At 44.1% G+C, this 125258-nt stretch overlaps 1 protein-coding gene across 3 annotated transcripts; it reads right to left on the bottom strand.

Annotated features, from left to right (window-relative positions):
• Positions 1–3739: 3739 nt before the first annotated feature.
• Positions 3740–108231, bottom strand: VRK2 (VRK serine/threonine kinase 2). 3 transcript variants are annotated; one of them, XM_040429716.1, is made up of 12 exons: positions 108081–108231; positions 104933–105086; positions 101964–102019; positions 98440–98509; positions 96114–96198; positions 91045–91153; positions 90196–90288; positions 82611–82743; positions 41065–41185; positions 28226–28284; positions 20790–20971; positions 3740–4002 (listed from the first exon to the last, which is right to left on the bottom strand). In XM_040429716.1, the coding sequence occupies exons 2-12, from the start codon at positions 105057–105059 to the stop codon at positions 3991–3993; spliced, it is 1047 nt and encodes a 348-aa protein (XP_040285650.1). In that variant the 5' UTR covers positions 105060–105086; positions 108081–108231; the 3' UTR covers positions 3740–3990. The 3 variants fall into 3 exon arrangements, with proteins under 3 accessions (XP_040285650.1, XP_040285648.1, XP_040285647.1); XM_040429714.1 differs by having other exon boundaries at positions 91045–91156; positions 108073–108229; XM_040429713.1 differs by having other exon boundaries at positions 91045–91156; positions 108081–108229.
• Between the last annotated feature and the right edge of the window lie 17027 nt (positions 108232–125258).

Raw genomic sequence — 125258 nt, 5'->3', positions numbered from 1 at the left:
CCCAAAAATGGTACCAATAAAACTGGCACCTTACCCCCTAGTTTCCAAAATGTAGTCACTGTTTTGGGAGTTTCTACTGTAAGGGTGCATCAGGGGGGCTTCAAATGGGACATGGCATCTAAAAACCAGTCCAGCAAAATCTGCCTTCCAAAAACCATATGGCGTTCCTTTTCTTCTGCACCCTGCCGTGTGCCCTTACATCAGTTTACGACCACACGTGGGGTGTTTCTGTAAACCGCAGAATCAGGGTAATAAATATTGAGTTTTGTTTAGCTGTTAACCCTTGATGTGTTAAAGAAATAAATGAATTAAAATGGAAAATCTGCTAAAAGTGAAATTTAGAAATTTCATCTCCATTTCCCTTTAGTTCTTGTGGAATACCTAAAGGTTTAACAGTTTGTAAAATCAGTTTTGAGTAACTTGAGGGGTGTAGTTTCTACAATGGGTTTCTACATGGGTTCTACTATGTAAGCCTCACAAAATGACTTCAGACCTGAAATGGTCCTTAAAAAGTCGGTTTTGAAAATTTTCTTAAACATTTTAAGAATTGCTTCTAAACTTCTAAGCCTTCTAACGTCATAAAAAAATAAAATGACATTTGCAAAATGATGCAAACAAAGTAGACAGGTATCACTGTTTCAAAAGAAGAGAAATTGAAATTTTGAAAACTGCAAATTTTTCAAAATTTTTGGTAAATTTGGGATTTTTCCATAAATATGACCCTTTGTAATATTGCATATTGAAACAGAAGATAAAAATGCAAAATGAACATTTAGATAAGAGTAAATCGCATTCCTAAGGTATGTTTCACACAGTAGGAATTTAGAGTCCATTTTACAGCCACAACACCAGGACCTTTTGTGGCTTTACTGGACTGAAATGGACTACAGTGCTATGATCACTTCACTAGAACCAGCAGTATCTGGGTCCTGCACCAGTAAGGAAGAGTTCACATCACCATTATTTTTCCATTCTACTGAGAACAGAAAAATAAACAAAAAAAAACGGATCATTTGCCTCAGGCTGAGTTCACACTTCAGTTATTTTCATCATTGTTGTGAGTAGGGATGAAAACAAAGTCCTGCATAATGGAAACCAGACGGATCCGTTAAGCTTTGCCATAGACCTCTATTATGACTGATCAAAACGGAGTACCTCTTAAAGGCTTCCGTTTTGCATTCCATCTACAAATTCCATTTAAACGGAATTCCTACACCACCCGAACCTGTAAAGTTCAGGTTCACTCATCTGTAATTGTGAGCCAAAACCAGGTGCGGGTCAAAAACACAGAAGAGGTGAATATCTTTCCCTTATCTCTGTGTAGGCTTCACTACTGTTTTGGCTCAAAATAAGGGCTCATGCACACGGCCGTTGCCTGGCCTTGCCCACATTGCGGACACATGCCGTGTGCACCCGGCATCACGGAGGCGGACCCATTCACTTTATGGAAAAATCAAGTTTGCAAAAGAGGCAATATGGACAATCACAATACATTATTAAGTGCTTTTTATTAACCTTGTCTACATGCAAAATGTAATTTGCTGAAGTGAGACAACCCCTGCAAGGACTCAGCCTAGTTTGGTACTCTATATCTACCAATGTAGAAGAACTAATACCAAGATCCTGGTCTTGTTTTAAAGCTTAGATTGTCAGCTTTCAAATAAGACCAGTAGACATCTCCTCCTTAGGCTGGTTTCACACGGGCGTTGCGGAAAAATGTGCGGGTGCGTTGCGGGAACACCCGCGATTTTTCTGCACGAGTGCAAAACATTGTAATGCGTTTTGCACTCACATGAAAAAAATCGTGCGTGTTTGATACCCAAACCCGAACTTCTTCACAGAAGTTCGGGCTTGGGATCGGTGTTCTGTGGATTGTATTATTTTCCCTTATAACATGGTTATAAGGGAAAATAATAGCATTCTGAATACAGAATGCAAAGTAAAATAGCACTGGAGGGGTTAAAAAAAAATAAAAAATCATTTAACTCACCTTTATCCACTTGCTCGCGTAGCCCGGCATCTCCTTGTGTCTCCTTTGATGAAGGACCTGTGATGACGTCACTCCGGTCATCACAAGGTACGTCACATGATCTTTTACCATGGTGAATCACCATGGTAAAAGATCATGTGATGACCGGAGTGACGTCATCACAGGTCCTTCATCAAAGGAGACACAAGGAGATGCCGGGCTACGCGAGCAAGTGGATAAATGTGAGTTAAATGATTTTATTTTATTTTTTTAACCCCTCCAGTGCTATTTTACTTTGCATTCTGTATTCAGAATGCTATTATTTTCCCTTATAACCATGTTATAAGGGAAAATAATAAAGATCGGGTCTCCATCCCGATCGTCTCCTAGCAACCGTGCGTGAAAATCGCACCGCATCCGCACTTGCTTGCGGATGCTTGCGATTTTCACGCAACCCCATTCACTTCTATGGGAAAACGCACAATATAGAACATGCTGCGATTTTCACGCAACGCATAAGTGATGCGTGAAAATCACCGCTCATCTGAACAGCCCCATAGAAATGAATGGGTCCGGATTCAGTGCGGGTGCAATGCGTTCAACTCACGCATTGCACCCGCGCGGAAAACTCGCCCGTGTGAAAGAGGCCTTATCCTCCTCCATCACAGAGCATACTTGCCACATATGGCCGTCTTTTTTCAATCAACAGAATGAGAAGTGCTTGTCGATCCAATTAACCCTCTGTGCCAAATTAAGCCATTTATTGATGCAATGACCACGGTGTGAAATAAGTCACACCAAACACTTGTACCACCCACGCACAAACATCAATAAAGTTTTCATTTCACACTGTTCCCCCTGTCAAAATGCAGTTATACCCATTACATATACAGTAGTAGCGATAACCATTATCATTAGAGAGGAATCTAATATACCCCATTTCCAAAAAGTAGGAACACTGTAAAATGTAAACAAAAACAAAATACAGCGATTTGCAAATCTTATAGACCCAAATTTTAGGCAATAAAAGACTGGAAAAGTAAGAGGTACTAATAAAAAAAAAACAGCTGGAGGAACAATTTACTACTAAATCTTGACTGGGTACAAAAAAAAACATGTTAAAGAGGCAGAGACTCAGATGATGGGCAGAGATTCAAAAATCTGCGAAAAACCGTCTAAAAATTGTGTAACAATTTCAGAAAAACATAAAACGGCAAAGAATTTGAATATACCACCATTTACAGGACATATCATCAAAAGATTCAGTCTTTTCTGGGACAAAGCTCATTTTAAGTGGACTGAGACAAAAGGTTAAAGTGTGGTCAGATGAATCAAAATTTGAAATGTTTTTTTTTGGAAGCCATGTCTTGTGGACTCAGGAGGAGAGGAGCCTGCATCTCTGATGGTATGGAGCTGCATTAGTGTCTATGGCTTGGCCAGTTTACACATCTGCAAAGGCACTAACAGTGATGAAGAGTATGTAGATACAGATGGCGTGATGGAGCATGATTCCATGCTAAAACCAAGGAACCATGGACCGTGCTGAAGGCATTAAAATGAATGGGTATGTGTGCTGTCTGTGGAGTACACGGACGAATTACTGACGTGTGAATAAGGCCTTACACTGTGACATAACATTACGGCACTAAGCGTTAACATACTTATTGACATAATAGTACATCACTAAACTGAGGGGGGGGAGGTAATTGTAGAATTACAGATACAGTTGGCAGGTTTATTTACTTTTATAAATACATAATACATTTTGTAATTTTCTTTTTTACTTCTATAAACCCCTCTCATCATAGCAACAATCATACAGAAGCAAGTGGGTAATGATCAGACATGAATGTTCATTCTCGATCATTGCCCAATGGATTGGCTCATGTAAATGCAGCTTAAGAAGACAAAAATGGTAAAGTATAATGATTAGAGGTACACTTCCCCACTTTACTCCCACTTGAACAGCATACATAAGTACTCAGTTAATGCTTATTAGTTTTGGTGACATTTTCCCATATTTATTGAGGAACCTGAAATAGAAAATAAAAAAATGTCAGCAATTTCTCTTTTAAGCTAATCCTTTCATGTGATCCATTTTCTCATACAGTAATCAAAATAGAGAATTGCATACTGAATTCTCTGTGTGTCCCAGATCAGTCATGATCAGTCCTCTCCATGTGTTCTCCTGACATGTGTACTTGTATTCTTCATGAAACCATTCTTGAGCATATTTTCTTAAAGTCCTTTGTTGTGAAATTCCTCTCTTATTCCTCCTATAAATGTGTGTATACATTGACAAGTGAGTATTACCATTCAAGGGTGTGTCCCTACCTGCCCTGACACTGTACAATCAGTGCTGATAGAGCTAGACTGAGTAGGGACACACCCCTCTGATAGGAGAAATAATAACACCCAGTTAATTCATACAGGTTTAGGAGGAATAACAGAGGAATCGTACAGTGCAGAGTGCTAAGAAAAGATGCACCCGAATTGTTGTTTTACAGTGAACACAAGGATTTACTAAAACATGTGTGAAGTGACAGGGCCCCCTTTAAAGAGACAGATGGTGCATCTGAAAAACACAAGGGGAGATTTACTATGCTAAATGCACCGGAATTTTGCAGCAAAAAAAGTTACATGTGCTTTGCATCAAATTTATTATGTGTTTTTGATGAAAATCTGCAACCCAACAAAGGGGCTGGATTTGTGGGAAAGAGATGTGATTTACAATGTGGTGATGTGTGACAAAATTTCACCCTAAATTCTGGTGCAGAGTAAGCCAACTGTATAAATACAGATTAGGTCGGGGATCAGCAACCTCCAGTACTCCAGGAGCTGGAGTGCCAAAGGTTGCCGTTCCCTGGATTAGACAGATGTATCATCCTGCCTGAACCCTGGTGATACACGTACATTTGGCACATCTCTAGACCCTGAAATTGTAGAAAATCTGCCGCATTATTTCTGAATACCGCAAATGGCTCCTTTTTATACCTCAATATACAGTAAAATGGAGCACTGCAGTCCGAAATACTAAATTTGTTATTTTAGTCTCAATTCTTCCTCATATACAAAGAGTCATTTTAGTGAAAATAAAAAGTCAGCGTTATTTCAAATGTTTGCGTGAATTTATTATTAACCTTTGCTGGGAAAGGATCCAGCAGTCTTCAGGTTTTAAATTCATATTCATAAACCTGGGCCCATTCATAGTAAGTTTTCTTCCATATCAATGAGCCTAATTAATATGAAAAAGAATTATGAAATGTGATTTTAATCACTACATTTGCTTTTCCATGCAGGTTATCTGACCTTTTCAGAGGAAGACGGCGGTAACACTCCTTGTGACTGATTATATGTATTAAACTCTGGCATTCAGCTTAAAATAAGAATGTTCACAGTCTGTCTTGTCTTTACTGTATATGAATATATTAATGCAGGGTTTTAACTCTGCTTCTCATTGCAGTGGCTGGACAGACTTGGATGAATAGGGGAGATCGTGAAGACATGTCCTGCTAATGCGACCACTATGTACAGTGAGGAACAGAAGTGTTTGAACACCCTGCAATTTGGAAGTTCTCCCACTTAGAAATCATGGAGGGGTCTGAAATTCAGATTGTAGGTGCATTCCCACTCTGAGACAGAATAAAAAAATAAGGAAATCACATTGTATGATTTAAAAAAAATATATTTGTCTTGCACTGCTGAATATAAGTATTTGAACACCTGAGAAAATCTGTGTTAATATTTGGTACAGAAGCCTTTGTTTGCAATTACAGAGGTCAAACGTATCCTGCAGTTCTTGACCAGGTTTGCACACACCGCAACAGGGATTTTGGCCCCCTCCTCCACGCACATCTCCTCTAGATCTGTCAGGTTTTGGGGCTGTCGCTGAGCAACATGGAGTTTCAGCTCCCTCCAAAGATGTTCTATTGGATTTAGGTCTGGAGACTGGCTAGGCCACTCCAGAATCTTGATATGCTTCTTACGGAGCCACTACTTGGCTATCCTGGCTGTGTGCTTCGGGTCATTGTCATGTTGGAAGACCCAGCCACAACCCATCTTCAATACTCTGACTGAGGGAAGGAGGTTGTTGCTCAAAATCTCACAATAAATGGCCCCATTCATCCTCTCCTTAATACAGTGCAATACAGTCGTCCTGTCCCCTTCGCAGAAAAGCACCCCCAAAGCATGATGTTACCACCCCCATGCTTCACAGTAGGGATGGTGTTCTTGGGATGCAACTCATCCTTCTTTTTCCTCCAAACACGACGAGTGAAGTTTAGACCAAAAACTTCTGTTCCTCACTGTACACTTTGGTCTCATCTGACCACATGACTTTCTCCTATGCCTCTTCTGGATCATACAGATGGTCATTGGCAAACTTCAGACGGGCCTGGACATGTGATGACTTGAGCAGGGGAACCTTCTATGCAATGCATGATTTGAAACCATGACTGTGGTCCCAGCTCTCTTCAAGTCATTGACCAGCTTCTCCCTTGTAGTTCTGGGCTGATTCCTCACCTTTCTTATCATCAGTGATACCCCACAAGGTGAGATCTTGCATGGAGCCCCATTCCGAGGGAGACTGACAGTCGTCTTTAGCCTCTTCCATTTTCTAACAATTGCTTCAACAGTTGATCTATTTTCACCAAGCTGCTTGGCAATTGCCCCGTAGCCCTTTCCAGCCTTGTGGAGGTCCACAATTTTGTCTCTGGTGTCTTTTGACAGCTCTTTGGTCTTGCTCATGGTAGTAGTTGGCATCTGACTGACTGTGGGGTGGACAGGGGTCTTTAACCACCTCAGCCCCTATAGCTTAAACACCCTGAAAGACCAGGCCACTTTTTACACTTCTGACCTACACTACTTTCACCGTTTATTGCTCGGTCATGCAACTTACCACCCAAATGAATTTAACCTCCTTTTCTTCTCACTAATAGAGCTTTCATTTGGTGGTATTTCATTGCTGCTGACATTTTTACTTTTTTTGTTATTAAATCGAAATTTAACGATTTTTTTGCCAAAAAATGACATTTTTCACTTTCAGTTGTAAAATTTTGCAAAAAAAAACGACATCCATATATAAATTTTGCTCTAAATTTATTGTTATACATGTCTTTGATAAAAAAAAAAATGTTTGGGTAAAAAAAAATGGTTTGGGTAAAAGTTATAGCGTTTACAAACTATGGTACAAAAATGTGAATTTCCGCTTTTTGAAGCAGCTCTGACTTTCTGAGCACCTGTCATGTTTCCTGAGGTTCTACAATGCCCAGACAGTACAAACACCCCACAAAGGACCCCATTTCGGAAAGTACACACCCTAAGGTATTCGCTGATGGGCATAGTGAGTTCATAGAACTTTTTATTTTTTGTCACAAGTTAGCGGAAAATGATGATTTTTTTTTCTTTTCTTTTTTTTCTTACAAAGTCTCATATTCCACTAACTTGTGACAAAAAATAAAAAGTTCTATGAACTCACTATGCCCATCAGCGAATACCTTTGGGTGTCTTCTTTCCAAAATGGGGTCACTTGTGGGGTAGTTATACTGCCCTGGCATTCTAGGGGCCCAAATGTGTGGTAAGGAGTTTGAAATCAAATTCTGTAAAAAATGGCCGGTGAAATCCGAAAGGTGCTCTTTGGAATGTGGCCCCCTTTGCCCACCTAGGCTGCAAAAAAGTGTCACACATGTGGTATCTCCATATTCAGGAGAAGTTGGGGAATGTGTTTTTGGGGGTCATTTTACATATACCCATGCTGGGTGAGATAAATATCTTGGTCAAATGCCAACTTTGTATAAAAAAAATGGGAAAAGTTGTCTTTTGCCAAGATATTTCTCTCACCCAGCATGGGTATATGTAAAATGACACCCCAAAACACATTCCCCAACTTCTCCTGAATACGGAGATACCACATGTGTGACACTTTTTTGCAGCCTAGGTGGGCAAAGGGGCCCACATTCCAAAGAGCACCTTTCGGATTTCACCGGTCATTTTTTACAGAATTTGATTTCAAACTCCTTACCACACATTTGGGCCCCTAGAATGCCAGGGCAGTATAACTACCCCACAAGTGACCCCATTTTGGAAAGAAGACACCCCAAGGTATTCGCTGATGGGCATAGTGAGTTCATGGAAGTAACTTGTGACTAAAAATAAAAAATTCTATGAACTCGCTGTGCCCATCCCCGAATACCTTGGGGTGTCTTCTTTCCAAAATGGGGTCACTTGTGGGGTAGTTATACTGCCCTGGCATTCTAGGGGCCCAAATGTGTGGTAAGTAGGTAAATGACCTGTGAAATCCGAAAGGTGCTCTTTGGAATGTGGGCCCCTTTGCCCACCTAGGCTGCAAAAAAGTGTCACACATGTGGTATCTCCGTATTCAGGAGAAGTTGGGGAATGTGTTTTGGGGTGTCATTTTACATATACCCATGCTGGGTGAGATAAATATCTTGGTCAAATGCCAACTTTGTATAAAAAAATGGGAAAAGTTGTCTTTTGCCAAGATATTTCTCTCACCCAGCATGGGTATATGTAAAATGACACCCCAAAACACATTCCCCAACTTCTCCTGAATACGGAGATACCACATGTGTGACACTTTTTTGCAGCCTAGGTGGGCAAAGGGGCCCACATTCCAAAGAGCACCTTTCGGATTTCACCGGTCATTTTTTACAGAATTTGATTTCAAACTCCTTACCACACATTTGGGCCCCTAGAATGCCAGGGCAGTATAACTACCCCACAAGTGACCCCATTTTGGAAAGAAGACACCCCAAGGTATTCGCTGATGGGCATAGTGAGTTCATGGAAGTAACTTGTGACTAAAAATAAAAAATTCTATGAACTCGCTGTGCCCATCCCCGAATACCTTGGGGTGTCTTCTTTCCAAAATGGGGTCACTTGTGGGGTAGTTATACTGCCCTGGCATTCTAGGGGCCCAAATGTGTGGTAAGTAGGTAAATGACCTGTGAAATCCGAAAGGTGCTCTTTGGAATGTGGGCCCCTTTGCCCACCTAGGCTGCAAAAAAGTGTCACACATGTGGTATCTCCGTATTCAGGAGAAGTTGGGGAATGTGTTTTGGGGTGTCATTTTACATATACCCATGCTGGGTGAGAGAAATATCTTGGCAAAAGACAACTTTTCCCATTTTTTTATACAAAGTTGGCATTTGACCAAGATATTTATCTCACCCAGCATGGGTATATGTAAAATGACACCCCAAAACACATTCCCCAACTTCTCCTGAATACGGAGATACCACATGTGTGACACTTTTTTGCAGCCTAGGTGGGCAAAGGTGCCCAAATTCCTTTTAGGAGGGCATTTTTAGACATTTGGATACCAGACTTCTTCTCACGCTTTGGGGCCCCTAAAATTCCAGGGCAGTATAAATACCCCACATGTGACCCCATTTTGGAAAGAAGACACCCCAAGGTATTCAATGAGGGGCATGGCGAGTTCATATAAAAAAATTTTTTTGGGCACAAGTTACCGGAAATTGATTTTTTTTGATTTTTTTCTCACAAAGTCTCCATTTCCGCTAACTTGGGACAAAATTTCAATCTTTCATGGACTCAATATGCCCCTTAGCGAATACCTTGGGGTGTCTTCTTTCCAAAATGGTGTTATTTGTGGGGTGTTTGTACTGCCCTGGCATTTGAGGGTCTCCGCAATCATTACATGTATGCCCAGCATTAGGAGTTTCCGCTATTCTCCTTATATTGAGCATACGGGTAATAAGATTTTTTTTTTCCGTTCAGCCTCTGGGCTGAAAGAAAAAAATGAACGCCACAGATTTCTTCATTCGCATCGATCAATGTGGATGAAAAAATCTCTGCCAAAAAAAGAAAAAGGAGGGGAAAGGCGTCTGCCAGGACATAGGAGCTCCGCCCAACATCCATACCCACTTAGCTCGTATGCCCTGGCAAACCAGATTTCTCCATTCACATCAATCAATGTGGATGAATAAATCATTGCCGGGATTTTTTTTTTATATATACAAAGTGTTTGCCAAAGTATATGAACACCGCCACCTCCTCAGCTCATATGCCTCGGCAAACGTATCTTTTACTGCAGAGGAGAAGTCTTGTCTTGCAGCGCTGCATACACCGACTTGCGTATAATCTGACAGCAGCGCAATGCTTCTGTCAGAATGCACATCAGTGCTGCAGCTAGTCGATCGGTTGGTCCACCTGGAAGGTAAAAAAAACAAAACAAAAAAGAAAAAACCAGGCCGCAACGCAATAAATTTATTAACTTTTGAACAGAACATATAAACTTTTTTTAACTGAACGTTAACTTTTTTACTTACCGGTAATTTTTTTTTACCTTTATAGAACAAACCTCTCCTTCCCCATGGGACAATGTGCAAAGCGCAAATCGCCCAAAGATGTGGTGAAGTACGTTATGCACTTTATCCCAGGTGAAAGGAGAGGTTTGCAGCAGCTGTGAGTAAAAGGGCCCTAATAGCCCTGTGTGCCTGTCCTGTGAGATGCAATCCCTATGCTAGGTGTACTTGTGTGTGGTACTTCCGGAAACACTCTCCTAAGCATAGGGCAGGGTGGTCAGGACAGTCAGGACAGAAATAGCGGGTGTCACGCCTTATTCCACTCCTGCTACAGAGACAACATTTTTTTCGGGGTGGCGGTTGGGTTGAGGTACCAGGAACGACACTGGGGAAATGTCGCTCGTGTAGACGGCTAACTACACTGGTGTTTGGGGCCACGGAACCTCCTGGATACAGGAGGTTCTCGATGATCTCTTCCTGGAATTTGAGGAAGGATCGTGTTCTCCCAGCCTTACTGTAGAGAACAAAACTATTATACAGAGCCAATTGAATTAAATATACAGACACCTTCTTATACCAGCGTCTGGTGCGTCGGGAAACTAAATAGGGAGCCAACATCTGGTCATTGAAGTCCACCCCTCCCATGAGCGCATTATAGTCGTGGACTGAGAGGGGCTTTTCAATGACACGGGTTGCCCTTTCAATTTGGATTGTCGTGTCTGCGTGAATGGAGGAGAGCATGTAAACGTCACGCTTGTCTCTCCATTTCACCGCGAGCAGTTCTTCGTTACACAAGGCAGCCCTCTCCCCACTTGCAAGACGGGTGGTAACGAGCTGTTGGGGGAAGCCCACGCGACTAGGTCGCACTAGGGGTATACAAATCTGCAAATTTCTGGTTGAAATGGTCTATGAGGGGCCGAATTTTGTGGAGCCGGTCAAAAGCTGGATGGCCTCTGGGACGGGAGGTGGTGTTGTCGCTAAAATGCAGGAAACGCAGGATGGTCTCAAATCGTGTCCTGGACATAGCAGCAGAGAACATGGGCATGTGATGAATTGGGTTCGTGGACCAATATGACCGCAATTCATGCTTTTTAGTTAGACCCATGTTGAGGAGAAGGCCCAGAAAAATTTTAAGTTCGGAAACTTGGACTGGTTTCCACCGGAAAGGCTGGGCATAATAGCTTCCCGGGTTTGCGGTTATAAATTGTGTGGCATACCGATTTGTTTCTGCCACGACTAAGTCCAAGAGCTTCGCAGTCAAGAACAACTCAAAAAATCCCAGGGCCGAACCGATCTGAGCCGTCTCAACCCGAACTCCAGACTGGGCGGTGAAAGGGGGAACTACTGGTGCGGCTGAAGTTGGTGACTGCCAATCCAGGTTTGCCAGCACCTCAGGGACTCTAGGGGCTCTACGGGCCTGTCTGTGCGGTGGCTGCGACGGGGTAACTACTGCACGTGCCACCGTACCAGCTTCAACTGCCCTTCTGGTGCTCGCTACTTCACCATGTTGTACGGCAGTGCTGGTACTAGGTCAGGAAGGGCTGCGCTGCTGGTGTATGCCTCACCACGTGATCCGGCAGCGACAGCCCCACTCTGCTGCTCTTGAAGCGGATCCTGCGCAACCTGTGGTCTAGCGACACGGGGCCGGGTACGCCTGGTTCTATCAGGGACCTCCACCTCCTCGTCCGAACTTTGGGTCAGAGAGCCACTGCTTTCTACAGGTTCATATTCTGACCCGCTAGATTCGTCAGATGAGGGTTCCCATTCCTCATCCGACTGGGTCAGAATCCTGTAGGCCTCTTCAGAAGAATACCCCCTGTTTGACATTTTGGACTACTAAATTTAGGGGTATTCCCTGAGACTACCCAAGAAAAAAAGCAAGCCTGTCTTACAAAGGGGAGGCTAGCGAAGTACCGGAGGCCGCTGCGGTTGATAAAAAATATCAAAACTGATTTTTTTATCGCCGCAGTGCGTGTAAAGTGAATGTGCAGTGATCAAAAAAAATAATTTTTTTGTCACTGCAGTGGGGCGGGTGTGGGTGAACGCACGTGTGGGCGACCGATCAGGCCTGATCGGGCAAACACTGCGTTTTGGGTGGAGGGCGAGCTAAGGTGACACTAATACAATTATAGATCTGACCGTGATCAGTTTTGATCACTTACAGATACTATAAAAGTACAAATGCTGATTAGCGATACGCTAATCAGCGAATAAGGGACTGCGGTGCGGTGGGCTGGGCGCTAACTGATCCCTAAACTACCTAACCAAGGGGCCTAAACTAATCCTAAAACCTAACAGCCAATACTAGTGAAAAAAAAAAGTGACAGTTTAGGGCTCTTTCACACCTGCGTTCTTGTCTTCCGGCATAGAGTTCCGTCGTCGGGACTCTATGCCGGAAGAATACTGATCAGGATTATCCTAATGCATTCTGAATGGAGAGTAATCCGTTCAGGATGCATCAGGATGTCTTCAGTTCCGGTACGGAACGTTTTTTGGCCGGAGAAAATACCGCAGCATGCTGCGCTTTTTGCTCCGGCCAAAAATCCTGAAGACTTGCCGCAAGGCCGGATCCGGGATCAATGCCCATTGAAAGGCATTGATCCGGATCCGGCCTTAAGCTAAACGTCGTTTCGGCGCATTGCCGGACCCGACGTTTAGCTTTTTCTGAATAGTTACCATGGCTGCCGGGACGCTAAAGTCCTGACAGCCATAGTAAGTGTAGCGGGGAGCAGGGGAGCAGCATACTTACCGTCCGTGCGGCTCCCCGGGCGCTCCAGAGTGACGTCAGGGCGCCCCAAGCGCATGGATCACGTGATCACATGGATCACGTCATCCATGCGCATGGGGCGCTCTGACGTCATTCTGGAGCGCCCGGGGAGCCGCACGGACTGTAAGTATACTGCTCCCCCGCTCCCCGCTCCTACTATGGCAACCAGGACTTTAATAGCGTCCTGGGTGCCATAGTAACACTGAAAGCATTTGGAAGACGGTTCCGTCTTCAAATGCTTTCAGTACACTTGCGTTGTTACGGATCCGGCAGGCACCTCCGGCAACGGAAGTGCATGCCGGATCCCAACAACGCAAGTGTGAAAGAGGCCTTACACTGATCACTTTTTGTCTTTCACTAAGTGATTGACAGGGGGCGATCAAGGGGTTAATTTGGATGATGGGGGTGATGGAAGGTGATCTGGGGCTAAGGACAGTGTTTGGTGTGTACTCACAGTTCAGTCTGCTCCTCTGCTGGATCCAACCGACGAAAAGGACCAGCAGAGGAGCAGAGAAGCCATATAACAGATCATATTTACTAATATGATCTGTTATATGGCTTGTGATTCGATTTTTTAAAAATCAGCAACCTGCCAGCGACGATCATTGGCTGGCAGGTTGCTGATGCAATTCTCCTCGAACTTTTGCCGGCCGCGATGCGCATGCGCAGGCCGGCTGTGACCGAAATCTCGCGTCTCGCGAGAGGACGCGCCGGCGCGTCCAGGCGGAATGAATCAACCACCTCCAGGACACGTCGCTGCGTTCGGCGGTCCGGAGGTGGTTAAAGAGCTCAGACAAGGAGAACTTGCAAAATCACAGGGTGTTCAAATACTTATATTCCTCACTGTACACCCAGTCTGACCTCATGAGATACACAAGGCATCCAAACAATGCCAGGCGTTACCTCTTATTTTATATATTACTCCATAGGGAAGATTTCAGGCCATGCAAGTTATGTCTGGAGAATTCCTGCTCTACTTGTCACATGCAGCTTTCTAGCCAATGACACATGAAGCCGGGTTCCTAATTCGGTAAAACTTTAATTTGGAGTTCTGCAAGCATACATAATTTGCACTGGCTTCAGAAAATATGTCCAATTTTGTAATGCAGTCAGTACTGTATAGGGAGTGTCTTGTGGATAATTATGAGCTGGGCAGGGAGAACCAGTGGGCACTTCTCCCTGAACATGGTGGCATTATTGGGTTCATATACTTTACTTATATGATCCTCTCACTTTCGCTAGGATATTAGATAATTTGACTGGGTTTCCTATTCATTTCCCCTAGAAATGACTCCAGGCTGTTTTAATGCTACACTATACAATGCATTTATCCATACTGATTTACACAAAAAAATGACCAAAAATAAAATTGTGATTCTACATGTTGGATATAGTAAAGAAGCACTCCAACAAAACATTTTTATTCTCTGACCTGTAATAGGCTACTTTCACACTAGCGTTCGGAGCGGATCCATCTGATGTTTCATCAGACCGGATGCGTCTGCATTAAAACTTAGAAAATTTTCTAAGTGTGAAAGTTGTCTGAGCGGATCCGTTCAGACTTTCCATTGAAAGTCAATGGGGAACGGATCCGCTTGAAGATTGAGCCATATGGTGTCATCTTCAAGCGGATCCGTCCCCATTGACTTACATTGTAAGTCTGGACGGATCCGGCCAGGCGGACACCCGAACGCTGCAAGCAGTGTTCAGGTGTCCGCTCACTGAGCGGAGCGGAGGCTGAGCGCTGGCAGGCGGATGCATTCTCAGTGGATCCGCCTCCACTGAGAATGCATTGGGGCCAGACGGATGCGTTCGGGGCCGCTCGTGAGCCCCTTCAAACGGTGCGCACGAGCGGACACCCGAACGCTAGTGTGAAAGTAGCCTTAAGAAAGGTACATGATGTAAACTGTAGTAAATGTAATTTTCTTACTAGTGACTGCATTAGTGAGTTATAACTTCCCTTCTGATCCTCAGCTGTGTCATGTGACTCTCTTCTAGACGCAAAGGACAGAAAGTCTAATACTTTTCTATTCATTCCTATGAGACTGACATTGAGGCTCCCGTAGGAATACATAGAGAAACTGGCTTCCTGTCCACACACAAGATGCTGTGTTATTTGGAAAGTCAGTTATTTGGAGTGTTGGTCAAATGACACAGCTGAGGTGCAGAAGTTATAACTCACAAATACAGTCACTGGTAAGAAAATTTATTTCACTACAGTTTACATCATGTACCTTGTTAACAGGTCACAGAATAAAACATTTTGTGGGAGTGCTTCTTTAAGCACCATATACTTCATATGTGTCCATAGGTTTCTATTCACCCAGTGTATGCAAAAAGAGTGTCTTTTTAACACACAATGGGCGGGTATAAGTCAGCATATCCTTTTTTTTTTCAATGTATAGAAAAGCATAGCCTACTACGCTTTCCTGCCCTGAGGGACACATTACAAAATCCATACCACGCTGTGTACTGTATGTATGCTTTTTATATTGCATGCCTGTGGGCAACCTATACCACACTTTAAGTCCATACAGTGGGATCAGGAGATTGTCCCCAAATAAACTGCCGATGTGAACAGAGCCTAAAAGTGACTAAACACATTAAATAGGGTTGATGGTTGAACAGCAGTTAGGGTGCTTTCACGCGAACATGTGACGGCCGTGCCCGTTTTGTGGACGGCAAACTGTGGATACGCAAAACACAGGCAGCAGCCGTCTGCCTTCCACATCGCAGTATGGACTTGTTGATTTCAAAGGGTCCGCAATCCGCAAGATGAGGCCAAAGACAGGACAAGTCCTACCTTTTACGGCACTAAGGCACTGACCTGGGCACACACAGTATCCCCAGATGTTCAAACTGCCCATATACGTTCAATAAAACCGGGCGATGGACGAAAGATCTTTCAGGGAACATTCTTTCAAATAAAGATCTTTCATTCACAAACGATCGCTTAATGAAAGATCGATCTTTCATCCGACTACCAGACGAAAATATTAAACACAGCCGACTTCTTTTCATACTAAAATGCTCTTTCATCGGTCGGCCAAAACGATCGCTCGTTGTTAAATTTCAACCCATTTTGCTTAAAATCGTCCAGTTTAAATCAACTTTAAAGCCTATGGCCAACTTTCAGAATGACTTACACTACCAACTTCCGTAACCTACAAGACTGGCTTACAAAAATACCCTTGCTTTGACATGCTTGTTCTAATTGAGGTGCACTTTTACGACCCACTGTAAAAACACAATACGCTATAATACCATGGACAATGGAGAAAGAAAAAAGATCAGATCCCAAAATAAAAAAAACTGGCAAACAAAAAATGTTTAATGATACTGGCTGGGTTCAATTTTCTACTGTCCAAGTATTGGACTTGAAGTCCTTCGCTACAGTAAAATGTAATTGTATCATAAGAGAAAGGTGACAATCGGGAGATCATGCAAAAATTACATATTCTCAATGGTAGCTAATTAGCCATGCAAAACCTCCTCAAACAGATATTCATTTCTATTAGGAATGATTACTATGCAAGCCTACAGATGTCAATACCACAGTCATTGAAATTCTTCTTCCCCTACTAATTGAAGGTTGTAAAGCTCCAGTGCCAAGGTTTCCTTCCAAAGAGCTAATTTATGACTAGAAGGATATTTTATGTCTTCAGTCGAAGCAGCTTAAAACACAGCAAATCAGAACCATCTGTGTACCGATGCTTGAATCACCGTTTATCTATCAGACCATCATTCTTGTTCGTTTGCACCCTGCATTCTTGGCTGCTGTGCACGTCCCCGTGGCCAAATTTCATAAGATATATTAAAAATTTAAAGCATCTTGACCCTTCCACATTGCAAGTGCACTGGATGGAAATCGTCTTCTTTCTACACATGATATGTCTGAAAAAGGTCACTGGCTGATGCTTTTAATTATGCTAAGCAGGAAGGACGAAAAAGACAAGACTTTGCCGTCTTCACTTGAGATGCTGAATGTAATCACGTAGTAATTTACATTAAACAGCAAATGTTTGCATTCACTTATCACTCGGGCATATTGTTTCATGATTTTGTATAAAATGTATTTACAAGTATAATTTGTGGACAAGAAAATAGTGAACGTATTGAAGCTTATAGTGAGTTCACTTTACATAAGTGACATTCAAAAACAGGCTGGTAAATCTATTATCACATATATAATATTCCATCATTAGTTTTAGACTCTTGTCTGGTAAGAGTTTGTAATAATCAGCTGGTTGCAGCAGGGGGGTCCAAGAGTCTGTAGCGCCCCCATAACATCACTGATCCACCTTTCGCTTGTAGGATGCACTGACTTATTTAGTGATCGTTTTATGATTCTTGTAATTCGGTGACGTGCATAGCTGACCATGCGCGTCCTGCTCATGGAAGGTTTGCTGGCACAGATTGACGCAACAGGTCATTGCCTGCTAACCCTAAGGGCTCTTTCACACCTGCGTTATTGTCTTCCGGCATAGAGTTCCGTCGTCGGGGCTCTATGCCGGAAGAATCCTGATCAGTTTTATCCTAATGCATTCTGAATGGAGAGAAATCCGTTCAGGATGCATCAGGATGTCTTCAGTTCCGGTACGGAACGTTTGTTGGCCGGAGAAAATACCGCAGCATGCTGCGCTTTTTGCTCCGGCCAAAAATCCGGAACACTTGCCGCAAGGCCGGATCCGGAATTAATGCCCATTGGAAGGCATTGATCCGGATCCGGCCTTAAGCTAAACGTCGTTTCGGCGCATTGCCGGAGCCGACATTTAGCTTTTTCAGAGTGGTTACCATGGCTGCCGGGACGCTAAAGTCCTGACAGCCATGGTAAGTGTAGCGGGGAGCGGGGGAGCAGTGTACTTACCGTCCGTGCGGCTCCCCGGGCGCTCCAGAGTGACGTCAGGGCGCCCCAAGCGCATGGATCACGTGATCGCATGGATCACGTCATCCATGCGCATGGGGCGCTCTGACGTCATTCTGGAGCGCCCCGGGAGCCGCACGGACTGTAAGTATGCTGCTCCCCCGCTCCCCGCTCCTACTATGGCAACCAGGACTTTAATAGCGTCCTGGGTGCCATAGTAACACTGAAAGCATTTGGAAGACGGTTCCGTCTTCAAATGCTTTCAGTACACTTGCGTTTTTCCGGATCCGGAGTGTAATTCCGGCAAGTGGAGTACACGCCGGATCCGGACAACGCAAGTGTGAAAGAGGCCTAAGGCTACATTCACACGACCGTAAAAATGGGTCCACATCCGTTCCGCAATTCATTCCAATAGGGCCGCAACAGATGCAGGCCGCACAACGTGTGCTATCCACACCCGTAGTTCCATTCTGAAGTCCTGCAAAAAATATAGAACATGTCCGATTGTGGACAAGAATAGGCATTTTCTACATAGCGCCGGCCCTGTGCGTTCTGCGAATTTACCTTAGGAGGTAATAATGGTAGCAGTCAGTTTTTGATGGGTTAGGCTCTCCTTGAAAGTAGATGCCCGTGAATGGAATAGAAATAGGTTTAGAGTTAGGTACCCATCCATATTGCGGTCACCTTGCCGCTGGTGGATGGGCCCGGATACTTTTTGATCTAACCACCTCTTTTTTTATTTCTATCATGTCCACCATTTTAACTGGTAGACAGAATTAGTAATAGTGGCCTAAAGAGATGTATGTATCTTGTCCCGCAACTGTACTCCTGGTATACTATTCATACTCCACCCCTTGTAGTCTGTGAGCCAAGAAATCCTGTTCATGATTACTCTACACTTTAGACCCCATGCACACGACTGTATCCGTATCATGGATCTGCAAAATACAGATGTGGTCTGTGTACCATCTGCATTTTATTTGTGGACCCAGTGTTTTGTGGAACCGACATACGGATGCAGAAAGCACATGGATGATCCGTGCTCTTTCCGCATCTGTATGTCCGTTCCGAAAGAAGATGGAACATGTCCTATACTTGTCAGCAAAACGTGGACCCATAGAAAATGAAGATGCAACACAGACTGCATCTGTGTTTTGCGAATCCGCGATTAACGGACCATAAAACAGACACCGTTAGGTGCATGGGGCCTTACACAGTGGTAGAACAAGCAGGTAAGACAGCTAATCCCCCCCCCCCCCACACTCTGAAGAAAGCATCTGCAGTTAGAGAACACAGACCCCAAATGTCTCTACATGCTTAACTAAGCAAACACTGCTCTAATCAGATCTGTAAATGATTACAGGAATCAAGAAAGATGAGGCCTTAATATGAGTGTTCCAGTTGAATTTACAACTATGGATACCTTTTAAATTGATTTAGATACAGTTAAAGTTAGAGTTTTGTTATTTATTAAAAATGTTAAACTGTTTGGTTCCTCCAGCTTCTGTGTTTCATAGTACATAGCTTCTGCAAATGCCATTCTGTGATAAATCCATCAGACTGGCCGCGTGGTGGCTCGCCCTAAAGCACTTCTCTCTCCTCCATAATCTTCTAGGATGGTTAATGACGGAATTAAAGTTCTGGAATGAAAGGGCCACTGTGCTTGAATTTTTGCTAAAACACAGTTCTGTTTCAATGATGTGTCTATGTTTACTGGAACTGAGCTGTGCTGCGGTGCTCTGTACAGTACCTGGTTGCAAGTGGCGATTTGCAGATAAAATGCCAAAGGGTCTGCTCAACTGCTCTGTTCTGATAATCAGTGGGATCCCCAAGGGTTAGACTTCCACCAATTGCAAGTGAAGATATATAGTAGTGATATACCATTTCTTGCAGAGATGGAGGAAACAAAAAAATGTGGTAAACTCATCAATACAAAAAGGCAGTGCCATGAAGTATACTTTCAGTATATACAGTAATTGACAAATGCCATATTACACAAAGAGTGGTACAGAAAGGCCCATAAACGTCTATGGGCTTTGTACAACTCCATACAGTCATGCGCATGACACCATAGAGGGACACAGATTAATACACTATGGGGGAGAATTATGAAAACTGGTGTAAAGGAAAACTGGCTTAGTCGCCTACAGCATCAGATTCCATCTTTCATTTTCCAAAGGAAAAGTCAATTTTTCTTTACACCAGTTTTGACAAATCCCCCTTGATATCTATTCATTCACTGGCGTAAGCAGAAAAATGTAAGGTCAGTCAACAGTTTTGACCACACTCAACTGCTGACAGCGTTAGGCTACTTTTATACTTGCGCTAGCAGGGTCCGGCAGGGGAACAGCCTGCCAGATCCGTATTAACGCTAGCCCATGTGTGCCGCCGGACGTCCACTCCAGCCCCATTCACTATAAGGGAGACGGGCCGGAGGTCCAGCCACAGCACGGCAAACATGCCGAGAGGCAGCCGGACAAAGACTGCAGTATGCCTCATTATAGTGAATGGGGCCGGAGCGGACTTCCGGCGGAACATATGGCCTAGTGTTAGTACGGATCTGGCAGGCTGTTCCTCTGGCGGAACAGCCTGCCGGACCCTGTTAGCGCAAGTGTGAATGTAGCTTTAGGTAGGACTGGGGGGCAGGATAAACATACCTGCTCTTGAGCAGGAGTAGTGTGAATATGAATTTTTATTCTGCTATATTCCGCAAGTGACTAGAGATGGAGCTGCACTGTGACGTACTCTCACAAACCCTCACCGCATTTAGAGCGACAGCTGTAGCATCCAACCAGGAGACCACTACAGCTGTCACTCAGAGCAGTGGGGGCTGTAAAGCAGCTTGTATTAAAGTTGCCCCTTTCATCATGCAGTAATACAGCAAACATGAGGATATTAATATACCTTTTTTGTATTTCCTGTGGACACTTTCCGAAAGGTTCCTGCATCTGAAATAATCAGTGGAGAACTAAGACTTGTCCCCATAGAATCAAGAGCCTTCAGCAAGATTCTCTTCAGGGCTGAATAATTTGGCTTTTCACCGTACTTCAATAACGAGACATCATCCATGAACTTGGCCAGTTCTTCTGCAGATGAATAAAACAGATTTGAGATTTAGTAGGTGTACTGAAATATAGGCCATGAAAAGAAACAGTTGTACATTATAAACTGGGTCACTGCCCTTTAGCCTTTCCAAAAAAGAGAATAGTTTAAGAAGAATAGCAAAACAATTGTTTTGACAGAAAAATTGGTTTCTTTAATATAGCTTAAGAATTTAATAACTTATAGCTATGAACAGCAATTTTTAATAAAACACTACTTTAACCAGTTGTCTACTGCCACACAACTATATACGTTATGGCGGTAGGCTGTTAACTGTACATTACGGTCTGCCACCGCCCAGTAGCGCATTGTCACAAGACAGCTGCAGTCATAGTGAAGAGACCAGCCCAAGTGGTCATGCTGAAACAACAGTCCTCTGTGAAGAAAAGTATATAAGGCCAGCCGGGACGCTTTATGTGAGAGTGGCCCCGGCTGGCTGTAAAGTGAACTGTGATCCTGCTGCCTGTGAATTAACCCCTTCCTGGCCTGACTGTGGCAGGAAGGGGCTAATTCAGTTTTTTCCATAATCTTTTTTTTGCAAAAAATACATTTAGAAAATAAATAAAAAATAAAGTAAAATAAAGTTAGAGCTAATAAAAAAGATAGTTATTAGTTTTAGCAATAGTGTATATAGCAGACTTTGTCTGTGTAAAATATACAAATGTACACTTTTTTTTCCTTTTTGTTTCATAAAAATCTTTATGATCAAAGGGTTTTTATAAATTTTTACCATTTATACATACAGCTATATTTAGTATAAGGTTTTTTAGGGGTAGGGGGCGTAAAATATATAAAAAATACCCATTTTTATTTATAAAAAAAAAAAAAGCCAAAATGTTAAAATTTCCCTAAGATGAATACCTTAGTGGGTCAACGTAAAAAAAATAGCCACTTTGTAGGAGGTTCTAACTTTTTGGCACTGTACAATATGTTGTAATATACGGTGCAATAGAACCAGCAATAAAAAAAATAGGCCTCCAAAATCGTTTACAAAAAAGGGGGAGGGGACCTAACCTGGGTAAAGGTGTTTGTATACACATATATATTAATGCCAAGAATGGCCTAGACCTATCTTGACCCAGGTATAAAGTGTGTATTAAAACTTGACTTTTAATTCGACATAATAATGAAATGGCTGTGAGCCATAACAAGCAATTAAAACACTTTGTTTCCACCCCAAAGAGTTGACAACATAGTTGCTGCCAAGGTGAGGGAGATGTGGTGAATAGGAGATAGTGTACAACTATATCTGCAGAGTTTGAACATAGGGGGCAATGTGTAGATGTAAGAGAACTACCTGTAGTTGCCGGCAAAAACTGATTAAATGGAATAGGTGACTGTGCTCCTACACACTGACGTTCACAGCACAGGACTCTAGTCTGACACTACGTCAGTAGCTGTCAGGACGCATTCACACACGCTGCTAAGAGCTCCACCTAGCTCAAAAACCTTGCTATATTGAATGAAATGTCCTACACAAGGACTTCTAAGCTAATAAGCAACATTGAAGTGGACAACAATTGTTTAAAACAATCAACTGCCCCCCAACATGTTTCACCAGATCACTGGCTTCTTCAGGGGTTTGGGCAGAAATCCTAAATACGCTCCAGTCCTCTGAGGTCTTGTGCTGAGCTCAGCCAGTAATAAATTACACAAGTAGCATCCATTTTCACAGTACAAACATAAGGTAATGTTTTTTTTAATGTTTTGTCTTGTAAACCTTTTGTAGCAGGAAAAAATATTATAAGTAAAAAATATATATATTTTTTTTTATAATTTTCAGTTTTTTCTTGGCCTGTCACCCTGGTAATGAAGTGGTTAAATACATTTTTGCAGATTGGTGTTTGATTTCCGTATTAATTACCATGTTCTGTAATTGGAACATCCTAAAAAAGTGCCACTGCCTATATTTGACTGAGGCATCATGTGATCTACAGGTTCCCGCCGATATGGCAGACTCAACTCAGCATCGGATGTGCCAACCGAATGGAATAATATATATATATATATATATATATATATATATACATATATATATATATGTACAGTACAGACCAAAAGTTTGGACACACCTTCTCATTCAAAGAGTTTTCTTTATTTTCATGACTATGAAGGCATCAAAACTATGAATTAACACATGTGGAATTATATACATAACAAACAAGTGTGAAACAACTGAAACTATGTCATATTCTAGGTTCTTCAAAGTAGCCACCTTTTGCTTTGATTACTGCTTTGCACACTCTTGGCATTCTCTTGATGAGCTTCAAGAGGTAGTCCCCTGAAATGGTTTTCACTTCACAGGTGTGCCCTGTCAGGTGTAATAAGTGGGATTTCTTGCCTTATAAATGGGGTTGGGACCATCAGTTGTGTTGAGGAGAAGTCAGGTGGATACACAGCTGATAGTCCTACTGAATAGACTGTTAGAATTTGTATTATGGCAAGAAAAAGCAGCCAAGTAAAGACAAATGAGTGGCCATCATTACTTTAAGAAATGAAGGTCAGTCAGTCAGCCGAAAAATTGGGAATACTTTGAAAGTAAGGGCTATTTGACCATGAAGGAGAGTGATGGGGTGCTGCGCCAGATGACCTGGCCTCCACAGTCACCGGACCTGAACCCAATTGAGATGGTTTGGGGTGAGCTGGACCGCAGAGTGAAGGCAAAAGGGCCAACAAGTGCTAAGCATCTCTGGGAACTCCTTCAAGACTGTTGGAAGACCATTTCAGGGGACTACCTCTTGAAGCTCATCAAGAGAATGCCAAGAGTGTGCAAAGCAGTAATCAAAGCAAAAGGTGGCTACTTTGAAGAACCTAGAATATGACATTTTCAGTTGTTTCACACTTGTTTGTTATGTATATAATTCCACATGTGTTAATTCATAGTTTTAATGCCTTCATAGTCATGAAAATAAAGAAAACTCTTTGGATGAGAAAGTGTGTCCAAACTTTTGGTCTGTACTGTATATATATATATATATATATATATATAAATAATGTGTGTGTTAACAAACACCCCCACCAACCCAATCCATCACAATAGCTGTTCACCAAAGATTATACCTATTTGGGGGAATTAACAAATTAACCTCATGTGTGCTTTCAAAAAGTTAACTTTTTTTTTTTGCAATGCAACTTTTGAGGTTTTACACCGCACTCACTTTTCTGAAAAGTGGACATGACCACAGATAGGGCGTACCCTCCCGCATGCATGACATATTTACCTTATTTCCCACACTATAAGGCTTCATGCACACGACCGTTGTGTGTTTTGCGGTCTGTAAATTGCGGATCCGCAAAACACGGATGGCGTCCGTGTGCGCTCCGCAATTCGCGGAACGGCACGGACAGCCATTGATATAACTGCCTATTCTTGTCTGCAAAAACGGACAAGAATAGGACAGGTTATATTTTTTTTTGCTATTTAGCGAGAATTTGCAAAAGTTAAAATAAAGAATAGATTTTAAAAAAAAATTGTACTTTTTGTACAAAAAATGTAAAACAGATTACTTTGGTAGCCAGAAAATTTTGGGTCAGGCCTGGTTAATAGGAGCAAAGTGAAGTAAGGCTACATTTACACAGCTGTTTGCCTTATGCAGCAGGAAAGTTCGTAGCACATACGTTAAAACTTATCCATAGGCTTCCATTTCCCTGACGGAGGCCACAAGGGGTCCTTTTGACTAGGATATGTTAGTATACCTTTATTTCTGCTGTATGTAATAGCTCCGTCAGTTGCGCTATTTCATACAAGGGAATTCTTGCCCAGGTAGGGTGCGGGGGGTAAAAAAAAAAAAAAAAAGAAGGACTCCTCTTACCGATGTTCCATTTCCGTTGCCGAGCTCCCTTCTCCTCCATTTTCACGTCAATTGATGGCCTCAAATGTGTTACAGGTTACTGTGGCTTCTATAGATATTGGGGCATTGTTGCTGCTGCTTTATGGATCCGTCTTTTTCACATGGCTATGGAGGTACTAGCTGGAACTGTGACTGGCCTTAGACTGAATATGAAAAATCTGAATATGGCTCTAGTGCATAATATGTACTCTGTCAATTTTTTTCTTGCGTCTAAACCTGAAAGCATGGTTATGTCACATTCTTGTAGAGAGAGGGAGGGTTGTATTGTTCTCATTATAGAATTCAGCTCTGTCCTCTGAGAACTACAATATCTTGGATCGTAGGGAGTCAACTAAAAGCAGTCAAGTAATAGAAAAATGATTGCATACATATATATGATTTTGCATAAATGATTCCTCTAACGCTTATCCTTCGTCACATACCACGGATATAAGTTATGTGCGCCTAAAACACAAAGGTGATGTGTGATGCTGCAAATGTGTACTCCTATACTATCAAAAACACGAAGGACGTATTAGATGCAGGTCTTAATAAGCCCTTTAGCTGGCGGTGGATGCGCCGACCTCTACATAACTTCGGCATATCCACCGCCGGTCTAAATATAAGCCAGCTTTCCTGCTGGCTTAAATCTAGACCATTTTCTACGCCTGTTTCCTTCTTGGTGTGAGTGGGGAACAGTCACAGATTGCGGCCCAAATAAACTTTGCACCGCAATCTGTGCCAGAAATCGCCTAATATGGCATCTGTGTTAGTCTTATGTTCACACGTGTCTGCATTGCTGAGAATAATGATGTTCAAATATTTGCAAATAAGCCCTTAGGAGCAACAAGGGCGTTGCCATTACTCCTAGAAGCTCTGCTCTCTCTGCAATGCTCTCCAATTTGATTGAAAGAGCCAGGGAAAGTAACTATGAACGTTTAGCATGTATATTGGCAGCTTTCTCGATCCTAATTGGCCCCATTTCCTTTTGCAATAGGCATAACACTGTGTATCCATTTTGCCACATTGTTCCTGTAGGCTGGAGTTACACAGCAATCTTGGTCATGACACCCGTCGCATGACCAAAGATGTCTGTGTAGCACTGCAGCCACTGAACTCAATGGGGTTCCAGCGTGACTCTCAAATGGTTGCGACAGCAACCCAAGAATCTCAGAAAATCCAACAATGCTGGCTTTTTTTTGTGATTTGGGGTTCACAGTCATGTCAAGTTGCGACCCCACTCAATGGCTGTACTGCTTCACAGCAAACTTTGGTAATGCAACGGGCATCATGACCAAGATCCCCATGTAAGCCCAAGCTTAAAAGCTGGACATGGATGCACAAATTTAATCATATAGTTTCTTAAAAATAATATTTAGAACAATATATGGACAGATTTTTTTTCCATGACTTTAACCCTTGAATATGGGGTCATAGGCTCTATCACTACATAACAAAATAGATGTGTCATTAAAGGAGTTGTCCGGGCTTTTAATATTGATGATAGGTCATCAATAGAGGATCGGCGGGGGTCTGACGTCTGGCACATACAGCTGTAAGAGGAGACGGCGCATGCAGTGCCCACGTGTCGTCTCCCTTCTCTCTTCCTGTTTGCTGCTGATTTGCCATAAACATAGCAGCAGTGAGCAGGAAGAGAGAAGGGAGACGGCACGTGGGCACTGCGTGCACCGTCAACTCATACAGCGGATCGGCTGGACCCCCACCTATCTGATATTGATGACCTATCCTGAGGATATTATATTCAGTCCTCTTAAACAGCTTTTTCTAAGATTGCTTCTGGTTAAAAACTTTATAAAAACATTTCGCTAACATTGCACACTAGAAGCCAGAATTTTAATGATTAGGGTTCAGGGGATAATGTCTTTAAGAGATCTGTATAGACAGGATGACAGGCACTTACTGGTCTCTCACCCAGCTGTCCCAGTGAGAGACAGCAAAATCACTAAATTGAGGAATACTATGAGGAGAAAAACAAAAAACGAGACCCGTATTCACTATTTTAAAAGGGAATCTGTCAGCATGATCTTGGACTATTATCTGCTGTAATAAGTAGTACTGCAGATAAGGAGTCTAGATCGCTATTTTTTTTTATTTTCCTAATGCCCTCCATTCTCCCCACTGTCATTTAAAGCTCCTCTAAAACAAAATTGTCAGGACTGCTGTGCATGCGCCCAATAGTCCTCTCCAGTCTGTTAGCACAGCAGTATTTCAGTACAGCTTTCAGTGTGTGTGTGTGAAGGGGGGCATCTGGACTCCTTGCTGTACTACTCATGTATTACCAGAGATAACAGTCCAGGATCATGGTGACAGATTCCCTTTAAAACAGTGGTCTCATGAAGATGAGCCAAAGCAGTTGAAGCCGGCCCACTGATCAACTGATTACTGTTGTTCCGGGCTTCAAAAGCTGCTGCTGGCCATACATGTAGCATTACAGGCCAGCCAATCAGATAAGTGCCTGAGCATGTAGTACATGAACGTACCAGGTCCGCCAGGTGGCACTGTAATGACTACACTGATTGTTGGTGACCAGCCCTCCATCCCACTTTTGCAGAAAAATAAATAAAATGGGTAAAACTGAATGACCTATATACAATATGCTTAACATTTTCTAGAAAAAAAATACTCTTGGTAGTGATATTATAGTGAATCAGCTTCTACATGTTATTTAAGTATCACTAAGTATCTTACGAATCTGCACTCCCTTACCATTAGAAGGAGACTTCTACAACTGTGTATAATATATATATATATATATATATATATATATACAGTATTCTACAATAACTAAACTTTTTTACTTCTCCTTAATTGTTCAGGATGATGGGCTTGTTTTACTCTTGGTTATACAAGAGATTTTTTAAGGTATCCCTATGTGACAAACGAGCAGCCCCTTTGGCAACAAAGATGTTAAATGACTTTGGCCCCAGAGGGCACTGTAATGTTTATTACATTACCATATGGCGGTACAATTTTCTATTTGCATATGAGTTTTTGGCACTCTCTGAGATTGGAAAACACAAATTAATTTAATACCGCATGTTTATTGTGCGTATACACATTAGAATTGAAGAGATGAGCAATGGGATGTGGTTCGTTTTTAACATTTCGACACTGTGAGACTTGTTTTGTAGCAGAAACTCCTTAGTGTTTTCTTTCCCACTGAACAAACCTACCATGCTTCATGTATCACCTCTGACCATTGCTGTTAGACTGCGGCAGTATTAATAGGCCATTGTTACAGTTCATTACGTATACTCCTTGGAGCACAGGCAGATTCTTTGCATTTATGCGGCTTTCTATTGAGGTGAAACATTGGAGCTTAAACAATCTGCATCACATCTTGAGAAGAAAAAAAAAAAAAAAGATTTGCATTTACTGTATACTTACGGCATCCGTCTTCTCGACCAGACCATTCGAGGACAGAATGTGGAAGATCGTCCCATAGCCTATAAAATGACAATGACACACATTAATATTGTTATCGTATTTCAATCCTGTAAGGTCTAAATCAGGGATCAGAAACCTCCGGCACTCCAGCTGTTCTGAAGCTACAACTCCCAGAATCCTCCTTTAATTTCTGTGGGAGTTACAAGAACAGCCAACTACGGGTGCATGCTGGGAGTTGTAGTTTCACAGCAGCTGGAGTGCCAAAGGTTGCTGATCCCTGGTCTAAATATTCCCCATCCCTAAATGACTGGAAGGATTTCATGTTATAAAGGTTATAAGAGATAATACATTCTACAAACACTGGGAAAGTATTGCTATGTACTAATTTGTGGAAATCATGGTTGCATTCCTCAAAGCGGTATTCTCATCACGACATTTATGGCATAGCTACAGGATTTCAATTAAATGTGTGATACACGTTTCACCTCTGGGACTCATATGCGTCTCTAGAACGGAACTGCCTTGACACCCCCGCCCCCCACCATCTCACTACACCCACTGCAATTGGCTGCCAGTCGAGTTTACGCCGTTTCCGCAACTTCTATAGAAAATGATGTAGCATCGTGGGATACACTGTTTTCATAAACCTGCCCACATCCGGCAGTTGGATGTGGTGGCCAGTCACAAAGGGCAAGGCTGGACAAGGGACTCCCATTCTAGAGATGGCCTATGTCAGTGATGGCAAACCTTTTAGGGACAGAGTGCCCAAACTGTAACCCAAAACCCACTTATTTATCGCAAAGTGCCAACACAGCAATTTAAACCTGAATACTACAGTCTAATATAGTACATCTTCCATGTACTTTATCATTTCTCTATATAAGCCTGCCTACATTCAGTGCACTGCCCTGCGCTGATGAATGGCAGAGAAAGTCTAAGGCATAGTGGTACACCGTAGACTTTTTCCAGGATGCGGGTGCTCACAGAGAGAGGTCTGAGTGGCACCTCTGGCACCCGTGCCATAGGTTCGCCACCACTGGTTTAGGTGATTTAAAATAATCAGTCTCTAATAACTATAACTTTGTGAATATACTGATGAGAAAATAAAAGTGAAAAAAAAAAAAAGGAAATTAAAGGGGTTGTCCGGCCTTCATAAAAGTGATGGCCGATCCTCTGGGGATAGGCCATTAGTAGCTGATAAGTGGGGGGTCCAGCAACTCACACCCCAGCCAATCAGCTGTTCTGTATAGCTCAGTCACCAGAGGTAGGTGCCGTAAATACACCTATGGGAGCAGTGCTGCAGTGACGAGCGTTGTCCACTACAATGTTGACGGTGCAGGGTAGTTCTGGCGCCAACTTCTAGTGAGTGAGCAACACAGACCAGCTGATTGGAGAAGGTGGGGTGTGCTGGACACCATTGATGAGCTATCGATGGCCTATCTAGAGTACAGGCCACCACTTTAAAAAGGCTGGTCAACTCCTTTAACACTGAAACTATAATAGACAGCAGTTGTTTTTGTTGTTGTTTTTTTTTTTTTTTTTTTTTTGGGGGGGGGTGTCTTCTGCACATTGAGTGTGACTGTGACGGAACACAACATTTCAACACTTTAACAAAATACCCCACTAAAGTGCGCATATGGGGTGAATACAAAGGGGATTTTGCTGTAACAGGAGAAAGATTGCAGCTTGTTTTAAAAGGTACTTAGGCCAATTTATCGAAAGCCCGAATGTTCGCGAACTTTCTGTGAATTATTTATATCGGATCCATTGCTATACAAACAAGTGGTATTTAAAAGGAACACGTATATACGGTTCCTGTTATGGACATAGACCAACAGAGGCTCGATCTTAGTGTGGAAGCATTGTTGCAATAATCGCATGTTGTAAGAGATACAAGATTACGAATATAACAATTCGAATATATTAGGATTTGACTATTGTTGCGAATATTTTATTCTTCTGTTTTATCTAGGTGTGTAAACAATTTTACCAACTACTTGTTTATTAGGTATTTACTGTTATAGTGGGATTGTTTTTATTAATGAATTGACTCCATTTCAAGTACAAAAGTTTTTGTTGTGAATCCAGAGAGAGTGCCAATCCTCATTTGTACTATTTTTTAACTGTGTGAGCGGGTGAACCATACTGATTTGAGCACCTGCATCCTGCTGGTGAACAGGTGAGCCACCCTTTTCATTCCATTACACAACAAAACAGATTGCACCCGCGTTCGCAGACAAAACTGACTGAACTTGCTTGCGAAATGGTGCAAATTTCACTGAACGCACCCTGAACGCATCCGGAGCCAATCCGTCACGCTCGTGTGAAAGAGGGCCAAGATAAAAAATAATAAAATGACATTTGCATTAGTGGCACCATATTCCGAAACAACTACTGTCTTATTTCAGCAACAGAGCTGTGTGACAGCTTGCTGATATTTTCATTGGTAACATTTTGGGGTTACATATGACTTTTCAATCATTTCATTTTTTATTTCTTGGCTACAGACTCTCTTTAAGCATTCATAAGCTTATTTACTTAGTCTACACAGTAATACTTCTGTAATGCAGTGCATTATGCCTTTCAGCATAACAACCTATTAGTCCTTCCTCTAGCACGATGGGGGGACAGAAGTTGATTTCGACGAAGTCCCTCCGTCTGACCATTTTGATGCCGCAGTCACTATTGACCATGGCATCCAAGTGGTGTATTGGCCAGAATCCGTTAGCTCCAATTCTAGTTGTTGCAGCAGGAGCCTAACTGTAAATCACAAAACGTACATGAATGAAAGGTGTGGAATATCGTTCATTCATCACACGCCTCTCAGTCACTTGAATAGGACAGAATTGCAGTACAAAACACAGGGAGTTCGTTATTTTGCCAAAGTTGCTCAATTTTTTTTATTTTACATCCGGTGAGACAAAAGTGCTCAAGGTTAAAATGTTGTATATACTATACATTCTCTTTAGATTCCCCAAATTAAACTATTTCGGTATTGACTGAATTCTATAGAAGTCCACCCAATAACTTTGCTGAGAATTGGGAAAGTAAAACTGTCACAGGCTCCTACTTTCATGCACTGTGAAAGAAACAAGTCCACGGCCATGTGACACAGCGCAATATGACATCAATTAAAAAGTAAGAAATACAGAAAATACTACAACTATGCTTGAGAATTTCAAAATATTGCCATCTTGTGACTGTTATAGCACATAGTCAGAGCCTATTAGCTGCCTGCAGTCACACCCATGTTAAAGTCATTTGTAACGGATATAAGAACAGCATTTTTGTCGATTACTCTGTATTAGAAAATTGCTGAATCCCTCCACACATAGATTTGCACTGGCGTTATTAAAAAAAAAAAAAAAAAACAATCAAAAAATTGCCAGAATAATGCCATGCATTTATTTTTTGGGCCACCTGTGTTTTTTTGCCACTTTTTTGTGCATGTTTTTCCAGACATTTTTAGTAGTGTGCAGTAGGGGAGTGTCAGAGCTAGCTGAGAGCCTGAGCCTGATAAAACTGCTTCCACACTGCTTCTGAAGAGCTGAGAAGCTTCTGTTTGTCTTTTAGGCCTCATGCACACGACCGTTGTTGTGGTCCGCATCCGAGCCGCATTTTTTGTGGCTCGGGTGTGGACCCATTCACTTCAATGGGGCCAGCAAAAGATGCGGACAGCACTCAGTGTGCTGTCCGCATCCGTTGCTCCGTTCCGTGGCCCCGCAAAAAAAAATATAGCATGTCCTATTCTTGTCAGTTTTGCGGACAAGAATAGGCATTTCTACAATGGGCCACCCGTTCTGCAAATTGCGGAAGGCACACGGACGGCTTCCGCGGTTTGCGGACCGCAAAAAAACGGAACGGTCGTGTGCATGAGGCCCAAGTGTGATGTCTCCCTCTTTAATCAGCTTTCTGAGCTCCCTAGAAAAAAAAATAAAAAATAGTGGGAAGTAAGGTCACTAAGGTACAGTGCACAGAACGGAGACACCCCTGCTTCTGAGAGAAATGAATATAGCTGTGCCATTCTGATAGCCCCATATTTCTGCTCTCTCCCTCCATCTCAAATAATGCTGCAGCTGCATCCCCCTCCTCCATGTCTTCAACTCACTGCTTAGACAGCCTGAAAATAGATACTCTTAGGTTTTCTCTCCTAACATCATTGTGACTCACCTCCGCTAAAGTTGCAATTTCAAAAAAAGGGGAACACCTGGAAGTAAAAGAGGTGGGGCCTGCCATTTGAATGGGCCCTGCAACACATACAGTAGCTCTGATGTTTTTTTATGTTGTAGCCCGTGATTGTGACTTCTGCTTATAATCTGCCTCTTGTGATTATAATTTAACAGGAATAGTTCCCTCATTTGTAGCTCCCCCCCCCCCCCCCCCAAGGACCAGATGGCAGACATTTTTGTGAACTGTACAGTATCCACATTTTTTTTTTTTTTTTTTTTAGAGGTGTAATAAAAAAAATGCAACAATGCATTGTACAAAGAGCAGATGAATGGGATGAGCCAAACAGAAACGGTAGCTTATGTGAGGGTGTAACAATTGTGAGGATATATATAGTTCCTTCATAAATAGATTTGGCAGTGGAATGCGGTCAAGAGGTCTCCTATTAGTCTTTGCCAATATTCTTCCATCTTCCACAGTTCTAGTATCTTCCTTGTACAAGAGATTACGGTAATATTGTGATTACAAAGCAAATGGAGGGTTTCTAAAACTGTCAGCCTTGGCACTGAACTGGGATATAAAATGGTGCGCTGTTTAAAGGGAATTGTTCAGTGTGTTCCGTTTTTGTGCGTTCTTTATCCTTTTCCAATGATATTCACTTTTATATTCATATATGTATTATTCATGGTAAGAGGCTTAAATTCATAAATAATAAGAGCAAAGAAGAAGGAGTCATTCTGATTCTTCTAACTCAGTGCATTTAATGTTGAGATTACCATTTTTTAAAGTCATATAAACAACAAAAGGGGGGAAAAAAAGGTTAACCTTTCGATTTTGGTTCCGTATATTAATTTTAGACATTTTCTGGATGAAGTCTGTCCAAAATTAAATCTTCAAATTAACAGCGAGAATATGATCAATATTTAAACAGCATATCCGTCCTTACCCCAACGTACGATATGAGGGGCCGATTTCACCATGAGTTAACCACTTAGAGGACAGCAACTACATGCATGTGGATGCCAACCATAAGAAATTAATCTACACTATAAAAGGTTATCTGTCTTTCACTTCTATCTCTCCATCTACTATCCATCTCTTCATCTACTATCTATTATAATTTATTATTAAAGCGCCATTCGTTCCATGGTGCTGTACATACATAATGCAGACAATTGCACTAAGCATGAACAAGACGGGTTACAAACTGGTAGAGAAGGAGAGAGGGCCCTGCCCGTGAGGGCTTACAATCTACAAGATCTACCTCTCCATCTATCTCTCATTTCTATCCATCTACTGTTTATCTTTCTCTCCATCTATCTCTCTAATCTCTATCTATCTCTTCTACCTCTCCATCTATCTAACTCTTCATCTAATATCAATTTCTTCATGTACTATCTATCACTTCATCTATCTCTGTCTCTCCTTCTACTATCTATCAATCAATCAAGCTTTACTGGCATGTCTAAAATTATACATTAGTATTGCCAAAGCATGTGGGAAATAGGGGGTTGAGACATGGGGACACACCTGGGGTCGATGTATAGGAGTCCGTGGCATATCACATTCCTCTCAGTCTGTGGCAGTATTGTGCTGCTATGTCCACAGTGTTCGCTTCCTCTCCCCGTAGGATGGGCAGTTTCTCTTCCTCCTCCATGGAGCTGAAGTCTGGGAGTAGATCAGAGAGTCTCCTGGATGTGCCTCACTGCTGAGTATTAGGGACAGTATATCAGGAAGTGGGCCCCATCCTCCACCACCTCCAGGTGGCACTGCTGGCACAGTCTGCTTTCTCTAGGCATGTAGCTCTGTCAATGCCGTCCAGATTCAACGGCCAGGCTGTGGGCGCTCAGTCTGTAGCGGCTCAGGATTTTCAAGTCTCTGGAGTTCCCTAGTTTCTCCGGATATGGGGCCAGTTTGTAGTCTCTTTGCAGGTTGTGGTACACTGTCAGCTTCTGGGATGCTCTCACCTCCTTCCTCCATTCACTGACGTATTCCTCTCGTCTCTGGTTTACTGTGTTCCTGATCCTGGCTTTTGTGAGGTGGTGTGTGGTGATTTTCTGGTCGGGCTGGGTTTCAGTAAGTTGATTTGGGGTTTTTGCCTTGCCCGGGATCCCTTGGTGTAGCAAGGCTTTATGGTGATGGGTGCCTTCACTACTACCATGTAGATGGCCTCAGAATGATAGCGCCCTCTTCTGGATTGTAAATTGTAGAGGGAATCTGCCCAGCTCCCCTCGACAGGCACTGTTAGGTGCTCCGATGGACCTGGAGGAGATTCTTACAGAATTCCAGATGGAATATTTCTGTTGGGCTGGAATCCCATCTTGACCAGTCGGGGTACCTGTGAGGGCCCCAGACTTCACTGCCATACAGGAAGATTGGTGCAATGATGGAGTCAAAGATTTTAAGCCAGACCCTCACGGGTGCTTTGAGGTGGTACAGTCATCTTCTGATGTTGTAGAAGGTCTTGCATGCTTTGTCTTTCAGCTTCTCAATGGTTGATTTGAAGCTCCCAGTTTGGTCAATTATCAGGCCCAGGAAGGTGTACCTGTTAGTGGCTTTAAGAGGGCGGACTTTGTTTTCCTTCTCTGGACCACCACAGTGTTGGTCTTTTTTAAATTGATGGAAAGCGCCCATGTGGTGCTGAATTTCTCCAGAATGACTAGCTGGTCTTGGAGACCTTTCTCAGTTGGGAGAGTTTTAGAAGGTCATCCACATACAGGAGAAATTTCACCTCAGTGTCATGGATAATGAGACCTGGTGTTGAGGAGGTCTCCAGAGCCACTGCCAGCTCGTTGATGTAAATGTTAAAGAGAGTTGAACTGAGGTTGCAGCCCTGTCTGACTCCTCGGCTCTGCTGGAAGTAAGCCGTTCTTTTCCCATTTACCTTCACGCTGCATCGGTTCTTTGTGTAGGAGCTTTTGATGACGTTGTATGTCTTTCCTCTTATTCCGCTCTCCAACAGCTTCAGGAGCAATCCTGGGTGCCACACCAAGTCAAAGGCCTTTTTGAAGTCCACGAAACAACCGTATAGCTTTCCCTGCTTTGTGTTGTGGACATGGCTCTGGATGAGGCGGTGCAGGGTGTAGACGTGGTCTGTGGTGCAGTGGTTTGGCATGAACCCTGCTTGGCTTTTACCGAGTACATTGTGCTGGGCGAGAAAGCAGAGGATTGTCTGGTTCAGGATACTGTTAAATAGTTTACCCATATTGCTGCTGGCAAATGTTCATCGGTAGTTGGCCAGGTCATACCTGTCCCCGCTCTTGTGTATTGGGGTTATGACACCTTGGTTCCAGGCTTGGTGGAAGTAGCCAGCACTTAGCACAATGTTGTACATTTTTGCTATGGCTGCCTGTATTGCTGGTGGGCTGTACTTAATCATTTCGGGTGGGATGCCATCTGTGCCGCTGGCTTTATTACCTCTTAGGCCTCATGCACACGACCGTTGTGTGCATCCGTGGCCGTTGTGCCGTTTTCCGTTTTTTTTCGCGGACCCATTGACTTTTAATGGGTCCGTGGAAAAATCGGAAAATGCACCGTTTTGCAGCCGCATCAGTGATCCGTGTTTCCTGTCCGTCAAAAAAATAGGACCTGTCCTATTTTTTTGACGGACAACGGTTCACGGACACATTCAAGTCAATAGGTCCGTGAAAGAACACGGATGCACACAAGATTGGCATCCACGTCCGTGATCCGTGGCCGTAGGTTACTTTCATACAGATGGATCCGAAGATCCGTCTGTATGAAAGCTTTTTCAGAGCTGAGTTTTCACTTCGTGAAAACTCATATCCGACAGTATATTCTAACACAGAGGCGTTCCCATAGTGATGGGGACGCTTCTAGTTAGAATATACTACGAACTGTGTACATGACTGCCCCCTGCTGCCTGGCAGCACCCGATCTCTTACAGGGGGCTGCGATCCGCACAATTAACCCCTCAGGTGCAGCACCTGAGGGGTTAATTGTGCATATCATAGCCCCCTATAAGAGATCAGGGGCTGCCAGGCAGCAGGGGGCAGACCCCCCTCCCTCCCCAGTTTTAATTTCATTGGTGGCCAGTGCGGCCCCCCCCCCCCGCCTCCCCTCCCTCTATTGTATTATTTTCATTGGTGGCACAGTGTGCGGCCCCCCCCCCCCCGGCCCCCCCTCCCTCCCTCCCTCCCTCTATTGTATTATTTTCATTGGTGGCACAGTGTGCGGCCCCCCCTCCTTCCCTCTATTGTATTATTTTCATTGGTGGCACAGTGTGCAGACCCCCCCCCTCCCTCCCTCTATTGTATTATTTTTATTGGTGGCACAGTGTGCGGCCCCCCCTCCCTCCCTCTATTGTATTATTTTCATTGGTGGCACAGTGTGGGGCCTCCCCTCCCCCCCCCCCCCCGATCATTGGTAGCAGCGGAGAGTTCTGATCGGAGTCCCAGTTTAATCGCTGGGGCTCCGATCGGTAACCATGGCAACCAGGACGCTACTGCAGTCCTGGTTGCCATGGTTACTTAGCAATATTAGAAGCATCATACTTACCTGCTGCGCTGTCTGTGACCGGCCGGGAGCTCCTCCTACTGGTAAGTGACAGATCATTAAGCAATGCGCCGCACAGACCTGTCACTTACCAGTAGGAGGAGCTCCCGGACGGTCACAGACAGCGCAGCAGGTAAGTATGATGCTTCTAATATTGCTAAGTAACAATGGCAACCAGGACTGCAGTAGCGGCCTGGTTGCCATGGTTACCAATCAGAGCCCCAGCGATTAAACTGGGACTCCGATCGGAACTCTCCGTTGCCACCAATGATCGGGGGGGGGGGGGGGGAGAGGGGAGGCCGCACACTGGCCACCAATGATATTAATACAATAGAGGGAGGGGGCGCCGGGGGGGGCCGCACACTGGCCACCAATGAAATTAATACAATAGAGGGAGGGAGGGGGGGGGCCGAGAGGGGTCTGCCCCCTGCTGCCTGGCAGCCCCTGATCTCTTACAGGGGACTATGATAAGCACAATTAACCCCCCTCAGGTGCGGCACCTGAGGGGTTAATTGTGCGGATCACAGCCCCCTGTAAGAGATCGGGTGCTGCCAGGCAGCAGGGGGCAGTCATGTACACAGTTCTTAATATATTCTAACTTGAAGCGTCCCCATCACCATGGGAACGCCTCTGTGTTAGAATATACTGTCGGATCTGAGTTTCACGATCTAACTCATATCCGATGTTATATTCTAACATAGAGGCGTTCCCATGGTGATGGGGACGCTTCAAGTTAAAATATACCATCGGATTGGAGAAAACTCTGATCCGATGGTATAGGGACTCCTGATTTTACATTGAAAGTCAATGGGGACGGATCCGTTTGCAATTGCACCATATTGTGTCAACGTCAAACGGATCCGTCCCTATTGACTTGCATTGTAATTCAGGACAGATCAGTTTGGCTCCGCACGGCCAGGCGGACACCAAAACAACTTTTTTTTCATGTCCGTGGATCCTCCAAAAATCAAGGAAGACCCACGGATGAAAAAACGGTCATGAATCACGGACCTACGGACCCAGTTTTTGCGGACCTTAAAAAAAAAACGGTCGTGTGCAGGAGGCCTTATGGTTGATATTCTCTCTGATATCTCCTGCAGTGTTATGGGTGATTCTAGTGGGTTTTGGAAATCTTAAAGTATCTCTTCCATGCTCTTCAGTTTTTACCTCATTTGTTCTTGGTCTGGGTTACGTTCTTCTTTTGGGATGTCTCTGTAGAGGTCTCTGAAATACTGGAGCCAGATGTTGCCATTCTGAATATGGAGGTTGTTTTTCTTCTCATTTGTACCAGGGTAATTCCATAGTTCCACGAGTTCGGGAAATGTATTTTTACAGTACAAATTAAATTATGAAGTCTCGTGAGACTTCGCAAAGCAATAACTTCGGCTCATCAGAGCCAATACATTCTAATAGTGTACAGAGCTCCATTTGCATTTTTGTCACATCGGTTTCTTTAAAGTTCTTCCTTGAATTGAATGAAGTCTCTTTCTAATTGAGATAAACAGTCTCTGAGAATGCCGTGTGTTGGGTGGGAAGCATCCTCACCTAAAGCCTCAGGGGTGGTCTTTGGGAGGTTGTCTCTGGTTTTTCTTCTGACTTGTATTTTTGGGCCAGGTTTTTGATATGAGGAAAGGTTCTTTCAAACTGATAGTTGTCCTCATTGCCTTCTATCATGATGGTGCCAGTGTTGTATAGATTTATGGTGAAAAAAAGAAGTGGACTCTTTATTCACCCTTACTACGATCTATATCTCCATCCATCTATCTCTTCATCTCTCTCTTTCTATGTCTCTATAATATATTGTACACACACAGGATGTAGGCACAGGACCTGCATGTATATAGGGCGGTTTTGCAAGGCTATAATCTGGTATTGCCATTAGGAAAAAAGAAATTGTGGGGAGAAACAATAAACAATTGATAATAACAGCTCATTTATATGATGTATTTATGTATATATATATATATATATATATATATATATATATATACACAGTACAGACCAAAAGTTTGGACACACCTTCTCATTCAAAGAGTTTTCTTTATTTTCATGACTATGAAAATTGTAGATTCACACTGAAGGCATCAAAACTATGAATTAACACATGTGGAATTATATACATAACAAACAAGTGTAAAACAACTGAAAATATGTCATATTCTAGGTTCTTCAAAGTAGCCACCTTTTGCTTTGATTACTGCTTTGCACACTCTTGGCATTCTCTTGATGAGCTTCAAGAGGTAGTCCCCTGAAATGGTTTTCACTTCACAGGTGTGCCCTGTCAGGTTTAATAAGTGGGATTTCTTGCCTTATAAATGGGGTTGGGACCATCAGTTGCGTTGAGGAGAAGTCAGGTGGATACACAGCTGAATAGACTGTTAGAATTTGTATTATGGCAAGAAAAAAGCAGCTAAGTAAAGAAAAACTAGTGGCCATCATTACTTTAAGAAATGAAGGTCAGTCAGTCAGCCGAAAAATTGAAAATAAGGGCTATTTGACCATGAAGGAGAGTGATGGGGTGCTGCGCCAGATGACATGGCCTCCACAGTCCCCGGACTTGAACCCATTCGAGATGGTTTGGGGTGAGCTGGACCGCAGAGTGAAGGCAAAAGGGCCAACAAGTGCTAAGCATCTCTGGGAACTCCTTCAAGACTGTTGGAAGACCATTTCAGGGGACTACCTCTTGAAGCTCATCAAGAGAATGCCAAGAGTGTGCAAAGCAGTAATCAAAGCAAAAGGTGGCTACTTTGAAGAACCTAGAATATGACATATTTTCAGTTGTTTCACACTTGTTTGTTATGTATATAATTCCACATGTGTTAATTCATAGTTTTGATGCCTTCACAGTCATGAAAATAAAGAAAACTCTTTGAATGAGAAGGTGTGTCCAAACTTTTGGTCTGTACTGTATATATAAATTTTGAGCACATGGTAAAGACTATCCGATCTTTTTACATGTATGTGTTTATCTTTAATCCATCACCACCATCAGAATTTGGCAAAAAAAAAAATCATGTTGCTTGGATATCCTGTAATTCAGGTGACAAGTTAGTTTTTGTCAGTACTGCCAATAAGGCAACATTCACACAGTGCGTATTTGTAAACAAATACCAGGAGTAGGTCCAGGACACTGAAGAGACACAAATCCTTCCTTTCTCTCTGCAGGTTCCACTCCCAGTTGTGGCTTGCAAACACTGAGGCAGAACACTGACCAAAACAGTACAGTGTGAAAGTGGACTTAGATTGCTTTAGTCTTAAAATGCAGTAATCACAGCCGCTGATTAAGCTTTGATAATAATGTACCACCCTGTGACATGAAGACCTGTGACTAGTTTAATAAGATGAAATATGCTAGGACAGGCCAGTCAGTGTAGGGTTAATTTAAAAAGCAAGATGTAAGAAATCTCTGCCTGTGAAAACCGAATGACCAAACAATCACGTTAATCTACATTATCCCATACTCGTACCTCCTAATGAGCCTTCCACTGCCTAGAATATTCTCGGAATGAAGAATGAATAGAATGCGAGGAAAAGTTATAGAAATAATACTGCTTTAGACAGCAATGCACAACGGTATATCTGAAGGGGGCTTATCAGTATATGATACCTTAAGGACTTTACAACTGGTGCAGTGACCGATTCCAACGAGTGCTCTTAAAGAACAGTAATTTCCATCAAATTCCAATCATCTGAACCTTTTTGCTTTTTTATTGGATGAAATCGCCTATTAAGATTACTTTTTTTCTAGCCATTCATGTGCAAATATTTTGGTCTGATGAAATCTGCCGTTATACAAACCAATATTTTAGGATTACACTGTAGAAGCCCACCCTAACGACGTACCTGAATAAAGCATTAGTGCTGTGTAAGGCCATGTTCACACATTGATTTTTCTCTGTAGGTTTTTTTGCTATTGTACAAAGTACACAAAATTATTTCCTGCCAAAAAAACTATGAAAAAGAGAGGCAAAATCTGCCAAAAACAATAAAAGGCAAAATCTGCAGTGAAAACACCACATCTGAACATACCGTAAAGAAGGGGGAAAACCAAATTTAACAGAAGTTTTTTAACAAATTATGTTATTCTCATGGCTACACTATTGCGATAATATTTACACCCAACACTATATTTTGGCATTTTATTTTTTAAACCATACTTTGTTTTGGAAGCCAGGACAGTAGAAGGATCTCGTAAGCTCTGCTCCCAGGGTAGTTTCCCACATATCCAGTGGAGCATACAGTATGCGAGGATTTCCAGGTCCCCTCGTCTGGATGGGGCTAGGAGAGAGAGGGAAAAAAAATAAGAGGGGATGTTAGAAACTGATGGAGTATCAGAATACATTTTTGGAGGAATGCACGATTAGTGATGAAATATGAAAAAGTAAAATGGGCAAAGTGTTTTGTTTGTTCAGCTGTATTAAAAGTAAAAACGCCCAGTCGTTCTGGCTTTACACCACAGACGACCGAGTGACTTGTTGCTGCAGAAAGGCAGGGTCAGTTTTCTTACCTCCTCTAACTTCATCCTTCCTCAGTCTAGCCTGTCACATGAACTTGATCCCCATGGCCTCTGACATGATCCAGACAGCCCATAACCCAGCACCAACACTTTCTCAAAGAGCCAGGCAGTAAAAACAAAGAAAGAAATGTCTGCAGCTAAATTGCTAACACATGTTCCAGGAAGTCCATGGGGTCTACACTGGTCATACAGAGACCATTTGAGTGCAGACTAAACATTGATGGCCTTTCCTGTTCCATCATGTTCAAAATGTTCAACCTGAAAGATAAGACAAAACTGCCATCTAGTGTAGAAGAGCTGAAGTCCTCGAGCTCCGTCTCCAGCGTACTGTGCATTGCAGCCAAACAATACACTTACTTTTCCAGCATTAATATTACCTAGCAGACATCAAAAAATAAACGGCGCCGGCTGACCCAAATTTTTCACCCTTAATAGAACCGTAAGAAATTATTTTTTTAAGGTTGCATTTTTCACTTACGTAAAAGACAATAATTGCTTAAAACAAAGAGAACATGGCTAGGAAATAGTTAAACCCCTGAAAAAGGTAAATAAAAAAAAAACAAAATAAAAAATTTGCAGTGTGCAGATCTTCATTATTCCATGTTTAGGAAGTTCTGCTTTATATGCGAGATACAAACTGGCTGATATACGCACCTATGAAAGTTGCTCACAAAATATTTCCAGCCGTAATTTAAAATTTGTTTTATTGTGTTATGAATATTTGGAGTGCGGCTTCTCGGGAGAAGGAGGCGAGCTATGTATCAATCACTAAGGCGAGATGTATATTTTATCTGCCGTTGCGATCGGAGAGAAAGATGTAATCTCTTCCTCTGCTGCTTGTGGTTGTTAAACTTGCAGCATAGTTTATGGGCTTTCGTTAAGTGAATTCGAGAAAAGTCACTCAGCAAACTTATCTTTTCATTTAAAAAGTCACCTATTAAAAGCGGTAGTGCCGACACATCATAACTGCTCTCTGTTACTGTGCATACGTTATTATGGAATCAGGGGACGAGATTAGCTTTTACACACACACACACACATACTCCATCTAAACTCCTATTAGGCTATGCGATTATTAAAGGCCCTTCAGCCTAACAGAATGCTCCTCGGTCCCATGGGTGCCGTTTATTTTCTGCACTGGCTTCAACAACGTCCTAATGCAAGACTTGGCTCTCATATTAAAATAAAAACACAATCTCCACCACTTGCTGTTCTGTAGCGATTTTATCAGTCGTAAATCTCCCATTAACTGTGGAATAACTCCATTCATACACATGTGTTCACAAGTTCTTTTTCCATCACGGCAATACCAGATTACAGCCTTGTAAAACCGGCCATTTGCTCGCAGATCCTGTGCATACATCCTGTGAGTGTGTGTGTGTCTGGGTGTATATGTATGCTAAAAGGATGGATAGATTAGATAGAGGAATAGATATGAGATAGATAGGATAGATAGATAGATAGATAGATAGATAGATAGATAGATAGATAGATAGATAGATATGAGATAGATAGATAGATATGAGATAGATATGAGACAGATAGATAGATAGATAGATAGATAGATAGATAGATAGATAGATAGATAGATAGATAGGAGATAGATAGATAGACAGATAGATAGATAGATAGATAGATAGATAGACAGATAGGAGATAGATAGATAGATAGATAGATAGATAGATAGATAGATAGATAGATAGATATGAGATAGATAGATAGGAGATAGATAGATAGATAGATAGACAGATAGGAGATAGATAGATAGATAGATAGGAGATAGATAGATAGATAGATAGACAGATAGATAGATAGATAGATAGATAGATAGATAGATAGATATGAGATAGATAGATAGGAGATAGATAGATAGATGCAAATCCTCAAGAGGTCTTTAGCCCCAATGCCATTATATGAAAATGGCCCATCTACCAAACGTCAAGGTGGCTTCTCATCAGATGGGACCTACTCTAACACGGAGTGTCCAGCTCCATTGTAACTCTGATTAAAAGCACCAGGCAGGTGGGCGGGAGTGCTAAGTTCCACAGAGGATGCCTACTCCTCTACTATATATACATAATCAAAAAAAGGAACAAGTCCTCCAGAGATAATGGATTTAAAAGCAGGTGCAAGCTACCATAGCAACTATGTAGAAAAATGTAGAAAGGCCCGACATATTTTTGATCAATTATTACGCGCTAAGAGCTTCTACTCCGCTTAATAGTAAGTATGGTAGTCATGTATTTGACCCTGTTCACACATTCACCTGTTTATCCACCATTAGAGCATTTAGTGGTGTGCTGCTACTTATTTGTTTTTCTAGATAGATAGGAAATAGATGATAGTAAAATATATATGAAAATATAGAAATACATAGCACCATATGTACATAAATAAGTACTATAAATTATCTGTAATTATCGTTGCTTATGGTTTTGTACCACATTCCAATGCCATGGAAAGGAACAATTCATTGTGGTTATAGCAACCATATGAATAAATGAAAGCTAGTATGACATACTGTACTAGCTATTCAGATGATAAAATAAAACTAAAGGGTATATAGAGTAAGATTATAGGCAAAGTATAAACATACATCTATCACCACAAGGCCTCATTCACACTTATCTCTTCAGAACCCATATTGTTTACATATGTAAGATACCCTGATTATGAAACCAAGTTATTCTATGTAGATGTCCACACTTCCATGTTTCTATATGACTGTTCCTTTGATTGAGCCAATCTGTCATCTCGAGAAGCTCTTGCCTCCAACCTTAAGTTTAGTCCTTATTTCTTCCACCTGCTGCTTGAGAGCACGCTTAGACTTCTCCAGCTCATAGACGTTCTTCCCGACGTCATCCTTTGAGCTTATGAGATCTTCTATCTCTGCTCTGAGTTGCCTGTTCAGCCTCTCAAATACATCTCGCGCCTCAAGCGATTCTTCAAGGGTTGTAGCGAAGGAGAGGGCCTTGGTCTCCTTCTCCCGAGCATCAGTCTCCGCTCGGTCACATTCCTCGGCATACCGGGCCGAGGCGTTTTTCTCTTCAGCCAGGAGCTGGTCAAACTTCTTCTGTTTCTTCTCCAATTAGACACAATTTGTCTCTGGTGGTCCAGGTCCACCATTTTATCACACAACTCTTGATCAAGTTGAGCAATCCTGGCTTCCAACTGTCTTTTCTCCTCCAAGAGAGCAGATTTTCCTAAGATGCTGTTTGAGACCTCATCAGCCAGCTCATCTCTTTCATGCTCCGCATAACGTCTGGATCGCTCAGAAGCTGCAAGTTCCTCTTGAAGTTGGAGAATTTCCGCTTCTATTTGTGACTCTAGATCAGGGGTAGGCAACCTCCGGCACTCCAGGTGTTGTGAAACTACAACTCCCAGCATGCATACTTGCTCTGCTCTTCTCAGAACTCTCATAGAAATGAATGGAGCCTGCTGGGAATTGTAGTTTCACAACAGCTGGAGTGCCGGAGGTTGCTGATCCCTGCTCTAGATCCTTTAGTTAATTCATCTCTTTCTGAGTCTCCTCCTTTGACTCTTCTGGAGCTTTTTGCAGTTGCTCTGCGAGAACAGTTAGTCCATTTCTTTAGTGTATCTAGGGACTGTGAGGAGCAGGCAAAAACATCTTCAAATTTGCATCCGTACTGACCTGTCAGGTCATCTATCACTGCCTGGGCATGGGTCTCAGACGCTAGGCTGACGTCTCCCCACTTAACTCTCATCAGGTATATCTGTCGCCTGGTCGCTACTAGTAACCACCTTAGTTTCGTAGTACCTTGACATGGCAGCCTCACTCTCTGAGTTGCTATTAGTCACAGCACATATCTCACATATACCACTAATGTCATTATCAATTTTGACCTCTGGGTCCACACATGAGCTAATCCCCACCTTGGACATTTTTTTATTAACCATAGAACACCGTAGAGACTGCATATCCACCTCTGGTACATGCGGTATACCCTCTGGCCCTGCCACATTTTCCTGCACATTTTTCACAGTGGGTTCCCCCAGCTGTGTTCTCTCCACATTTATCAGCACTTCTGCATCATTAACATTTTTACCCCCAGTGGGCTCTTCTCCCCTGACCACAACCTGCAAGGGAAGAGGCATGTCATCATCATCACATATTTCACATGACATCACATTTTCATTATGCATTTCCGCAAACTTGGCACAACCGCTTTGCACCTTATCAACACCATTGTTTTCAATGTGTTTTTCCCTTACACTCTCATTTAAAGGGATAGGTACAGGTTCTGCAGGAGTTACATCACTTTCTGCAGAAGTGTTTCCATTTCGCCACAAGTCCCAAAACAAGGGGAGATCCCGGCCAAACATTTCCTCATGCATGAGCCCTTTTCTAATATCAAGTTCACAAGTCCCAGTTCTTACTTGCGTCTCACCCTCAGTGAGAGCCACAGGATAGACTTTGCTATCCGTATGAACGTCCTGCACATAGTCCCCAGCTACACAAGCAATAATAGGAACAGTCTTATCCACAGACGTCACGGGTTCATCAGTCCCAGGCGATGAGGGAGCTCCAGGAACATCTCCCCCGAGATCACCATCCTTCTCTAGAAACTAGAAAACTTCTTCCTTTGACTCCTGGTCACCTGACTCCGGGCCATAGGACAATCAGGTGCACACTTTTTGACTTGACTGCATCTCCAGCAGCACTCTCTCTGCTGCGGGACAGCTGCACGCAGTCGTGGTTGGTTGCTCCCTGCAACAGCCTTATGGCACCTCCGCACTTCCTCTCTAGGACTCAGTACACACTGGCCGTAAACACTTGAACTCTGGAGAGCCGCACTGCTCTCCATCTCACTCTCTTCCTGTCAGTTGCCCTTGGCAACAGCATACACCACCTTCTCTAGAACTCCAGGTACATCACCGACACCTTGGACTTTTACAAAGTGTCCCCTCAGTGTTGAAGACTTAGTCTCCAGGGCCAACTGCAGTTGCACCCCCAAAGCTTCCTTCTCTGCCTCCAAGCGCATCCTGAGAACCTGCAGTTCTTGGTTCCTGGTCACGAGGTCACTACCCAGTTCCTCAGCACAGCGGTTACCATGGGAAACGCCTTGGGTTAGAACGTCTCTTTGTCTGTCCAACCCGCCCATGAGCTTTTCCTGCTCCTGTTACCACATCACTTGCCTTTGGCTAGCCTTCAGATTGGCCCGCATCAGCTGCTTGGTGAACTCCTCCATCCACCCCATAGCAACAGACAGTACTCTAGCAACACAGAAAAAAAATAAAACATTTCCACAGGTCAGTCTCTTACTTGGGCTTCCGGCCCTTTTCCTAATTATTAGGAACACCATACTAATACGGTGTTTTGCCTTCAGAACTGCCTTAATTCTACGTGGCATTGCTTCAACAAGGTGCTGATAGCATTCTTTAGAAATGTTGGCCCATATTGATAGGATAGCATCTTGCAGTTGATGGAGATTTGAGGGATGCACATCCAGGGCACGAAGCTCCCGTTCCACCACATCCCAAAGATGCTCTATTGGGTTGAGATCTGGTGACTGTGGGGGCCATTTTAGTACAGTGAACTCATTGTCATGTTCAAGAAACCAATGATTCGAGCTTTGTGACATGGTGCATTATCCTGCTGGAAGTAGCCATCAGAGGATGGATACATGTTCTCATTCTGTTTACGCCAAATTCGGACTCTACCATTTGAATGTCTCAACAGAAATCGAGACTCATCAGACCAGGCAACATTTTTCCAGTCTTCAACAGTCTAATTTTGGTGAGCTCGTGCAAATTGTAGCCTCTTTTTCCTATTTGTAGTGGAGATGAGTGGTACCCGGTGGGGTCTTCTGCTGTTGTAGCCCATCCGCCTCAAGGTTGTGCGTGTTGTGGCTTCACAAATGCTTTGCTGCATACCTCGGTTGTAACGAGTGGTTATTTCAGTCAACGTTGCTCTTCTATCAGCTTGAATCAGTCGGCCCATTCTCCTCTGACCTCTAGCATCCACAAGGCATTTTTGCCCACAGGACTGCCGCATACTGGATGTTTTTCCCCTTTCACACCATTCTTTGTAAACCCTAAAAATGGTTGTGCGTGAAAATCCCAGTAACTGAGCAGATTGTGAAATACTCAGACCGGCCCGTCTGGCACCAACAACCATGCCACGCTCAAAATTGCTTAAATCACCTTTCTTTCCCATTCTGACATTCAGTTTGGAGTTCAGGAGATTGTCTTGACCAGGACCACACCCCTAAATGCATTGAAGCAACTGCCATGTGATTGGTTGACTAGATAATTGCATTAATGAGAAATAGAACAGGTGTTCCTAATAATTCTTTAGGCGAGTTTATATGTACGTGAGTGAATGCGGCTCCTTGCCGCATCCTCACGTGCATGTACGTGAAGTGATCTGCACCCACCTGATCCGCAGCACGAGCCCGAATGTTACCGATAGCCGGGCCCCTGCTGCATCCGCCGGCATCACCGCACACACACGTCACTATGTGAGACGCTGACAGTTCAATTCAGTACAATACAGAATGTATTGTACTCCTCAGAGACTCCTCAGGTGAACGCTGTCAAAAAAGTAAAATAAAAACTGTGCTAAACAAACATTTTTTGTCACCTTACATCACTAAAAGTGCCACACCAAGCGATCTAAAAGGCGTATGCCCCCCAAAATAGTACCAATCTAACAGTCACCTCATCCCGCAAAAAATGAGCCTCTACCTAAAACAATCGCCAAAAAAATTTAAAAAACAATGGCTCTCAGAATATGGAGACACTAAAACATGATTTTTTTTTTTTGTTTAAAAAAATTGTGCATAAAACTTTAATAAATTAAAAAATTCTGACATATTAGGTATTGCCACGTCCATAACGACCTGCTCTATAAAAATATCACATGATTTAACCCCTCTGGTGAACACCGTAAAAAAAAAAAAAAAAAAAAAAGTGTAAAAAATTTCATTTTTTGTCACCTTACATCACAAAAAGTGTAATACCAAGCGATCAAAAAGTCATACACACCCTAAAATCATACCAATCAAACAGTCATCTCATCCCGCAAAAAATGAGACCCTACCTAAGACAATCGCCCAAAAAATAAAAAAAACTATGGCTCTCAGAATATGGAAACACTAATACATGATTTTTTTTGTTTAAAAAAATGCTGTTATTGTGTAAAACTTTAATTTAAAAAAAGTACATATTAGTTATCACTGCGCCCGTAATAACCTGCTGTATAAAAATATCACATCAGCTAACCACTCAGGTGAACTCCGTAAAAAACTGAAAATTCAAACGGTGTCAAAAGCCATTCTTTGTCACCTTAAATCACAAAAAGTGTAATACCAAACTATCAAAAAGTCATAGACACTCCAAAATTGTACCAATAAAACAGTCATCTCATCCCGCAAAAAATTTGACCCTACATAAGAGAGTCACCCAAAAATAAAAAATAAACCATGGCTTTCAGAATATGGATACACTAAAAACTCATATTTTTCAAAAATGTTTTATTATGTAAAACTGAAACAAACAACCAAAAAAAGTCATATTTGGTATTGTCACGTCCGTAACAACCTGCTCTATAAAAATACCACATGATCTAATCTGTCAGATGAACATTGTAAATAACAAAAAATAAAAATGGTGCCAAAACAGCTATTTTTTTGTTACCTTGCCTCACAAAAAGTGTAATATAGAGCAACCAAAATCATATGTACCCCAAAATAGTACCAAAAAACTGCCACCTTATCCCGAAGTTTCCAAAATGGGGTCATTTTTTGGAGTTTCTACTCTAAGGGTGCATCAGGGGGTCTTCAAATGTGACATGGTCCTCCAAAAACCATATGACATTTCTTTCCTTCTGCGCCCTGCCGTGTGCCCGTACAGCCATTTACAATCACAAATGGGGTGTTTCTGTAATCTACAGAATCAGGGTAATAAATATTGAGTTTTGTTTGGCTGTTAACCCTTGCTTTGTTACTGGAAAAAATGGATTAAAATGGAAACTCTGCCAAAAAAGTGAAATTCAGAAATTTCATCTCCATTTTCCTTTAATTCTTGTGGAACACCTAAAGGCTTAACAAAGTTTGTAAAATCAGTTTTGAATACCTTGAGGGGTGTATTTTCTAAAATGGGGTCATTTTTGGGTCGTTTCTATTATGTAAGCCTCACAAAGTGACTTCAGACCTGAACTGGTCCTTAAAAAGTGGGTTTTGGAAAGCCTTCTAATGTCCCCAAAAAAAAAAATGGCATTTACAAAATAATCCAAACATGAAGTAGACATATGGGGAATGTAAAGTAATAATTTTTTTCAAAATTTTTGGTAAATTTGGAATAAAAATGGAAACTTTTTGACTTAATTTTACCACTGTCATGAAGTACAATATGTGACGAGAAAACAATCTAAGAATGGCCTGGATAAGTAAAAGCATTTAAAGTTATTACCACATAAAGTGACATGACAGATTTGCTAAAAATGGCCTGGTCCTGAAGGCAAAAACTAGCTTGGTGTTGAAGGGGTTAAACTCTACACAGCAATTCAGCAGCACCTGCTCTTTCTGCCTTGTCATTGCTCCTAGCAACACTGTCTTTTTTACCTTCCGTTGCCCCTAGCAACACTTTGTGCCCTTTTAACATGGACACTGCCCAGCAATTCCACAGCCTTCAGCATGGACAACACTTGCTGGTGCCCGCATCCTCCAACAATTGTCAGGGATCGCTCTTTCTCAGGGGGTCAGACTCACAGACTTCTTCACGGACATCCGGTTTAAGGTCCAAACGGTGCATTTATTTGGCAGTCTTCACACACCAGCACAAACAAAGCAAAAGAAACACCTGCCCGTCTAGGCACTAACTAAACAAATATGACGTGTCTCTCTGACTCACCTATACATAACAGTTCACACACTGTTTCAGGTGTGGCTTTCTCAGCCCAATAGTCCAGCAGACTCCAGGCTGTAGCAAATATGAGTCCCCCAAATTCCAGGCTATTGCCCAGCCTAATGGCCCCTCAGCCTAACCCGGCTGAGACCACACTCACAGAGCCTCTGCAGGTCTCTGTTTCAAATCACTCTCACTCTCTTTCTTCCCAGACTGACACACTGGGAGGTGCTTTATCCCAGCCTGATTAGAGCAGGCCTCATCTGGGGATCCCTTCCTGCTAGGGAAAACCTGCTCTGGACTGGGGTGGGGGGGGGATTGGGAGGTCCCACTGCCAAAATCTACCATCCCAATCCAAGTAAAATCCGGCCCTGATTAAATAAAGAAAATAGCTTCAGCAACTAAATTTACTGAAGGCAGCATCATTCTGGATTTCACCCACCTCAGCCAGTTGAGGAACCTGGAAGAGATATACCCCCCCTTCCGGGACTTTCCCATGCATTTTACAGTTCACATCGCCACACTGTTTATACAATAATTCCATATGTTGTCAGTGCGGTTTGCGGTATTCTGCCTATAAAAGGTAATGGCGCCAGAAAAATGCAGCTGTGATATAGTTCCATATTTCACATTATAACATCCATGTTATCAATCAGTATTAGTAATGTATCTGTCATGGAAGAAGATAACACAGTACAAAATATTTTTAAAAAATCCAGACAAGGACTGCACCTGGTGTCCATATTTATCTCTGTATTTCAATACTTAAAGGGGCTGTCTCACTTCAGTAAATGGCATTTATCATGTAGAAAAAGTTAATACAAGGCAGTTACTATGTATTGTGATTGTCCATATTGTTTCCTTTGCTGGCTGGGTTCATTTGTCCATAACATTATACACTGCTCCTATCCAATGTAGTGCCCACCCTGCAATCCAGCAGCGGTGGTCGTGCTTGCGTACTATAGGAAAAGGTGTCGGTCTTCCTCAGCACTTTTTTCTATAGTGTGCAAGCACGGCCACCGCTGCTGGATTGCAGGGTGGGCACTACCATGGATACGAGCAGTGTATAATGTGATGGAAAAATGAATCCAGCCAGCAAAGGAAGTAATATGGACAATCACAATACATTAGTACCTGCATTGAATTCACTTTCTCTACTAGATAAATACCACTTGATGAAGTGTGACAACCCCTTTAAATCTAAATGAGACCAAAAGCTGACTTCAAATGTCATATCGCACAGTTTAGATTTTCAGGTATGTATATAACCTACAACATTACCCTGCAGTATACTTACAGAACGACACAGTCTGATCCAGTCATTGTAATTGTTGATCTAGACAGAGTGCAGTTACTACTTCTAGAAATGACCATCTAAGGGTGGGTTCACATCACGTTTTATGCCTCGGTTTGATGTATACGTTAAAAAAAAACAAAAAAATAACGCAGCACACCACGTTCTTGTATCCTGCACAGTCTGGTAAAAAAAAAAAAAATATATATATATATTTTTTTTTTTTCCTTTCACAATGGAAATCTATGTATGTATGGCATCAGTCTGAGGCATCCGTTTAACATATACATTTTTTGTATACATTAAAAGGATGGAAAAAACGAAATGTGAACCCACCTATACCCCATATCTCCAACTCGTATCTATATATCTAATATCTCTAATCTCATATCTATCCATCTACCAATCTCATATTTGACATCTATCCCTCTCTATATCTATCTCACATCTATCTATTATATCTACAGTATCTATCTCTCTCTATACATCTATCAGTCTTCTATCTTCTAGTCTTCTTTATCTATCATATCTGCAGTAGCACTCTCTCTATATACATCTATCGGTTCTATCTATCTCATATCTCCAATATCTCTCTCTCTATATCTGTCTATATTGCTCTCTCTCTCTCTATATCTATCACCTATCTATCTATAATATATATATATATATATATATATATATATATATATACATACATACACACACACACACACACACACATCTATCAGTGCATATTAATATCCCAAAGTCACTTGTAGATATCTTCAGCTATTTTTGGCAGTGTTAAGGTCTATGACATCCATCACAATTACAGATAGGAAGAAATGCTTATTTGGCTATGTTTAAGCCGTACATCCATTCTCATCTCTAGTTAAACCATGAGTATATGATAAAAGGGTTATACTACCAAAGAATCCTTCTACAGATCCTTCTCCAAATTTCTTCTGCGTGGCAAGCTAAATTAACATTTTAAACAGTACCGAAGGGACAGATATGCTGCTGCATTAATTTAGATCTGGGAGATGAGATGACTCTCTAGCTACTGTATCTGTGCAGCGCATTATCAATGGACCAGCAGCAGCTAAATGCATCAATAGGAACTTGACAATTTAAAGTGTTTTTTTTTTTTTGCTTTTTGCTGAAGGATGCAGAGAGCATCCCCAGTGCTGTGACTGCCACCGCTGCTAATAAATAACATGAAAAACATAACAAGCACAGAGTTGGAAAATACTAAAAAGGTCTATTCAGTACATTCTGCATATCAACACCCCGACGTGTATGCAAAGAGGAGACGCCAGACTGCACTTCTCAGACACAAAACATTCTGCCGGCTTTTTTTCTTTATTTTTTATTCAACATATTACGTGTGGTATGCCTACAAAGAAATTAGGTATCGACTGCTTGGCTTGCAAGGGAAAAATTTCTGCAAAAATCTATAGTATGTATTGATCCGAATCTTACTTTTAGTAAAAATGTATCAAATTAAAATGGGTCTTGTGACGCAGAAATTATTCTCTTTAATTATCAAGCACGCTGACACATTAAATGCAATTGACGTAGAGGAAGCTGTTATAAGGGGTTGTCCATGTGATATATATATATATCTCTCACTATAATTATATAATATATTATATATCATATTCAGAATGAAAGATGGTCTTTCATTCTGAAGAAAGCTATTTCACGTTTGGACTGGACCGGCTCGTATAGGCTTTTTGAAGTTTTCCAGACGCTGTGTAAGAGAACTAGCAATATTATTTTTTCGGCAGTTTTTGATCCTGGAAAGTTTGGTTGTGGGTTTGACACAGAATCCGCACCGAGAATGAAGATAACATTTCTTTTTTCCATAGGGCAGCTTTAAAAACAAAACACTGGTATGTAAATTAACAAGCGGATTTCTCATTGAAATCAGTGGAGGTGATTTGCCAGCGTTTTCAGCGTGGATTTTGGGGCAGAATCCGCACCAATATCTGCACTGTAAAAACTCAGTGTGAACATACCCCCAAACCAGAGTAAGCTCAGCTAAACGCATTGGTACTTTTCTTTTTGAGAAAAACTACTTCCAATCCATGTGCAAGTGTGCAGTTACGTGCGCTGACGGCAGGGCCAAGGCACTCTGGGAACGGGTGCTCCTCCGGCTTCCTCTGCCAGCCCTCCCTCTACCTCTGCATTGTGATCTCATCTGGCCCTGTCAATCAAGAAAGAGAGGGAGGCGCTGACAGAGGAAACCGCAGCAAGAGTGCACTTGGGCCCACCTTCAGTGCACTTAACGGCTCATTTGAATATTAATTAAAAGTATTTTTTTTCCCAGAACGAAGCAACAGAATGCTAAGGTATCATTACATTTCGCTGATATGCCCCACAAGGCATTGTGCCTGGTTTAACAGTGAATTTCCTTTAAAGCGGTTATGTCATGATTTATGTAAAAAATAACACTGGGCAGCAATGAAGGCTTGCCGCTCCGCCGCTACCATTATGAAAATAATATTCACAAAAAACAGCAGGAGAAGAGGGGAGCCGGGATCTGACCCGCTCTGTCACAGCACTATGTACAGATGTAGCAGAACTGAATTAACCCTGTTACATGTCTATGTTCTGCCCATACAGTACGTTAGCTCGGATGTCTGAAACATTTTTGACGCCGATTTCTTCCGCCCATTGAATGTGCTTGCTGCCGAAACATCCCCAATCGCAGATATTTCTGCAACAAATCTGCCATGTGTGAATTCAGCCTTAAAGGGGTTATCCCATGAAAAGTGTTCCCATGCAATGAATAGGGCATTTCAAATAAAGTATCATTGCAGTATACGTGCAATAAAAGGACTGTAAGGTTTTTATGTACATGACATTGTCGTCTCTGGTAGCGCCCCCTGCTGTTTATCTTTCTGATCCAAGTTCTTGAACCTTCAGTGGTGGACTAACATGCTCAGCAGTCTCCTCGCTCCCTTGTCCTCCCCTCAGTGCCAGTGTAGTGATCTCATAGAGAAGAGGTCCAGACATGTTTCATTCAAAGAAATACATAATTATATCCCATTCTATAGACGGCGAAGAAGGAAATTGTGGCAGCGTTACATACCGTATGAATCTCTGGGACTACATGTGAGGTACTATTTTCTATACACGGTAGGAAGGAGTTAAAGGGGTTATCCCATGATTAATGTAAAAAATCATATAGTACATGATAACCTCTTTCTAACAAAGCTAGAACCAGCCCTGTACCTCACATGGATCCAGGGATCTCCCCATTCATTGCTCTGCTAGATTTATAGCAAGCTGACAGCTCAGGGGCGCGTCCTTCCTGCTACAGCTCAGAGGGCGTGTCCTTCCTGCTGCAGCTCAGGGGCGTGTCCTTCCTGCTGCAGCTTTCTCCTTGTAACAATGTAAATTTAAAAAAGAACTAGTTTTTCATGCTGAAGTACATTAAAATAACATTTAATGGTGGCACGATCCCTTTAAATATTAGGGGACTGCATCAATAGCAATTATCTAATAGAGCAAATTGCTCTCATCAGTACAGGGAGCAGTCATATCCCACACTGTGCAGGCCCATAATACTCCCTGTCCATCTCTTGCCAAAGCTAAAGTGTATTCAAAGGGGCTGTGCCAAGTTTTTAGTCTGACCGCTGGGACCCTCATTGATCACGAGAACTGGGTTCTAGTTCCCCCAGGTCATGCTTGCTCACTGCTGCTCCGGAGGTAGCCGAGTATAGCGCTCAGCCATCTCCGGCGCTCCCATAGAGAATGGAGTGGCAGGGCACGTGCACAATCTACAGCTCCATCAGAACAGGGAATGAAACACCCGTTCTCATGATCATGGGGGATAAATTAAACACTTGGCACAACGCCTTTAACTGAATATAAGGTCCTATATTATCTAAGATGCATTATAAATAGCACCTACTCCAGAGCTGACAAAATATCACTATATTAAAGGGGCTTTTCACTTAGGGCACTGCCTGTCCATATTTACATATCAGATAGGAGTCCCCTATATTGGCTGGAGCAGACCGTCACTCCAAGAAACAGAAAACTTTCAGAAATCAGCTCATCATGAAGGCAGCTACCTCAAGGGTGAGGGTTGTCCTAGGTGGAAACCCCTTTAAAGGAGTTCCATAGTCTGGTTTCATAAAAAATGTGCTAAATGGCCCAAACACACGTAGTATCCTAAATTCCTAATCAGCTCAATTTGTGGACTATAGCTGAGGCGGTTGTTCACATATGTCCGGCCACTTACCGCGGGCTGACGTTCATTTACATTACTAGCATCCATGTGAACGGTATCTCACCCACAGTCACTGGGGAATTCCGGAATATGGTAGCCTGCGTGTGCTCCATTCTTTCCCATACCTGTATAAACCCGCAGAAGCCCTTTCATTATTATGTGCTCTCTGAACGTTTCCAGATTCCAGGACACAAAAGCAGCGCCCATGCCTGTAACATCTGAGATACATATATTCCGACCAACAGCTGAAATCTATTCACTACAATCACATCACAGGACACCAAATACCGGGGCCTGGAAAATGTTTCTGCGGTGCCATCGTCACCTGTGAATTTATAGTTGTACCTGGATAAATGGAAGTCGCTCCAGAGCTGCTCTAAAATGATTCACTAGTACATGAAAGACATGAGGGTGCAGATAATGTGTCATTTATGTCTCCATTCTTCCCCAGCCTGCGAAGTGACAATGTTCCCCTGTGGATAGAGATCCTCAACGTACCCATACTCTGCGCTTTTATCACTGCAGACAACATGGCACGTGATCCTACACATGGCATACTGGGCAGTCGGGTTACAAAGCCTGGAAAATGGAAATCCTGTGTATTATGCCACTGACCGGTATACTGTACATTTTATCCATACGTTTCCATTTGTAACCTGACAGTGTAAAAAGAAAGTGACAGTGTATTCACTATATGCAAAATACAAGAGGTTTGGCAGCACTACTGTCCCACATAAGGGAAGGCCATTCAGGAAAATACCTTGAAGGTAATGGTGCACGCAGATGAGGACCCTGGCTGATGAGCCCAACGTCAGAATAGATATACAAGAAATCCGCAGCACTCGTCAGTGTGATAAATCCAAGGTGGTTTATTCCATATACAGCAAGGTGGTGCGACGTTTCGACCTAACCAGGTCTTTCTCAAGCAACAAAATGATTTTAGTCTGTGTGTGTTTTATACCATACAAAGTGGGTGGAGCCATCGCTTCCCCAGGTGAGGTGATATATCCAATTATATCCAAATACATATACATCGTCATGATAATGAGGATCGCTTCCGATCCAGTATAGTGAACAATCTTAGTGACATATAAATATATACACTTCTATATAATAATAACAGTGTCTCCTACCCTAAGGTGACGTCTCCGGGGTTCTAACCCATGTCCGCAATGTTCTTACAACGCGCTGAACTCAGCGTCCCGGAAGTCGCACTGCGCATGCGTGCCCGCCTACCATCAGCCAATAGAGAATTTTTTTCAAGTATCGCGTCATCTGTTGTCGGTGTCCACAGGCAGAAATACTTCCCGGCCTCGCACCAGATGACCCGAATCATGACGCGCAGTTACCATGGGGACGCGGCTATTGACACAACAAACTAATAGATCGTCCGCATTACCCCACGTGCTACCTCCTCATTATATAAATAGCGAAAGGGTGAATGGCGGCAGGTGGAAAGGCCAATGTCATCGGTCCTTAGGCAGTAACACTTGAAATTACTCTGTTGAATCACGGGTTCAAATCCCTAAATGTTATATGTGGTTCCTCCAGGTGGAATACCGATTTCGCTCGGTTCTCCCTCCTTCCTGAGGATACCACATACCCATGCATACTTCTCCCTATGAAAGTGTACATGTCCCCATCCGTTACATCAGATGAGACATGTGTACACTTTTCAGGGTTATTTTCAGTCGCTAAGGGCACCACACGGATTGATCACCGCAAAGTGACAACAGTCCAAGTGGCCCACTGCGGCTGTCCACTCATACATCATTATATGTTCAGTGGCCACGGACCAACGTCATGCACTTACCACCGCCTGCCAAACCCAAGCACCATAAAGTATCAGAAATCAGGCTGAGTTAAACGGGGTCAGCATGGGAAAATTTTGCGGATCAGGGTGAGTATTGGCCTTTCCACCTGCCGCCATTCACCCTTTCGCTATTTATATAATGAGGAGGTAGCACGTTGGGTAACGCGGACGATCTATTAGTTTGTTGTGTCAATAGCCGCGTCCCCATGGTAACTACGCGTCATGATTCGGGTCATCTGGTGCGAGGCCGGGAAGTATTTCTGCCTGTGGACACCGACAACAGATGACGCGATACTTGAAAAAAATTCTCTATTGGCTGATGGTAGGCGGGCACGCATGCGCAGTGCGACTTCCGGGACGCTGAGTTCAGCGCGTTGTAAGAACATTGCGGACATGGGTTAGAACCCCGGAGACGTCACCTTAGGGTAGGAGACACTGTTATTATTATATAGAAGTGTATATATTTATATGTCACTAAGATTGTTCACTATACTGGATCGGAAGCGATCCTCATTATCATGACGATGTATATGTATTTGGATATAATTGGATATATCACCTCACCTGGGGAAGCGATGGCTCCACCCACTTTGTATGGTATAAAACACACACAGACTAAAATCATTTTGTTGCTTGAGAAAGACCTGGTTAGGTCGAAACGTCGCACCACCTTGCTGTATATGGAATAAACCACCTTGGATTTATCACACTGACGAGTGCTGCGGATTTCTTGTATATCTAGTGTATTCACTATAATTAAACAAATTAAAAACACTACGTGAATAAAAAACAAAAACAAAAAAAACAACACAACTAAAAGACCAAAAAAAAAAACACCAACATTTCCTGGTGTTTTTTACAAGTAAAAAAAAAATATGTTAAAATACACTTTGTGATAGCACCCTAAAGGTGTATTCCATCCAAAAGAATATACTGTCACCTATCTATTGGATAGGTGGGGGTTGGACCGCTACAACACGAGACCCCAGTTCCCCCAGCTGCAGGGCTCATGCTTGACTACAACTCCATACAAAGTCACTGACAGAACCAGTTGGACACTGCTCCTTGCTGGGGCCTGAACTAGCATTTATCCCATATACAGTGGATAGTGGATAAATGGTTATGGCCTACAGTATATACCCTTTTAAAGGGAACACTGTCGGGAGACAGGCGGGGAGTCACCCTGATGACTCTTCTCCCCGTTTCTGACGAGTTTTACAGTAAAACACAGCATCTGTAGTCAGGGAGCCTATCGTCCAGGCAGCATGATGGGCCTCATGCACATTACAGATCCGCAGGACACGGTGCCCACAGTATGCTACAGTCTAAATTGTACCTAACATATTATGGAGGTATTTTCCACCTGCATACCTAAAGCTAAATATTTAAAAATATCCAGATACTGGTACACCTGTATCTACACAGGAGGATGTGTGATGTAGGTATAGATGGACATGCACCTGGACTTATGCAAGAGAGACCACGTGGTTTAACCATACAAGCACGTATAGCCAAAAGTGAAGAATCCCTTTAATGGTTAACATTCTACTGAATGCTATTGTAGTGCTGCTCTGCCTGTACAGATGGTATCCCGGATGATACAGATGGTATACAGTGGTGAAACGCTCTTTTTTTGAGATGCAGAATAAATACAGGCATCAAAGCCCACCCTCTGTCATGTGATATGTTTATAGAGCTGGTCGATACGGACGCGGCGATACCTAATATGTATACTTTTTTTTCCCCCCCTATTTTTTACCAATTTTTTATTACTTTATTTGGGGAAAATGACGTTTTTGTTTATTTTTACTTGAAACTTTAAATTTTTTTGGCGGAACACTTTATTTTTTAAACTTTTTTTTTCACTTTATTTTTGTCCCACTTTGGAACTTGAACTTTTGGGGGTCTAATCCTTTACAATGCATTCCAATACTTCTGTATTGGAATGCATTGGCTGTATGAGTAATACTGTGAGTATTACTCATACAGCTTCCGGCCTGTGAGATCCAGGGGGCTGGATCTCACAGGCTCGTGACCGGAAGGCCGCGCGATGCCTTCCTTAGGCATCGCGCTGCCTTCCATGCCATCGGGTCCCCCCTACAGATGCATGGGGACCCGATGGCACCGCCACACGCAAACCGCAGGTAAAGCCGCAAACCACAGGTCTGAATTGACACGGGACCCCCCCGCGCATTTAGCCAAGGTGCCTGCTCAATGACTTGAGCAGGCACCGGATTCCGATCACCGCCCGCTGGGCGGCAGTGATCGGAAATACACATGACGTACCGGTACGTCATGGGTCCTTAAGGACTCGGGAACCATGCCGCACCGGTACGTCATGGGTCCTTAAGGGGTTAAAAAACTCTTTGCACTGTGAAGCGCCGTCCAATGAGTTCTGAAGCATTTGGCTGAATATGAGCAGATAATATTGCCCGAAACACTTCAGAATTCATCCTGCTGCTTTTGTCAGCAGTCACATCATCAATAAATACAAGAGAACCAGTTCCATTGGCAGCCATACATGCCCACGCCATGACACTACCACCACCATGCTTCACTGATGAGATGGTATGCTTAGGATCATGAGAAGTTCCTTTCCTTCTCCATACTCTTCTCTTCCCATCACTCTGGTACAAGTTGATCTTGGACTCATCTGTCCATAGGATGTTGTTCCAGAACTGTGAAGGCTTTTTTAGATGTAATTTGGCAAACTCTAATCTGGCCTTCCTGTTTTTGGTTTACATCTTGTGGTGAACCCTCTGTATTCACTCTGGTGAAGTCTTCTCTTGATGGTTGACTTTGACACACATACACCTACTTCCTGGAGAGAGTGTTCTTGATCTGGCCAACTGTTGTGAAGGGTGTTTTCTACACCAGGGAATGAATTCTTCGGTCATCCACCACAGTTGTTTTCCGTGGTCTTCCAGGTCTTTTGGTGTTGCTGAGCTCACCGATGCGTTCCTTCTTTTTAAGAATGTTCCAAACAGTTGTTTTGGCCACGCCTAATGTTTTTGCTATCTCTCTGATGGGTTTGTTTTGTTTTTTCAGCCTAATGATGGCTTTCTTCACTGATAGTGACAGCTCTTTGGATCTCATCTTGAGAGTTCACAGCAACAGATTCCAAATGCAAATAGCACACTTGAAATGAACTCTGGGCCTTTTATCTGCTTATTGTAATTGGAGTAATGAGGGAATAACACACACCTGGCCATGGAACAGCTGAGAAGCCAATTGTCCCATTACTTTTGGTCCCTTAACAAGTGGGAGTCACACATGCAAACTGTTGTAATTCCTACACCGTTCACCTGATTTGGATGTAAATACCCTCAAATTAAGACCTCATGCACACGACAGTGTTTTTTAACTGTCAGTATTTTGGCTTCAGTGGTCCGTGTCCGATTTTACTTCAGTTGTGTTTCCTTGTGTTAATGAAAAGTGTAATTTTATTGCACCAAGGTCTTGTAGAAAAAAACTGACATGGACGCGGACACGGAAGACATACCAGTCGTGCATCCGTTTTTTTTTTTGACGGACCCATTGACTTGAATGGGTCCGTCCTCCGTTTTCCACTGACAAGAATAGGACAGGCTATATTTTTTTTACGGACTGGGATCACGGACAACGGAGGACTATCAGTTTTTTATCACAGCTCCATAGAAATGAATGGGACCTCCGCTAAACTGTGAAAAATGACGGAACGGACGCGGATGAGGCCTACAGCTGACAGTCTGCAGTTAAAGCACATCTCGTTTGTTTCATTTCAAATCCATTGTGGTGGTGTATAGAGCCAAAAATGTTAGAATTGTGTTGATGTATATTTATTTATTTATTTTTTAAATCACTCCCCTTCCCCTAGAGTAAAAAAAATTAATATATAAACAATAAAAAATATAAACATCATGGACATTGCCGCATTCAAAAACGCCCATACTATTAAAATCTAAAATTATTTATTGCATACGGCGAATGGCATAATGGAAAAAAAAATATCAAAATGACCGATTTTCCATTTTTTCATCAAACTGAAATGTGATCAAAAAGTCATGCACACTCCAAAATGGTGTCAATAGAAAGTACAGATCAGCCCACAAAAAATGAGCCGCCAAACAGCTCAGTAGACATAACTATAAAAAAAAATTATGGGGGTCAGAACATGGCAATGTAAAAAAAAGACAACAAGAAGGAGCGTCGGGCGGCCACAGCGCAGGTAATTATCTGGAGGCACAATGGGGGCTGATGGAGGCACAATGGGGGCTGATGGAGGCACAATGGGGGCTGATGGAGGCACAATGGGGGCTGATGGAGGCACAATGGGGGCTGATGGAGGCACAATGGGGGCTGATGGAGGCACAATGGGGGCTGATGGAGGCACAATGGGGCTGATGGAGGCACTATGGGGGCTGATGGAGGCACTATGGGGGCTGATGGAGGCACTATGGGGGCTGATGGAGGCAGATGGAGGCCTATTGGGGCTGTTTGAGGTATATTGGGGGCTGTTTGAGGCATATGGGGGCTGTTTGAGGCATATGGGGGGCTATCGGATGTAGCAGAGCTGAATATGCTGCTGTTCAGCCATAGTTCTAGTGGGGAAGGGAATAGACAGATGTAGCAGAGCTGTATATGTGGCGGGTCAGCATCAATGCTGGTGGAAGAGAGAAACTGATGTAGCAGGACTGTACACTGTGTACAGAATTATTAGGCAAATGAGTATTTTGACCACATCATCCTCTTTATGCATGTTGTCTTACTCCAAGCTGTATAGGCTCGAAAGCCTACTACCAATTAAGCATATTAGGTGATGTGCATCTCTGTAATGAGAAGGGGTGTGGTCTAATGACATCAACACCCTATATTAGGTGTGCATAATTATTAGGCAACTTCCTTTCCTTTGGCAAAATGGGTCAAAAGAAGGACTTGACAGGCCCAGAAAAGTAAAAAATAGTGAGATATCTTGCAGAGGGATGCAGCACTCTTAAAATTGCAAAGCTTCTGAAGCGTGATCATCGAACAATCAAGCGTTTCATTCAAAATAGTCAACAGGGTCGCAAGAAGCGTGTGGAAAAACCAAGGCGCAAAATAACTGCCCATGAACTGAGAAAAGTCAAGCGTGCAGCTGCCAAGATGCCACTTGCCACCAGTTTGGCCATTATTCAGAGCTGCAACATCACTGGAGTGCCCAAAAGCACAAGGTGTGCAATACTCAGAGACATGGCCAAGGTAAGAAAGACTGAAAGACGACCACCACTGAACAAGACACACAAGCTGAAACGTCAAGACTGGGCCAAGAAATATCTCAAGACTGATTTTTCTAAGGTTTTATGGACTGATGAAATGAGAGTGAGTCTTGATGGGCCAGATGGATGGGCCCGTGGCTGGATTGGTAAAGGGCAGAGAGCTCCAGTCCGACTCAGACGCCAGCAAGGTGGAGTACTGGTTTGGGCTGGTATCATCAAAGATGAGCTTGTGGGGCCTTTTCGGGTTGAGGATGGAGTCAAGCTCAACTCACAGTCCTACTGCCAGTTTCTGGAAGACACCTTCTTCAAGCAGTGGTACAGGAAGAAGTCTGCATCCTTCAAGAAAAACATGATTTTCATGCAGGACAATGCTCCATCACACGCGTCCAAGTACTCCACAGCGTGGCTGGCAAGAAAGGGTATAAAAGAAGAAAATCTAATGACATGGCCTCCTTGTTCACCTGATCTGAACCCCATTGAGAATCTGTGGTCCATCATCAAATGTGAGATTTACAAGGAGGGAAAACAGTACACCTCTCTGAACAGTGTCTGGGAGGCTGTGGTTGCTGCTGCACGCACTGTTGATGGTGAACAGATCAAAACACTGACAGAATCCATGGATGGCAGGCTTTTGAGGGTCCTTGCAAAGAAAGGTGGCTATATTGGTCACTGATTTGTTTTTGTTTTGTTTTTGAATGTCAGAAATGTATATTTGTGAATGTTGAGATGTTATATTGGTTTCACTGGTAAAAATAAATAATTGAAATGGGTATATATTTGTTTTTTGTTAAGTTGCCTAATAATTATGCACAGTAATAGTCACCTGCACACACAGATATCCCCCTAAAATAGCTAAAACTAAAAACAAACTAAAAACTACTTCCAAAAATATTCAGCTTTGATATTAATGAGTTTTTTGGGTTCATTGAGAACATGGTTGTTGTTCAATAATAAAATTAATTCTCAAAAATACAACTTGCCTAATAATTCTGCACTCCCTGTATATGTGGCGGGTCAGCATCAATGCTGGTGGAAGAGAGAAACTGATGTAGCAGAGCTGAATACGCTGCTGTTCAGACAGTTCTAATCGGGAAGGGAATAGACAAATGTAGCAGAGCTGTAAATGTGGTGGGTCAGTATCAATGCTGGTGGAAGAGAGAAACTGATGTAGCAGAGCTGAATACGCTGCTGTTCAGACAGTTCTAATCGGGAAGGGAATAGACAGATGTAGCAGAGCTGTATATTTGGCGGTTTAGAATCAATGCTGGTGGAAAAGAGAATCAGATGTAGCAGAGCTGAATAAGCTGCTGTTCAGCCACAGTACTAATGGGGAAAAGAATACACAGATGTAGCAGAGCTGTATATGTGGTGGGTTAGCATAAATGATGATGGAAGAGAGAAACAGATGTAGCAGAGCTGTATATGAGACTGTTCAGCCATAGTGCTGGTTGAACTGGTTGAAGAGCTAAACAGACACATGTAGCTGAGCTGTATATGCATCTATACAAATACATAGTGTAAGGTTTATACACAACTGGAGTACAGCTGTAATGGAAAAATATCTGCATCAGTGCTGGTGGGTGGGGGATGGTCATGTTTTATGGGAGACAAAAGCACAGATTATACGTTTACTAGCTGACAAGCTTTTGAGCTAATGTATAATATGGAATTATATTTTTTGATAAACAAAATGGGTTTGTAAGAGATCAGACAGAGATTTTGTGTGTAAGGGTCCATTCATACGTCCGCAAATGGGTCCGCATCCGTTCCACAATTTTGCGGAACGGGTGCGGACCCATTCATTCTCTATGGGGACGGAATGGATGCGGACAGCACACAGTGTGCTGTTCGCATCCGCATTTGCGGAGCGCGGCACCGATCTTCCAGTCGGCAGCACCGCAAAAGATAGAACATGTCCATATTCTAGGCATTTCTATAGGGGGTGCCGGTCGGGTGTGTTGCGGATCCGCAACACACCACGGACGTGTGAATGGACCCTAAAACTGTGCAGAACAGCCACATGTTACTGTACACTGAGCTCACTTATCACAGCTCTCTGATGATTCCCCAGCAGGGGGGAGGGGCCTCACAGACACTGCAGGCTGCCAGACTGATGAGTCATACTCTTCACATGAACTAGCACTCAGGGACTGAGCTCTCAGTGTGATGTCATAAGGAGGCGTGGCCGGCCTTCACTCTAGCTGCCTAAGCCCGCCCAGCCTTAGCAGCAGAAAACCAGGAAGTGAACAGCAGAGTGACTGCAGGTGAGGATGAATTTGCAAGATGGGAATAACCCTTTAAGAAAAAAAAAAAATTTAAGAAAACTTAAAACTGTGTCGGAATTGCATTTTTTTTCCCCAATTCCACCCTATTTGGATTTGTTTCCTGCTTCCCACTACATCCTATGCAATATTAAATGGTGCCATTAGAAATTATAACTTTTCCTCCAAAAAACAAGCCCTTACACAGCTATGTGAACGGAAAAATAAAAAAGTTATGACTCCAGGAAGACGGGGAAGAAAAATGAAAACTCTAAAACTAGGAAACCTCCGGTATCCAAGGGGTTGACTTTGTGAATAACTTAAGACTAGCAAAGCTGTTATAACTGATTAGATATTACCTATCATTAGAGTCAAGCATGTATATAACCTATGGGGTTTTATTTTGGAGCTTGTGGTGCTGCAATATAGGGTTTAAAAATGTACTAAATCATTATAAAGTTATAAAACCAATTCAGTCTAAATATTACACTTTATTAAATACAAGAGTCGGTGAAGCTGTGCAATTATCCCACATGGTAAAGCAGAGTAGTATTTTTTTCTTCTTAATATGTGATATTAAAACTACTCCAGTTTTCTACACCGCTGGCAAATTACTGGGACCTTGTTCATTACATGGTCAATGGCCCTTTTAATAGAAAAAGCAATAATATGTAGCCGTTTACACCCACTAGGACACGAAGGAACAAAGCAACAGGCTATAAAGCTATTGAGACGGCCAAGGTGAAAAGCCTGCAGTGCCAAATTCCTATATACTTCATATAAAATATGATTCTTGAGGCTTAAAACATGTCTGCAGTCAGGACAAAAATACAGTTTTGCAAGTCCAGTCATTAAAAAAAAAAAAATCACTTATTTTCCTTCGCGTATAATATTTCCATTGACTTTTTGTCTTGCTGACAGAGCAACTGAGAAAGCGTTGCTGCATTGACCACATTGATCCTCAGCCATTCTGTCAACAGTAAAACTTTCTACAATATATTCCGAGCAGTGACCTTCCGTGCCATCGCAGTCCACAGACTCTTCTTCCTCGGTTCCTGTGGCTGTCTCTTGGATTGAGACCGCAATGTAATAAACAACTAAGGTTTAATTAATGGTAAATGAATACAAGACATAGGTTATGACTTGAACTAATTAGGGAATTGTTGAATTAAGTCTGCCTGGGGATGCAAGGCAGTGCAATCAATATCCAATAAAAAGGACTATGTATGTAATTTAGCTGGAAATGTGTTTCCAATACCGTCAAACTCCGTTTAAGGAAGTAGAATATATGAAAGGCTAGAGGAGCGGTTTAAAAATGCAATACTTTAAAGATTTAGAGCGCGTCTCGCAGGAGGGGGATTCGGGAAATACAAGTTTAATCCCTTTTTGTGGTCACATTTTACTTTTGGACATAAGCAGATTCTTCTTAGGGGTCATGCGCATTCCGCAAAACACAGATCTGCAAAAAAAAATTTATGACATCCGTATTGCATCCGTTTATTTTGTTTTTGCGGATCCATTGTAACAATGCCTGTCGGACAGAACGGACAAGAATAGGACATGTTCGATTTGACAGACAGAAACAGAATGCGCACGGCGTCATTTCGTTATTTTTTTTTTAAGTGAATGGTTCCACATACGGACTTGTAAAAAAACGGAACGAAAAAAAAAAAGTTTGTGTGCATGAGCCCTAAAAGGAGTTTGTTGGCTGTTCTGACTGCTCCAACCTGCTGCCAGGGGTAGATAGGTGAGGGGTAAGGGCTCATGCACACGACTGTATGTATTTTGTGGTCTGCAAAACACGGATCAGCAAAGAAAAAAAAAGAAAAATGTATGACATCAGGTTTTTTTTTGCGGATGCCTGTACTTGTCCGCAAAACGGACATGTTCTATTTTTTTTTTGCCAAACAAACATGCAGGCATAAGGAAACAGAATGCACACGCAGTCATTTCAGTTTTTTTTTTGCTGATCCATTGAAATGAATGGTTCCGCATACGGACCTGTAAAAAAACAGAAGAGAAACGCTTGTGTGTATGATCCCTAAAACTTTAAAATAGTTTGATATACCTGTATGGGTACCAGTGCTTCTTGCGTCGCCAAGGAGCAGCTTTAACGCCCCCGACAATGCGACTGCAAGTGCCATGTGGGCGGTCCCTTCATATGCTTTGTAATCTCCCCTACCCCTCCTCTATGTTGAGTGACAACTTTTAGCAGACTCCTGATTGGACACAAGGGCCATCAATCAGATCAGAGGGGAGGTGTTGAGAAGTCTTCAATACATAGAGCCCAGGACAATGCACATGAAGGGACTGCGTCCATGGCGTTTGCAATTACGGCACAAGAGGCAAATGCGCCCAGCCAGGGACGTTTAAACAGCTTTACCAGTTTGCAGCACAAGGCCTTAATCACTCGACTATGTACAATTTTCAGTAACCAAAAAAAGGATCCATGAAAAACAGCACATGGATAGCTTCCCTGTGCATTCCCTTCTCTTCTGCAGAAACGAACTACAATAGGACCTGCACCGAGTTCAGTTACATGGATATTTGAAAAAAACAGATGTGTAAATGGCCTGGCACCTTTCACCAGTGCTCCGGGTCCAGGGCCAAGCATCCTTCTCCAAACAGGTCACCACTGATGCAGCAGGGACATGCATATAGATGGCACATCGCACTTTTGGTCCACTTTTGGAGGAGAAGGGAGCTCAGGGGTAGACCCAGGGCACCTGTGACAGGTAAGACTTTTCTTTTTTAACTTTTGTACTATGCCTGACCATCTCAACAGGGGTTCCCGGTCTCAGAGAACGATTTTAACCTATTCTCCAGGAAAAGATTCCGACATATACCTCCAATGAAGGTTGTGACTTATCCCACTGCACTGTATAGGCATAGGTCACCCATAAGGTTCCACTGTAAAAACAAAAAAAATAAGTACGTATACTTTAAAAAAAAATATTGCAGATGTTTCTATGGCATAACGTAGTTAAGACAGTATTTTCAACTTTTTGTGCTATACTGACAACATGGCGGAGGCTACGTTTTTGCTGGTCACAAACTGTCTAGATGCTGGTACACCCATGAATCTATTGAACTCTCTGGGGGGTATTAAAGGGCACCTGTCCGCAGATTTTTTACCTATGAAACTGGCTAACCTGTTGCATGCGCACTTGGCAGCTAAAGGCATCTGTGTTGGCCCCATGTTCATATGTGCCCGCATAAAATGAGAAAAATGAAGTTTTAATATATGCAAATAAGCCTCTAGGAGCAACGGGGGCGTTGTCATTACACCTATAGGCTGTAACTGCCATGCCCTCTCCACTTTGACACGGCCAGGCAGTGTTAACGTAATCAGGCCTACCTGGCCCTGTCAACCAAAGTGCAGAGGGTGCGGCAGGTGCAGAGAGAGCTGAGCCTCTAGGTGTAATGATAACGCCCCCTTTGCTCCTAGAGGCTGATTTGCATATATTAAAACAATTTTTCTCGGCAATGCGGGCACATATGAACATGGGACCATCTCAGATGGTTTCAGCTGCCAAGCGCACATGCAACAGGTCAGTTTCCTAGGTACAAATCTTCTGACAGATGCTCTTTGAGCAGCAAGTGTTCAAATGCCCTGGAGAGACACCACCGGAAAAACGAAGCAGTGCACAGATCCCATTACAATACACAGCAGTCAGTATAATACATGGACATGCGGGGTCCTTCAAAGTGGGAGATGCTCTCAGTCCTGGCTAACAGAGGAGGTCAAACTTTATATAAGTGCTTTCGTAAAAGTTTCTCTATGAAAAAATTATAAAGTTCTGTAATTTCACTGTATTCCTTCAGAATTAATATTTCTCAGAAATCTCAAGCTAGGCAATTTAACCGTGTACCTTCACCAAACTGAATGAAGAGTATTTAATGCTTCAGGGCCACTTCAGGTGTTTTCATTATTTGAACACTGTGGGAGGACAAAAAAAAAAACGAAACAAAGAAAAGATGGAGAAAATACTAAAGTCTACTAAAGTTAAAATATCAAACAAGCTGCACAGAATATCTGATCCAGACTGAACCAGACTGCTCGGGTCAGTTCATTGTAACTGGTCAAACAAAAGGCTACGGTTACACTGGGCAGCAATGAAGGCTTGCCGCTCCGCCGCTACCATTATGAAAATAATATTCACAAAAAACAGCAGGAGAAGAGGGGAGTCGGGATCTGACCCGCTCTGTCACAGCACTATGTACAGATGTAGCAGAACTGAATTCACTGCAAAAAGCACCAAATGACAAACTCAACTTTACTGCATGGATAAACCCTGTTACATGTCTATGTTCTGCCCATACTGTACGTTAGCTCGGATGTCTGAAACATTCTTTGACGCTGATTTCTTCCCCCCATTGAATGTGCTTGCTGCTGAAACATCCCCAATCGCAGATATTTCTGCAACAAATCTGCCATGTGTGAATTCAGCCTTAAAGGGGTTATCCCATGAAAAGTGTTCCCATGCAATGAATAGGGCATTTCAAATAAAGTATCATTGCAGGAAACGTGCAATAAAATGACTGTAAGGTTTTTATGTACATGACATTTTTGTCTCTGGTAGCGCCCCCTGCTGTTTATCTTTCTGATCCAAGTTCTTGAACCTTAAGTGGTGGACTAACATGCTCAGCAGTCTCCTCGCTCCCTTGTCCTCCCCTCAGTGCCAGTGTAGTGATCTCATAGAGAAGAGGTCCAGACATGTTTCATTCAAAGAAATACATAATTATATCCCATTCTATAGACGGCGAAGAAGGAAATTGTGGCAGCGTTACATACCGTATGTATCTCTGGGACTACATGTGAGGTACTATTTTCTATACACGGTAGGAAGGAGTTAAAGGGGTTATCCCATGATTAAAAAATCATATAGTACATGATAACCTCTTTCTAAGGGCTCATTCAGACGGCCGTATGCTGTCCGCAAAAATACTGAATGCTATCCGCAAAAAAACGGATCCGCAAAAAAACGGATAGCATTCAGTATTTTTGCAGACCCATAGACTTCAATGGGGCCATGTCCTGATTTTCACAGACAAGTATAGGACATGTTTCATTTGTTTTGCGGAACCATGGAATAGAAAAGGGCCCCATAGAAGTGAATGGGTCAGCATCTAATCCGCAAAAAAACGGATCCGCGTTTTTGCTGATAGCATACGGCCGTCTGAATGAGCCCTAACAAAGCTAGAACCAGCCCTGTACCTCACATGGATCCAGAGATCTCCCCATTCTTTGCTCTGCTAGATTTATAGCAAGCTGACAGCTCAGCTCAGCTCTCCCTATCACAGCTCAGGAGGCAGTTAAAGGATGAAACTGAGCATGTGCAACCATCTCAGTGAGCAGGTCCAAGAAATAAGAAAAACAAACAGCAGGTGGCGCTATACAGATGCATTTTATTGAATAACTCAGTGGCTATGCTAAATTTTTAATGAAGTGCAATTACAAAAGTATTCAGATCCAGATGCTGGTTTGAAAACTATAGAATATTTTTCGTGGAACAACCCCTTTAACAAGCGCTATCTGCACTGCATTCTGGGAGTTGCAGGTGCTTCACTGTCTCATATGAGCTGCTGCACACCCACAGAAGGGGAAGAAAGTCCTCCAGGTTAGTTGGGGGGTGTTAAATTAGTTGGCTAACTCCTTTAAAGGGGTCTGAACCCGGACATATCCCCATTTTCACCCAGGCAGCCCCCTGATATTAGCATCGGAGCATTTCATCCAGCGTAGGGCAAGGGCTTTTTTGTTTATGTTTTTACACTGCTAGGCGGAGACTTCCGCCCAGCTGTGTATTCGGTGATGTCACCGGCTCTGATGGGCTGGCTTTAGCTCTGCCCTAGCCTGTAAAATGGTTTTACAGGCTAGGGCAGCGGTAAAGCCCGCCCATTAATGCCGGTAACTTCACTGGGCTCACTGCTGGGTGGTAGCCTCTGCCTAGAAGTCCCTATAGAAAGCCCGGCTCTCCTAAAAAAAAACATTTGCCCTATGCAATTCAGCGTAGGGCAAAGGAGTGAATCGGGGCATGAAATGCTCCGATGCTCATATTAGTGAGGCTGCCTGGGTGAATATATGGGTACGTCCGGGTTCAGCTCTGAACACGGACAAGCCCTTTAACTGGTTGTTAAGAGTAACTGCAGTTGGTAGATTTGGCATTTAGTAAATTTTACTGAAATACCGTTTCATCTGCAAAGTACTACTGCTCTAGAAAAGAAATTATGGCACCTACTGTATATCACAGAATTAAAATATATATTTCCCACATACAAGAGACTGGGTTACAATATGTACCCTTCTAAACTGCAAAAAACCAAAGCAGAGGTGTGCGTACCTTGACGCTCTTTACAAAGATCTCTACCAGCACCCTCCACTGTCATATTAAACAACAACTATTCCTAGGTCAGTAAAATATTAATTTCCAAAGTACAATTTCTATATCTATTGTGCTATTACCATACTATGTCACCACACGTTTGCACTGTGATTTATAGTACTGCTATACATGTATATGGCAAGGGGACTTTGGCCCCCCTGAGACACCAGGGCGCAGGTGTGACTGCAATCTATGCTCTCCTCATATCTTATTCACTTTAATTAGGATATAGAATACATTCCCAGACCATCCAGTGGCAATAAACATTAAATTAACACTACAAAAGCGAGTGAAAAAAGTAAAGTTAATGTTTGCTGCCACTTTATAGCTACTGTGAATTAAGAGTCAAGCCTCAGTTTAACCCTTTACTGTGAATTGACGTAACTGTACATTGTTGCTTTAACCAAGTTGGTTAAGTGGCAAAGTGACAGTTATGTCGCCAGGATGGAGCAGGCACAGCAGTTGTGCCCATGCCTAGCTCTGATCCTACCTGTTTAACTGCTTAAATGCCACTGTCAATAGTGACTGCAGCATCCAGGCACCTAGAGAGAAGGAGGGGTAAGGAGTCTTTATTACAGAAAAAAATAATAACTCAGCATCCAGTTCTGTTATTTAACCTACGCATTGAAGTGAATGTGGCTGGGCACGATACCAGGTATACGCAGAAATCCGCAGCACTCTTCCATTTGTGCAAAAATGTAAATTGCTTTATTTCAAATCAGCAGCATGACAGCGATGTTTCGACCATCTCTGGTCTTTATCAAGCAATTTGGGCACGATACCAAGCACAATGTACGGCTCTGTGCTTGGTAAGCATGGAGAAGGCCACGACGCTCACAGGAGCGCAGATGCGTTCTGAAACAGCTGATCAGCAGGGGTCCCAGGTGTCGGAGGATAGGTCATCAGTATCAAAATCCCAGAAAACACTGGTAACAAAAAATTGTCGACTTTTGTTCATCCCATCTTGTAACAAGCAGAAAAAATAGTGATCAAAAAGTTGCATATACCCCAAAATTGTACTAATAAAAACTAAAGTTCATTTCACAAAAAAAAGCACTGTCAGTTCACAAATGAAAAAGTTATGGCTTTTAGAATATAGCAACAAGCCCCCACACAGCTCCATCAATGGAAAAATTAAAATGCTATAATTTTCACTCAGAACATCTCAACTCAAAGACAAATGACTTAACAAAAAACAAAAACAAAAAAAACACTTGGGGGAAATGTATCATTTCTCCCTATGCCAGTTTCTGGGCAGAAACTGTTTGCGACTTTTGTCCCACCACTTGAGGAAAATGATGATTACACTTACCGGTAATCGGATTTTCCAGACCCCACGATAGCACCACAGAGAGGATTTACAGAGAAGAATACCCCTTCCTTACGGGGGGGCCACCACTTGCAGAACTTCTTACCGACAGAAGAACAGAGGCAGAATTTAGCTGGAGCCGATAGAGACGGTAAGGTAGAAGGAGAAGACCACGTGGCAGCCTTACAGGTTTGCACAATAGAAACATTAGCCCTCTCCTCCCAAGAGGTAGACTGCGCAAGTAGAAATGTTTCCAGAAGAGATGTAAGCCAGAGAAAAAAAAAAGACCTAAGCTATCTGGCTAGTGAACTCTTTGAGGCCGCCTTACCCTCATTATGCCAGAAAAAAAAGGGAACAAAAAGCGCAGAGGGCTTTCTCCAATCCTTAGTTACCCCTAGGTAACGAATAAGGCATCTCCTAATATCCAGACATTAGCAACTTATTCCTTTTGATCCCTGAGCTTATCAAAAGTGCTTGAAAAGTAATAAAAGCTAAGAATACCCAGATGGAAGCATAGGGAAGCTAAAAGCTAACTAGAGGTCCGAACTTAAAGAAAAAGGGTCGGATCAATAACGTCCTAGGAAATTTTAATACCGGACATTATACTTAAAGGGATTCTGTCACCAGGTTTCACCCCTGTCAGCTAAATATATGCTGATGTTCAGGGCCTCATCACGATTCCTAATGTGGGCTTATAAATGTGATCCGTAGCCTTATTTTGCTAAAAAACTGCTTTTACTAACCTGTCAGTCAATCTTCTAAAGGAAATCTCATATGGGTTTCTCATCAAGTGTTTATCAAAATAATCATAACAGATTTTAACAAAACATCTTAGAGAAGTACTTATCTTGACAAGGAATGACCAACTGAAGATGATTGGTGCAGAATATATTGCGAGACAGATGCTTTGATCCAAGATTCACTGGAGGCCCTGTGTTACATTTACCAGAGGAACTTTAGACGTCAAATCTCCAATTTTCCTCGCAATCTGGCATCCATGATGGAAAACTACTATGGCATCCATCCCCCGGGGGAGCTCACGGGTCTGCCGCAAGAGGTCCAAAGAGCTCACTGGATCCTTCAGCTTTGGAATTCTAGATCGGCGTCAAGTATTTATAAAGATTGCTGGTGCGTCATACCTCCTGTAGGCCGTCCGAACTAAATGTTCCAATCCATCTTATTACTCCCCACCAGGAGTTGGAGTGCTATGCCTATTGTAGACTATAATCTACAAATGGACAACCAAACATAGCCACAGAACTAGTTCACCCTGCATGCATAGCCACCAAGATAGACCGCCACAAGGAAATGGCGGCAACCCAGGCACCGCTGGTCACATGGACACCCACTCAGAGCCAAGTACATTCATCCAGACACTGCTGCATGAGCGGTGAACTATTTAGAAATGGCAACAGAAGACACCAGCCATGCAGACACGGCCGCAAGGAGCCGCCCCCCATGCAGACACAGCCGCAGAAGCCGTCAGCCATGTCGAGCTGTCCGACGATCAACAGCACTAGATAAACCCAGGACCAGAAACAGACAGCAAGAGCAGTCATCCCAGCAAGCATAAACACAGAAGCAATCAGCTCCCTAGGTACATGAGGCCAACCAGGCAAATACTAAAATGCAGCCAGTCTACCAGGCACAGATTCCAAGGCAGTCAGCCAGACAGTCACGAATCAGCCAGCTAAACAGGTATAGGCTCAAAGGCAGCCCGCCAGACAGACAAAGGCTCAAAGACAGCCCGCCAGACAGACAAAGGCTCAAAGACAGCCCGCCAGACAGGCACAGGCTCAAAGGCAGCCAGCCAGACAGGTACAGTCTCAAAAGTAGCCAGCCAGGCACAAACTCAAAGGCAGCCTACCAAAAGGCACGGCTTCACATGCAGCCAGACAGACCGGTACAATCTCAAAGACAACCAGAGAGACAGGCACAGGCTCAAAGGCAGCCAGACAGACAGGCACTGGCTCAAAGGCAGCCAGGCACAGGCTTAAGACAGTCATCCAAACAGGCACAGACTCAAAGGCAGCCCTGACTATCTTGCGCCTACAGTTCGTGAACAACTGCTGCTCAATAAGCAGAGTAGGGTTCCACCGGGTATCGAATTATCGATACCCAATCGATACTTTTGTACCCGGATCGATTCGATACCGGGATTTGTCTTTTACCGATACTAGGCTGCGCTACTGTGTAAAGTCCTATTCCCCCTGATAGAGCTCTATGAGGGTGAATAGGGCAAGGGATTAAAAGATGCCAGGTTCTAACCCCTAAGGGGGGAAATAGTTATTAAATAAAAAGTTAAAAAAAATAAAAACACCAACATATTACTTATAAATCACCCCCATTCCTAATTTTACATATAAAATATATAAACAATAAATAAATAAACATATTACATATCGCCACATCCCAAAAGTCCAAACTATTAAAATATCAAAAAATATCTCCAATGCAGTGAACGCCGTAACAGAAAAAAAAAAAAATCTAAACCGTGCAATTCACAATTTTTTTGTCACCTTGTCCACCCCAAAAAATAGGATTATGGGCAGGATGTTCCATAAAATGTAGAATGCACACAGCTTTTTTGGTGTTTTATTTTTTTTCGCATGGTATCGAATGGTATCAAGTATTGCAATACTTGTTTATGGTATCGAAATTTAATCAAAATCTTGGTATCATGACAACCCTAAAGCAGAGCCTCTGCATTTTAAAGGGTTTCTGTCACCAGAATTAGATGTGCTAATGTCAGCTAAACCCAACTAACCTATTCCTATTTTATCTATGCCCCCGTTACTCCAGAAATATAACTTTTATAATATGACGAGCACCCATTAATTTGCCAGTTATCTGTCAAGTGCTGTGATCCATTGTGAATTAACGTCTCTATTATAATATGCTAATTAGCCTCTAGGTGCAGAGGGGCGTTGCCCCTGCTCCTAGAGGCTCCATTCTCCCACCTCTGGCCACGCCCTGCTACACTAGATTCCTCCCCCTCTCCAGCGCGCGCTTCACTGCTCCCTGTGTCCTTACAGCACGCACCACGTGCAGTAGCCGGGTCAGAATACCCCAGCTACACCAGCCTCACCACCGCAACAGCATTGCCTGACGAAGTATAATAGCAAAGCCACAGCGCTTCAGCCATATCTAATTCATCACTGGCAAAGCATTGTACTACATTGTCAGTAAAAGTGACCGGGAAGCATTAAACGAACAGCAAACATCCAGCTGCACCTGCAGCTGCAGCACACCAGACTTGATAAAGGGGTCATGCGCACCCCGAAACGCGTTGTCTCTCAATAAACCCGTACTTGTCTAATCCGGTTGTGATTTGCGCCTCACGTCCACCAGCTCGCCAGACCACAATGGTCGTGACGGGCATTGTCAGTATTTCTGCTACACTAGATTGACAGGGCAAGGCAGCGTTGGTCTCCTACTGCTAGCCCTGTCTGCCGTGTAAATCTCGAGCCTGCGGCGTCCCGTTCAGTATTCAGTGCAGGCGCAGTGAGTGAAGGGCACTCGCCGGCTTCCTCACTGCGCCTGCGCCGAATACTGACTGACTCAAGATTTCCCCAGCGCACAGGGCCGGCAGTTGGCGGTGAAGGCTGCCTGGCCCTGTCAATCTAGTGTAGCAGGGCGTGGCCAAAGTTGGGAGAACGGAGCCCCCCCCCATCCCCCTCGAGGCTAATTAGCATATTATAAAAGTTATATTTCTGGAGTAACGGGGGCATAGATAAAAGTTGGAATAGGTTAGTTAGGTTCAGCTGACATTAGCACATCGCTAATGTCAGCTAGTTTAAGAGGGCTAATTCCGGGGACAGAAACCCTTTAACCGCTATTCAGAGCAGTGGCGCAGGTGTGAGTCTGTCAGGGCCGATCGAGATGTCCCGTCCTGTCAATCAAGTCGAAGGGCGGGTGCTTCATCAGCAGCAGGGATAGCTCTTTGCAGGTAAAGAATGAATCAATATGCTCAACTCTAGTAGGGACCTATCTGACGTAGGGCTCTTTCACATGAGCAGATGCCGTGCGGGTAATCCGCTGCATGAAAGAGTGCCAAACCCTGCTCCAGACAGCAGAGACACAGAGCATTAACATGATTGATAATGATCTTTGCCTCTCTGTGATCTTTTTACTACAAAATCACGGTGACAATTTTATCTCACTAAAAAGGTCACAGAGAGGTACAGAGAATTATCAATCATGTTAATGGTCCATGTCTCTACTGTCCGGGACAGGGCTTGGCACGTTTCACACAGCGGATTACCCACACCGCATCCGCTCGCGTGATAGAGCCCTAAGGGTTGCCTTATTGTGGCACAATGTCTTGCAAAATTTGTTAAACACTTCCAGACCAGGCCATTTACCCCCTTCCTGACCAAGCCTAATTTTGCGAATCTGATGTGTCACTGTATGTGGTAATCATTTTGGAATGCTTTTACCTATCCAAGGCATTCTGAGGAAATTTTATGGTGTGTTTCATAGAATTTATAAAACTTCGATGTGCAAATTAAAAATTACATTATTATTTTTTTTACTAGAAAATGGTGCTCTAGGCCCAAACTTTCTTTTTTACATACAGTAACTGCTGTTTGAGGATACGCCAGGGCTCAGAATTAGCTGAAAAGGTTTTTAAGAGCCATAACTTTTCTTTTATTTTTTTGCTGTGTGAGGGCTTTTTTTTTAAGGGACAAGCTGTCGATTTTATTGGCACCATTTGGGATTACATTTTGCTTTCTGATCGCTTTTTGGGGAGTTGTTGGGGAGTTGTGGTGGGCACAAATTGAAATTCTATCACTGTTTTTTATTTTTTTTATGAGGTTCACGATGTGGTATATATGATATGATAACTTTATTCTGCAGTTTGATATGATCATGGCAATACAAAATGAATAATTTTTTTTCATGTTTTATTACTGTTGCATAATAAAATCACTTTTTATAAAAAATTTGTTACACTTTGCATCTCCATACACTAACATCCATAACACTTATTTTTATGCCAACGTAGATGTCTGAGGGCTTGCCTTTTGCAGGATAGACTGTACTTTGTTTTGTTACTATTTTTGTCACGGGACACCGACGAGTCACTCGCTCTACTCAGCGCCGTCGGCGTCCCACCTCTGTGCAGGCTGGCCACAGGTTGCCTGTTAATTAGGTTCATTTGCGATTCTGTTACCTGCCATACTTACCTGTTCCTGTGTTCCCTGACGATCCTCTGCCTGCTCCTCCTGTACTGCGCTGCTCTCCTGGTATTCCGACCCCGGCTTCCACCTGACGATTCTCTGCGGACTGCTGTGGTACTTTATTACTCTCCTGGTATTTGACCCCGGCTTCTCCTGATTATTCTCTGCTTACTCCATTTGTACTTTGTTACTCTCTTGGTATTGACTCGGTCCGTTCACTATCCGTTGTTTGTCTTGTCTGTCCTCCCAGCACGTATTCTAAGCAGGGCTGGTGCAAGGATTTTTGCCACCCTAAGCAAAAGCTAATTTTGCCACCCCATTGACTCCGCCCATTGACCACACCCTTTTACCCGCCCCTTTTTCAGCCACCTATTGCATGCAACATTTAACTATGGTCGTGTACCCTGTGCCAGTCTATGGTCATGTACCCTGTGCCAGTCTGACTATGTTCATGTATATATAATATCCAGCTATTGTCTGCCACCTAGTACCATCCCAGTGATGCCAATCACTCTGCGCTGTTCAGCAGGTTTGCACACCAAACACGAGCAGTGCCACCTATTCACTGCCAGGTGCCATTCAGCCACTGTCTGAAATCCTGTGCCACCAGGGCTACATAAAACAGTATGCTGCCTTGTGCCCTCTGCCAGTCTGGCACTGTCATGCACCCTGTACCATTCATAGCCCTTTAGACAGTCTGTGCCACCTATTAGGCTCCATGTGCCACTGCTGGGCACCCTGTGCCAGTCAGAATTTATGGCCCCTAGTCAAGCAGCAGGTGTCCCCTGACCCCTGTATACAAGTGCGTGCCACCCTGCTGCCAGTCACTGTCCTGCAGCCTCTGACACCCTAGTGCAGGTTGTCAAAGTGCGGTTGCTAGGGGTGCTCACCAGGTTCTGCTCCTCGCTGTGCTCCAGGTCCACATTGCCTTGGCTCTTGCCAAGATCATGTGTCTTTGGCGCGTGATCCCCCGAGACCCACCTCTGGAGGTCACTGGTCTCGAGGGATTGCACGCCCGAAGTCAGGGCCGGTGCAAGGATTTTTGTCAACACGAGCGAATCTACATTTTGGCGCCCCCCCCCCCCCATCATTTCACATTTCTGCCCCTGATGATTTATGTCCATTTCTTGCCTCCCCCCATCATTTCACATTTCTGCCCCTCATGATTCATGTCCATTTCTTGCCTCCCCCCATCATTTCACATTTCTGCCCCTCATGATTCATGTCCATTTCTTGCCCCCTCCCATGTGCTAATATCATAGTGCCATCCTCTCCCCCTGCCCCCTAATGTGCCAGTATCAAGTGCCTCTCTCCTCCCCCTCCATGTGCCAGTATCATGGCGCCAATAGCCCCCCTCCCCGTGGCAGTAAAGTAACAGTCCGGTATTTAAAAAAAAAAAAAAAAAAAAACAGTTTCAGAAAAGTTTCTCCTGGGATTTGAACTCACAACCTTTCACATCAGAGGCAAGGCATTTACCCACACAGCTATGAGAGCTGTATAGCCAGTTACTTAAAAAAAATAAAAAAATAAGACTTCTACTATAGGTAACTTTGATACCTAGTGTACATCCATACACATGACAGCTGCCCCAGTACACTGTGTATGGATGTAGCAGAGCTGGGTGTGTTGGGGCAGCTGTCATGTGTATGGATGTACACTAGGTATCAAAGTTACCTACAGTAGAATTTTTAATTTTTTTTAAGTAACTGGCTATACAGCTTTCATAGCTGTGTGGGTAAATGCCTTGCCTCTGATGTGAAAGGTCGTGAGTTCGAATCCCAGGAGAAACTTTTCTGAAAGACAGCCTAAATGAGATTTAAATACACCAGGGTCTCGTAGCTGTGTGTCAGCTGCGTGCCGCTCGCTCTGCCTGAAGTCACTGAACAGAAGGAGATGATGTCAGATGGATCACAAATAGGGGGCGGGGCGCAGGCGGCGGCCGGGTGCTACTGCTTGAGATTCGGATTCCAGAGTGCGCTCTACGCGGTGGCCTACTCTGCTTATGGGTGGCGCCGGCCCTGATTCTAAGCTAGGGACTGTCCCCTGTCCATTTGTCCCCTGTCATCAGGACTTGCGAGGCAAGTAGGCAGGGCCAGGGGTGAGTGTGGAGCGCAGTGATCACTATCCTCCCCCCTGTGTGTGTGTGTACGTGACTGTTACAATTTTGGAGTACATAAGACATTTTTTTTTACTTGATATTATGTTTTCTGGGAGACAAGTAGGCAAAAAAAAAAGCTGTTTTTATTTTTTTTTTTTACAGCGTTCACCTGATGTGGTAGATGTGATATTTTTATAGACCCGGTCGTTACGGATGCAGTGGTGCCAAATATGTCTTTATTTAAATAAAAACTTTTTGTGTTGCCATTTTCTTAAAGCCATATTTTTTTTATTTTCTTAACAATGGACTTGTGTGAGGGTTTGTTTTTTGCGGGATGAGGCGACGTTTTTATTGCTAATATTTTGGGGTACATACAACTTTTTGATCGCTTGATATTATGCTTTTTGGGAGGTTTTAGCATTTTATGAATTTTTTTATTTTTACAGTCGATACGGACACGATGATACCAGATATGTCTTTTTTTCTATCTTTAACTATTTTTACATTGCCTAATTGGGGAAAAGGGCTCTTTTTTACATCTGCCATTTTATTTTTATTACTTTATTTTACACTTTGTGTCCCCCATAAGATCATACAAGACCTCTGGGTGACATTTTACACTATTAATTTCTCCTATAACTGGTGCTGACATAGTAGCCCCAGTTACAGGGGGAATACAACCCCCAGAGAAGCTGTAATGCAGTATACAATGCAGGGCAGATTTAGGTCTAAGGAAGACCCGACAGCTGCTGCAGTCTCCCGGGCCGGAACAGGAAACAACATAGCGCTTCCTTAGCTGTATACACGGCGCTCGTTCAGCGCTGTTTACACAGCGATCTAGGAGGCAGGGACACTGAGGAACAGTCCCTGCTTTCTCTATGGGGTGACCCCCACTCAGCAGCTGCTCGATTTGCGTGCAGTTGCAATCTCTGAATGGATGTTCTAAAATGTCCATTAACAGATAAATCCTGACCCCCAGAACTTTTATAGTCAATGGGCAGTCAGGAAGAGATAAAAATATAGCACCATAAAACTACTTAAAAATATTTGCATAGAGATTTGGGTATATTTACTTGTATTGCACTTAAATACAAATCTGCACTTCCTACCCATTTGTTTTATTTCACTCACAGGGTTTGTACAATGCATTGGCATACCTATCAAAGTGGACAACCATGCGACTCCTATGATGCTGAACTTCTTATGTTCCTGAAATAAATCTGTGGCATTTTCTGGCAGCTATCACTAGGGAGGCTTGGCGCATAGCAATTTTTACAGCTTCTATTAAAGGCGTTATTCATCCCCAGGGAACCTCTCAAGCAGACGCCCCAGCGTGGAAAGACCTGTGACGGGGAATCCTATTTACCTACCCCACTGCTCTGGCTCCTTTGCTCCCATGTCTCCCTGAGTGGTGACATGTCTCCCAAGAGTCATGTCATCCTTGCAGCCAATGATGGATATTGACGCAAGAAGACGTGAGAGCTGCAGCGGCCCAGGGGGAGCGAAGGAGCTGGAACCCAGAAGCATGGACCAGGTAAGTATGATCCCCTCTGCAGGTGGGGCCACTGTAAGTTCAATGGCAACTATATAAATGCCTATGCACTGAACTCCCCCTAGTGGTGGCTGCACATGTACAATGTGAAGCGAAGGAGACATACAGCTGTATAGATAATTTTTAAAGGGGTTATCCAAGACTATGAAATGTCCCCCCAACCCCCATATGCTGGGACCTCGGACCCGGGACCCCCCTCCCCGAATGTTTTCATCCGTGTATGGGGAGAAGCAGCAGTGGCGGCGGCGCCAGGAGCAGCACAGGGAGTGGGGTAAGTATATTTATTGTGAGGGGCACGGCATATGGGGGGGGGGCATTTTATAGTCTTGGATAACCCCCTTGTAAATACATTGAGAATATGATTTTTAGAATGATCGTCATATTTAGGAAGCACCTGTACCCCTTTTTCCAACACAAAAGTCAAGGCGGAAAAATAAAATAATTCTTAAATTTATCATGCAACTCATTGGTGCAAGGCATATTAAGTTTTGGTATGAGACCTTAGGAGATCAGTGTATGCCCCTAGTGCCCAATAAAAGTCTGTATTTCCGCCACTCTTCAGTTTGCAGTGCCGCAGCACCGCGTGTGGCTTATAGCCACGCAAGTGGGGTAGACGCACTTTAGTTTCTGCATGTAATCTGCATCAAGAAGTGCCATGTTCATTCTTGATGCTGGTTTCAAATCCACTGCTGTGAAAGGCAATGCAGATTCCCACTGAACACCATGCCAAGATCCACATGCTGCGTGCATATAACTTAATCGGGTGCTAGCTAAAGTTTATATAACCGTATAGGTGTGTGTAATATATAGAGTTAAATCATAGAAGACAATACAGTAGATACATTTAGTATACACCACAGAATAAGTTATGTGGCAGAACGTAACTATAAAAGATCCCTGCTCACTTTACACATTATATATTCTTTTAATTAAACTACTCATACAGTAATAATAATAAAAAGGAACATACCAACCCCCTTGTGAGCATCTCTGCTGGTAAACTCAATTGTCCCATTGTGGCATTTTCTTGGGTCTTCTTTATAGTCTTTGTGTTTCCCATCGGGGCAGTATCTGTAAGAAAGTCCATAATCTGCAAGATAAACCTGGAAGACGAGAACAGATAAATGAATAATGCTTTTGTCCTTTGAAAGTATAACCTTTATAATTAAGCCTTAAGAAACTTACAGGTTAAGGACAGGCTTTGATCTACGTTTTATTAAACCAAATGGTGCCTCAAGATAAAATATGCACATCTGGGGGCTATAACAGTTACCCTTCCACTTTAAATCCTTCCCATCGTAGTCATATCTTGTTTCTGAATTTAGCCATTTTTCAGGGGGGGGGGGGGGTTTCCTCTTTATCTCCCAAGTTTTCATCTCTCCAGGTGGGTATCTACACATCATAAACTGCAATGTGTCTTTTATGTGTCCTCTCAGTTTAGATCTCAGAAGCTCTCGCATTTCACGAAGATACTTTCTCCGATTAGAGCATTTCGATTTAATTGTGTAAAGGTTTGTAAAGTTTGTCATTTTCGATACACAAAGCAGCATAGTTATATAGAGTGTGTGAGGTAATAAAGTAATAGTATAAAGGCAGACAATACAGAATAAATGAGAACTTAAGAGATTCATTTCCATCCAAACTTTCTTATTTAATCCTTTCAACTTCCTTTTCATCAGCAGATAGGAAGGAAATAAAAAACGGGCAACTTCCATGGAACGTGATGTTCACCTTTTGAGTGACAAGTTAAAGAGTAACTGCTGCTTTTTAGTGGCATGTTAGAAGCTTTGATCAGTGGGAGACCATGTGCTGAGACCCCCACCAATCGCGTAATAGTGTCCTTTCAGCTGCTATCAGATCTGCTCTTCTCAGGTAGATGGGGTTAGCAGTTTAGAGGTGGGTGAGTGTAAAGAAAAAAAATGCCCGTGCCAGGGGGAAATCACAAACAATACTCTGTGCATCAGTATCTGTCAGCAAACAGAGCCCTTACTTGCTGTACATGGAGCAATCTGTATGGGGCTAACGCTGCACTGATAAATGAGAACTAGTGAAGGCAGCAGTATGCTGGACACACAAATCTCACATCTAGCATGCATTACCATGAGGAATATTTCCCCTTGAGAAAGGTATGTGACTAGAGGTTGTAAACTGAATATAAATGGGACTTAAAATGAATAAGGCCTCATGTAAAACGACCGTAGCAGGTCCATGCCTGTATTGCGGCGCAATATACGGGCACTATCCGTATGCACACCGTATCACAGATGAGGACCCATTCTCTTGAATGGTTCCACAATCAGGAAGATATGGTACGGTGTGGAACGGAGGCATGGATCGAAATCCCACAGAATCACTACGAAGTGCTTCTGTGGGTTTTCTGTCGCCACTGCACCGCAAAATAATAGTGCATGCACTACTTTTTGCGGTGTGGACTGCAGACCCCATTAAAGTGAATGGGTCCACATCCGCAGATGGCAGGCACACAGTGGGTGCCCGTGCACTGCAGAACAGGCATGGTGGGCACGCGGTCATGTGCATGAGGCCTAAAGGAATGAAGATGGCATTTTTTTTTTAACTACTAATGTACATAACCACTTTCCTATATGGTGTTCATACCCTTTAAAGGGATTGTCCAGTTTAGAAAATGAATAGAAGTTGTGTGTTCAGAAGAGCGGTTACAAACAGCACCTGTCACTCTGGAGGACCTGTCCTGTCCTGTATTACACAATCCAATGATCTGCATGTGTGCCATGCAGTAATGCTTAATTTAACCTGTGGTGGCGCTGCTGAAGGAAAATTCAATACTTACTGTGTGATCAGCTTAGTGTCAAGGGATCCTTCTAACAAGCAGGAATTGAATGTCACGGAGGAAGACGCAATACAAGTGCTTAAAACAAGCGACCTTTAATTTTAGTCGCTGACAGCTTAGCTTTTCACACTTTTAAAACACTATTGAGGAATTTCTCTTTAGAGCTTATGCACACTCTCAGTTTTAGGAGTTTGAAGGGCTTGTCCCATGAAAAATATTCAAGATTTTTCAAACCAGCACCTGGATCTAAATAATTGTAATTGCATGTCATTAAATGTTTATTATAGCCACTGAGTTATTCAATAAAACGTATCTCTATGGCGCCACCTGCTGATTGCCCTTTTTCTAAATTCTCTGTCCAGCTCACTGAGGTTGACATACATGGTCAGTTCCGTCCTTCAACTGCCACCAATGAGAAAGTGCATGCCCCTATAGCTGCCAGCTTGAAATACATCTAGCAGAGTAAATGCGGCAATGAATGAGGAGATCTCTGGATCCATGAGAGGTACAGGGCTGGTTCTATGTGTGTTAGAAAGAGACTGTCATGTACTATAGGATATCTGATTTTCCATTTTTTACACTACTAATGGGATAACCCTTTTAAACCAAGCCCCATCTCCAGTTCCAAGGCAAGATTTCTATACACATCTGTGTACGATGCCACAGTCTACATTGGAATTTTTTTTACATTTCACTATGAAAGATAATTTAACATTGCTGGGTCCAAAGGAAGGGGGGGGGGGGAAGACAACGCATCAATGTTTATGAGGTTAATCAGTGTTTACTGCGTACAATGGCTGCAAATGATTCCGCAGAAAAAGCCTACCTGTTCCTAAATAAAACCCTATTTACTGCTGGGGGTGCTGCTGGCTGCACAATAGAAAAAAAAGTTAAAAAGGAGTCAAAAACGATAACGCCAATAAAAAGGCAATGTTTTCATTCCAATTCCAATCTCCATAGCAGCTGCATATTCAAAGCAGCTCATTTTATTTGCTAAAATATGTTAAAACATGTTAAAATAGCAATGTGTGGTTTTCCTGCTTGAAAATAAATCATCCCCCATTGTAAGCAAACCAATGGCATTATACGCTGCGGCATGCTTTATGGAGAGTCAGATTGGTTAATCTATGCTAATCTGCATAACACTTCCAACCGCTGAAAGAATCCAGGGAACGAATCTAGCGCCTGGAAACTTAGGAAATAGCACTTCACCTAAAAATAGACTTGTAGATCACACCGAATAAAGCCCAGAAACGGATGGAACGCCGAAAATGGAGTCAGCCGAAAAATGTAGGAACTGCAAGAACACCTAATGACACTTAACTATGTCATTGTAGGGTTTTATTTTTATCCGTCTCATGTGTCATGTAAAGCTGAATGCCAGTCATCAGGCTTACAACGTTATTAGCATGATTGCTGCACCGATCCTATTAATATATCGGAATCAAAAAGACATACTAAGGAGTAGCTATGAAGGAACCAGCTGCTAACCATGTACAGGTTTAACGGTGCAATACTAAAGGACTTTGGGGGACATTTACTAAGCATGTTGCGCCAGAATTATGGCATAAAACGCGCCAAAAAGAATGGTGTTTTGATTTGTGCAAAATATATCAACTGTTTTCTCCAGAATTTTCAACATAAAGAATGCATCACGCCAGAGATGAGTTACAAATATCAAAGTGGGCGGGGCTATCAAACTGGTGCATATTACGCCTCATTTATCATCCTTTTATCGGCAGCAATGGCTCAAATTGTTGCGGACAATTAAAGGGGTTATCCAATACTATAAACTGCCCCCCCCCCATATGCTGGGCCCCTCACAGGGAATATACTTACCTGGCTCCACGCGCCGCTCCTGCTTCTCCCCATGCACCGATGAAAACATCCGGTGTCGGGGGGAAGCAGTCAATTGCAGGCAGGGACAAGGACGAGCCTCCCTAGCGTCACCCACGATGCTATTCATGCTAGGGAGGCTCGTCCCCATCACCGCCTGCCTCTACCCCCCCCCCCCCCCCCCGACACCGGATGTTTTCATCGGTGCACGGGGAGCAGCTGCAACGGTGCGGGAACCAGGAGCGGCACAGGGAGCCAGGTAAGTATATTCATTGTGAGGACCCCGGCACATGGGGGGGGGGGGCAGTTTATGGTATTGGATATCCCCTTATGTGGTGGTGTTTTGTGTAAAAAGTCGCATTTATGGGAGAAAAATATGACTCGTCGTGGGAACAAGTGATAGGTAAGTATTAAAGCAGAATGCACTTATTTTTATCAAATATAAATGAGCTAACTGCATGGTTTTGTCAGTAAATTGACATTCAACAAAAACGTTGGGAGTCTGAGACAAAAGTCGCAATTTGGCCTCATGCCAGTATTTTTTCACGGTCCGAAAAACGAGGTTTCGTTGGTCCGTGATCCGTGACCGTTTTTTCGTCCGTGGGTCTTCCTTGATTTTCGGAGGATCCACGGACATAAAAAAAGTAGTTTTGGTGTCCGCCTGGCCGTGCGGAGCCAAACGGATCCGTCCTGAATTACAATGCAAGTCAATGTAGACGGATCCATTTGACGTTGACACAATATGGTGCAATTGCAAACGGATCCGCCCCCCATTGACTTTCAATGTAAAGTCAGGAGTTAATATACCATAGGATCGGAGTTTTCTCCAATCCGATGGTATATTTTAACTTGAAGCGTCCCCATCACCATGGGAACGCCTCTATGTTAGAATATACCATCGGATTTGAGTTAGATCGTGAAACTCATATCCGACAGTATATTCTAATCCCATAGTGATGGGGACGCTTCAAGTTAGAATATCCTACGAACTGTGTACATGACTGCCCCCTGCTGCCTGGCAGCACTCGATCTTTTACAGGGGGCTGTGATCCGCACAATTAACCCCTCAGGTGCCGCACCTAAAGGGTTAATTGTGCATATCATAGCCCCCTGTAAGAGATCAGGTGCTGCCAGGCAGGAGGGGGCAGACCCCCTCCCTCCCCAATATTATATTCATTGGTGGCCAGTGCGGCCTCCCCTCTCCCCCCCCCCCCCAGTTAAAATCACGTTCCGAATCCCCCATCATTGGTAGCCAGTGCAGCCTCACCTCTCCCCCCCCCCCCCCTAGTTAAAATCACGTTCCGAATCCCCCATCATTGGTGGCCAGTGCCGCCTCACCTCTCCCCCCCCCTAGTTAAAATCACGTTCCCCCATCATTGGTGGCAGTGGAGAGTTCCGATCGGAGTCCCAGTTTAATCGCTGGGGCTCCGATCGGTAACCATGGCAACCAGGACGCTACTGCAGTCCTGGTTGCCATGGTTACTTAGCAATTTTTGGAAGCATTATACTTACCTGCGAGCTGCGATGTCTGTGACCAGCCGGGCGCTCCTCCTACTGGTAAGTGAAAGGTCTGTGCGGCGCATTGCCTATAGCACAGACCTGTCACTTACCAGTAGGAGGAGCGCCCGGCCGATTTCAGACATCGCAGCTCGCAGGTAAGTATAATGCTTCTAAAAATTGCTAAGTAACCATGGCAACCAGGACTGCAGTAGGTTGCCATGGTTACCGATCGGAGCCCCAGCGATTAAACTGGGACTCCGATCTGAACTCTCCACTGCCACCACTGATGGGTGAACGTGATTTTAACTAGGGGCGGGGGGGGGGGAGATGTGAGGCCGCACTGGCCACCAATGATGGGGGATTCGGAACGTGATTTTAACTAGGGGGGGGGGGGGAGAGGTGAGGCCGCACTGGCCACCAATGATGGGGGATTCGGAACGTGATTTTAACATGGGGGGGGGGATGTGAGGCCACACTGGCCACCAATGATGGGGGATTCGGAACGTGATTTTAACTGGGGGGGGGGGGGAGGCCGTACTGGCCACCAATGAATATAATATTGGGGAGGGAGGGGTCTGCCCCCTCCTGCCTGGCAGCACCTGATCTCTTACAGGGGGCTATGATACGCACAATTAACCCTTTAGGTGCGGCACCTGAGGGGTTAATTGTGCGGATCACAGCCCCCTGTAAGAGATCAGGTGCTGCCAGGCAGCAGGGGGCAGTCATATACACAGTTCTCAGTATATTCTAACTTGAAGCGTCCCCATCACTATGGGAACGCCTCTGTGTTAGAATATACTTTCGGATATGAGTTTCTCACGAAGTGAAAACTCATATCTGAAAAAGCTTTTATGCAGACGGATCTGTGATGCGTCTGTGTGAAAGTTGCCAACGGCCGCGGATCACGGACGCGGATGCCAATCTTGTGTGCATCCGTGTTTTTTCACGGACTCATTGACTTGAATGGGTCCGTGAACCGTTGTCCGTCAAAAAAATAGGACAGGTCATATTTTTTTGACGGACAGGAAACACGGATCACGGCCGCGGATGAACAACGGTGCATTTGCTGAGTTTTCAACGGACCCATTGAAAGTCAATGGGTCCGCAGAAAATCACGTAAAACGGAACAACGGCCACGGATGCACACAACGGTCGTGTGCATGAGGCCTTTACCATAGGAAATGTCACAAATATGCTTCAAAAGTCGCAAATATGTTTCAAAAGTCACAAGTCCGGTCCGGCAGGGTTCTCGGAAATGGCGCATTTCAGTATAAAAAAGTCGCATTTTAGTGCTATTGGCGTTAAAATGTCGCAAATATTTATTTTATGCAAATTACTCCATTGATAAATGTCCCCCATTGACTATTATAGACTGGAGGGCTTTTCATTTACCGTAAATGTTTAAAATACAAGCCCTCTCTTTCTCCTTTTAGGGGTTGGCCCATCGCTAGAATATGCCACCAATGTCCAACAGAGATTGAACCTGCACCTATCGGTAGAATGCGGCCCCCCCCAAAGTGAACGAGGGAGCACTAAAAATAACAGAGCGTGAGCACGGCACTCGGAACTCCCACAGAGGTGAATGGAGTGGGGGCCGAGCTTGCGGAATGCACTCTGCTCTTTTCAGAACTCTTGTAGAAGTGAATAGAGAGCATGTCGCGCATGTGAGGTGAACTCTCCTTCATTTGGGGGGCCCTGTTCTAGAGATAGATGGGGGTGCCAAAGGTGGGACCGGAACCTATCGGATATTGGTGGCATATCTTAGCGATATGCAAATAAAGTACAAGATGGGCCAACCCCTTTATGGTGCTTCCTGAACTGAGCACAGCTGCATATAGACCTGGTAGTGAGGCTCTGACCCATACTTGCCCCGCCGCCCCATTTACACAAAGAGGTTGTCTCATATGTAGGCATGTTAGAAACTCTCAGTGGTCAGTTCACTGGATGCGATAGGGAGGGAGGACATTTGTCAGCATGCCCTGGTGCAACTAAATAGCGCATCTTCGATGTGGAAATTTCTGCATCCTAGCAGTGTCAATCAGCATGGCACAAAGGTAGATCAAAAGTGGAAAATGTCACCAAGGATTCCAATAGAGTATACACTCAGCATGCAGTCCAAGCATTAGGGCCCGTTCACACGTCAATTTATGCTGTAGAAATTTTGGAGTGGCCTCCATTTGCACAGCTGGGTAGGTGTCCGCTTGTGGTTTAGCTCCATTCGGTGTGTCTAAGCCGCATCTAAGTCCGCAGCATCCCAAAAATGCAACGGTTTCTGCCATGGAGTACGCTGTGGAGTCAAAATCTGCTGTGTGAACGTACCCTTAGGCACAATGGGGCAGTTTTACCACAGTATCGGTGCATCTTATATAAACAGGCCCAATATTCATTAGTGCAAACTAAACACTGTTACCTTGTTGGCATCCGAAGTGTGAAGCAGAACATTTCCTGCTTTAATATCACCATGTACATACTCGTGTTCATGAATGTATTCTAATACATCCAGCTGTAAAACAAATAACAAATGGAAATAATTGTGAAATTGTGAAAAATAATGCATGTCTCATCGGCTTTGTGTATGACTCAAACTGTTCATATGTACAAATTTCTCTGCTGAATTCAATAGATCAGAACGTAATTTCCACCAGTTTTGGGTCTGTTTTTTTCCAAATCTCCTAAAGGGGTTGTCCAGTCTCCAATATTGATGATCTATCCTCAGGATACGTTGTCAATATCAGATCAGCGGGGATCTGACACCCAGCACCATAACACTGCTCGCCATTGGCACTGCAGCGCCAGTGTAATTACAGCTCCTTTATCCCATTCACTTGAATGGGACGGAGTGTAACTACTTTTTCTCGCAGGAGTGCTGCGTTCTCCCCCCCCCCTTCCCCCCCAATGATCTGAGATTGATGACCTATTCTAAGAATAGGTAATCAGTATCGGAAACTGGGTATTTAAATCTAGACATCCGTTGCATATCGATAGGGTATGCCTTAGAGGTCCGATAGGTGCAGGTCCCACCTCTGGGACCTGCACCTATCTCTAGAATGGGGCCCCGATGTGAATAGAGAGAAAGCCATGCATGTGCAGTTTCTCCATTCACTGCTACAGGATTTCTGAAAATAGTCGTGGTAGGCTCTGCTATTTTCTAGTTAATCAACCCTCCCTGGTGTTATCTTCTGATATGTCCCTTTGACATGCAAGATGATAACTACATGGTGAAATTCCCCTTTAAGGCCCTGATGCATTTTTTACTTACCATACGTATGCCAATTTGCATTACTGTTTTTGCAGGCAATCTGCCACTGTTGTTATGCTGCAACTTCTGCAGATCTGTACCGAGCCGATCCACCACCATGAATCTGTAACTGCTAATTGGGACAAAAAGAACAAATCTAGACTCTGACTCTTACATTTAACCCCTTATCAAAACAAATACAATGGCAGATGGCCATGACGTGACTATAGAAGGAAATATATGTATAATAACTGGAGTGAAATCTCCAGGGGACGTTCACAGTTTTATGCTGGGCCTGTACAGCATCATCACCAGCTGCATACAGTATACAATGATTTTTATACAGAGATAATGATCAGCATTTACCTAGGTGATCAAGAGGATATGGGAACGAGTTCAATAAGTATGGGGGAAAAGTGATCCATGCTGTACCACCATGCTGTATCACAAAGTTATAGGTAAACTGAAAAATTTATATTTTGAAGACACAGGTAAGGCTGTTAGATTGAGTTTAACCTGTTAATACTGTTTCTGAGAATACCTACGTATCACTAATGAAAGGGATTGTCCGGGTTCAGCCCATATTTTCACCCAAGCAGCCCCCCTGACAAGAGCATCGAAGCATTTCATGCTCTGATGCTCTCCCTTGCCCTGCGCAGGATCGCGCAGGGCAAGGGCTTTTTCATTTACAATAACACTGCCTGGCGGAGGCTTCCACCAAGCAGTGTGTTTGTGACGTCACCGGCTCTGATGGACTGGCTTTAGCGCTCTCCCCTAGCCGTTTTACAGGCTAGGGCAGCACTAAAGCCCGCCCATCAGTGCCGGTGACGTCTCGAACACACTGCTGGGCAGAAGCCTCCGCCTGGCAGCCCTAAGGAGAGCCCAGTACGTTACTGGATCTCCTGAAAATGCATTTGTCCTGTGCGATTCAGCTCCGATGCTCTTGTCAGGCGGGCTGCCTGGGTGAAAATCTGGGTTCAACGTTTCTCTGTTGGGCTATGGACCCTGGACAGGTGTAAAAACTAGATTTTTGTACTTACCGTAAAATCTGTTTCTCTTCCGTTCATTGGGGGACACAGGCTTGACCTTGGATATAGCTGTTGCCACTAGGAGGCGACACTTAGCACAAAAGTGTGAGCTCCTCCCTCCAGCTATACCCTTCCTACAGGGACTAAGCTAAAACAGTTTGTGCAAAAGCAGTAGGAGAAGCAAAAGGAAAAATAGTAAACCAAACAATGTACAAACCCAGAATGACGCAGGCCACAACGAGGCCCATAACCAGGGAGAATGGGTCAGAGCTATGTCCCCCAATGAACAGAAAAGAAATGGATTTCACGGCAAGTACAAAAATCTAGTTTTCTCATCCGTATCATTGGGGGGACACAGGCTTGACCGTGGTACATTACAGAGCAGTCCCAGGGGTGGGTCATAAACGAAGAAACACTCCGGCCAATGAGAGAACCGCCGTCTGTAAGACTCTATGCTCCAGAGAAGCGTCAGAAGATGCAAAGGTGTGCACTCTGTAAAATTTGGAAAAGGTGTGCAAAGACGACCAGGTAGCCGCCCTGCACACCTGAAGGGCCAAAGCCCCATGATGTACTGCCCAAGAGGCCCCCACTGCCCGAGCAGAATGAGCAGTCCCCCGGAAAGATGTGGTATGCTTCCACAATGGCCAAACAAATCCATCGGGAAATGAAAACTTTGGACACAGCCAGCCCTCGTCTCGGTCCCTCTGAAATGACGAATAATGAATCTGTCCGTCGGAAACAGGAAGTCTGAGACAGATAGATGCGAATGGCCGGAACCACATCCAGAGTGTGGAGCGACTGCTCATGAGGATGAGACAGGGCAGGACAAAAGGAAGGGAGAATGATCTCTTCATTGAGATGGAATGCCGACACAACCTTCGGAAGGACTGGACCGGACGAAGGACTACCTTGTCCTGATGGAGGATAAGGAAGGGCGACCGACAAGAAAGAGCCGCTAGTTCCGACACCCTACGGATGGAAGTGACTGCTACCAAAATGGCCACCTTGTAGGACAGGAAGTGAAGGGACACCTGCTGCAAAGGCTCAAATGAAAAGGACTGGAGAGCACTGAGCACCAGATTAAGGTACCAAGTATTCAACGGAGGCTGGAAAGGTCCGAACCGCAGAAAGTGAAGCCAAATTCCGCTGAAAAAGAATGGAAATGGACGAAACTTTGAGGGAACTGAGAGCCAGCCCCAACTCCATGCCCGACTGCAGGAAAGACGAGAGTCGCGGCAACGAGAACCAAATGGGAGACAACTGGTGGCGTTCGCACCAACTAAAGTAGAACTTCCAGGTCCGGTGATAGATTTGGGAGGACGATGGCTTACTAGACTGAATCATGGTCTGGACAACAGCATCCAAGAAACCCCGAGCCCTTAGTACGGCGGCTTCAACAGTCATGCCGTTAAATGTAGCGACCCTCAATTCGGGTGGCGGATCGGTCCCTACGACAAGAGGTCCTCCCAAATGGGAAGACGCCAAGGTTCGTCGGCGAGGAGGGAGACTAGGGATGCGTGCCATACTCTGCGTGGCCAGTCCGGGGCTACGAGAATGACGGGCAGACCTTCGGACCCGATTTTCTGGAGAACACACAGAATGAGCGGAAGAGGAGGGAACACGTAAGGAAATGTAAACTGCGTCCACGGGTTTCTACCTGTGGATGCAGAGCCCATTAGCCAGGATCGAGTCTCTTTTGGCTAAGAAAGTTGTCGATCCAGTTGTAGACGCCGGGAATATGAACTGCTGACAGAGCTGGCACATAGCTCTCCACCCAAGAGAGGATGAGCGCTGCTTCCGACATGGCTGCGGTGCTCCGGGTGCCGCCCTGGTGATTTAGATATGCGACTGCCCTGGAGTTGTCGGATTGAACCCGAACTGTACACCACCGGAGACGGTCATAGCCTTGCTGACCCATGTAGAGACAAAAAACGGGCGTAGGGCTGTGCCAGCTGCTTCAAAGGCAGATTTGGCAAAGAATTCCAATTTCTTATCCCTGGGGAGCCGAGAAGGAAGCCCCATCCGCCATAGGCAAGGTGGTATTCTTAGCCAGGCGGGATACCGGAGGGTCAACAACAGGAGAGGAGGACCACTTCTTCAAATCCTCTGAAAAGGGATATAAGATGTCTAAGCGTTTTGGCAAAGCAAAACGCCTGTAAGGGAAGTTCCATTCCTTGGAAAGGGAGGAATCAAACTCCGGGTGGTTGGGGGTAAACTTTTCGCGAGCGACGGGATCGCCTGAAGGAAAACCTAGAACCGAGTGATTAGGGTGTAGGGTCGCAACCTGTAAGGTTTCTATAACCGCTGCAATGAGATTGTCTACCATAGCGGACAGTTTGGAAGACCAGAGAGACAAAGTTAGCGTCTGACAACTCATCCTCAGAACACACCTCTTCTAACTAGGACGCGTCGGAGCGAGACTCCCTGAGAGGGGACGGGGAGATTGAGGAAACAGGGGAAGCAGACGCCCTTCGAGGAGAGGGTGGTCTGGCCCCTTTTGCAGGACGGCCGCAATGGGGAGTAGCAGAGGGGTCACCAGAGTCTGACTGGTCAGAGGGTGGCTGCACGGCCAAATGCCCCAGCATTTTCACAATGACCCTGTTGGACTGGGAAATGTCCTGCACCATCTTAGACAGAGCGCACCCACTCCAGCTTTACCATGGGCTAGGCAGGGGTGGCGACTGGGACAGGGTCAGAGCCACTTGGCGGTGGTGCAGAACAAGAGGAGCAGAGGGGATCCAACTGACCAGATGGGAGCGACAAGAAGCACATGCAAAATGTCGCACAGAAGTGACCGCCAGCTTTGGGGCCTGGGATCTGGGTTCGGACATAGTGAGTACCTGTAGTGAAAGGTAGGAGGGCAAAAGTTAGACCCTGTAGGACGGGGGGAAAGAGCTTACCCGGCCTGTGTCCCTTACTGCAGCCTGTCCGGAAAAAACCTAGTGCCAGAGTCCGCAGAGGTCCTACCGAGCAGGAGATGGGCGAAGTCAGAGAACAAGCGCCAGGAAGCTAGATGAAAGAGAGGGAAACGGGGAGAACTCATGCCCCGCCCCCCTAATGGAGTCGGCCGCCCACAATACTTAAAAGGAGCGCTGGCGCACCCACTGGAGGTCTTTCCTTCTCACCCCCGTATAGTGGTGCTGCCGCAAGGAGCCCCGGCCGAACGGAGGTGTCGGCCGAGTGAGAAGTACCTGCGGCGAGCGGATCCGAAGTAGGCCGCAGTAGAAGCCGGGGCCTTCATTTACAGGCGGCCATGGCCGGAGGAGAGAGAAACAGATGGGGGCGGGCGGGCGTCCCTTGGGGAGGGCTGCTACACCGAAAACAGAGGGGATGGCCGTGGTGACCCGAAGGCTGACGGGATGCAGAGGCTTTAGGAACCTCTGGTCCTCCTTGTCTTCTGGAGACCAGGAAGGAGCAGCAGGCTTGGGCACCCCTGGTCTCCCGTCTCCTGGGTGGGAGTGCAGGCAGGTAAGACTGCCTGTAATCCCGCTAGAAGAAAAGAAAAAAAGGAAAATAAATAAAATCCACAGACCTGCAAAACAGGGAGGTCTGCCTCCTACGGACACTAAGCTAAAACTGTTTTAGCTTAGTCCCTGTAGGAAGGGTATAGCTGGAGGGAGGAGCTCACACTTTTGTGCTTAGTGTAGCATCCTAGTGCAACAGCTATACCCAAGGTCAAGCCTGTGTCCCACAATGATACGGATGAAAAAAAATCCACAACTTTTCACCACTTTTTTTACTTTCTTTCACCAATTTTCGGCCATTTTGTCCCCTGAGCTGGACACAACTGTGAACCAGCACTGGGAGGTTCATATGATACAATGGCTCCAGGTGTGTAGGTATTATCTGCAGCTTAACCCATTAGGTTTTCCTTTAAATGGACTAAACCCCCATGAAAATGATTAATCACACATAGGGATGAGCGAACCATTATATTTCGTGCTAACGGAATCCATAACGGAATTCCTCCACCGCCCGAACGCCGAACCTGAAAACGTTCGCTCATATCTAATCACAGATCCTTCAAAGAAATAACTTTTATATTCTTAGCTACAGTCTCACCTTGAATTATAACTTATTTCTCCGGTTCCCCAGTATTTAGGAATCCCTAAGTAGTCCAGCTTGTGACTATGGATCCATTTTTTTACTGTGAATTAAAACATTTCAGAGTAAGAAAACACATTATTAAGATAAGAACAGCATTTTATTGGTACTCCTCCCTCCAGATTCTGTAAGCTGGTCAGACATGCTGGATGACAGTAATGTAATCTTTACAAGCTGTATTATTACTATTATTAGGCCTCATGCACACAGCCTTGTTCCACGGCCGAGAGCGGTCCGTGGTAACCCGGCCGGGATTCCTTCTGACAGCAGGAGCGCACGGCGTCATTGGTTGCTATGACGCCGTGCGCTTCATGCCGCCGCTGCTGTACAGTGATACACTGGTATAGATCATACGAGTGTATTACTGTACAGCAGCGGCTGCATGAAGCGCACGGCGTCATGGCAACTAATGACGCCGTGCACTCCTGCTGTCAGAAGGAATCCCGGCCGGGTTACCACGGACCGCTTTTGGCCGCGGAACACGGCCGTGTGCATTCGGCTTTATCCAGACATTATTACAATTTAGGTTTCATTATTTGTTTCTTTCATTACCTGTTAGTCTCTATTAGTGTTACCCCTTCCTCTATTATTTCATACTATATTTATTACATTTTCTAGACGCTCTGTTATTTCCAAAATGAGAAATACATGCAAAAATAAATAAATCACTGTAGACTTTGGTGCCATGAGTGAGAACACGGAAGCTGTTGTTATGTATAGATTTTCTTGCCTTAATCCCTGATTTCTGCATTGTGAGACGCTGGACTCTTTTCTACCTTAGTTTTCTAGGTTTACAAGTGAAGTCCGTGCAGCATAGATCCTGAAGCACAAGGAAGGGTGAATTGGCTACAAACTTTTTTATCTATAGACTTTGGTGCCATATACTGTACTTTTAGCAGCCATGTAAGTAAGAATTTCCATAGACATCAGCAGAAAACAATCCACGCTCGTTCACGATAATCTGTCCGTCTAAAGCTGCCACAGACCACCCAATGAACGAGCAAAACGTTTCTTCATTGGGTGAAATGATTGTTGGTGTGGACCCCTCAATCATTGTTTCTGGCCAACAGAGTGTGCTGTCTAAACAGCACTCTGCTGCCCAAAAACAATGCAGCTATATGCAGTAGCCATTGCTCACCCTTATACTGTGGAGGGGATTGCTGCATGTATATAGCGGGGTCACTTCCAATAATGAGCAGGCAATTGTTGGGAAGGAACTCTTTCTTCCGAACAATCGTCTGCTCTTCAGCGCAGTGTAAATGTGCCCTAACAGCGAGTGGACTGCCAATTAGCTAAAAGAGAGACCCCTAGTTGCAGGGCTTTTAGGATGTATAACATGAAAATGCTTAATTAAAGTAATTTGCCCATTTGTTTAGGTGCAGCTAAGGTGACCATTGAGAAAAGGTCAGAAAAGTTAGGTTGAAAGGGAACATCAGCCAGTCTTGGGTGGGGCTCAGAGCTCTCTGCCTCCTCCCATTGTATGCATGGTCACATGCTGGAGGTTACTGGGAGATTGCTTTGAGTTGGACCTTGCGCTCCTCTAATTCGCCCACTGGCTCCTGGTATTGCCCACATGGCCCAGGTAGGTTTAGCGTTAGGTTCCGAGCTACTTGAGAAACCTTGGCGCGGTGCTCGGGCTCAGACATGTCCTCACGTAGGACATGTTGGCTAATCTCTCAATTTTAACACCAGTTTGAGGGCTTAGTAAGACCGCAGAGTGCACCTGTCTTTGTTTTTGTTATATTATATATACTGTTTATCACATCCACACATTTGCTATCCTGTGCAGGATCTGCCCCCCCAGTATAGATGCACCACTGCATATGGGGTTGAGCCCTTCCTGCTTTTTAATACCACGCCAATTTGTATTTTGTATTTTGAAAGGGAACATCCAACGACACTGCTCACCCACCTAGTGCACTCCTTGGGGTTTCATTAAATACCCAACCTTTTGTCCTCACCAGACACAAGAGAATGGAGTCTTATATATTACTTTGGGGAACTGCTGCTCGTCAGTTACGTTCATGGATGCCAACTACAGTGCTGGCATGATGGAAGTGCAATGGCTTCTGCCTAATTTTGTGCACCACTTTGCCTGATACCACCATGGTAATTCTGTACCAGTATATTAGGAGGTTTATTCACACATCACAGCCATAATGGGATTATTGCAAACCTCTGCAATTTGCAGTGATTCCACAAAGACTGTTGCAAAAACTGCCCCATATGAAACCCTTATCCCATTTTACATGCTATTCATTAAGGACTTAAATCATCTTCCTACCATCGTCTTGTTTGGCGGCTCTTTGATAAAACTTCAGTTCACAAAATAATGGCCCATTTGCATAGTTTTCCTAGAATCAGATAAAAAATGGTAAATTAACAAGTTTAGCACATGATTTTACATGGGATAAGAAAACAGGATACCAACCGCCTCATCATTATGTGGCTCCCTTGCTTGGTACCTTGCCAGTCCCTGTGCGACACGACCTATGATCAAGCCTTGTCCCATATGACTGCTGCAGCCAATTACTGTGCCAGATGTCACCACTTGAGACCAGGTTGTACAGAAGCCTGACATAGGATCACACGAGGCAGCCAGGGAAGCACCAGGAAAGGTGAGTATATAGTTTTCATATTAAAAAGTGTTTTTTTTATATTTTATTTAAGACTTGCAGATGTTGCTGCAAATCTACAGGTAAGCTGCAGCAAAATGTGAAACAACTGAGGGTAGTTGCGGATTTTGACTTCTCCATTGAACTCAACAGTAAAATTCCACAACAAAGCGGCAACAATTCCATCAGAAATGGATTTAAAAATCAAAACAGGAAGTCATTTTCCGGTAGTCTGTGGAAGGCATTTGTACAAATTTCATTCAATCTGCCTGTACTGTTATCCGCTGTCGATTTTGCATTGGCAAATGTAGGTGGACAACCTGCATCAATTCCTTTACGTGTAGATGAGCCCTCTATAACACATAGCATTAAGGGGCGGTACACGTGCCGAGGAATTACTCCTCTGCAGGGAGCTTCCTGCCCATCTAGTATCACCTCCCTACACTCACATCCCAGATTAAAGGGGTTGTCTCACTTCAGCAAAAAGCATTTATCATGTAGAGAACGTTAATACAAGACACTTACTAATGTATTGTTATTATCCATATTGCTTCCTTTGCTGGCTGGATTCATTTTTCCATCACATTATACACTGCTCAAAAAAATAAAGGGAACACAAAAATAACACATCCTAGATCTGAATTAATTAAATATTCTTCTGAAATACTTTGTTCTTTACATAGTTGAATGTGCTGACAACAAAATCAAACAAAAAGAAAAAAAATGGAAATCAAATTTTTCAACCCATGGAGGTCTGGATTTGGAGTCACACTCAAAATTAAAGTGGAAAAACACACTACAGGCTGATCCAACTTTGATGTAATGTCCTTAAAACAAGTCAAAATGAGGCTCAGTAGTGTGTGTGGCCTCCACGTGCCTGTATGACCTCCCTACAACGCCTGTGCATGCTCCTGATGAGGTGGCAGACGGTCTCCTGAGGGATCTCCTCCCAGACCTGGACTAAAGCATCTGCCAACTCCTGGACAGTCTGTGGTGCAACGTGACGTTGGTGGATAGAGCGAGACATGATGTCCCAGATGTGCTCAATTGGATTCAGGTCTGGGGAACGGGCGGGCCAGTCCATAGCATCAATGCCTTCGTCTTGCAGGAACTGCTGACACACTCCAGCCACATGAGGTCTAGCATTGTCTTGCATTAGGAGGAACCCAGGGCCAACCGCACCAGCATATGGTCTCACAAGGGGTCTGAGGATCTCATCTCGGTACCTAATGGCAGTCAGGCTACCTCTGGCGAGCACATGGAGGGCTGTGCGGCCCTCCAAAGAAATGCCACCCCACACCATTACTGACCCAATGCCAAACCGGTCATGCTGGAGGATGTTGCAGGCAGCAGAACGTTCTCCACGGCGTCTCCAGACTCTGTCACGTCTGTCACATGTGCTCAGTGTGAACCTGCTTTCATCTGTGAAGAGCACAGGGCGCCAGTGGCGAATTTGCCAATCTTGGTGTTCTCTGGCAAATGCCAAACGTCCTGCACGGTGTTGGGCTGTAAGCACAAACCCCACCTGTGGACGTCGGGCCCTCGTATCACCCTCATGGAGTCTGTTTCTGACCGTTTGAGCAGACACATGCACATTTGTGGCCTGCTGAAGGTCATTTTGCAGGGCTTTGGCAGTGCTCCTCCTGTTCCTCCTTGCACAAAGGCGGAGGTAGCGGTCCTGCTGCTGGGTTGTTGCCCTCCTACGGCCTCCTCCACGTCTCCTGATGTACTGGCCTGTCTCCTGGTAGCGCCTCCATGCTCTGGACACTACGCTGACAGACACAGCAAACCTTCTTGCCACAGCTCGCATTGATGTGCCATCCTGGATAAGCTGCCCTACCTGAGCCACTTGTGTGGGTTGTAGACTCCGTCTCATGCTACCACTAGAGTGAAAGCACCGCCAGCATTCAAAAGTGACCAAAACATCAGCCAGGAAGCATAGGAACTGAGAAGTGGTCTATGGTCACCACCTGCAGAACCACTCCTTTATTGGGGGTGTCTTGCTAATTGCCTATAATTTCCACCTGTTGTCTATCCCATTTGCACAACAGCATGTGAAATTGATTGTCACTAGTTACATTGTGTTGTTTAAGTGTTCCCTTTATTTTTTTGAGCAGTGTACATTGCTTGTTTCCATGGTTATGACCACCCATGAATCCAGCAGCGATAGTTGTGATTGCACACTATAGGAAAAAGCACCAGCCTATGTGCGCTCCCATGGTCCCGGACACCAGAGAGGCCAGTGCTTTTTCCTATAGTGTGCAAGCACGACTATCGCTGCTGGATTTGTTAATTGAAACGAGCAGTGTATAATGTGATTGAAAAATGAATCCAGCCAGCAAAGGAAGCAATATGGACAATCACAATGCATTAGTACGTGGCTTGTATTAAAGGAAACCTGTCACCATGATTTTGCGCATAGAGCTGGGGACATGGGCTGCTAGATGGCCACTAGCTCATCTGCAGTACCTAGGTCCCATAGCTCTCTGCGCTTTTATTGTGTTAAAAAACCGTTTTGAGTGATATGCAAATTACCTGATATGAGTCCTATAGCTGGAGATGAGTCAAGTGGAAAGGAGCCCAGCACCGCCCCGCGTCCTCCGAATCTCCTCCTTGCCGGCTGACGTCACAGAGCTGGAGCGCCGAAATCTCGCGATGCGCGAGCTAGCGCATGCGCAGTGTCGGCATCATGTTCATTCCCTGTGCTGGCATCAGCACAGGGAACGAACTACGCATGCGCTAGCTCGCGCATCGCGAGATTTCGGCGCTCCAGCTCTGTGACGTCAGCCGGCAAGGAGGAGATTCGGAGGACGCGGGGCGGTGCTGGGCTCCTTTCCGCTTGACTCATCTCTGGCTACAGGACTCATATCAGGTAATTTGCATATCATTTAAAACGGTTTTTTAACACAATAAAAGCGCAGAGAGCTATGGGACCTGGGTACTGCAGATGAGCTAGTGGCCATCTAGCAGCCCATGTCCCCAGCTCTATGCGCAAAATCATGGTGACAGGTTCCCTTTAACATTCTCTACATGATAAATGCCATTTGCTAAAGTGAGACAACCCCCTTTTAAGAACCTCAGTATAAAAACAAGGCATACAAGGTGGACAAGTCCTTTCATTCATGTGGCAAATTAAAGTAACAGTAAATTGAACAAAACAAGAAGAAAAAGATGAAAAAATATGTAAATTTACCACTTTAATGACATAAGCAGCGTCATCAGTCACGGTTCTGGTACATTCTGGAGAAGCTGAAAGAACAAGAATTGCTCTTGATAAATATAATAGCATTGTGTTGTAATGCAATTGTAGAAGATAATGTAATAACCAGCAATTTTATGGAAGCAACAGCATGGCACAGCACACATCCTTACAGCGAACCGGTCCCATCTATGGGCGGCATGTTGCAGAGCAGGAGGAGCTGAGCAGATTTCTACATAGTTTTGTGAAAAAAGATTTAGCATAACTTGCACGTTACTAATTTAGATCTCTTTCCCACAAGCGATACGGGTTGTGTCAGGATCTGTTCAGGAAAAAACGGATGGTTTTGCATGTCAGTTCAATCAGCTTTTTCTGTGACTGCGTTCAGCGTGTCCATTTTTTTCCCATCAGGATTGTATCTGGATAGCAATCTACATCTTCTAGCAACCATCAGTAAAAAAATAAAAAATAAAATAAAAAAGCATTGCATCTGGATGCTTTCCTTTTTTTTTATTTTTTTTTACACAAGCCCCATTTACTTCTATGGAGCCAGAGCTGAGTGAAAGATGCATAATATAAAACAGCGATTTTTCCTGAATGCGAAGATGATTAGTGAAAAACGCATTGAAACGAATGGGTCAGGATTCAGTCCGGAAGCTCTGCGTTTGCTGCACACATCACATCTGGATGGAAAACCCTAAAGGGGTTCTCCGAGAATAAAGAAAATTAAAATACTTAAATATTACTTTATTATACATATATTCCCAAATACCTTTCATTAGTTATAATGGCTTGTTTTGTCTGGAAAGAAAAAGGCTTCTAGATATTCAAATATTGGGTCACCAAAAAGTTATATCAAATATAGCCGAAGGTTGAAATGGTGATCTTAATAAAACGTAACTTTTAATTGATATCAAGATAGAAAAAAGTCCCTAAATATAAACAAAATAACAAATAGGTGCAAAAATTACACATGAAAAAAATTGGTACGCGGCGGCACCTGAGAGTATATCCGGTTGTCCTACCGTAACCCAGGTGTCATCCGGCCGTTGTGGATGTTCAGAAGATGTTCGTCGTAAGGAAAATAAATTCTTAGTGGTAGGTACCGGACATGGATGATGGAGGGCTCTAAGTCCCTATTTCACCCTAGGATAGGGATACTGATTTGTCCCTGGTGTCCTAACCACGGAGCACTCGTCCTAAAAAGAACGACCCCGTCCGGAACCTTACCCTTACACTACTTGGCCCTGTTGTGCCCTAGTAGTGCAGCTAATCCCTACATGCATGTTTCATGTACAAATCATCAGGGGAACTGTTGTGCAGTCGAGCAGGGCATGAATCACCTGGAATGTTACTCCAAGTTGATTTTAACATTCACACTGAAGATATTCAGGTATAACAGAGTGAGTGGAGGACACTTACAAATAATGAGCCCCTGGTGTGGGATCCATTGTGTATCAGGGCTGAAATAGGCCTAAAGAGATGGGGCCATATATCAAGACAGGGAGGTCTGCTGATGTGCAGGTCCCTGTAAGACAGCGCCGCGGTATGTCCTGAGGTTATAGTACAACCTGCCCGAGGACGCCCACCCGCGCTGTTTTTAAATGTGATCATGCTTCAGAAAGAAACTTGGAGCGCAGCGCGGTGACGCGATGGGGGAGGTTCGCATACCCGCACATGCGCAATCTGATCGTGCCTCAGAGTGAGGCTTGGAGCGCAGCGCGGTGACGCGATGGGGGCGATTCACGCATGCGCAGTCCGCGCTGGAGATAGCAGCGCTTCCAGGACTATGTCTTGCTTTCAAGCGCAGCCAGACGTCATTCGCAAGGAGCCAATCGGGTGTGTCGGCGGCCCCAGACACGGTTACTCTATTGGCTTGTGGTGAGAGTTGTTGCTATGTAACCGGGATTGTTTACAGCCACTATCACCAGAGCGGCGCTCTCCTAACCTTAAGGAGGCGCTCCAAATATAGGCATTTTGTGGCAATTACATAAAGTAAAAGGATTCGCTGATTATAGAGGCCCACTCACAGGGGCATGATCCAGCAAAGGCACAAGGGACACAAGTCCCATCTTAGAGAGTATACAGGTGGGACACTATGCATTGGAAGGGGAGACTTTATCTTACTAGAGAAAGATGTATTCATAGTCCTACACGATGATTAAATGAAACAGCTATAACAGAGAGATGGGACATGTCCCTTGTGCCTTTGCTGGATCATGCCCCTGTGAGTGGGCCTCTATAATCAGCGAATCCTTTTACTTTATGTAATTGCCACGAAATGCCTATATTTGGAGCGCCTCCTTAAGGTTAGGAGAGCGCCGCTCTGGTGATAGTGGTTGTAAACAATCCCGGTTACATAGCAACAACTCTCACCACAAGCCAATAGAGTAACCGTGTCTGGGGCCGCCGACACACCCGATTGGCTCCTTGGCTGCGCTAGAAAGCAAGACATAGTCCTGGAAGCGCTGCTATCTCCAGCGTGGACTGCGCATTCGTGAACCTCCCCCATCACGTCACCTCGCTGCGCTCCATTACCACCGACCCACATTACCACAGTCTGTCCTGTCCGTCCTCTCAGTACATCGTGTCTCCTCATGAACTTCAGCTGAAGACCTTATCTGTATTCAGGATTATAATCCCTGACAAGCAGAGCAGAGAGGAGGATGAGGCAGCTCTTCTTCTCAGTGGTCTGAAATAACTTGTCCTCCTGTGTGATTAGGACAGGTTTTGTGTGTACTAATAGGACGGCGGCCATTTTATTTGTCCTAATGATTGCTCCCTAGACCAAATGAGCCATTATATCTAATGAAAGGTATTTGGGAATATGTTTAGAATAAAGTAATATTTAAGTATTTTCATTTTCTTAATTCCCAGAGAACCCCTTTAACCTGTCCCTTTTCTGATCCATTCCTTGAAAGCTTTTATCGTCCGTAACACTGACAACGAAAAGACATTATTACCCAGGTATATTAAGCCGAAGCCTCCTTGGCCGAGCTTTTTGCCCAGTCTCCAGGATTTCTTGTTCATGTCCGTCACGATTAAGCCTTCCGGCAGAGGAGCAGGCAGTTTGTTTTTTCTCGGAGGCATTTTTCTATCTTGAAGACCTTAAAGACCTTAATGGAAATGAAACATTAAAAGGTATCAATACAAATGTTTCCACAAGCTGCAAACTATAGAACGAGATTTTTATTTTTTTCTAATTTCTCTTAACAACCCTAATGCCTTTTACAGAACAATAGGCAGAAAGAATGTCCATGTTCTTCTATTATGTGGGATATTTCAATTAAAGCGCCACACATTTATGAAAAGGCTATGTGCCAAGGTCATTTTTCTTTCTCCATCCAATCCATCCACTATATATATACTGTACATAGCTGAGTGCTCAACTCTTAGGCCAGGGCTAAAAAGGGTCCTCAATGCCCTCTGTGAAGGGCGGCTGCTGTAAAATGTCACACGTGGTGCCTTCTGTGTCACCCTTTAAGTGCTGTACATCTTAGGCTAAGTCCAGGTAGCATTTTTACTCTATGTTCAAGCAGACTCTCAAGCACATACGCTGAACTCCTCTATAGGACCCCATTAACCCAACATAAAACCTTTTCAGGGCAGAGGCATCCGACAAAAACACAATGCCACGTCTACAGAGGTATATGTCTGAGCTGTGCATATAACGCATACACCGAACGCAACGTGAACACAGCGTATAACATTTCACCTTGCCGCAGCAAAGGCGACAATATTATTAGGTTACCGTATATTAACACACGTAGTTTTTTGTATTATTAGGCCCTTTTCAGATGAGCGAGTCTCACGCATTGGAGTCGCAGAGTGAGTATGCAGCAGCACCTGTCCTGACTTCCCAGCACTGACGGAGGTCGCAAAGCATTAGGCCTCTTTCACACGGGCGTTGCGAGAAAAGGTGCGGGTGCGTTGCGGGAACATGCGCGATTTTTCCGCGCTAGTGCAAAACATTGTAATGCGTGAGAAAAATCGCATGTTTGGTAGAAGTTCGGGCTTGGGATCGGTGTTCTGTAGATTGTATTATTTTCCCTTATAACATGGTTATAAGGGAAAATAATAGCATTCTGAATACAGAATGCATAGTACAATAGTGCTGGAGGGGTTAAAATAAATAAATAAATAATTTAACTCACCTTAATCCACTTGATCGCGCAGCCCGGCTTCTCTTCTGTCTTCTTCTTTGCTGTGCACAGGAATAGGACTTGTGGTGATGTCACTCCGGTCATCACATGATCCATCACATGGTAAAAGATCATGTGATGGACCATGTGATGACCGAAGTGACGTCACCATAGGTCGTTTTCCTGCAATCAGCAAAAAAAAGACAGAAGAGAAGCCGGGCTACGCGATCAAGTGGATTAAGGCGAGTTAAATTATTTTATTTTATTTTTTAACCCCTCCAGCCCTATTGTAGTATGCATTCTGTATTCAGAATGCTATTATTTTCCCTTATAACCATGTTATAAGGGAAAATAATAATGATCGGGTATCCATCCCGATCGTCACCTAGCAACCGTGCGTGAAAATCGCACCGTATCCGCACTTGCTTGCGGATGCTTGCGATTTTCACGTAACCCCATTCACTTCTATGGGGCCTGCGTTACGTGAAAAACACACAAAGAGGAGCATGCTGCGATTTTCACGCAACGCACAAGTGATGCGTGAAAATCACCGCTTATGTGCACAGCCCCATAGAAATGAATGGGTCAGGATTCAGTGCGGGTGCAATGCGTTCACCTCACGCATCGCATCCGCGCGGAATACTCGCCCGTGTGAAAGGGGCCTAATATTGATTTAAGATGCTTTGTATCCATTAGGCCTTTTTCACACGAACAATACGGATTGGGTGCTCAGGGTGCGCTCAGTGAAACTCGCACCATTTCGCAAGCAGGTTCAGTCAGTTTTGTCTGCGATTGCGTGCTTCAGTTTTTTCCATGCGGGTGCAATCAGTGTTTTTCACGTGCGTGAAAAAAAAAACCTGAAGATTTACAAACAATATCTCCTAGCAACCATCAGTGAAAAACGCATTGCATTCGGGTGCAATGTGTTTTCCACAGAAGCCCCATTCACTGCTATGGGGCTCTGTGAAAAAAGCGGAATATAGAACATGCTGCGATTTTTCCTGAACGCAGAACTGATGCGTGAAAAACAACGCTCATGTGCACAGACCCACAAGTGTGAAAGTACCCGAAGTAGTGTTGAGCGAACTTGTGTTTTAAGGTCGGCGTCTAAAGTTCGGGTTATCGAAGATTTGCGTTTTGGATTCCACTATCACGGACCAAGTTATGGTCCGTGGTAGCGGAATCCATAACGCGATTCTTCGATAACCCGAACTTTAGATGCCGAACTTAAAACACAAGTTCGCTCAACACTAACCCTAAGCAGTCAAAGCAAGGATTCCCTCTTCCACTTGGGGCTCATGCACGCAAATATATATTTTCATTTTCCATAGTTTGTGCAGGTCAGATGTGGACCCATTCACTTCAATGGGGACGCAATAGATGCGGACAGCACCGGCTACGTTCCATGGCCCCCACAAAAAAATAGAGCACGTCCTATTCTCGTCTGTTTTACGGACAAGGGTCGGACAGTTCTACAGGGGGCAGGACGTTCCTTTCCGCAAAACACATGTGGCCGGTATCCATGTTCGGCGGACAGCAAAACGTGCTACGGTCGGGTGCGGGAGCTCTTAGGATGCCTTCACATGCAGCAGATTTTGTTGCAGAAAATCCCTGTGACTGAAAGTCAGTTTCTGAATGAGGCTTGCAGAAATCCATGTCCTTGTCGCAAGGAAAGGACCTCATTCAGGTGAATAGAACTGATTTTCATGGCAGACATTGCTGCAACAAAATCTGTCCTGTGTGAACTGGCCCTTATAGATACAGCAGACAACACAGCCCCTTAGCACAGACACGCCCTCTGCTGGCCGGGAGCTGCGTGGATCTCAGCAAGACCTCCCAGCCGGAGGGAGTCTTCTGTCACTGACCCGGAGAGTGCAGAGGGTTAAGGCCAGGGACAGTCTCAAATAGGTCCAGGAGTGAGAAGCGCGGGAACGTCCCACCCCCACACAGCGTGCACTCACAGACTTACCGGGAGTTTCTTCCTGTCGCTTCCTCAGAGCGGCCCCGGGAACCTGACGTAAACTCCGGGAGCTTCGCATCACTTTTGGTCACGTGACCGCCGGCAGGGACAGTCTAATAAGTCGCATTGCCAAAGAGTGGGCGTGAGGAGCTTCTGCAAATGTCCTCTGGTGGAGAAATGTACCAAGGGTTTTCGTTTCTGAGAAATGAAAGTGATGTGAGGAGAATTGGAGGGAAGGCTGTGTGCCCACATGAGCAAAACTCCATATTCTGATTAAAGGAAAATGTTATCTAAATGCTATGGGAGCTGCAGAGTACTGACTGTATGCTTAAAGGGGTAGTCCCAAAGTTTAAAATGGCCAAAGATGGACAATTGACAGTAGAATATTTTTATTCTACTAAGCTACACCCCCTACTCCACGCCGCCTAATGTGTGTGTATATATATATATATATACACCCACACCCAGTCCCTTTAGTGCCCCCGCATGGTAATTATTAGATGTTTGTGCGCCCCACACAGTAGTTATGCCCACATTGTGCCACCACACAGTAGTTATGCCCACATTGTGCCACCACACAGTAGTTATGCCCCCCTTACGGTAGTGCCTCTAGTTAATAAATTAAAGAAAAAATGGAAATACCTAGCCCGGTTCCCCCTGCGCTCTACTGGGTATGTAGGAGAGTGCACAGGCCGATTCCCCAGCCTACACGCTCCTCCTACATCGCCCAGCAGGTGCGAGGTACCCTCCTGATTCATTGAATTAGGAGGACAGAACATGGCAGCTGGCGCTGACCACCACAGGAGGGCAGCTTCGGAGGAGGTGTTTTGGATGCTGCTGGAACTGTTTATTGTGTTGCACTGAGATATTTGGCTCTGCCCGGTTGGGCAGTATTTTGTGCCACAATATGGTATTGTTGGCTCCGCCTACTTGTGTTGCCCTGCCCTGTCAATTTGGACCCACCTACAACATGGGACCACTTTCAGTTTTTTTTCCCAGGGCCACTTAAAGTTCCCAGTCCGCCCCCTGGTGATGGCATATCGCTTGGATATGTCATAACTTTAGGATCGGTGGGGTTTGACCTCTGACACCTTCACCCATCCTGAGATTTAAAGGGATTGTGCCAAGTTCTGAGACCTCCACCTATCCTGCACGCTGTCACTCCATTCATCCTCTATGGGACTGCCGGAGATAGCCGAGTACAGCACTCCGCTATTTCCGGTTGTCCCATAGAGATTTTATGGAGCAGCAGGCACATACTTGACCCACTGCATCATCAGATCGGGGAAACAGGACCCTTGTTTTTAGGATCTGTGAGTGTCCCAGCAGTTACCCCCTTTCTTGTGGTTAGGGTTTAACTTCAAGATTTGGCACAACCCCTTTAAGATGTTTTTGCGCAGCACAGGCCCCCCATGACTACCCCTTATGGACTGGGCCAGTTTTTGTAGTGCTTTCATTTTTTTCCTTCCTGAATGCCAATAGCAACAATTAAAAAAAAAATTATAATTTCGTTCACATTTTCTGTGGGACAAGTTTTATTTTGTAATGGCACCATTTAATTTACTATAGCGTGTACTGGAAATGGGGCAAAAATTCCACCATGGTTTTTTGATTTTGTTATTACGGCATTCACTGTGCTCTTAAAGTGTAACTCCTGTTTAATTTTTTATACCCTAATAATATAGTACACCCTGCTGTATAAATACTTTTGTGCTTTAAAATGTAATCATTTTCAGTTTTACCTGATAATAACTCCCACAAATGTGTGCTACTTTCCTATTCTGCAGCATCTTCTCACAGCATTGACATGTGCAGGCCGTCTCCTCTGTATTATAAACAAGAGAAGGGGAGAGCATTGGGAGGAAGAGCTCAGCCCTGAGTGCTGGGGAGAGCACTGGGAGGAGGAGCTCAGCCCTGAGTGCTGGGGAGAGCACTGGGAGGAGGAGCTCAGCCCTGAGTGCTGGGGAGAGCACTGGGAGGAGGAGCTCAGCCCTGAGTGCTGGGGAGAGCACTGGGAGGAGGAGCTCAGCGCTGAGTGCTGGGGAGAGCATTGGGAGGAAGAGCTCAGCCCTGAGTGCTGGGGAGAGCACTGGGAGGAGGAGCTCAGCCCTGAGTGCTGGGGAGAGCACTGGGAGGAGGAGCTCAGCGCTGAGTGCTGGGGAGAGCACTGGGAGGAGGAGCACAGCCCTGAGTGCTGGGGAGAGCACTGGGAGGAGGAGCTCAGCCCTGAGTGCTGGGGAGAGCACTGGGAGGAGGAGCTCAGCCCTGAGTGCTGGGGAGAGCACTGGGAGGAGGAGCTCAGCCCTGAGTGCTGGGGAGAGCACTGGGAGGAGGAGCTCAGCCCTGAGTGCTGGGGAGAACACTGGGAGGAGGAGCTCAGCCCTGAGTGCTGGGGAGAGCACTGGGAGGAGGAGCTCAGCCCTGAGTGCTGGGGAGAGCACTGGGAGGAGGAGCTCAGCCCTGAGTGCTGGGGAGAGCACTGGGAGAAGGAGCTCAGCCCTGAGTGCTGGGGAGAGCACTGGGAGGAGGAGCTCAGCCCTGAGTGCTGGGGAGAGCACTGGGAGGAGGAGCTCAGCCCTGAGTGCTGGGGAGAGCACTGGGAGGAGGAGCTCAGCCCTGAGTGCTGAGGAGAGCACTGGGAGAAGGAGCTCAGCCCTGAGTGCTGAGGAAAGCACTGGGAGGAGGAGCTCAGCCCTGAGTGCTGAGGAAAGCACTGGGAGGAGGAGCTCAGCCCTGAGTGCTGGGGAGAGCACTGGGAGGAGGAGCACTGCTCTGAGTGCTGGCGAGAGCACTGGGAGGAGGAGCACAGCCCTGAGTGCTGGGGAGAGCACTGGGAGGAGGAGATAAGCCCTGAGTGCTGGGGAGAGCACTGGGAGGAGGAGCTCAGCCCTGAGTGCTGGGGAGAGCACTGGGAGGAGGAGCTCAGCCCTGAGTGCTGGGGAGAGCACTGGGAGGAGGAGCACAGGCCTGAGTGCTGGGGAGAGCACTGGGAGGAGGAGCTCAGCCCTGAGTGCTGGGGATAGCATTGGGAGGAGGAGCTTAGCCCTGAGTGCTGGGGATAGCATTGGGAGGAGGAGCTCAGCCCTGAGTGCTGGGGAGAGCACTGGGAGGAGGAGCACTGCTCTGAGTGCTGGCGAGAGCACTGGGAGGAGGAGCACAGCCCTGAGTGCTGGGGAGAGCACTGGGGCGAGGAGATAAGCCCTGAGTGCTGGGGAGAGCACTGGGAGGAGGAGCTCAGCCCTGAGTGCTGGGGAGAGCACTGGGAGGAGGAGCTTAGCCCTGAGTACCTGGGCTGGGACAGAAAGTGGAGGGGTAGGGCTACTTTAGACCAGAATGACAGCTAAAGTCCAAGCAACAGAGTAGAAATCCAGTCGGTAATAATCACAGGTAAAATCTGCTTTTAATTTCACTTTCAGCTTCATTCACAGCATCCTGATTTCTATCAGTGATATCTTCCCCTGTACTGAACAGATTGCTGTCATTCTGGTATTGTCTGAAAGCTTTGAATGTCAGCTTTCAAACAATATAAACATATCTCTAGCTTGTACCGAACCAGAGATATGAGCAGCTAAAGCAGAACCCCCCTCCTCCCTGTCAGTGTGGAATAGAATGAGGGAGCAGCTGCAGAGCTGACAGGTCACTATGAGGAGGCTAAAACAAATGCTTACTGATTTCATGTAATTGCAGGGCTTGCCTCTGGTTAGCTGTATGTGAGAGGACACACACTGCTCTGGGGTAGTAGGGAAGGTTATCTGCATTCTGATTGGCCCGGCTAGTTCATGTGAGGAGAGCAAGGGGTTATGGGAAGTGAGGGAAATACAGGATGGCCTCAAGGACAGAGCAAAGATCATCACAGGAAGTGCAGCAGAGACCATCTTAGGAAGATGCTGAAATAGAGGCACAGAGAAATAGAGTTGCTAATGGCTGAATACAGGCAGCAGAAAGGTAAAATTACCTGAAAAATAAAGCTCATGAATATCTGCCCTTCAGCATTACATATGTTAGGAATTTAATTTTTGGTAGTGAAGTGGCAGTTACACTTTAAGGGTCCATTCACACATCCGCAATTCCATTCCGCATTTTGCGGAACGGAATTGCGGACCCATACATTTCTATGGGGCTGCACGACGTGCGGCCCGATCCGGAATTGCGGACCCGCATTTAGTGGGTGGGGGATATTTAATAGTCTTGGATAACCCCTTTAAAATGACAGGACGACCTTATTCTCCTGGACAGTATGATTAGGCTACTTTCACACTCGCGTTTGGTGCGGATCCGTTATGGATCTGCACAGACAGATCCGTTCAGATAATGCAGCCATCTGCATCCGTTCAGAACGGATCCGTTTGTATTATCTTTAACATAGCCAAGACGGATCCGTCTTGAACACCATTGAAAGTCAATGGAAGACGGATCTATTGTGTCATAGAAAACTGATCCGTCCCCATTGACTTACATTGTGTCTCAGAACGGATCCGTTTGGCTCAGTATCGTCAGACGGACACCAAAACGCTGCAAGCAGTGGTGTCCGCCTCAAGAACGGAATGGAGACTGAACTGATGCATTCTGAGCGGATCCTTTTTCATTCAGAATGCATTAGGGCAAAACTGAACCGTTTTGGACCGCTTGTGGGATCTCACAAACGGAAAGCCAAAACGCCAGTGTAGCTGTCATGACCGGCGTACGCAAAGGGAGGGAAATGGGAAGGCCCTGTCCAAGGGAGAGGGAAAGGTGGTGACCCCTGACTCACCTTGAGGCTGGCACCTGACTGCCCTGACGTCCCTAGACGGGTTCCTCACCCGTACGCCGATCACGTGCCTAAACCCTGGCTTTCCCTAAGATGAGTCCTACGTAGTGAACGGGGCGCTGGGAACGCTAGTCCGCACCACTGACACTAAAAGGAAAACACCAAGGAGAGGACAGACAACACAGACAAAACATAAAATCCCAGGTGGACGACAACAGCAGACAACATAAGTCCAACAGGGATCGGAGGGTAATGCTCTGGAACAACCAGGAATCACAGCTACACAGCTCCAGTGGGTCAGTATAGAAGTCCAGGCAGGAAGCTCTATATCTGGCAACCAGAGAAGTGGGAGAGGGGAATATAAGGAGGTTGGGAGTGCTGGACAAGAAACAGCTGAGGAGAAGGAGCTACGGATCCCTGAGTGAGCCAAAAAAGGTTGCAAGGCAAACCCAGAAAGCTACCATTAAGAATCAGCCCTATCTTTATACATAGAGCGTGCAGCCACCCGCTGCGACTTCCTGACCCCGGGTATAACGGAGTCAGGCGTGGCTCTTGACACCCTCGTGACAGTACCCCCCTCTCTACGAGGGGCCTCCGGACACTCAGGACTAGATCTCTAAGGATGAGAGGCATGAAAAGCCCGAACTAACCTGTCAGCGTTTACCTCAGACGCTGGAACCCACATTCTTTCCTCGGGACCGTAACCCCTCCAATGCACAAGATATTGAAGAGAGCGGCGGACCCGACGAGAATCAACAATTTTGGATATTTGAAACTCTAGATTACCATCCATAACAACAGGAGGGGGCGGCAGCGGTGACGGTTCTAGAGGTGGAACATACTTCTTGAGTAACGACTTATGGAAGACGTTATGGATTTTAAAAGTCTGAGGTAGCTCCAGGCGAAAAGCCACGGGGTTAATGATGGCTACTATTTTGTAAGGGCCAATGAACCTAGGACCCAGTTTCCAAGAGGGAACCTTTAATTTAATATTCCTAGTAGACAACCACACATAGTCATTCACTCCTAGGTCCGGACCTGGCGACCGTCTCTTATCAGCCATGCATTTATATTTACCTCCCATATCTTTCAAGTTAGCTTGCACCTTCTGCCATACAGATGAAAGAGATGACGAAAACTGTTCCTCTTCAGGAACCCCAGAAGACCCCCCCTCTTTGAAAGTACAGAATTGGGGATGAAAACCATATGCACCAAGAAATGCACCATCCCGACGGCGATTATGTATGGCAAACTCGGCTAACGGTAAATATGATGACCACACCTCCTGGTTCTCAGACACAAAACACCTTAGATATGTCTCAAGGTTTTGGTTGGTACGCTCAGTCTGTCCATTCGACTGAGGATGGAAAGCCGAGGAAAAAGACAAGTGTACCCCCAAACGGGAACAATAAGCTTTCCAAAACTTAGAAATAAACTGGGTTCCCTGATCCGAAACAACTTCGGAAGGGACCCCGTGAAGCTTCACGATTTCACTGATGAATACCTGAGCAAGAGTCTTAGCATTAGGTAGTGCGGGTAACGCAATGAAGTGTACCATTTTACTAAACCTGTCTACTACTACCAAGATAACTGTTTTACCCGCAGACAAAGGTAAGTCAGTGATAAAATCCATTGACAGATGTGTCCATGGCCTATTAGGAATGACAAGTGGCAATAAAGACCCTGCAGGACGTGTATGAGAGACTTTCGCGCGTGCACAAGTAGAACAAGTAGACATAAAATCCATTATCCTGACGCAACCTTGGCCACCAAAAACGACGAGACAATAGCTCCAAGGTTGCTTTACTACCCGGGTGCCCAGCAAGTGCAGAATTATGATGTTCCTTTAATAATTCGAGATGCAGGTTTAACGGTACAAACAATTTCTCTGAGGGGCAAGAGACCGGGGCGGGCCTCTAACACCTTCCCCTCCAGAACAGAGTGTACAGCAGAGACAACCACTCCTCTTTGTAGAATGGGTACCGGATCACTCATATTACCCCCTCCAGGGAAACTACGAGATAATGCATCCGCCTTAGTATTTTTTGCCCCAGGACGATAGGTAATAAAAAAGTTAAACCTGGTAAAAATAGCGACCACCTAGCTTGTCTAGGGGTGAGACACTTAGCTGATTTGAGATACAGAAGGTTTTTGTGGTCTGTAATCACCGTGACGGGGTGGACTGCCCCCTCTAAAAAGTGACGCAATTCTTCAAACGCTAGTTTAATAGCCAATAGTTCCCTATTGCCAATATCATAGTTCTTCTCCGCTGCAGATAGTTTTTTAGAAAAGAAGGACAGACATTAATGAAATTACCCCTCCCCCCACAGAAAAAACAAACCCCCTGTCTACGGCGAACCTCAGCAGGACGGACCTGACGAGTAGTTCCTCCTAGCTGCATAGGCTCTTCTAGGTCCGTACAGACTAACTGCTGCTTCGGAGGGGTTACCAATTGCTCAGGATTTTTCAATCTGTCCCTAAGACGTCTATCTATTCTGATAGAAAGGGACATAACTGCATCAAGGGAAAAGGGGGTCTCATACAGCGCAAGCGCATTCTTAACCCTTTCGGATAACCCAGAGCAGAACTGACTCCTGAGAGCCGGGTCGTTCCACTCGGTATCCGTAGCCCACCTACGAAACTCTGAGCAATACTCCTCTGCTGGCCGCTCTCCCTGTCTGAGTCTCCGTAATTTTGACTCAGCCAGGGCGACTCGGTCAGGGTCATCATATATGAGACCCAAGGCCCCAAAAAACTCATCCACTGACCGGAGAGCCTGGGAATCAGTGGGTAAAGAGAACGCCCAGGATTGCGGGTCCCCCTGAAGCAGGGAAGTAACAATCCCCACCCGCTGTTCCTCATTACCAGAGAAGTGCGGGCGCAGCTTAAAATATAACTTACAGGCCTCACGGAACGTCACAAATTTGTCCCTTCCCCCAGAAAATCTGTCAGGAAGAACAACCTTGGGTTCTGCAGCAACCTGGTTACCTATAGCAACCGCTGGGCTTGCGGTCTGCTACAATTGCTGCTGTTGCTGGAGGATCGATGCCTTCAATCCTGCCACCTCCATAGACAGGCCTTGAAGTTGTCTTGTCAAAGCAGCAATAGGATCCATGCTGGATTCTAGATAGGCAGAAAAAAAAAAGTAAGATTTTTTTTTTTCTACCTACACAAAAATAAGGGCCAGATATAATGTCATGACCGGCGTACGCAAAGGGAGGGAAATGGGAAGGCCCTGTCCAAGGGAGAGGGAAAGGTGGTGACCCCTGACTCACCTTGAGGCTGGCACCTGACTGCCCTGACGTCCCTAGACGGGTTCCTCACCCGTACGCCAATCACGTGCCTAAACCCTGGCTTTTCCTAAGATGAGCCCTATGTAGTGAACGGGGCGGTGGGAACACTAGTCCGCACCACTGACACTAAAAAGAAAACACCAAGGAGAGGACAGACAACACAGACAAAACATATAATCCCAGGTGGACGACAACAGCAGACAACATAAGTCCAACAGGGATCCGGAGGGTAATGTTCTGGAACAACAAACAGGGAACACAGCTCCAGTGGGTCAGTATAGAAGTCCAGGCAGGAAGCTCTATATCTGGCAACCAGAGAAGTGGGAGAGGGGAATATAAGGAGGTTGGGAGTGCTGGACAAGAAACAGCTGAAGAGAAGGAGCTACGGATCCCTGAGTGAGCCAAAAAAGGTTGGAAGGCAAACCCATAAAGCTACCATTGATAAACGGCACTGTCTTTAGACATAGAGCGCGCAGCCACCCGCTGCGACTTCCTGACCCCGGGTATAACGGAGTCAGGCGTGGCTCTTGACACCCTCGTGACAGTAGCCTTACAGAGATACCAAATTTATATATTCCTGTCACGGCCTTCACTGTGAACAATAAATATTTTTATATTTTTGCATCTTAGACATTTTCAGATGCGGCAATACCAACAATTTTTTAGTTTTTTTTGTATATATAAAATTGGGAAAGGGGGTTGATTTGAATATAATATATATTGTTGAAGAAAAATTCATACTTTTATGCTTATGAGGTGCTCTGAGCCCCAAGGGGCTGGCTTAGTCCCTTGGAGCACCACGTCTCCTCCTCCTCTCCCCCATTGCTACTACCCCCAATGCCCTAATAGCCAGTGCCAGGCATCCTGTTTTTTTTGGTTAACTGGCCCTGAAATCTCTCACGTGTGCCAGCGAGATTTTAATGAGCACATTGAAATCTCACCAGCACATGCGTAAGATTTCAGGGCTAGGTATCGCCAAAAAGATCCAGGGCAAGAAGTAAAATTCATGGAGTGACTTAAAAAGAAATATCCATTTCTTTAAAAGAAAATTGTATATAATATTCACATATTGGGCGTTAATATTTGATAAAAATAGAAGTGTCCCTTTAAAGGTAAATGCACCTGATCAGGATTTATGTGCGGAGAATCTGCACTGAAACTTGCAGTTGTTTGCAGGGAAATCCATGCGTACAATCCGCATTAATTGGTGCAAATTTGCATGCAGATTTGGTGCGGATTTTCCACATGCAGATTTACCTCTCCCCATTTAAGTGAATGGAGAAAATCTGCATGAAAAATAAACAAAATTGACATGCTGCAGATTCTAACCACCTCCTGTCCGCCCGTTGACTATAAATGTCCGGGAGGTGGTTCTCTATCTCTCAATGGACGTTTCTGAACGTCTATTCATAGATCGCAGCTGCACGCTAATCGTGCAGCTGCTGATCGGGTTGCCCGTTGCCCAGGTGTCCCTGCCTTCTAGAACGGTGTATACACAGCGCTCATCAAGCGCTGTGTATACAGATTAGGAAGCGCTATGCTTCCTATGTACTGTATATATACTGTATAGATGCTAAATAGGTATGTGTGTACTGTATATACGCTACATGGGTACTGTATATATACTGAATAGATGTTGAATAGGTGATGTGTGTACTGTATATACGCTATGTGGGTACTGTATGTTCATAACCCTTTCAATCCAACCATTGATCCAAACTTTTATATATATATATAAAAACGGGATCACTGTACGTTTTCCTCCATCTAAGGCCGTGTGTGTATGTATATATATATACAGTGGGATGCGAAAGTTTGGGCAACCTTGTTAATCGTCATGATTTTCCTGTATAAATCGTTGGTTGTTACGATAAAAAATGTCAGTTAAATATATCATATAGGAGACACACACAGTGATATTTGAGAAGTGAAATGAAGTTTATTGGATTTACAGAAAGTGTGCTATAATTGTTTAAACAAAATTAGGCAGGTGCATAAATTTGGGCACTGTTGTCATTTTATTGATTCCAAAACCTTTAGAACTAATTATTGGAACTCAAATTGGCTTGGTAAGCTCAGTGACCCCTGACCTACATACACAGGTGAATCCAATTATGAGAAAGAGTATTTAAGGGGGTCAATTTTAAGTTTCCCTCCTCTTTTAATTTTCTCTGAAGAGTAGCAACATGGGGGTCTCAAAACAACTCTCAAATGACCTGGAGACAAAGATTGTTCACCATCATGGTTTAGGGGAAGGATACAGAAAGCTGTCTCAGAGATTTCAGCTGTCTGTTTCCACAGTTAGGAATATATTGAGGAAATGGAAGACCACAGGCTCAGTTCAAGTTAAGGCTCGAAGTGGCAGACCAAGAAAAATCTCGGATAGACAGAAGCGACGAATGGTGAGAACAGTCAGAGTCAACCCACAGACCAGCACCAAAGACCTACAACATCATCTTGCTGCAGATGGAGTCACTATGCACCGTTCAACCATTCGGCGCACTTTACACTAGGAGATGCTGTATGCGAGAGTGATGCAGAGGAAGCCTTTTCTCCACCCACAGCACAAAAAGTGCCACTTGAGGAGGGCTAAAGCACATTTGGACAAGCCAGCTTCATTTTGGAATAAGGTGCTGTGGACTGCTGAAACTAAAATTGAGTTATTTGGCCATAACAAGGGGCGTTATGCATGGAGGAAAAAGAACACAGCATTCCAAGAAAAACACCTGCTACCTACAGTAAAATATGGTCGTGGTGCCATCATGCTGTGGGGCTGTGTGGCCAGTGCAGGGACTGGGAATCTTGTCAAAGTTGATGGACGCATGGATTCCACTCAGTATCAGCAGATTCTGGAGACCAATGTCCAGGAATCAGTGACAAAGCTGAGGCTGCGCCGGGGCTGGATCTTTCAACAAGACAACGACCCTAAACACTGCTCAAAATCCACTAAGGCTACTTTCACACTTGCGTTGTTCTTTTCCGGCATAGAGTTCCGTCACAGGGGCTCTATACCGGAAAAGAACTGATCAGGTATGTCCCCATGCATTCTGAATGGAGAGTAATCCGTTCAGTTTGCATCAGGATGTCTTCAGTTCAGTCGTTTTGACTGATCAGGCAAAAGAGAAAACCGCAGCATGCTACGGTTTTATCTCCGGCTAAAAAAACTGAAGACATGCCTGAATGCCGGATCAGGCATTTTTTCCCATAGGAATGTATTAGTGCCGGGTCCGGCATTCAGAATACCGGAATGCCGGATCCGTCCTTCCGGTATGCGCATGCGCAGACTGAAAAAAAGGTGAAAAAATAAATGCCGGATCCGTTTTTGCCGGATGACACCGGAAAGACGGATCCGGCATTTCAATGCATTTTTTCGACTGATCAGGCATTTTTAAGACTGATCAGGATCCTGATCAGTCTTACTAATGCCATCAGTTAGCATACATTTTGCCTGATCCGGCAGGCAGTTCCGGCGACGGAACTGCTTGCCGGATCTCTCTGCCGCAAGTGTGAAAGTAGCCTAAGGCATTTATGCAGAGGAACAAGTACAACGTTCTGGAATGGCCACCTCAGTCCCCAGACCTGAATATAATTGAAAATCTGTGGTGTGACTTAAAGAGAGCTGTCCTTGCTCGGAAGCCATCAAACCTGAATGAACTAAAGATGTTTTGGAAAGAGGAATGGTCCAAAATACCTTCAACCAGAATCCAGACTCTCATTGGAACCTACAGGAAGCGTTTAGAGGCTGTAATTTCTGCAAAAGGAGGATCTACTAAATATTGATTTCATTTCTTTTTTGTGGTGCCCAAATTTTTGCACCTGCCTAATTTTGTTTAAACAATTATAGCACACTTTCTGTAAATCCAATAAACTTCATTTCACTTCTCAAATATCACTGTGTGTGTCTCCTATATGATATATTTAGCTGACATTTTTTATCGTAACAACCAACGATTTATACAGGAAAATCATGACGATTAACAAGGTTGCCCAAACTTTCGCATCCCACTGTATATATATATATATATATATATATATATATAACATGTGTGTGTCTGTGTGTGTGTGACACATGAAGACACTAAAGACTATGAAGGAGATAAAAAAAAAACTTCTGTGTAATTTGGCGCACAGTAGGAAAAAATCTCCTGCATAGTGAAGAGAGAGAAGAAAGAAAAGTAAGAAAGAAAGACACAAAACATAACATAGGCCTTTGGAATCAATGTTATTCTGAGAGTAGCACCATGTGTCCTCCTGGATATGTTTCCTGTGTGTTTGCTGGAGGCATGCATGCTCTACACATAGGATATTCGGGTTAGACCTTTTACTGGTCTAACCCCGCCCTCCATGGCACATGGCTGCCCAGTAATGTTACAGATATGCAGGTACATTCCACCTCATGCCTTGACCAATAGAAATACTTTTTAGACCTGGAAGGTACACATTCGCACATTTCCCGAGAGTGGCGGTGGGTGGCGCTCAAACACTCACCACAAACTACCACACCCAGAACATGCGCAAATGCTCCCAAATGAATCAGCCTTCTTTTAAACAAATGTGGCCCTAATCGGACAACATCTATTTAATCTGGTACAAATATGCTACTGACCCACAGTGAATCTCTGTTAGACATGGTTCCGAAAGGAGGGATCAGTCCCTGTGGAAGGTCTTTTAAAACAGGGTCGACCAATAAAGGTGATATAGCATTCACATGGACACCAGTCCCACCAACCAATGTTCCATGTTGGGGCGCCCATGGTTCAGTGAGACCGCCATCAGTGTGCCATACCCCACCGTTGCTGATGAGGACCCGCTGGTAGCCTTCACTAAGAACATTGCTCTCAGAGCAAGCAGCCATTGGATTCCTTTCAAACCAACGGTGGCGGCTTTCACATGGGAAGTGCTGATTTATAGAATTTCCCTTGCAATGACCTGACCCGATCACGCTCTCATAACCGTAATCAGGTCAGACCTTACACAGGGAGGCATATAGAAAATAAACCTACATACCCTTCCTAAGCCAAAAAGAAAGTCTACTATAGTCATCCTATGCTTAATGAAACTTTCCATGACAGTTCCCTCCTCTCTGTAATATGTCCCCTGTGTTCTTTGAGTCTCTTGCTGAATCTTCGGCTTCCTCAGCTTGCCCTCATCGATTGTGATACTCCTTGGGTGTCATTGCCTCCATGATGATGCTCCATCCTTCGGTTCGATTCTTCGGGGAGTTGACTCTGAGCGAGGTCCTGATGTGGTAAGGTGTGGTGTGGCGATGAACGTTTAGTTGGACATCCTTTCCATCAAAGACATAGGTTGATCCGTGGTGTATCTGGGAGCTGCGATTAGGATGTGATTCTCTGCACGTGACTGGGCGATCCGATCGATCAAACAGCAGGAGCATCTCACCAGGATATATATGATAAAGAGAAAAACAACAACATGAGGATATATATACTCCTATTTCCTTCAACCAGTTACCTATGGAAAACAGGAAATCTCCAAAACCACCCAAAGCTGCGAAAGGATTCTATCCCTCAGTAATAGCCCTATCTCTGTCCTGAATTACAGTGACCTTATCCATATGGGCCTGGACTTTATCCCTGGTATCTGCAGTCCTCTTCTATAAACTCACAGAAACCCCCCCTAAGAAGCTAAAGGATAATCCAGTGCCATCTTTTCCTGTAAGACGAGGGTTGGGTTGGTGCACCTGTTGGCAAGGGAAAACAAGATCGAAATATCATCATAGTCAATGTTTAATTTCTTAATCAGTTTTGCCACATATTCCTATTGTATCTGCTGCAAGTCTCTAGGCATCAGAATTAATGGACTCATTGCCCATGGGGTTGGGAAGGGTCTTCCCATCCAATGTACTACTCCTCCCTTTGACCATAGACCGTTAAGAGTCTTTGGTCAGCCCTTGAATCTTTAATGCCCTTGCATATATTGTTCTACTGGGCTGTGCAGACTGTACAATAGGCTAATTAGCATACTCAGACAAAACCTGTTCCACAGGTTCTGTAAATCCATGAACCTGTGGTAGAGTCAAGTGTGCGCAGATCTCATCACCTGACTGTACAATGGCACATATGGGGGTGGGACAGGAGTTGGAGTCACAATGGGGGTTTTACTTTGCTGTCTTGTATTTGAACTGCACAAGTCAGTCCAAAACTTTTGCACAGATAGCCATGCTTGGCCACAAGTTTTTTTATATACATTTTATTCCAGTGAGGGTCTCCTTTGTACCATGGAAAAGTGTCTATGTCATTCAGACATAGGCTCTTGATCATGGCCATATGAAAGTCTGAAAAAGACCCTTCTTTTGGGAACGGGTCAGTACATTTCATTCCTTCTGTCCATTTACACATATTATCAACCCAAGGATCAGTATAAAATGGACCTAAACACCTCTGGACAAACATTTTTGGACTTTCTTCCAATTCATTTTTAGGAGAGTGATTAGCAGCAGACTTAGGGACATGATTTTCAGTTCTAAATTTAAAATTCAATTTCTTTTTGGGATCCTCCTTACCATAAGAATTACCCATTTTTACTTAGCTAAAATATACAGTGAGATCAGCTGAATTTGGAGGTTTATCAAAGGATGATTATATTTGTGTTCAGTGCAAAAATACTTACTGATAAACCTTATGCTTATCAGTTTATGTGTTTTTTATCCTATTTCTTCTAATTCAGGTTCATAACTACTCCTGAATTTATGGCAGAATTTAAACTATTCTAGATGGTATTACTTCTAATTCAGGCTCATATTACTCCTGGATTTATGGCAGATTTTAAACTATTCATGGCCAATTTTATACCCTCAATTTTAGCATGAACTCACATACAATCTATACATAATCTAAACACAGTCTATACAGTAAAATTCAACCTTATATATATATATAACGACTAAAAAATGCTTAAGCAACTATACAGCAATATACAGGTTTAGCAAAGGATATACTGTTTTTCAGATTAGGGGACTACAGATCCCTCTATTTCTTTAAGAATATCAGATTCCTCTGGGACTTCAGATCCCTCTATTTCTTTAGGAAAATCAGATTCCTGGGAGATGCTTATCAGAAGCGCTTACCGGGTTCAAATAATCCACTCTTACAGTATAGGTGTCACAGCCACTATCTCTGGCTGTGACCTTCCGTCCTTGCTCGTTCGGCGCTCCTCGCTGAAGTTTCGTTTCTGTGTGTTTGTGGTTCTGTATGGGTTAACTCCCCTGTGTTCTTATTAGGAGTTAATCCTCTGTCTGCTCCATGGGTGTGGCCTCTTTGCTGCACCCATGGAACCTGAGGTTTCCTCAGTTCTGTGTCAGCTCTCCTGGTGTGTGTTGTCTTGTCCTGTCCTGCTTCTGGTTTGTACTCTCTCTCCCATGCTGCTGACCCATGGGATCCGTGTCTGTCTGTCTGTGCTCTGTGGGTTTCCCTACTTGTTCATTAACGTCCTCTTTCCTGTCTTTCTGTTATCTGTTCTGCCTGTTATGTTTTAGTTACTTTGTGTGTATTCATATGTCTGTGTTCAGCAAGCCTTTGCAGCAGAGTGGCATGCGCAAGGCCATGCAGTTTACCACTGGTGGAGCAAGTCCTTCTCTGCTCATTGTCACTCCTGTTTCCTTGCTATGTATTTCTGCTTGTGTTATTAGTTGCCCTGTTTTGTATTTGCCTGTCTGTTATGTTTGCCTATGTGCCGTCGGTACCTTCTGGTACCTGTTGTCCATTCGTTCCTGCTGTCACTGTCTAGTTCACGCTCCAGAGTGGACCCTGGCAACTTCCTGCGGCAAAGCCTAACCCTACCTTCTGGGGCCCTAGTGAATACCAGGAGTTGCTTAGTCACGCCCCTCTGGAGTATTACTAGACAGTGGCGCAGTGGGGGTTTTCTCCCACTGTGCTGACGGTACATAGAGCTCTTGTTTTGTCTGTGCTGCCTTCCCTGTTTTTGTTTGTGCAATAAAATCTTGTGTGTCTGTACCTGATTTCTGTTTGTTTATTGCTTGACGATGCGGTGGTCTCTCCTGGGACCTCCAACTCGTGACAATAGGGCAGTAATAATATATATCTTAAATATAGAATCACTTACCCGATACTGTATTTTGGTGGATCCCACCTTCTGACACCAAACTGTTAGCGGTTTTTCTCAGGCAGGTTTATGCTGGTATAAGATGAGGCATCAGACCTCCAACCCATGAATATTTACCTGTGCAACGAATATCCGGTTTGCTTCTGATCAGGAGATACAACCACCCTGACTTAACATAGGTTGTTAAATATCTGACATCTTTATTTTTCAGCACATACTTATAGGGCTTTTTGGGGGTGGGCGCATATTGTCTCTCAAGATCCAATTGGAACAATCCTGGTATTTCTTAAGAGGCCTTGGGAACATGTGTTGTCAAAATACAGTTGAAACTTTGTTAAACAATGCTGGTACAATACTTGCAAAAGAGCTATTTTACATTGAACAGGTTTTCCTCTACATGCTAATAAGTTGAATAGGTTATCTCAGTTCGTTGTCATTGTATGTGAGGTGAGATGTTAAATAGCTCCTTTGTTCAGGGATGCTGCTATTGTGTCCAGCACTGGCAGGGTGTGATATGTGCTAATTCGATGTACTGCATTCCACAAGAGATGAGGCTTGTATAATATATGTCTAATCTGTGATGTATCAAAAGTAAGATTATGAAAATCCCTTTCAGTATGCATACTGTATAGATGCTGTATATACACTATGTGGGTACTGTATAGATGTGCTGTATGGGTATACAGTACCCACATAGCGTATACCCAGTACACAAACCACCTATTCAGCATGCATACAGTACCCATGTAGCGTATATATAGTACCCAAATCACCTATTCAGCATCTATACAGTATGCATACAGTACCCACGTAGTGTATATACAGTACACATACAGCACCTATTCAGCATCTATACACTATGCATACAGTTCCCACGTAGCGTACATACAGTACACATACAACACCTATTAGGCATCTATACAGTATGCATACAGTACCCACGTAGTGTATATACAGTACACATACAGCACCTATTCTGCATCTATACAGTATGCATACAGTACCCACGTAGTGTACATACAGTACACATACAGCAAATATTCAGCATCTATACAGTATGCATAC

The sequence above is a fragment of the Bufo bufo genome, chromosome 4, assembly GCF_905171765.1.
Source record: "Bufo bufo chromosome 4, aBufBuf1.1, whole genome shotgun sequence".
Lineage (NCBI taxonomy): Eukaryota > Metazoa > Chordata > Amphibia > Anura > Bufonidae > Bufo > Bufo bufo.
The sequence above is the reverse complement of the archived record's forward strand: the minus strand, read 5'-3'. Positions and strand labels throughout refer to the sequence as shown.

Bases quoted from the DNA above. Each gene is read 5' to 3' on its own strand.
- VRK2 (XM_040429714.1), bottom strand. From the start codon at position 105,059: ATGCCTCCGAGAAAAAACAAACTGCCTGCTCCTCTGCCGGAAGGCTTA. The intron at 98,510-101,963 runs GTAAATTTACAT...ATCTGATTCTAG, and splicing joins CTGCTTATGTCATTAAAGTG to GAAAACTATGCAAATGGGCC. The intron at 41,186-82,610 runs GTATGTTCCTTT...TCTCTCTCCTAG, and splicing joins AGATGCTCACAAGGGGGTTG to CCCCATCCAGACGAGGGGAC.